The following is a 107,221-nucleotide window of genomic DNA, read 5'->3' as shown; positions in this document are numbered from 1 at the left end:
GAACTCCCAACTCTTGAGCCACGATCGCCCCCCAGAAAAAAAACCCAGTAAATCCTGTTAAGAACCCAGAATACCCTGGAGTTGTCCTGCTGTTTTCTGGCTGTCTGATGCCGCAGAAATGTTGCAGCTTTAATCACCCCAAACCAAAAGAATCTTAAAACGTGTGCGTGCGCTGCTCCTCCTCCTCATCTTCCTCGAGTTGCCCCAGAACAGAGACCACGAATGTGTCTTCAGTCCCCTCAGCTTTGTTTTCACTCAGTCTTGGCGTTTTGTATCAAGGCAACCAACTAAATGGCACTAACTCCAGGACTGTTGTAGTCCTGATGTGTGATGACGCACTCAAGGCTCATTGTCCTGCTGAATCACTGCCAGAGGCTCCTCCGTCTCACACGCTTTCTCTCAGTGTCGCCGGTAACCTCGGCCGGTGTGTTGGTTCTGATCCGCTGATTAACAAGGAGTGTGTGCGTGCGCTTTATTCATGTTAACTAGCCTTCTCAACAGGAACTTGCCTACTAAAAAAAACTGTCTTCATTGCTTTATTATTGTCTATGTAGATATTTTATTTATTGTGTTTTTAATATCCTCGGCATTCATTGTGTTACAATGTTTTCATGCCTAAGCCATTAAGATTTTTAATTAAACTGTATTTTCTTTAACATTTGATCTGTGTGGTTTGTCACTAAACATAAGCAAACAGATTCTCTATTAATGTGTTTGAGCATCAGGTTATTTGCATTTATCAAACTTTATGGGACACGCTAATGAAACGATCCTGCAATAACAATTTTAAGACTTGACACAGTACGCTGCAAGACTGTCATCTGCAGTGCATCACATTTGTAAACGTAGTGGGTCTCCAAACATTTACTGCTGCATTATTCTGCATTCATTAGCGGTTGTGTTTCTGGCTACATGCTGAAAGTAAAGCCAACGTTCTCCACAAACTCCAGGAGGAGCTGCTATTTCTCCTTTGTTTACTGCTAGAGAACTTGGTTTGTCTGCTTTTATCAGACTCAATTACTGAACAATTCTGCCTGAAGCGAGGTTAATGAGAGTGTACTCGACAAATTAAAAGATCAAAAAGGGTTCAGCAGAGTTGAAGGCGACTGTAGAGTCACTGCAGGCAACTTATTAATCTAAAGGTGAGCTGCGACCACTGTGCTATGAATTATGTTACAGTTATGGGACACTGGAGGTGAATACATGTTTTAAAAGTTAGGTTCTCACATGTTTAAACACAAGTTCCACTGTTTCTGCATGCAGACAGTTTTGGTTTTACTCGTCGAGGTTCTGAGATTTATCTTAAATGACATTTTTAAGTCTTTTTCCATGAGTAACACCTGCCTCCTGCTTATTATCTAGACAAAGTTATAATATGGCTTTGTCAGTTTTTTGCATTAGAAAACGTTCCTGTAACATTATACCCAGCAGCCTACATGTGTATAAAGGTATGCATGACAACGGCTGCACATTTCATTCATTCAGTTTCTTTTGTACTTCATGGGGTGGTTTAAATCCACCATCTGGCCAGGGCCATTCTGCATGGAGTTTGCAGGTTCTCCTCATGTCTCCAGGGGTTCTGAGTACTCTAGTTTCCTAAAGATATCCACTTAGTGGGTTATGTTAAGTAGTGATTCTACATTGCTCATGTGCAAATAGCTTTATCTCTGTTGTTGACCTGTCAACGTTGTACACTGCGGGGATAACTCTGGGATAAATGGGGGGAAAAAATTGCATGATAAATCTTCTGCCATCACGTAAGTATGGCTAAGATTGACAAAAGGTGTTTGTTTTAAATCTTCAACTGTATTTGAGAAACAGAGGAGCTGATGTGGGTTGCAAAGTAGCTTGCTTTGAGCAGGTTAAATACTGCAATCTGTGTGAGAGATGCCTATTGGATGTGTAAAAGGGTGTCTGCTGAGCCATCACAGCCTGAACTAACACTGTGCTTAAAATGTTCAGTGTGCATTTTTCCTGTGAGGCACCCAATCACACACAATTTATTTCTGATTTGGGTTCTGAATTTACACTCAGACATCAAACCTATTAAGAACCTCTGAAACAAACCAGCTCACTGGGTTCCTATGTGTTGTTCCCCCACTGTTAAATAAACACTAAATGCTTAAAGCACAAACTTTCAGTGTAGAAAATATGATGTACTTTTGCGCTTTTCCCTCAAAAAAACCCGTCACAGGCAGCAATCCATCCAAGCAGCAAAAATGCAAGACAAAGCCAAAGTACCGAGTCGTAGTCATGGTGGCAGCGCCTCCTTTGGAGGCTTTACACTAAATGAAGAGAGAATGGCTGATTTGATTCGCAGCTACATGAGCTAACGCTGCCTGAATTCATTGCAGATGTGAGCTTTGTTTTCTGACCTGCCTCCTTCCAGACTCCAGCTGGAAATCTGAGCTACTGTTGGAGTCACTTCCAGTTCGTGCTGACAGCGGTTTGGAGGCTGCACTCCTTCCTGTCTTCTCACTGTGGGACTGTGCAGAGCTAACACACTGAGCTCACATTTGCTGGGGTTCATATTTAGCCTCTGGGCTCTCACTTCAGAGCTCCCTTATACCTCTGCAAAAGTAATAACACTTTAAATGAAAACTTTAAATGAAACTTTATTTGGCTTTATTTTCTTGCGAAAAATATAAAAAAATGCAAGCTCAAAGAATCACATGTACAGTACTCAATTTACACACGTAGAGAAAAAGAAAGAACACAACATTTTTTTCCCCACCAGTGAAAAAAATCCAGAGCAATAAAACAGAATCAGAAATGTTTCACTGCACACAGGACACTGTCGGCGTTATGGCTTCGTGCAGCTTTTCTAAACCATAATGACAGTTATTGCCTGAGGACAACCTGTACCTGGATATTTCTTCCAACTTCAGCTCAGTGGTACAAAAAAAAGACACAAACCAAAAGCAGATAACAGAAAACACATCACTACTTTGTTAATGTTGCAAGTCATTGGGGCAATGTAGCGCTCTCAGCAACAAAGTGTATCTTTTTCACAATGATGTACACAGTGAGCAATATTCACAACACTGGGCCAAAAAAAGGAGCGCACCAATATTTTTGCCTCTTTTCCCTCATCAGGCAGCCGGACTGCATTTGTACAGAGTGTTTAAGGTTAGCCACAGTTTCTGCCTCATGTACTATAATTACATGGGAGTAACAGAGTTGAGCACTTACTGAAATATAAATCGTTGAAGGTGTTTCAAAAAGCTTTGAAGATATTTTTCAAGAAACAAATCAACGTGTTGCTGTGTACAGAAGAATGGAGGCATAAACTCTTGTTTACATTGTACAAATGAGTCGAGGAGAAGCAGCTCATCATTTCTGGATATTGTTTTTTAAACACTGTGAGAAGAGTCTTCCAAATATGTTCAGAAAATCAGTAATGTTTAGTTTTCAGACTTCTGGGTTTGCTGAAGATTGTTCAAGCCGTTCTCCTCCAAAATGACAAACTGTAGACTGATATTTCAAGGTTTGAAAAAAAAGCACTTGCTTTAGTTTGGCAGTCCATAACAGAAATCTTAATGTCTGCAATTTATTTTTGTTGAAGGTTTGTGATAGTTTAATGGTAATGCCAAGCCAAGATTATTTTAATCAGTCTGGCACAATGCTGACCAGAAAACTAAATGTTCAAATCTCAGGTCTTCGCATATAATTTCTCAAAGTCTACAAAAACAAAAAGTGTGGCTGCCTGAGGGGGGAAAAAAGCGCAGAGCCTGCAGCCAGACTGGAAAACAGTATCTGCAGCGTGTGTGTTGTCTGGACTCACACATGCAAAAACACTGGGACGCCTTTTCAGGCAACTAGCTCTCAGTGGAAACACAAAGCAAACAGCAAACAAACAAATTCAGTGTATGATGTATTCTCAAAAACATAGGCACAGCAGATCTCTAACCTTTGACCTTTTCACCTTCAGTAATAGTTCAAGGCCACCACTAGCAAGTCTGTACAAACATGTATTTACAAACAGTACACGAGCTTGACAGCAGTTTCCAAAGAAGCTGCCAGTGTGTTGTGTCGTTTTGACGCTCAAATTAGTGTTGGGATTAACCTGCTGATGATCATCGATTCGGGCTGAAATTACTCGTCCTTTTCTTAAAGTCAAACACACTGACACCCTCTCAGTATGACTGTATCATTTGGTCTCTGACAACACGTCCTGCCTTAAACATCACCTGGAACCATGAACACGGATCAACATGCACAAGACCCAGACGCTGCCATGAAATGAAAATCTGAGTGCCAAATTCCTTAAATAACAAAATATATATAATATATACACTTTGATAAAAACAAAAAATAAAATAACATGATGCACGTAAGATGCCATCATACACACTGAACAACAGCAAAGAGCTGAACACAGTTTCAGGAAGTAGTACAAGAACTAATGAATGGAAGAAAACATTCACTCAAAAGAAAATACAGATCTCTATGTACATACCTGTGTGTGTTAATGTGTGTGCGTGTGTGAGTGTAATGTGCATGTATGGTTGCAGTTCTGTGTCGATCATCTGAATACTGCTGTGAACAAAGCACGGTGGGTCGAACGTCCAGACTGTGAGGTGGTGTTACTCTGCAGGTATCAGGTCAGTGGGAGCGTCTCCTGCCTCTGCTGTTCCAACACACACCCACTGCCGGCTTCATTTATCCTGCTGTCTGCTGCACATCTTCACAGGGGCTTCACCGGAGACAAAGAGGAGAGCGTCAGCTTCTCAGATACTCCTCTCAGTCCAGTGATCACACTGAATAAATCCTGTTTCCAGCTGCATGCACTACATGACTGTTATTCTATATTTATCACACATTCAGTGCAGCCCTGAATGTTACCCAGAATGCGACGGCACAAATGTCTAACTTGGATCAAACATTTAAGTTTAACTGAACAGCTACCAAACATGTGAAACTAACCACAATATAGACAATTTTCAACTTCCACAGCCTTGGCAGTTATGTTAAATCTTCACAGAATAAAGGCATTTGATGGCAGTTTTAAAAATGCTGTCACTACAAAAATTGTTGTTGGTGTTTGATGAAATGAAAACTGCAGTCATGGTTCACACAAAATTACTGGCTATACATAGAAGTTGAGTGTAAATTGTGACTGTTCATCCACAACAATAGTTACCTGGTCATTAGGGCCCTTTTTGTCTCCGTTGACAGCCTTTAGGAGGACGGCTTCCTCATTCTTTGTGTTGGTCTTCATCTCCACAACAATCTCATCTTTGGTGGTCTTCTCTTTGGTGCTGACGACAGAAAGAGATGTTGGGACATGTATGTCATGGCTAAAGGCCCAGGCATCAGTGCTGGGCTTGATATGATGGCAAATTCCAATTTAGACAGTTTACCTCTGGTTTCATAGACTCAGTAATTCCATTTTTCCTTCTTTTATAGAACATACTAATCTTACACACGACTCAAATAGTCCTTTATTTTTTACACTTGAAGCACTTCACTTTACAGCCAATTCAGAATCACTGCTTAACCTAGCATGCATGTGTTTTAGAGAGCCAAAATCACAGAATTACTTAATCATTTGGAAGAAAAAATGGATGGATGGCTAGATAAATGGCGAGAGTGTAAACCCAAAAATATATAATAAAAAATATATAGTGTACACATTTACTAACACGTTGCAACAGTGCAAACTGGATGCAGGCGTAAAAAATATTGTTGGCAGCGTAGTGGCACGATTGCGTGACCGTGACCCTGTTGCAAATGTATCCCTGTCAGTTCCCTTTTCAAGATGCAAAATATAGGGAGAAAAATATTTAAATAAAGTGCACAAACTGATTTACAAACATCTACGATGTGCAATTTAATTGAGTTGATATTAAACACAGAAAAAGCATGTTTTGTGCTTTATATTGATAAAGAAACAACCTGGGTGTTAGAAAGCAGCACAACTTTTATAAATCACCCAGAAAACTAGCCACACCTGTCAATGCTCTTTAGGGCCTATTTAGTAAATCTGGCCCTCACAGAGTAGCTGGAGGCTTCAGACTGCTCTAGATAGCCTGTTTCAGCCTGTTTTTTCAACTCTTTTATCTCTATGATGCAGACGTTGCTAATATACTAATATCAGGGACATGTGATGCCCGTGAGCACAGAAGCTCCACCTTACATTTTGTTTGCCATGGGCAGCAAGTTATAAAGTTTAAGTGTAAGAATGAGCACAATCGGTCACCTTTAAGCAGAATGAGTAGAGACAATACTTACATCTCCTGCTTGCCAGAGCGTCCACAGGGGATTTTTCCCTTCTTGTGCAGGAAGTAGATTACACTGCCAAGGAAGGCCAGCAGCAGCAGACACACTATGATCACTACAATGATCACCCCACTGCCCTCTGCGTCACAAAAACACAGACAGAGGACACACTGATCATAGGTTCATCTAAAAGGTTAATCAAGTTAACCTAGTTAACTTTATCAATAACGTTTCTGTTTACTGGTTCAACCTGCACATAACAATCACACTACACTGAAGATACATGATTTACTTTAAATCACTCAGTGCTTTCGTGCCTGTTTCATAACATCACTGCAGTCGCCGGAGGAGCTTGTACAGCTTAGACTTTAACAACATGAATATGAAACAGAAAGACGGTGTCACATGTGTGGTGTTGTGAATTTTAAAGCTCTACCAGGGACTTAAAGTGTAAACATTATTGTAACGGCAGCGTTTTCTACTATTCTTCTCTTTAACTTATCTCTTGCAAAACCCTGTAACTATAAGGAAGTATAATGGGGTGTATTTACATACTGCATTACTTGCTGCTCTGCTACAAAGTAGTTTATTTAACAAAGTTCTTCTCTTTACGCGTAAGAAATAATTAACTGACTGTGAAATTATGTCTATTATATTGTCTCTATCATTTAACTGGCAGTGGACGCTGCAGTGCAGCAGGACTGTATGAAAAATCCTTTATTCATTCATTTATAATCATCATTTATTTTGCTCAGCATCTGTGACCCGTAGCCCTAATAATTGACTTCATTTGAATTGCATTATCCATCCAGAATGTAGGGGAGCTGTATTATCACGTCGAAGTCTACTGGAACAGCATTTGTAAGAAGTAATAGACTGGTGGGAAATAATACGAATATTTTAAAGGAAAAACAAATTCTTCCAGGGTAATATTGTATTTTGACTCAATGTGTCATTTCAAGTCCGAAATAGCATTCCTTGATGGCTTTTTCTCACCTCATAAGACTTGCCTGGTTGCATGCCATCATCAAAAAATGTCTTAGACACCTCATGTAGCGGTAACTATCACAAATGTTGTTTTAAGTACTTTGGGGGTGTTTATATGCTGGTCTGTCTGTGACCAATCCTGTCAATGGAATAGTGATGCAGTGATAAAACTTTACCGGTTTAGTAGCTGAAATAAAAGTGAAGGCAGGCATAGTCCAATCAGTGGGCACTGAAGGCATCAGAAACAGAGGCACCATGCCATCACTGGCATCCCACAGCCCTGTTACTCATTAATTTTAGTGTATTTGTAACTCACAATAGCAACAATCGTTATCTGATGCATAAATATGTAATACAAAAGCTTACATCCTTTCCTTTTAATCAAAAGTCTTTAAAAAAAACTTTTGCTACATATCATACAGCCACTGGTACATCTGTGTAGTCTCTCTGTGTCAGTTCATTGTATTGTCCGGGTCTTCTATGACTACAAAACTAGCAACAAGGCCAGGTGGTTATAAACTGATCTGCATTTTCTGTTCTTTTAATAAAATAAAAAACAATTAAACGCTTCCACAGTCATGTGTTCCCAAATCTAACTCCAAATTTCTCAGTTTAAATCTCAAATAAATTTTGTAGTTTGTATAAATTCCCTCGACTGCACTGCTCTAAGCCTTCTGAATATATACTCATTGCAATAAAGATGACAGCTCTTTGTGTCACGTTTATCTCCAAACAACAACGACAACAACAACGACAACAACAACATCTACGACAACGTAAAAACTACAAATTTAACCAAGTGGCTTAATAGCCTCTTTAATAGAATTCTTAACCTTTGCATAGGTGCGTGGGATGAGAGGCTATATAACCTTTGGAACTGAAACATAATTTTGCACAAACAATGTGAATGAGACACTCAGCGTGCAAAGACATGGACAGAGAGGTGACATGGGCAGAAGGATTAGAATAAAGTGATACTATTATCTTTCTATTCTGCTTTCCTAGAGAAAGATGCATCCAAAGCCATCCAATGTAAGGGAGAACTACTAAGAAGTTAGTTTTGAGGACTTCTTCAGGTGTTTTTATACCCGTGGACACACTTCACACTTCACAGTCAGAATTCAAAGGTCATGATATTTTTTTTGCATTTCATCCACTGAAATATCCACGAGTGTCCTGAATCCATATAAAAATTGAGAAGCACACCAAACACGGTGCATAGTGTTAATTCACTCTAAAAATACACATAACTGCAGTATTTTGAGTCCAGCCAATCTCCATGTGAGATAACTACAGCTCCCGATAACGCAGTAAATAAAAGTAAACAAGAATTTACTTCCTATGAGCACTCTACCCTAAATGGAGCACACACTGGGTTTTTTACTGTTGTTTTGGTTCCTTTGTATGGCCCATAGGGCCGATGAAGATTTAACAGTGACTGCTCAGATAACGTCAGAAAATTACTTTAATGCCCCTCGCCACAAATAAGTGCAAATTTTCCAGGTATGTAAAAATCTGCTGTAAAACAAGAGGGGTGTCTGGAAAAGTCAGTAAAAGTGAGACAGTGTCTGTTTTTAGTGTTTAATAAGTTATTTTATTTGTTTTAAAAATTCTGGTATAAATAAATAGTATTTGTACCAGGGCAGAGTGTTTGGTCTACGTACCATTCTAGCTTCTGCTGTGCTTGAATTTGCTGGTGTTACGATTTTTTAGTCTATATCAAACAGAATATTTAATGTGCCCACAGGCCATCCCAAAGATCTGCCAGCGAACCAAAGACAGGACTCGTATCGAGTCACTGAAAAGGATTGATAAATAATGTATGGACTCATCCAACCCTTCACTGTCACACACAAAACTTAAGTCAAAAGCGTGAAAACTGAGACACAAGTTGATAGAAAGTGAACGAAAGAAAAATAGGCGTCTTTAACAAGAAGAGACTGAAGGGCAATAATCTTACCAGGAGTGAAGGGAGCAGTTGTGGTGACCCTGGGAACTGTGAACAAGTAGAACAAAACTTAGAGCGGGTAGCTGTTCATGTCTACCAACATCCGCAGAGCACACACAGACACTCAGATTTAACTGGATTCTTTTCATTTATTATAAAAATCTACTTGGACTGTGTAACACAAGTTTCTGAAGCATGCAAAGCACTTTTCAAAGAATCAATAATGAGTCACTCAAAGATGTTCAAAAAGCTACTTTAACATGCGCCCTTATTCACAAGGGGTCGCCACAGCGGGTAGCTCCACATATTTGATTTAGCAGACTTTTACGCCAGATGCCCTTCTCGACACAAACCCCGAGGGATTTGTGTCTCCTCCTTGGACCGGAGCAGGGATTTTTCACTTGTTAGATATTTGATCATTTAAACAAAGATCAGTTTATTAGCTGGAACAAGGGAAAGTTTCAGATATTGTTTAAAACATAGCTACCAATTATTGAGTTCAGTTTGGTAGCTGCAGGCTTCTTTCGTTTTATTCAACTGAATGTGCTTTTTTTTTCTTTTACTTCGATCTAAATCTGAGGTTTAATGCAGCAGCCTTCAAGCAATCACAAGACTTAAAGAGATGTTAAAAAAAGAAAGAAAGAAATACTTTGGTTTTTCAAAGATATGTTTGAAAATATCCATGATATCCAAGAATCCATGAGAACCTTTTTATCAGTAATCATAGGGAGACGTGTAATTTTCTGAGAGGCCAAAATAGGTAAGAATCACTGCATTTATGTGATAAACTAAGGTGTGATGTATTTACTGTGGTCTAAACCTCTTAACAATCATTACCACTGACATTCATTCAAATTAAGTCTGATACGAGGTGTCATCATAAAGCCTTTGTGTGACATCCGTGTCACAAATGTCATGTAACATCCGCAAGTACCTTAAGAGGACACATTTTACTATCACAGAGACTGTCGAGGTGGACCGGACAATAAAACAAAAGAAAGCTTTATTCTGTCAAGGAATAGAGCTGCATCTATATTTCTTACAGAAGGAGACACAGACAGAGACTTTAGATGCTACTGTAAAATTTTAAACCCTTTTGCTATCTGTGACTAGAAGTCTGACTTTGTTTATCCCTAATCTAGAACTAACCTGCTCTGGAGCAGATTAGTACAAGCCTTCAGTCAGGAGCATGACCAGGAGCATGCTCAGCACATTCATTTGCAATATGAATTAATTGCTAAGGGTAAGATTATAAAAACCAAACTTCACGAGGAAACCACGTGAGCAAGTGGTGTGCACCACTCTAAGCCATTTTCAGTCATCACTCACCCTACTCGAGTCCCTGTAACTTTGTCCTTCAAACCTAACTTCCAGAGAGAGATTTTAAAGAGGGAGGAAAGGGATTTGGGAAGCTCTGCCCAAGGAATGACTTTAAAGGTGAGATTGGTCAAATTTAAAGCAGGTGTGTTTTTTTGATTTTTTATGGATGGGGGAGTTAATAGCTTCACCTCATGAATGCATTCTGGCCTAACGGGTCTTCTGAAAAAACAACAAAAAAAAAAAACAGAAGACATGTTAGGCCTGGGCTTCTTGGGCTGAGGAGGAGGGAAAGTTCACCAAACCTTGAATGATTTGGGGGCTACAATAAGTTCATCAAATAAGAAAGACCCACGCTGAGTTACAATTATAGTGCATGAGAAGTAGTGATGTTTGGTTAAAATGTGACAATCAATTTTTTAGTGTGTCCTCAAAGTGCCTGAAAAATGCATTTAATCTATTTAATACTAAAAAGTCATCTGCTTGTTTTATATCATCTCACGGTACCCTGAGACTCTTCTTTGCAGACATGTATGCACGCAAACATCACCACATATATTTGTACCACATTTTCTCTATATTGCTTATTTTATTGTTTTTTATTATAATATTCATGTTGAAAGTCCAGCGTGTTTTTGAAAGTCGTGTATTTTCAATGTGCAAATACGAAGGAAATCAGACACTAACGTTGTGCACTGGGACGTTACTAATGATTAAGAAAAAGTATGAAGAAGATGTTTGAGGGCTTTCTCCATATGTGAATTCACAAAGCATAATCAACACACCAGCAGTGCCTCTACAAAATGTTTCATTTCTCCAACTGCACGGATAAAAGGAATCAGCATTATGAATACTGAGCAAATGACTTCTGATTAGATTTAGGAAAATAAATGTTTTCTGGAAAAACCATGTTTCCAATCTTTCCTTTTGCACAGTTATTACAGAGCAGGCGGCTAGTAAGTAAATGGAAAATGTATTTGAAGATTTAATGTTAGAACCAGGGCGAGCTAATGATGTTCATTCATTTAGACTTGAAAAGCAAAATAAGTTTTAAGTTTCAGCACTGATGCTGCCTGGAAGAGGTCAGAAAATTCTGTCCTCTTCATAGCTGTACTTTTTAACTCCCTTAATTAGCCAGGAGCCAAATATTGTGCAAGAGTTGTGGCACTGTGTGTAACAGTCCTGTCAAATGGGAATGCAAGCTGGAATTAAACGAGCTAAAAGATGAAAGAAAACTTGTAAAGCTCTTTAGCACCGAGAGTTTCCAAACTAGCATGCTGGAGCAAAGGTTAGCATTGGGAAAACATATATGTAAATGAAGTCATAGTTATAGTGTTCTGGTGTAAGTGAGAGAGAGGCACTTACTGGCTTTGATTTTGAAAATCTTGACGCCAGAGCCCCTGTCACTGGAAACGTTGCACTCAGCGGTGATGTCCGAGGTGACTTTGACCGATACCACGCTGTGAGTCATGTGCTTATGTGTTTTTTTATCCACTTCATGCCAGCTCTGTGGAGACACACAAACACACTAACTAAAGCTGGACTAAAGCTGTTTGAGAATACTGTAATAAATGCTAGCATCATCGTGACATGTAAACAATCATAACAAATCAGGCTAGCTTCGACTGAACATGAACATTGTAGGACAAATGTCATCTCCCACTGTGAAGTAAGTTTGCACTGCGAGGCAGACTAAGTACCTGGCTGCCAGTGATGTTCCAGGAGATGCTTGGCAGTGGATTGCCCAGAGCCTCACAGCTCAGGTTCACCACCCTGCCTTCCACTTCATCTAGCTGGACCTCCTCCTCTGAACCCACCAGTTCAGGACCACCTAGAAGCACACATAAAGAAATGAAGATCATTACATGTCAGTGACAACACGGTCAAACTCTCACAGCCTTAATGAAGTCTTTCTAGTTTAAGTTCTAAGAATCACCACAAATCCCATCACTTGGCTGACATTTACTGTAATTAGTTTTCAGGGCAAATCAGAGGGATGTAAAAACAGAGGGAGCAAGTCATGACCAATAAAGAGAGTGCAACAAAAACATGTCCACATATCTAATGCTGTTTTCACAATTCATTTTTTCCCTCCAGGTCACATAGGTCCTCCTCTCAATAACTTCTCTCAGAGAAACTAAAGGGCTTTGCTGTTATTGCCCCCAGACTCTAGAGTAGTCTGCCAGCCCATGTAACAACCTGTGCAATCAATGACGCTTGTACGTCACCTCTAAAACCTCAAAACTGCCTATTTTAGTCAAACATTTGTCGCTCTTCAATTTCAACAGTTTTTCCACCACTATTAGAGTTTGTGGGTTTTTTTTAACCCTATGTCTAAATTTTATTTTGCCATGTTTATTATATTTTATTGCTGCTATTGTTCTTGTGTTATTGTAAGGAGACCTTGAGGGTCTTAAAGGCGCCCATAAATAAAATGTATTATTATTATTAATATTATTATTATTAGGTATATATTTATTTTTATTTTTGACTTATTCTGAAATTGTTCTTTTTTTTGGAGACCTAGAAAACACTTGGGGTCAACTAATAGTTATAAAATGCATTATATGAATAAAATTGACATGACTTGATATGTGAACTCTGAAGAATGCAAATCAAGTCTGAAGTTGCCCAAAGCGCTCTTTTCTCAAATCCAACAGATGCAGGACACAGAACACAGAAAGCTCGATGCATTCTGCACGCTGAAAATACTTTTCAGCGCGGGGTGGTGTCTGACTAGAGCATGCCAAAGGCAGAACACATGACTGCTGTGAATTCTCCACATAATTATCTGCTCTACCCAAACAAATGGGGAAAATTCTTTAATGTGTTGTCTGAGTGATTTGCACATTTGCAATCTAGAATAGAGCTCCTCGGGGTCATTTCTCGAGTATTTTACAAATGGTGTGTAAAAGCTCGATTCTCAGGCACAGAGATAACAGTCCTGTTTTAGAAACCAAAAACATCCACATTACGAGGTTGCAGGGATGGTAAAGTTGAAGTTGCACAATTGTCACCCAAGAGGTCACAGTTTGTAAAGTGAATAGTTTACTAAATTAAGTTGATTTTCACTCACTTTAGTTCTGCTTTCAACTACGGGCTGACTGACTAACAGTTACCAGTTACCAACATCCATTATTACTGCAATATATAACTGCACAAAATGCTAAGAAACAATTGCTAAATAGCTACAGTAGTAATTTGTACACTCTTTTCAAAAACCTTAAAACTGAACCTTTGAGTCAATTCATGCAGTTGCAGGATGGTGGAAATTATGAGTGTGACACAGTCAAGGCCCATGAATAGCAGCAAGTTGGTTAAATGGGGGGAAATTATGACTTTTTTTGAGTGGAGCAAACCACCATCTAAAGAAAAGAAGGAAAAAAGCACAGGAAGTCTTGCATAAGCTTGTCTTGTGACTTCAGTTGGATGTCAACAGCCCTCAGTACGAGCACTTCATCTGTCAGTAGACGTTCTCTAACACTAGCATGGTGCCAACCAAGTGTGAAAGACGCCCTCAACCAAACATGTCTTCTCAGAGAAACTAAGTTACTTTGATTTATCTTTATTACAATTTTCCAACCTCACCTAATTTTCACTCTAATATTGTTTATTTCCCATTGGTTTGTCGTTATTATTATTATTTTTTCTTTTTAGTCACGTTTCATCATTTTCTTGGCTCTCCACTGGGACCCAATCTGTGGATCGCACTAAACCATCCAACCAGTAGCATTACTGAGAGTTGAAAAACTGTCTAAAGTCTTTCATCTTTAATAAAATGATCAGCGTTCTGCTCTACCAGGTGTAACAATTGAGTTTAACATCCAGGCATCCATGAAAATGGAATTTATGACCTTTAACGGAGTTAGAAGTTAGCAGGAAGTTAGCTCGCTAGCTTCTATCTAAATACAATATAGCATGTCCTGACTGCGGGGTTTTAGAAACAAATTAAAACGTACAGCTCTGTTATCACTTCCAACATAACTGAAGACAGAAAACTAAACAGCAGTGACGTTTGTAGGGTTACTGAAGTTTGGCTAGCTGGTATATAATGATGTGCTACGTGACCGCTAGCGACACAGCTATGTTAGCATAATATAAACAAGCTAACTTTTTTTCCACTCGATAAAAGTTAACGTGAGTGTTCTCGGTGGTCAGGAACAAATGTAAACGCAGACTACTTTAGGCCTGGAAGTAGGATTCGTGATGACCGGATAGATAGTTAGTTAGCATATCGTTAAGGCTGGATCAGGTGAGACCGAACCCACCCTTGTTAAGCTGCAATAGCCTTAAGCTTCTGGGAATTTCCCATGATGGACAAATGTTTCTTCTTCACTCACCTCTTTTCATTCTGTGCCTTTATAAACTACTCTGTATTAGTTATTATTAATCTCTGGCCCTTTTCCACAGTCTGTCTTTTGTCTTGTCTCCCCCAACTCACCATCAATCAGGCAGAGGTTAGCCCCTCTGTGAGCCTGGTTATACCAAATATTAAAAAGGTTTCTCCTTTCCAATGTCATCAATGTCACTGCCAAGGTTGTGTGATTGTTGTTGTTTTCTCTGTATTATTGTAGGGTGTCTACATAACTCTCTCTCCCTCTATATACACATATACATTATATATATATATATATTAGGGGTGCAACAATACACAAAATTCACGGTTCGGTTTGATACTTTGGTGTCACAGTTCGATATTTTTTCGATACAAAAAAATGTTCATGCTTTTTTAATTTGTCATTTATTAAATTTATAAATATATATTTTAACTCAAAAGTACAGTTTTTAAATTTAATGTTGCTGAAACAACAAAGTAATAAAAAAATAAATCTATCTGATCGAGAAATCACTCATCTTTGGAAAAGAGAGTTTATTACAGAGAAATGGCTCTTTGCAAAATAAAAGCTATACTATACGCTTCTTCTGGGCTATACTCTCAGCAGCATATTAAACATATCAGGTCCCCATAAGGAGAATCATGTGCTAACGGCTGTCTAAATGACTCAGGTAAAGTTTGAAGCATGCGTGCTTGTTGTTTTTGTCTGCTTCCACTTGTCTTTGCACTAGGATGATGTCGGCGTAAATGTGCAGTCATATTCGTTGTATTCCCACTAGTGCTGTCAGCGTTAATCTCATTGAAATGATGTTAACGCCACAACACGGCAAATCTCCGTTAACGAGCTACCGCGGATCGCCCCGTGCGTGGGGCTGGACTGCGTCAACACGTTAACGTGCTAACGCAGTAGTTCCCAGTAGTTGAGCATTGTGTTGCACATCCGACATACAGTTTTACTTTTGTCCATGACGCGCTTACCTTCAGGGTCATACTTCACATGAAGACCAAAATAGTTCCAAAGTCCAGATCTGAATGAGGGTGGGGGAGGTTCAATTTGCCATGTTGCAACGAGCTTAGCTTCTGTCTTGCTAGCTTGTGCTGCGCTCAGTGGATCTGCGCTCGACAGTACAGCCTAGGCGGAGTAGTCGAACGCAGATCCACTGAGCTCTCAACACAGACAGCATCGTCAGAAGAAAAGTTGATAAAATAAATTTTAAAAAATTGTATTGTTCGATATAAATGCGTACCAAACCAAAAGAACTGTATCAAACGGTTCAATATCGATATGAGTATCGTTGCACCCCTAATACACATATACACACATATATATATATATATATATATACATATATATATATATATATATATATATATATATATATATATATATATATATATATATACATATATATATATATATACATATATATACATATATATATATATATACATATATATACATATATATATATATATACATATATATACATATATATATATATATATATATATATATATATATATATATATATATATATATATATATATATATATATACACACACACATATATATATATATATATATACATACACACACATTTACATTATATACATATAATACATCAAATTGGGGGGAAAAAAGAAAAACGATTTCCTTGCAAGTAAAAGTGATGGGAAGTTGTTCTAGCAGTGCAGGGGATTACTAACCTTGGACGATGATTTTAACAAAACCGTTGGTTTTCAGGTTAGGCAGGGAGGGGACCGTCACCTCACATTTATACACCCCACTTCTTTCATAGGTGGCATTCTGCAGGTGGAACGTGTTCCCTCGACCCACCACCATCCCATCCTATACATATCCACAGAAAAGATGCACAAACATAAAAAAAGGCTATGATAGCTGGTCAATCCACTGTGGCTACTACAGAAACATCATCTCATCTATTAAATAGACTGGAACAGTCGCAGAAATGTATCTTCCCTTCAAGGAGAACTAGAACAGCAGTGATGTTTACTTACTTCTGTTTCTTTCTTTTTTACTCTGATCAAAGGAAGCAGCTGTAAACTCAGTGTTGTGTTTTAAAGGTTCATACCTTGTACCAGACAGTAGATGTTGAGCGGGAGGACAGAGCATTGCAGGTTGCAGTCAGATCTTCTCCTTTGTGCATTAACTCTTCATCTTTTGGTACCACAACAGCTGTATCCAAATCTGGACACAAGAAAAAGAGACAAAACAAGATATGTGAAAACACAGTTTAAAACAGGCTGTAATTAACAGAGTAAAAGAATCTGTGAATTAAACTTGGTTTTGAACCAAAAAATATGCAAGCCAAGCTTGCCAATTAACAGAAATGCAAAACTCAAAAGTCTGCAAAGACAGGCAGGAATTACGTCCATTGAGCTGTTGGGCAGCTTTGAAGGTTTAATAAGTAACAGCAGCTTAACATCCCCCCAAAAAACCCAGAACAGCAATGAAGAAACCATGTACTGTAGAACAAAATACACAGAATTAAAATTAAAAGCCTTTTTTCTAGCAGAAGCAGAAAGATTTACTTTGTGGTAAATACAGGATATGTCGAGTTTAAATCAACATCAGAGCTTCTTACTATAATATAAGAAAAAAATATTTAAAATTAGAGAAAGAAAGTCTTCAGGTTTAGACGGAAACCTGAGAATTATTAGTAAACTTTCATTTGTACAAAACTGTTTCCTCCCATATGTAAGTATGTATGCCATTCATATCAAGTTGCTCCTTACAATGCACTTTGAGCTCCACTTCTCCTTTGACTTCCATGACGCCATCGCCTTTCAGAGGGTGACATTGGTAGGTGCCGCTATCTTTCCGTGACACTGATGACAGGATCAACACATCCCTACTGCTCTCGAAATTCACATCAGGCTCCTGCAACAAATACTTTCATTTTAATTTTCATCTAAATACATTTTACTTTGGTGTAAAAGCAATAACAGGTAATAATAGTTTGCCTTTGACTTCACTGTACCATATTTGGGCTTGATTAAAAAAAAAAAAAGATAAATGCCTAATTGAAAATATTATTGGCAGGAAGCAAAAAAGCAGTAATTGACTTTTATCTATCAAAAACAGAATCTGTGGTTGGCAAAGAGTTTCCTCAATCCTCTAGTGAATCAAGTAGTCTTTTGTGTCCTCTTAGAGAACGACCAAAGACAGACTCAAAATTAGTAACTTTAAACACAAATATTTGATGAATTAAAAGCAGATCCTTTCTTGTAACCTGCTATCTTAGACAGACAGTCACTTAGAAAAAGAGTTGATTTTTTTGTCCAACTTTACCAAAATCTTCTGAAGGGACAACAACAAAGTCACCCACTATTTATGGGGGAGACCATTAATAATAAGCACATATGGCCAGACAATTACCAAGTGTACATACGAGAAAGCAAAACTAAAAGGCACATAATGTCTGTTGCATTATTCATTACAGTGCAAAAACATTCTGTATACAGCTATGATACAACTGTTAATACATCATGAAAGGTCTTATGGACATTAAAAGTGATGGGGTGAGTTATTAAAACTTTTCAAGATCTGTTTATCTGAAATTCCAGAAATTGGCTAGAGTCAAGAACACAAATTTTTGTTTCACCTTCATAAATACTAGTATGATCAGGACAGTGCAGTAAGGATCTTGTAACAAAAGAGTTCATTTTACAGTTCTGTTTATCATTCAATGGATGTTCCACACTTCAAACGGCTTGACTGACATCATTTTTTTACCATCTTGTCTGAGTTTTTAGCTGTTACTGTGTGAATAAATCATGTAACCTCGATGATGGCTTAACAAAATGGAGAACTTTTCTTTATTTTCTCAGAAAAAAATCTTTTCCAATTACTCTTATGTGCCCAAGTCAACAACCGCGAATAAAAAACCCTGACAGCCAAGTTAAGAAAAGTTGACAAAAGTGGACAATACAAAAACTCAGCTCACTGCCACTTCAACTTTTCTTAATTCGGCTGAGCTGAGGTTTTTCATTGTCTATAAGTACAATGAGTGCGTGTCTGACATGGGAATGAGTCCTACCCATGAGCCCTGTCATTGTGGCCTCTGGTCTCAGACCCCAGCCTGGACCTGCAGGGTCAGAGCTGACAGAGTCTTCATAGACCTTGCACACTCATGTCTACATGGGTCCCTGTGAGCTATGCATATCAAAAACATTCCCTACATGTCTCTTGTGTGTCACCCATTCTCTCTCTGGGACTTGCAGGATGAGAAAAGGCCGTCCATTCTTACTTCTACTTTGTTGAAAATGAAGTGCGGTGGGGGGTTGCCATCACCCTGGCAACGCAGCTCCACAGTATCCCCCTCTTTGACCAAGCCCTGGGGCGACTCCTTCCAAAGCTCCACCATGGTGGTGGGGTCTGTACGCACACACAAAATCAAATTAAGCAGGCTTATTCAGCAAGCTGTTAAAGTCACTTTATAACGCCATTTCCATATTGCTGACAGCACAGACTGCATTTGGCTCTGCCTGCCAATGAAGGAAAGAGGAGATACTGAGGCTGTTAAAATTCTTATAGGTGACGGAAATTGAAATGAAGTTTGTTTTGATATTTATTTTTAGTGAAACAAGGTCATTTTATGAGTTGAGGACATTTTTAAAAAGTTGGGGCCCAAAGAAGAAACTACTGTACTACTACTGTAAACACCATCTTAGGATGAGTATGGACAGATGCTGTGAAAGACAAGAGACTTATTTTGGGATTTGTGTGATATTGTCTCTGTTTTGATGGCTTTTGTTTTTCATTCTTACAGAATAAACTAAACCAGCATGGTTAAAAATGGTGAGCAATAATAGCTGTAGCTTCAAAAACACCTTTTTGTACATTTCGATACAACAAGCATAAACGTTAACAAGTAATCACTGCAGCTCCTTTGATGTGTGTCTTATGAATATTCCACCGACTGTGAGCAAGTTCAAACAAATTAGCATCTATTACAGTAAAATGAAACACAAGCAGCTTCCTTTGAGGATGAAGCCAGTTACCCAAATACAAAACAAAGGAAAAGGATTTCATATATATCCAAGGTGTTAATATTTCTGTTACGTTATGCTCTGTTATGACACTACATATAAAAAAGTGATAATCAATTAACAACAAATGCTATAAAACAGACCAGAATGTTAGCTACAGTTCAGCTCATGATACATCACAACTCACAGGTTAATGTGATGTTTGAATACTAGAAATAAGGTTGTGAAATCTCTTTTAACAAATTATCCTGTACATAAACAAATTCCCACAAACCCAGTTAACCTGGATAAACTAAAAGTTTATAAATAAACTTGATGAAAGACTAATAAAGTCATAAAGAAATAATTGCTTGACGTTATTGCTTCTAAAGATGGTTCTATAAGCTACTGAATCTTGGGTTATATATTTACTTAGTACACTTATTTTCTTAAGTTTACATGACAATATAAAAACCCTGAGTGTTAACTCACAGTGGACAGTGATGTTGACGCTTGGGGACTCGATTGTCCTGATACCGTCCGGGACAAAGAAGCTGACTTCACAGGAGAAACGGGCATCCTTGTCCTCCTTTTCCACCTTGTATTCCAGAGTGCTCTGGACGCTGTAGAGGTCACTGGACATCCGAGAGCTCAGGATCACTATGTTTACACCTGGAAATTGGACAAGACTAAATGTGAACATGCATCGACCAACACCATTATGTAATTTAATTGCAATATGCACAATGCAGCATCATGCAATCAGCTAATCTGAACAAAGTGCACATATTTTGCTCCTGTTTGAGTCCTTGTTCATGGGAACAGTTACAGAGTTACACTAGGCTAATATTGTGTTCCCATACTAACATGATCACAAGGTAAAAACACAGACATTTAACATGTAGTGGTTAACATTGTTACAACTTCAATCCAGCTTTTAGTATAGCTTGCAGGCAGTTTTTCCTCTAGTGCTTGACATTGTCAAAGGCAGCCTACATAGAGAAATATTTACTGAAGGTGATGGATGTACTGATCCAGTATGACAGCATTCTTTTAGATAACTACACGTATGCATTTTATCATTTCCTAGCTGGTATGTGCAAAAAGGATTTTCTGTTATAGTCCTGTGGGGTGTGTTTGAGAAAACTATAATAAAACAGGAGAAAAGTGAATTTTAAACAAAGGGAGATTTATTTCTTATTTGATCCATCTGCAGTTTGTACTCACGTCCTGATTCGTTCATCAGTGGCTCGCCGTCCCTGTACCAGGTGATGTTAGGTTTAGGGAAGCCGTTTCGTGTCTCACATGATGCAACCTGGGTTAAAGGTCACATAGAGAAATCTTTGCTATCTTTAACTTGGTAATTTATTTGTTTTAGTGACTTTCAGATGCCTCCTTCACATTGCCATCTCAAAGAATATTTATTTGTCAGCATCTAAAATTGAATGGCTCACCTTAGATGGTGTGTCTTTAGTGACAGATATTCCAGTAGTGACACTCTCAATCTCTGGAACATCTGGAGGAGCTGAATAAGAAACAAAAAACAATTGTAGTGGTTTATAATAAATAAAGATAGAGCTCAGTGACATTCTAAATGTTCCTTTAGATCGATTAGCTTGTTTTCTGTGCTTTCTTACCAAATACTCTGAGGTGTGTCTTGCGCACCCCGCTCCCAGCAGCCAGCCCATTAACATGGCAGTAGAATTCCCTCTCGTCAGACAGTCTGACGTCCTGGATTGAGAGTCGAGTTCCTTTCTCGTCAGTAACCACGTTAATGCGGTCGGTGTAATCTGTGCCGCTATCAATCAGTTCTTGATTGGCATCAGCGTAATAGAGCCGTGACCGCGAGCCACCACGTTCAGCCTAGTAGAGAAGGACATACAGTAAGAACATGGCATATTTAAAGTTCAATCACTCTTTTTCAGTCAACTCAGTTTTTCCTACACAGAAAAACAGTTTGCCTAATGGGCAATTCCCTGGCTTTTATTTTGAAAGTTTAGCTGTTGCTAAACAGCTATTCCTACTGACTGGCTCATGTCCCTCTGAGCTAGAAAATCATAACAAGCACTGGCATCCGAAACAAAACGTCCAAAATGGCCAAGTTGGAGTTCATCCTCGCCCCCAACCAGCCGTGGCAGATGGTTGCAGCTCCCTGAACCTGGTTCTGCCTGTTTAAAAACAAGTTTTTCCTTCCCACTGTCACCAAGTTCTTGCTCATAAGGAGTCTGATCACTGGGTTTTCTTAATTTACCGTATTTTCACGACCATAAGGCGCACTTAAAAGTCTTAGATTTTCTTCAAAAAGTACGGCGCGCCCTATAGCGCAGTGCGCCCTGTGTGTTGTAAGGAGGACGTAGTAGAGAACACCATGAGAACGCTAAAGGGTGAAGTGTGGGCGCAACCCTGAAAATGGCAAAGAGACACGCTTATGAAGCACAGTTTAAACTGAAGGCCATCAGCTACGCGGAGGAACATGGAAATCGAGCAGCGGCGAGAGAATTTAAGATTAACGAATCGATGGTTCGCAAATGGAGGAAGCTAGAAAACAAGCTCCGGCAGGTCAAGAAAACGCAGCTGAGTTTCCGCGGACATAAGGCGAGGTGGCCCGAGTTGGAGGAAAGACTCGAGCGGTGGATCATCGAGCAAAGAACGAGCGGGAGAAGCGTTTCGACGGTCACCATTCGGCTAAAAGCAGTTTCACTTTCACTTTTTATGAAACTGTGCCATTTTTCCATCCAGGATTGTAGATGCTTGGGCTAACATGTCTGCTGGCACTGTTGTTCGAGCTTTCGCAAAAGCCGGCATCATTTCCGAGGAGCCGCACGGCACGGAAAGTGACTCTGACAGTGAAGAAAGTGAACCTGGCATGTTTGATGGAGATTTAGCGCAGCTGTTCAGTTCAGACACAGAGGATGAGGACTTCGATGGGTTTGATTGATGATAAAAATGTGAGTACCAAACTTCGTTTTGCTCCTGCTTTATTTTTAAATACGCACACTTGTATGCTTGTGTGTTGTTGATGATGACGATTACTGGTAATAAAAATGTGAGTAAGGTACCAAACTCAGGTTTGCTCCCGCTTTATTTTTAAATACGCATACGGTACTTGTATGCGCCCTATGATCCAGTGCGCCTTATGTGTGTGTTAAATACAGTAATGGCACACATAACTGAGACTGCGCCTTTTAGTACAGTGCGTCTTATGGTCGTGAAAATACGGTACCTTAATTTAACTTACCTCAAGTTCCTTGAGCCAACCTTTGCTGTGTTTTGGTGGTATAAATAAAACAGAATTGAATAGAACTCACTTAAGAAGCTTGGATTTTTTATTTTTAAACTGCACATTTGAACCCTATTTACATAAGAAACCCTGCTATGTGAACAGATCTGCATGAATCAAAATAAATCTAAAATGAATGAGAGCCTCAAAGACTTAGGATTGCATGTTACTTCACAAATAGAGCACTTTAAGAAATCTCTGGAAATTACACAAAAGTTTGATGTTGCAACAAAAAAATGGAGCTCAGGGCTCCCTAATGGTGAGGTAATTGCTTGACTTTAAGACTTCATATAACAGCAGTTGATAGTTTCAGATAGTCTGAGCATCAATTTTCACTCACCGCAAACCACTGGATCAAAAATCTGGGCTTGCTGTCACTGTTCGTGGAGGTGTACTGGCAAAGGATCTCAGCCATGTCACCGATGTACACATCCACAGTCTCATTCATAGACAGCTCTACCTTGGCCAACACTGAAAAAGACAGAAATACATGTGCATAAATCAACTTTATGCTTCCTGTAAGCACTACATGGTTATCAAACATTATTCAGGAATCGTGTAAATCCAGAGAGCATTGTCCAGTGAAATTGGATGTATTCATCCTTACCAAACTTTAATTCTTAAAATATGTTTTACTTCTTAAAGCATTGCTCCTGACAGATGATTGACTGTCTTCTCAAGCCAAACTGAAGCTAGGCTGCCCTGTTAGCACAACAAAGAAGAAAAGGCTTCCTGTCCACATGGCATAATTTTAATCTCCCTTCTGCCTGACTGACTGTAACAAAAAAACCCACAAAAACATCTTGGCCAGAAATGTAGTTCCCTAGGCGCCGTTGGGAGAATGCAGGCAAGAAAAAGACTAGCCAGTTTGACACTGTGCTGTTGATTCAGAGAGCCAAGAGCTTTTTCAGCCATGTTGGACTTGGCTGCTGTTCCAGAGGGGCCCACTCACACAGTGATGAAAAAACAGAAGGATGGCACAATAACGTGTATTTTCTCTGCTTAATCTTGTTTGGAGTTACTTTGCAAAATGGCACAAGATACCCCCACCTTCTTACACTGTCAGGCGTCACCATGCGATAACCATTACAGTAACTTGTATATTTTCATTCACAAGTCAAGCAATCACAGGATAGAACAGATAGAACTTGTATGAACAGTTGCACTTGTGTACCCAGACAGCAAATACCAACCTCTCTTTCACACTGATTTAGCTTAAGTCAACTTTTGTATTGAGCAGATAGCTGCAGAAATAGCCGAGCTGTTGGGTGTGCCATCATCCACCGCAATTTCTTTAGCCACAGCAACACAATCTTGATTCGTAATCTGCCCTACTTCCAGATACTCCTCTGACTTTGTGTACTTCCACAAAATGAATATCAAGTTAAAGATTTGCTGTTTTTACCCACTGAATGCGAGGTCAGCCAAATTTAAATCAAGTTAGTTTGTAGAGTTTTACGGGCCGATTCCCAGAGCAGTTTCAACACATCTTATAAGATTTATTTAGTCCAGGGAATTATTCATGGATATTCCTTTAAGTCTATTAATAATTACTACATACAGATGGGGGGAAACAAATTGCATCGCAATTTTTTTTTTACCAATGGCTTCTAAAACGAAAATAAAAATAATGAGTCAGAGCTACACCATGGTGCCCTCAAGTATGTTTTCAGCGTTGGTTGAAACCGATCAAGCATGAAAGGAGCATTAAGAGTCCAGTTGCCACCCTGCTGCCCCCATTCTGCCGGCTGCTCCCCATCACCATCTTGTCAAGCCCCCCTTCCTCGGCACCAATCATTTTCGCAACTCATTTTTTTCTTTCTGTCCCTCCCTCCTCTGCGTGGGGCTATGCTCAGCCAACCATTCCTTTAAGACAACGGGCGAACTATTGTTCCCCCACCTGGGTGGACCAAATCCCCCCCTTGCACACATAAATAAAAATCCCACACACCAGTCAGCCAAAAAGTGTTATTTTCATCCAAAGCAAAGGTTAGCAACAGTTCATCATGTACTGAATACATTGTTTACTGTGACAAAGATGACGTGAAACGGCTTTGAGACAAGAAACAGATTACGGGCACTGAAGAGCAAAATATGTCACAGAAGTCAGTGTAAAAAATGCTGCGTCTCTTTGGGACCATGCTGCTAACTTTTCAGCTAATCCGATTAGCAGTGGGGGGATTTAGCTTCGCAAGCCAACCTGGGACCAGTCTTATCTGTTCCTGTTGTGACTTTATACAGCATGGACTAAAGGACAAGCACACATGACCCATGATCTATGGAGCCTGACAACCGAAACTGCTGCCTGTGGGTGTGAATGCGCATACATTTGTGGCAGTCTGCTGTCTGTGTCTGGATGATATAGAGCTAATTAATTCAGGAAAAAAAAACCACTACTCCAGAATATTTGGATGTGTTGACAGCATGAGGGCTCTGAGTGGACCTTAACTGAGTGGCCTGTCAAGAGGACAATATAGGAGGACTGGAAGACAGACCAGTTACAATGCAAAATTATAAAATAAAACATTAAATATTAAATATAATCCATTATTCAGTCAATTTCCCATAATGACAGCAGTAAAGCAAATGAAACCACCATGCTAGAAACAAGGAACCAGGCGTGGTTGAAACATGAAGCCAAACAAACCAAGTGACTAAAACGGCACTTTCTCAAATGATCATAGTTCAGGCTTGAACTGAAAGAAGAGTTCATCTAAGGAAGCGCTGACTGAGACATTTTGGATTATTTCTGATACCAATGTTTAAAATAACAATTTAGTTTATTCAAATGAATTGAATTTTACTTATTTAGCAACAACAGTCACCTCAAGGTGCCTAAGGTAAAGAGCCTACAATAATACAGAGAAAATTCACATTTCTAATACTAATATTTATTTGTTTAGCAATAAGTTTTCAGTATAAAAACTTAGTTTTCCTCTTTTGTTTAAATATCACTAAGAATATTGTCTGAACATGTGGCTGTTTTAGTTTTCAAAACCTGTTCTCCAATGTTTTTGCATTCAAAGACCAAAAACAATCACAGTTGTTCTCTGCAGACATGTTGGTGTCCTCCATGAAAACTACCAGAGACTGTAGCAATCTGCGAGTAACACTAAGTTTTGGTGCCGCACCTTTTTGTGACCAATTACATCAACCACTCGCCAACCAGTCGGGGAATACACGTCACTGTTTCATCAGAATCAGAATCAGAAACTTTATTGTCATTGTCACGAGAACAACGAAATGAAGAATGGTCCCCGATCATTGCATCATGTAAATGCCTTCAATACAAGTGTCTATGTAGCGTGTAGATGAAGACAATTAAGATTCTTAATTAACATCTCAAATGATAAAGGCTGATGTGTGAAGTATGCACAAATTTATTAACTGCCTTGATACAATATTACTCAGACTAGGGATGTTTAGTCCGTTCTGTTGATCCAGTCTGGAATTGAATTTGTTAGAAAGTCTCAGTGGATTGCTCTCAATGTTCAGCTCAGTGATTCCTTCACATTCATTTAAGAAATTGCTTTACTTATTCTCTTATATATCTTGGCATCCAGAAGCTGAATTAGCATTGAACTGTATACAGATGTTTATGATTCCCACTAAACTGAGCACAGTGAGGTTCAAACTCTGATGTCCTCTTTGGGATAAATAGCAATTTTCATTTTGTGCTACAATGATCCCTGACAGTCCTAATGTATTTATACAGACTTGTGACTATTTTTAATAAGATATAGGAAAAGAAAGAGCACTGGAGAGAATGGGCTGAGGTGGCTGAGATGGTTTGGACATCTGCAGAGGAGGGATAATGGACACAGGACGTTGATTGTCAAGCTGCCAGGCAGGAGGAAAAGAGGAATAACATAGAAAAGATTCACAGATGCAGTGAAGTAGGACATTCAGAGGGCTGGTGTGACAAAGGAGGATGCTAGGGATAAGGTGACATGAGAGAAGTAGGGGAAGACTGGAAAAGTAAGAGAATCCACAGACGAAACCATTTTGTCTGATTTCTGGGTAAGACATGCTCTCACAATACTAATAAGACAATAATACACATTATAAGGGGATAGTTCCAGGATAGCATCTGTGTACAGTCACTCATTATGCACGTCGGACAATACTCAGACAGTATCCTCACATGCTAACTAAGTAAACTGCCATTACTGCAATCTCCATCCCATTAAGGCTGCAAGCTTAGGCCTTTAGCAGATCTGCAGCTCTGCTGCCGATAAGAGTCCAAATCAACTCTGACATCACAAATCTGTAATCCTGCACATGCCTGGTGACCCGTGAAATAGGACTGAGTGCCTATTAGAACAGGATTTTACTGAATGAAAATCAAATTGGTTAAGATATATTTTGGAATATTCAGATATAGTTAAATCAGCACATTTAATGTTATTTATTTAAGCTACTTTAGAGAAAATGTATGAGAAGATTAGCCTTTCAAAATTTCAGAGACCTGGAAACGCCCAGAATAAAAGCTGTACGCGGGCACTGAGTGTCCCCTCGGAGAGTGAAGGGTGTAAAAAGCTAGCATGTAAGTGTGGATGACAGGGTGGAGGATTTCTCAATATGCAACCCTGGTTTGGTGCTGAACACCTGAGGGACACTGTGTACCGCCTGACATCAAAGAGCACACACACACATAGTGAAAGCATACAGTGAAGAAGAGCGCTCCTTGTCCTCCCAATGTGGCTGTTCTTTCAGAAGCAGCATCTGGCACAAATCTCCCAGCAGCCCCTTTCCCGTTGGTGCAGCAACTGTCACCCATGCTCTATTCTTTCACACAGACAGATAAGGAAGTGCTGCAAATCTCCTCAAAGCCACCTCTTTATGCATGTGTGATCTCTCCTTTCATGCAGTAAAGCATATCGCAGCTTCAGGTCAAGACCTCAAACAGTCCTCCATGATCAATGCCGAGGTGAACTCTCTCAGATTCACGACAGTGCACCCTTTAAACTTGGTTGCAAAGCATTTTTAAACTATGTGACCAATTTGCATTGCACATCTTTTGCAGTTCTTTGACTGTGAAGAATTCTCAACTTCAAATGTTGCATATTAACTTTAATCTTATATGATAGCACTGCAAAAAAAACCAAAACATTTACAAGTCCAATGGGATCAGCCTTATCGAGGTTTCTGCACTAAATGAAGGTGACTGATTGTTTTCTGTCAGAAAAATACTTACCTATACCGCAAATTAGGGCTGAACGATTATGGAAAATAATCTAATTGCGATTTTTTGCCCCAATATTGCGATTGCGATGCGATATGCGATTATTTTTTAAGGTCTTTGTCTTCTGTATTATTAAACAAAGACAAGCAATACATCATATAGTATGGCCAATACTATATTACATTAATTTTAAACTGTTCTTTCCTGGAAGACAGACCTCTGTTATGATGACATGAGGTGATGCATGAATTGATGACTGACATTTTTATTTAACTTCTTCAATCACAACAGTATATTTGAACATACACAATAGTTTATTTTTAGCTTACAAACATCTGAGCATAAAGTGCTGACAAGGAACCCTGGTGTAAACATTAAAATGAAAGTCAGTACAATGTGCAGATTGCAGAAATATACATAAACAAAATCAGTGGCTTTACCACACTCAGTTTTTCGACATCTGTGAACTACTAGACAGTCATTCAATTAAAAAATAATATTAAATAAATAAAACTAATAAATAAAAAATACACACATCTTACTGATCTCTGCAGTCAGTAACATTACACATAAAGTGCAAACATAATAGCAATTGTATAAACACACACACAAACACGCCTTTAAAGTTTAAAGGCGTGAAATTGGACGGTCTAGTTCTGATTAGCGTCACCGCTGTCTCGGTGGAGTTTAATAAACTCGGCCGTCTGCTTCTTGCTATCTAAAATATAACCAGACACTGGCGTAAATTCTCGACTGTCTCATACTTCTGTTTAATAAGTTTTCTGTTTGACGTTTAGTCAGCTGTGTGAAAACCAAGGAGGAACCCACCCGGGGGATTAATAAAGTTTTATTTTATCTAATCTAATAACTTTAATCTCAGCCAAACCGATTTACTCACGAACAAACAAAACACTGAAAAAAGCCCAACAATAACATTTTTAGGTTGTCTAAGTGACTTATATATCACGTTTAACCCGAGCAGCGAAACTCCGCGGTGATCTGAAAATGATGTGCCGGGAGTTGTGCCGTTCTCGGCCGCATCAGTAACCCTCGAGCTCCCGGCTAGCTGTCGAGCTGGTGGGTAGCAGACGCCTCTGAAAACGTCGAAGCACTTTTGCAAATATGGGATATCTTGATAAACCGAGCAGATATTTGATGTTTACACAACTACTTTCTCGCCTGAAAATATTTTAAAAGTTTATTTTGTGACCCAGAAAGATTAGTATGAGTAATTTTAAAACTTAGTAGCGGCCGCCATTGTTGGAAACTGGAGTTTGGCTGGGCCGCGCTATGAATTCTGGGATATGGTAGTAATTTGGACAGCCTTCGGCGCGTCGCTGTGACGTAATCGGTCTACAAATGCGGCCTCAGGAGGATGCAGCCCATGAATTTGGACATGTCCAGAGTATAATCGCAGCCTTTGCGGTTAGAAAATTGCACTTGATCATGTCGCGATATTATCGCAAATGCGATATATCGTTCAGCCCTACCGCAAATTAGAAAAAAAAAAAACTGGTTAAAAGATACATTCTCACTAATGATGTGTCTGCATGTCATCAACGTGCCGAGTTATTGTTTTTGTCATTTGCTTACTAGACTTTTACATCTCCTGACCATGTTCCTTGGTCTATGAGTGAGTTGAAAGTGGCAGGCTGCCCACAGAAACATTACTTATTTGAGATTAAAACTATTTAAATGTCAGCTTTGCTGCACTGGTTTTGAATGTACTTTGGCAAAGCTTACTACACACCAGGTCTCTCTTTGTCTTTTATTATTTTCTTTATCACTACCTCAGCCAAAAAGGTTCAAGTATGTCTGACTGTCCATCTGTTTGGCTGGCAAATGGGGCTTAGCCCAACTAAACATTTTTCAGTTCATTTAAATCAACATTTGGATCCAGGAATTTTTCGGAAGGATTCTTTAACCCCGAGGTAAAGGGTAAAAACTGTACTTGTCACAATGTATTTTCACAAATATATATAAATTTTCAATAAGAACATCTGAGAGACATTGTTTTAATATTCTCATGATGGTCTTTGCAAACATCCAGATATCCTGCAGGATTTGGGGGCTTAGTTCATGCATGATTATGGGATAAAATTTCAGCCATGGTAGAGGTATGCATGACTGCTCTTGTTTAACTCTTATCCACCTTACCACTCAAACCTCTGCTCACATACCTGGAGATGGCTTACAGACACATACTGGGAATGTTTCTCATCTTTTCTCAACTGTTTCACCACATCTTCCAATCACCAACAAACACAGTGCCATTTTTGGCTTTTCAGGAATTACTAATCATTCCCGCTGGTTAGTAACTTCTTCAGCAGCTGCATACATTTTTAATCATCACACCCGGTGGGTGAAACTTCATTAAAGAAGCAACATGAATGTTTTATTTATGCTTGTATCTGATGTTCAGCACTGAGTGCCGCTTGTTCCTCGGTATCTACTATCCATCAATAGATCCCCTACAGAGCCGCTGGGCTCTGGCACGCAGGCTGCTCCACAGCCACAGGATGGATAATTAAAGGTCAATAGGCTAAACACTGTATCAACATTATGGGGGGGTTCCTTTTACTATAAGAGAGAACAAAAACATCTGGAAAATAAGCCTATGGTAAGTCGTTTTGCTAAAAACAAAAACAAAATTACACATATGTTGCGTAGGGGTGGAAACTACAAAGCCACCAGCTAAAAACCTGGAAATACAACCAATATATTACACAGTCATTCCTCTCACCAAACACTGGTTTAATCCAGTGTAACAACTGGATACATGATTTTATAGTTCCTAAATGTTAGTAACAGTAACTGAAGTCAGACTAGGAACAAGAGCAAATGCAGCTCAGCAATCCAGAAATACCCCTGACCACAATGTTGCTACTGCTATTTGGTTTTCTCTTTAAACATAAATATAAATTCAAGAATAAATGGCGTGGTTTCCCTCTACTAAATGGATAGGTTGGATAAAATATTAACCACAAGTTCAAAGAAGGTTCTGACCTATAACGACATGTTTAAAAATCCTTTCCATTAATTAATTTAGTTTTCAAAAGCAGGTCATGCGATCCTGCTCTGTGAAAGGTAGGCAAAAGTGATTTCTGAGGTAGACAGAATCTGGAAATGACAGCGATTCCTTCTTCATCTCATATTAACGTGTGTGAAAGACGAGACATTAAGGTAAAAGGGGCCAAATATGAGGCTTTGGCTGTTATCCTAACACTATAAATAGGAGACCTTCTTTCCAATCAAACCTCTGATGACAGCACACTGACTTGCTGCTCTACTCCAACAAAGGCCTTCTTATCCCAGCCCCTGTGGTCATCATCACAGTGCTGAATATCCTTGAAAGCTACAAACTAGGTGCCAACTAAATCAGCTTTCCCTCAACCGCACAGCAGAAAGGCCTGGGATGAATTAAAGTCCCCAGGAGCCAAGAGCTCTGCTAACTTTGAATTCAAAAAGTTATTATAGAACAAAAGCAGCAATATAATCTATATTTTTTGGCACTTTTGGCTTTACTTCATCGTTGACAGAGTATTTACAAACAGAAAACATGCAGATGTTGTATGTTATGACATGAAACAAGAGTAACTGGCTTGAATAAAACTCATTATATTTTACATTTCAATCAACAGGACATTAGCAGGATTTCTGCAGTCCTGTTTTCTTTGAGTGTGATGTGTTTTCATGAAGTTTATTGCTACAAGATTTACTTCCCTTCTTCGGGATCTTCCAAGCTGATTATATGTTATTCTTTCAATACCAATGCAATTATGTTATTCCTTCAGAAATCAAACTCACTAGTGTAAACCTACGTTATCCACCACAATCGTGGTTTTTTTGCACATTTTGCACACTCAACATGTAGCTGCTGGCTTTAATCTCTCTGAGGATACAGGTCCTATCTCTTATCGTCAAACAGACTAAGGCTTAAAGATGTTCAACATCAATGGATTCTAATCACTAAAGTCTCTCTTTTCTGCTAACCTCAAAATTGGCGACCTTTTTCTTTAAAAGTTAAGTAGATGGTATAAAACAAATCAAACCAACTAACATACACTCTCATTGGAGCACTGTAACCAAGAAAGCCCCCCCCCCCCCCCCCCCCCAAAAAAAAAAAAAAACACATAAAGAGGAATGATTAATTCCAACTACATAATCATGTATGCAAACAGGTCAAATCTATTTAGTGGGATGTTCTCTGATACAGCCACACACTGATTTGTCAGCCGAGTTTTCACAGAAAAAACAAAACGTACACATTTATCTTTAATGGTGATTACATGCGATGTGACACACCAAGTTGCTCACATAAACACATATTTCTGTGCTTATGAGCTTCCATGTGTTTGAACTTTTGTGGATTGTTTTGTGCATCTGTGTCTGTTTTTATGTGTGTATTAGTATTCAGGCAGGCCTGTGCTACAACAAAGGTCTAATTGTGCTTTCGCTCTCCTTTTATCCCATCACCCAAACATGAGGGGAGCTGTCGGGCAAGCGTGCCACACCCAATTCACCGGGATCAAAATGCTGAACCCCAGCCCCCCCAAATCCCACGCTGAGAACCCTAATGCTCTCAAAGAGAATATCATAGTGATCACAGGTGCACTGCTGTGTTAATGAGGAGAAAAGGCTACTCCCTGTGCCCAGGCCAGTCGTACCCTCCAACATTCACAAAAGCATAATCCAAAACCAATGCTGTTTTGGTATTATTAAAAAACAATCTTAATTCTCATAGCACACTCCCATCAAGAAAATATCTGTAGCCAGCAGTCCAACAACCACGCCCAATTTCACTGGCGACAGGGCAGTTTGAGAATTGGCCACAATCTCTTCAGAAAATCTGGTTTCAGTTTTCACAAATCATCATATTTGCCACTGAACTAACCATTAACGGGAAAACTGAGAGAACTGCTAATCAGATATAGATATAAGCCAAATAATTTGACATAAATAAATGGAAAAGGGAGACAACAAAGGAACATTTTGTGGAAGAATGGTGTTCAACACCAATTTAAAACACCAATTTTTTGCAAAAAGACTGAAATGAGTGGTCCAACACTTAATTTAACACAGGGTTGATTGTGGGGAGTTTAATACACGTTTTCATTTAAAGTTTTCAGTAAATACAGTTGTAGTCAGAAGCTTACATACACTCATCATGGGTAACTTTTTGACTGTACAGGATACATCTTTAATGCCTAAAAACAAAAATTGGATGCACACAGTTGAATCATTTTGGATTTTCTCTAACCCATATGGGGTCAAGTGTATAAATACTAGCTCGAATATATACATACACACTCACTAATACTTGGGTAAATGTTCCTTAGCAAGTTGCACCTTAATACATTTGGTAGCCATCAAGAGGTTCTAGCATAATTCCAGCTGAATATTTGACCAGTCTTGGCAAAGTCAAATTTAGGTTGATATAGGCTTGGGGTCAGGCTACGTTCACACTGCAGGCGAAAGCGCATCAAATCCGATTTTTTTGACCCTATGCGACCCATATCCGATCATGGTTGATCTGATATCCTCATGTTGGTGTTGTTCCCAGATCATCATACTAAATGTTGTTCCAGGATTAACATTGCAAGTGACCAATCAGAATGTTGTGACGTCATACTTTTGCGACTTTGGGAAAAACCGGCGTAAAACAAAAAACCGTACTAAAGCTGCGTGAAACCGCCTCTGTCTGCCGATCAACGGACCCTGACCCTAACCCTAACCCTTTAATAAACAGTAAGCAGAATTGATACTGTCCTTGCAACATTGGAATTTCATAAATGCACGAATGGCTTGGCGCGCAAAAGAATAACGTCACAACAATGTGATTGGTCACTTGCAATGTTGAACCTGGAACAACATTTTCATGATGGTCTGGGAACAACACCAACACGAGGATATCAGATCATCCATCCGATCATGGTCTGACAGTGTGAACAGCACAAATCGGATATTTCCAAATCCGATCTGGGTCACTTTCGTATGTGGTACTGAATCCTGTCACGGTTCTGGGTCATTTTGACCCAGCTTTTTCAGTTTTTTATATTTTGGTATATTTCTATAGTATTGATTATTATTCCAGATTAAGTTCAGTGTCTGTCTGCCTCCTTGTAAATTGTTTCTTGTTTCCTGTTTTACTTTGGAGGTTCGTGTCTGGTGTCAGTGTGTTCGGTTTACGTTTCCCGTCTCGTCAGCTGTGATTTCTCCCAAGTGTGTTCCCCTCCTGTCTCTCATCCCTTGATTACTGCCGTGTGTATATTAGCCCTGTGTTTCCTTTGTTCTCTGTCGCGTTGTTAATGTCTACTCACCCTCAGTCTATGCTCTGTGTTTCGGTCCTTGTTTATCTGCCTGTTAGTTTATGTTTTCCCAGTGTAGTTAGTCCGCTGTTCATCTGCAAATAAAGCTGTTTACTTTGAGTTCAACTTCGCCTCACTGAATCCTGCATTTTGGGTCCTTCCTCCTTGAGGATTTTGAGATTTTACTTATACTGCATAATCTGCAGATTCTGACAGAAATCTGCAACTATCCTTTGAAGCACCGCTCCTCTCTAAAACAGCGGTCCTCCAGGCTTCATGCCCTGGAGGATGGGGCTGTGGCCCCCCCACACCCTCTAGCAGATCATTACATGAAGGAACCTTTTAAAAAAACAAGCGCGTCCATGCTCACAGGTGTACACACGGGTGATCACACCCACAAACTACACCCTTTTTGGCTTCTACCTCAAAGCACACTGTGTTCTGTTGATCTTATGTGCTGCACAATAATGTTTAATATTTAGTATTTACTGTCATATTCCCATATATCATTGTGATGTTGTTTATTCTATTACTCTCGTTCTCTTCTGCTTGTTTTCTTTTTTCTTTCTCAGCAGGTGATCCAGGTGATTGATATATGCATTTTTTATTTCTTTTTTTTTTTCTCTGCTCATTCTGTTGGTTTTTGTTTTTTGCCCCTCTCCCCCGTCCCTCTTCTCAGCTGTTTCTCTTTCCCTCTTTCTTTCTCCCCTTCTTTCCCCCAGTCAAGTCTGTCCCGTATTCAGTAAATGAAAATAAAATAAACAATAAAAGGTGAATCAAATGGACCATTACGGCAAGGCTGGGATGGTCAATTTGGTAAAGTAAATCCGTTGGGCATCTTTCTTTGCCTTTAGACAACAATTCTGATGGTAAAAGAGCCAAACGGGACAGGCAAAAAAAAAAAAGAAAAAAAAAAAAAGAAAAAAAGAGAGAGTTGCACTTTAAAAGGGCTTTAATGGAACCAATTATTGGGAGTATCTTGCCATCTGATTGTTCTTGTTATAAATGTTCCTCCTTCCCTTGTCAGAGTTGGCCATCCCCATAGCCAACCCACCTCACATTTCATCTCTCCCCATTGTATAGTGATGAGAAGGTCGATAAAGTAGTCTTCACAGTCCTTAAACATTTTCCATATTTCCTAATTAGGCCAGGTTGCATGTAAAAATGAAGCCTATGGACAAGTACTTTCTCACACATGCACATACTGAACATATTCACACTTCATAGTGTGTTCACTAGCAAAGTCTGACTGGGAATCTGATGTTTCTCACAGGTAAAGGCAGACTGCACAATACATAGTTGATGTCTAGTGGTTCATTTCATATACTTTACACTTGACCAAAGCTGTCAGTTTGTGCTGTCTGCAGTTGGCATTCCACAAACTTAACATCTGACATACTAGAGAGGTGCTGGACAACCCATCCTTAACACTGGATAGAGGGGACTTACCATAATGTCAGTGGGAGGAAGGATGGAAAGAAGCAGGCAACAGTGGAGAACAGAGGAAAAGGGCCACTAAAGCCTTTGACATTTTGTTCATGCTTGAAATCCTCAAGTTGTTCTACTGAGAATCAGTCGATTCAAGTACTAATTAGCAATCAGAAGAATGTCATGGCTCCAACAGTAATTGTGCATGTGTGTGAAGTTACCCCACAGCTGTCCTAATGTGGCGACTGTTTCTCCCTTCCCTGCCTCTTCTCAGATTTAATGCAACCACTGCTGCACTAAAAACCTTACAAGCTGGAAACTCTTTGACAAAACAAAGTTTAAAAAAAAGAAAAAAAAACCAGCAATAAGAATAATTATTAGGTTATCTACATTATTATGTAAATTGTGGCGTTGCGTTGTGTGTGTGACGTCTTCTTTTGCACACTTGGGCCACTTTGAGGGTTCACACTAGAGCACGTTTGCTGTTGCATTTTATTTGTAGCGTGAACAAGCAGACAAAAAAATCGGAATTGAGCATTAACACCTGCAGTGTGAACGTAGCCTTAATGTCATCTCTGATGTGTATTTGGGATAATTATCCTCTTTCAAAACCCAACTATATCTAGTTTTCTTAAAGCTGTTGATTTGAATTTGGAGGTAGTCCTCATTCCATTCACGTTGCGCAATGTACCAGTACCACTGACAGTAAAACAATCCCACAGCATGATGCTACCACCACCATGGCTGAGCTGGTACAGCGTTCTTAGGTTTAAAACATCACCTTTATCGTATCGTAGTGAAATATCAATCTTATATATTTAATCTCTGTAATATTCAGGATATTTATAATTGAGCTATTTGTATATACATTAGAGCTATTTCTTTCTTATATTTTGTAACTTTGTAATATATTGTATTATTGAATTTAGTTCACATTGTTACTGCTCTTATTGTCTTCGAGCAACTGCGGCCATATAATTTCCTTAGGGATTAATAAAGTATTCTGAAGATCCTCAACACCACTGGTTGAAACGTAGCTCAAACCATGACAGAGCCTCTACTGTGTTTTACAGAAAGTTGCTTGCCCTCATGTTTACACCTCTCTCCTGTCCTCCTCCCTATATATTGAAGACGATTTCAACCAAAAACTTCAACTGAAATTCAATTTGTCATGAGCACGAGTAAACCTAAATGTTAAATGGACATACTTAACATTTCACTTTCATCAAACCTATTATCTGAATATACATATCACATGTTAAGTAAATACAAAAATCTAGCTGGTTCAAGTAGTTTCTTATCCGCATTTCTCTCTCTTTTTTTCTTTAAATTGTAACTAATAGACTTTTAAAATAATCAGATTTCTAACAGTAACTGCCATCTTGCTTTTACACCATGGCCAATAATACAAAGAACAAGAGATAGCTTGCAGAAGCATTGTTTTCTAACGTTATTTCAATCCTTACTCACTCAAGGACAGAGCTGAGGTTGTCTGATTGTCAGCGAGATTATGCAAAAACAACCAAACCTCATGGAACCAGCAAATTTTGGGGCCGATCTGGTTCTCTTGCTTTACAAATTTTCAAACAGGACATTAGCTGTGGCTCAGGACTCCCCAAGCACACATCTAGGCCAAATAGGTTTCACAGAGATCAGTCACGCCAGCTTTTCACATTTGAAGCAACATTTGAGCAAACATGCATTCAGTTCAGAAGAAGAGAAAAGAGGAAGATGAGAATACAATGATAAGAGGGTCTGAGTATATCTGTCTGGTTGTACCAGAATGTTATCAACCACATCTTCCAACTGCTCTTTGTGATCACACACTCACACAAAGTGAAGAACTGTGGCAGGGATCACACCGGATACGGAGGAAACCCAAAAAAGGGAAGAAAAAAAAAAGGGAAAAAAAACGTGGATGTCAATTTTTTTGTTATCCAGGTTTACTGACTGATCGATCTCTAGGCATGTGTGAGACCTTAAGCATAAAATGACATCTAAATCTTAAATCTGACTGACTTAAGAAATCCTTTTAATTGCACTTCACAACAAAATGAAACATGTCATCTGTTAATTAATCCAAGTAAATCCAAAAAGACTTTGGAACTGGTTGCCAAAACTTTTTCTTTTTTTTTTCTTTTTTTACAATGGAAACTGAAAATCTGTTAGCAGTAACAACCATTATGCTGTTATGCTATTATGTCACAGTCAATAATATAAAAGAATAAGAGATGACTTGCAGAAACAGTGCTTGCTCAAGTAAACCTGGTCATTACTCTTCCAATGAGAGAGCTGCGGTTGTCTGCTTGTCAGCAAGATTACACAAAACTCCCAAGATGAATTTCATGAAAATTTGTGGACAGAAAAGTGATAAAGAGAGAACATTTATACATTGGCTGTGGCTCAGCCAAGCACCCATTTAGGCCATCTATGTTTTGCTGAGATCAATCATGCCTGTTTTTTTATATCTGAAGCCAGGTTTGAACAAGCACGCATTCAGTTCTGCAGTGAGAAAAGATAAAGATGAGAAAGAAGTTATAAGAGGATCTGAAAACATGCATCTACACTCCTGCACTGGAATCTTATCAACCACATCAATCAGCTCCAACTCTTCAGCAGCTATACTGAAGTAGCGATCCCATCAGCTCCAAAAGAAGCCCAAAATAAATATAATTCGTTTATTTTTTGAATGTTAGTGTTTTGTCTAGTTAATCAGTAGATCATTTGTTTGTGGCGCTTTGCAGGTCTTCTGTGGCTGGGTGAACTTGCATTACTTGGTGGTTAGGGGGTGTGCAGCTGAGATATCGGTAAACACTCAGAGACGGGGGAGGGAAACTTGTGGTGGAGGGCAGAGCAAGAAGCAAACAAAGAACATGTAGGTTTTACTGCTACTAGATAACTGCAAGCGTTTAGAAATGCTGCACAAGCAATTACAATGCTTTTTCTATAGCTAAAAATATGTTTATGCTTCACAACTTCTAAGTAATTGCTGGCGATGAATCACAAATCCCAAGACAGCAACATCTCACATAAATTAACCGGTTTTAGAATGTCTTACAATCCCCAGGGTATCCTAAGACACTTTATTTCAGTGATTGAAAACATCTTCACCTTCCAGCAGCCTCATTGACAAATTTCCGAGACCTAAAAGTCGTCTATTTTCACAACAAACCTGCCTTGTATTTCACATCAAAACACAGACCTTGCCTCTGGGAAGTAATAAACACTTTCTCCTTTTTCTCTAACAGGAGTCAGATGCGTGCAGTCGGTCAGACACAATGTCAAACACAATGATATATCTGTGTTCAAAACTCATAACCAGCCGCATTGTTTGATATGAAAGTAGTGAGCAGCTCAGCGCCTACTTTATCTTGATCTCCAGACTGGGAGACTCCAGTTCTCAGAGCTCAGCAGACAATATCCACCACTTGTTTTATTCAGTGGGCCGCAGCATGCCAAAACCTTGAGCCAGGGCCATGGTTATGACTGGATTCCTAGTCGTCGGGTGGCAATGTGTCCTGCTGGGTTGGGGAGGATGAGGGCGGCGGGGTTCACGTTGACACAAGCAGCTGTGAATAATAGGAAAGTCGCCCACATTCCCATGCTGCAGGGAACGGGGCAGTTGGGGGGGGGCAGCAACACCTGTGGGCAGCCCATTTGTCAAGTGATTTGTGGGGCAGAGTGTAGAAGCAGTGAGAACAGAGGACCGAGGGCAAATAGGGGTGTGTGTGTGTGTGTGTGTGTGTGTGTGTGTGTGTGTGTGTGTGTGTGTGTGTGTGTGTGTGTGTGTGTGTGTGTGAATGGAGGATGGGGGGGTAACTTTGTAGAGTATTATTACAGGACCACACACAATGTCATGCCTGTTGATTTCCGCTCTTACACACACCTGTGCAACTTAAAAAAGGCTTCACTTCCTCAAACTACAATTGGAGTGGAAAACAGCAGAATCCAGCTGAACTGGCCTGAAAGCAATGAAACTGTATGCCTGCAAGCTTATCGATTTGTTTTATCAACTAGGGCATGTTTTTCTCACACCTGCAGCTACAAAACACTGATGTCATAGCACCAGAAATTTTCCACACCTGAGCCACATGCGTGTCTTCGTGCTCTGTTTCAATTCTGGGCTCAGACTAAAAAGATAATAAAATAGCTGCGCTGATCCTGAAGATCCTGAACCATGGCAGTGGCATCAATAAAATGCTGTGATCTTATTGCACTTTGTCCTACTCCTGTCCAATATCGACATTCTACATTTTTACTCAGGTACTACCTAAGCTTAAAAGTCCCCAAAGAAAGATGACTCTGGCTAGAGCTGGGCGATAGAACGATAACGATATGTATCGCGATATAACTTTTACTCGATAGAGAAATTAAGCTATCGCGATAGACCTCGCCGCTCTTGTCCTCTTAAAAAAAAAAAAAAAAAAAAAAAAAAAAAGGTCAGCCAATCCAAATTAAGTAGCGCAGAGCCGAACCAATCACAGCCGCAGCGTCACGTCGCGTGACTTGTTACGTACAGCACAAGTGCCAAGCCGCACGTGTGTTTGTTTGGGAAGCAGCCAGCGGGTAATGGGAGCCAGCGCGTAATGGAGGAAATGAGTGTGCCGACTAGAAAAATCAACCGAGCGTGACCGAAGAGAAAACAGATGATGGTTCCAATGCCGGAGAGATTGTCGAACGGAAGAGCCATAGAAGTTCCGTAGTGTGAAGGTATTTCGGCTATTTCAAGTCTGACAAAAAACAGAGTAGCGTGCACTGTAAATTGTGCCGAAAGCAAGTCTGGAAATACAATAAACTGGTGCATGCGTCACACTGTGCCACGTTATTTCTACAATACTGTTACTGTTAATTCTACTCTCTGCAGTGTTTAAATGCTTACATATACACACAGTTACTGTCCGTCCACACATACGACTCGGTTCTGCTTCTATGCCCCAGCTTTGTTTACTTTTTCCCACCGAGGCTTCTAGACTTCTGATTGGCCAACATTTCTGCACGGTTAGAAATCTAGCGTCACCTGCTGCTTTGGCATGTTCATAGCAGCGTTTTCCTTCATTTCTGCCTTTATGTGTGGACGGGATTATTTTTTAAAACGAAAACGGAAAATCTCCGTTTTCAAAAATACCCGTGTACGTGTGGACGTAGCCTCAGTCTCTAACTGGAAGCGCTAATTCGTCATTCGGCTTTTGTCAGACTAAAGTAACTGTTAAAACTGTTTGAAAAGCTAAGCTATACAACAAGGAGAGATTGAGAATTTCCTTTTAGTTCTCAGTTTATTTGATATTGACAAAAGTTAGTCAGTTTTGTCTGTTCTTCTGTAAAACAAACTAAGATTTATTTTTAGAATTAATATTTTGTTTCTAAGTGGAATCGACAATTTAGTCTGTTTCGTTTGTTCTATTTTGAAACTTAAACGCTTTAGCGGCTGCCTTTTGTGTAGTTTGCAATATTTGCCTTTATTTATCTGAAAAAGTCTCATGTTCCTTAAGTACATCTACCCTGTTGAACTTATTATGGGAAATAAATATTTAAATAAAAACAAGCTGCTGATTATTTCACATTTTACTTGTGAGCAACGGCACATTTAAATCTTACAAATATAGTTATTTGGCTTATATCGTGATAGATATCGTTATCGCCTGAAATGAAAAAAACATATCGTGATATGAAAAAATCTCATATCGCCCAGCTCTAACTCTGGCACAGTTTATCCATTCAGAGACAAACAGAAAGCTAGTCAGGGCACTATCTACCCTATTCTTACAGCTGGACTTAACACAGTGTAAATTTAATGTAAAGCATTCAGCCTGGCTCTAATGTTCCCAGAGATTTACTCTCAAACTAATTCCAACCATTTAGCGAACAGAAAGAAAATTATGACTATTACAAAGTCCAGCTCATCAATAGTAATAAAGTCAGTGTGTTGAATTTTATTATCAGTGCATTATTTCTTGTCTATGGTGTATATTTTGGTTTACTTTAACCGCTCTCATCATAAGTGCTTCCGAAAGCAGCAGCAGTTTGCAACTTTCAGTGGAAAAAGGATCTGATAAATGCGACCTAGCAGGTCAACACAGTGGAGAACTCAAAAATAACATGATGTGACCACCAGGGATTTATATGGTTTCATTGTTAGAGTGCTTTTAATTAATAAACTAAAAGACTGAACATCCATTATTTAATAAGTGTGGAAAGAACAGTAGCTCACAATAGCAGAAGAATCCACTCTCACAAGTGCCTGTAAGACAAAAGTTAGATAACCCAATTTTATGCTGAAACATGTATAAATTAAGTTCCACAGATGAGCACACTGGGAAAATCCTCTGCTCAGAACACTGCTCTTTGATTAGGCGGTTGATCTTTTAACAGCGTCCAATATCAGGGCTGAGGGCGTGGGGGAGGATTTGATATTTAAGCATCTCTTTATCCTCTTCCTTTTGAAATGTCAAGTTCAAAGATCCAGACCAGCAGCCTTGATCTGTGAGCTAAGACGACCCAGAGAACTACCCAGCAACTCCTAACCATCATCACACGACAGCTTCACGGCAAGTAGCAAAACAGTACACATGGAGTTTTATTAACTCTGATTACATTAAAACCAGTAAATAGGCTTTTGATGTTTGCGCCTCGTGCTCAGTCAGACCGTCTAAATCAAACCAAAGCTGTGTTTTCTTTGTAAGGAAATGCTCACTGGATGTCTGAGCCTACTCTAATCAAATAGAACTGATTCAATTAGGAAACTTTCCCAGGCAGACTCTCATAATCCCACAGTGTATCTTCAGTTAGTGGAATTTTTAAAGACAAACAAAAAGAAGATTTTGATGTCTGTAATGAAAAGAAGTGATACGCTGACCTTTAGTTTTAAGCAGGGTGCCAGTGCTAGTTAATGAGTTACTGCCAGTTCATCCAAAGCCAAACCAAGCATGATGCACTACTGAACCTGATTTCATGGCTCATGAGAGAAAAAACACAGAAAGGCAGCCCCCCTATGACTAGATAAAATCTAGACCTGCCTTGCATTTAATTTTTTTGCATCTTGCAACCGATGCCAAGCAGCTGCTGTTAACTTTTGAGCGACCACTTTTAATCGCAAGTCGACTGTCTCGTGAGGGCACCCTGCCTCCAAAACAATCACGTTCCGACTTGGGCTGACCGCAATCTCTCCCAGACAGACTGGCGAAGGTTTGCAAATAGCTGCTGTCCAATTTATAGACACAGACAGATTGTAAACATGTTGCAATCAATCTGAGTTAGTCTGCATCAATGAAAGGAACTCAAACATGACACATTTCTCAGATCAGCTGGATGCCAACTGGTTGAACCATGATTTCTGTCACATTGCTTTGTCATTCATTTCTGCAAGTTGTTGGCATGAACTTAAATCTGAACTCAAGAAGAAGCCGATGTTATTTGCACCAGTGTTCACAGTTAATCACTGCATTAAAACAAACTGTTTGTCATGGTTGGCTGTGTGGCAGGCAGGAATTGGACCCAAAATGCAGGACTCACGGAGGCAAAACGTGAACTTGAAAGCAGCTTTAATGCTGACCAAAGGAAAACCAAACAGAAAACCTAAACTGGAAAGCTAGAACTAAAATACACAAGAAAACATCAGGAGAGCCACAGCACGAGAGAGAACTGACGTTAACGACACAACACAGAACACTGGAGGACACACACTATAAATACCCGGACGGGAACATGAGGGAACGAGGAACAGGTGGGAACACAGCCGGGAGAAATTAGACTAAACGAGACAGAGGAAGCGAAACTAGAAACACTGACATAAGATATGAACCTTCAAAATAAAACAGAAAATCCACAGACTGAACACGGATAACTCTGACCAAGAACAGGAGGAACACAGTACAGGGGTCAGAGTGACATCAGGGGCAAAGGAATACACAAGCTAAGAAATATAGAACAGAAACCAAAACACCAAGAACCAAAAGGAAAACACGATTCAGTCACAAACTGACTCCATCTTATTGTTGTTTCATCGGTCTTGAGGCACCAAAGTTGCCTTTGTTTGTGCCAGTATAACATTTTTCACTTACATCACCCTCATAGTTCTTTCAAGTTTAGCATTGACATGTCTCTGAACATTTATAAGCAATGCAAGGTGCTTTAAAAATGTGCAAAAACTATAGAATTTGTCTTCCATTTCCAGAGTTTTTGCAGAGAGTTACTGAGTGCATACAAAACCTTTCTTGAACTTGACAGATCATATTTTATTTATCATACATTTCTATCAGTGTAATAGTGACTGCTTTGTTATCAAGACCTATCTTTGAAGCTCAGCTCTCACCATGTAAAGCATTTAAAAAATGATTCAGCTCAGTTAAGACACGTACAGGTGAGATCAGAAAGACAAGGTGATCAAACGATTAGAGCAAATGCTTCTGGCAGACTGAGTCCATAATTTGTTCATATATGAAAAAGATAAGGGGATTAGCATTAGAACACCAAGGTAATATAGCACTGAAAATGCTGAATCGGAGATGAATAAAGTTGCAAAATTAAAGATTCGGTTCATTCAGTGAAGTTTAAAAAGTTTGAAAGTAGGTTAAAGTCAATTCAGTTTCAAAGTATTCAACACCTCAGAGTTTTTTAAGGTTAAGGTACATCTATCGCTATGAACACGTCAGCACTGTGTAAAGCATGACTGCTTCTTATTAAAGGGGCGAACCACTGGTTTAACACAAGAGTATCTGTGCACTAGCCATGGAGAGAATTACCAAACCTGCAGAAATGGTTATACACCATCTCTGGCTCTGAAGTAGCTGAAAAGACCCAGATAATGTAATCTCAGCTTGGGCTTGGAGGACTCAGTTTTTTAAGAAACTACAATTTAAACTCGGGCTGAGGCACTGGAAGAACCAGTCAGAAAGAATTCATGGGAAGTGTGTTAAATATTTCCAGAGTTTGATCCATGCAAAGAAACTAATGCTCTCTGCTGCTTCAAAGTTAACATTCAAATTTTTGTTACCAGCCTATCACAAGTGCTCTAACTTTATAGCAGGATTGTCCTGAGTGCAAATTTCTAGGCATTTTCTGGTGCTAGTCAAACAGAAAATATTCAAAGTATAAATAGTGGCTTTAAAAATAACTCATTTCGCACAAAAAGACCTTTAAAAGCAACAGAATGTCTTGTATTTTTTTCGTGCACAGTGCACAGCCTCCCTGAGGGCCGAGAGTAATGCCTCACTCTACAAAACAAAATTCTTGTGGGAGATAAAGACTCTCCACCACTAAACAAAACTGTCAATACATTTCTCACTAGGTACTTTTTAAAAAAGAATCTCGAACAATTACAAAGACACACAATCTTGTGATAAATGTGTTAAATTGGTAAAAATTAACTAACTAATGAACACTACTGCTGTTATTAGAAAGGACTATTGTATTGTATTGGTCTACTATCCCGCATTAAAATAACCCCAACTCTGACACTGAAAACAAAATAAGGTCTAAACTGATCCTCATCACATGAATAATTGAATATATGGCTACAGCCTTATTTTTCATTAGTTAAAAAAATACTGATTTTTTTTTCTTATTGTCAGCAAAAGAAGTCAACAGATGAAACCGAACAATTTTACAGCTTCCAATCTTCCAAAGAGTTCAACTGCTGTCTAGAGCCATTAAAAGAAGTGCATCAGTAAAGCAAATGATTAAGATTCACTGCACTGAAGCAAAACACACATTAGATCACTAAACATTTATTAATCCTGAAGAAAGAAAATTCAGAAATTCTCAAAGCAAGAATTAGTGTTGGAAAACTGCTGACTATAGCCTCTGTGTCAAAATGACCTTACAACACACATCATGAGATCTTGCGCAGACTGCTAGCAGAAGGGGAAGTGGAGATGATGGATGATAATCAGATAACATCTTTGTCACTGGGTAATAGGCCCTGCATGGTCGTGACCAAGTTGTAAAGAACCACCAGTCTTGCAGATAATCTCAATAAGGGATGACACAATAAACTGGCTGTCTGATTTCTGGTTAAAATACCATTAAATCAAACATCATGAACATTTGTCTTGGAACTCTCTAAAGCATTGCTTACTCCTCCATAACAATTGGCTCTGTGTGCTGTACCCTTTAACAAGCAGCAGTGTTTTTTTCAGGCCTGTCGATATCAGTGTTCCTGGTCTCTGCTGGGCAGCAGATGCCAAGCTGGCTGGAGGTGGCGGAAGCCCATGGTGTTCTGACTCCTCCGGCCCTGCAGGGGGCTTTGCCTAGTCAGAGACTTCTTCAGCAGGTTTTCTGCTTGTTAACCATACTTGGATACTGTCTGGCATGGTTTCCAAAAATCTAGTCGCCATTACCAAGCTTTTTTTTTTCCTCCTTGTGTCTGTAACTATGCGACAGCGTATATGGAAAAGGAGCTTAAACTGAATCAAGCAGCTAATGACTCTGTAACACTTCAGGAGCCATAATTTATTAAATGCAAGCCTGCATGGGGTCTGTTATATCAATTTGACTGCATATTAGATTAGTATGACATGTTGCAACTTAAACACCTCCAACGAGGTCTTAAAGCTGGACATTTGTTGTGGGGTAATGTGGTGTATGTACTTCCAGGAAGACTGAGCAAAGGAGAAACAGGTGGGTCTGTTACTTTACCTTACCTATCTTTCATATAAATGCAACAAAATAAAATATAAGTGCACTGAATTAAACCTTAAAGTTAAGAGACTGCATGTTCACTAAGTATAACTGCATAAAAACCTGTCTATTGCATCCATTTTGAGTCACATATTAAGTTCACAGTCACTTTAACAACAGGTCAAGGACAGCAATGACTTGCAGGCTTGTCTGCCTCCATCAGGGCATCTCCACCAGATGCCCAAACTACCCTGAATGACTCCTCTCAAAATGGAGAAACTGTAGTTTGACACTAAATTCTGCTCCTGCCACCCACTAATGTTAGAGGAACTACAGGGAGACTTTGGCTAAGATGAGAGTCATGTTTTTGCTTTGCCTCGAGGGAAAATGGGCAGCTTTGCTGCTGCTCCATCTCCTCTCAAAGCTGAGAAGTGCATTTAGAGAGACAAAACCACTTACCACACACAAAGATTGTTACAGTTTTCTCTGAAGTTTACCGGTTTGTAAAAGCCTGAGAGCCAGAAGTCACCTCACTTTGTCCACTGCATCGTGTCACTGTTACCTATGTCATGGTTTTTCTGAGTTTTTCTGTTATCTGTGGTTTCTATTGTAATCATTAATCTATCTTGCAGTGTGTTTTCGAATGTTCGTTCCTTTTCTAAATGTGTTCTGCGTTCTCTGTGTCTTATTGTCTTGGCTTTATGAGTTTATTCTTTGTCCTGCTTCCAGTTGTCTCCCGTTTTATTTTGAAAGTTAGTTCCTCCTGTGACTTTGTGCTTTTACCTCCCTCCCTTGTTCCTTTTCTGACCTTGTTACTGTCATGATTGAATTCACTTGTGCCTTATTACCCATTTTTCTGGTTTGTGTATTTAATCTTTATTTTCTACCTATGTCAGATCACCATATGGTCTCCCCTTTGTTCCCGTATTGCTGTCTCCCCAGTGGGCTCTGGTGAATTTGCTCCATTCTTCATATTTTTGACCTTCTTAGTACTTCAGGGTTTCCTGCCATCACAGTACAGCATGTTTTCTTTTTTTCAGTATTAATTAAAGTACCTTTCTGCAATACCTGTCAGTCTGCCTTCATCTTTTACTTTTTCACTGCTTTATGAAACATCAAATATGGCATCTTTACATAATGTTAAATGAATGTATCTTAAAATGAAAACTGTTCTTTCAATATCAAGATAAAAATTGTTTTTCCTCCCCAAGACATTTTGCCAAAGGCCAAAGAAAAAAGGAATCTCTAAATCATTATCAGCCATTGCATAATTTACAGAAAACCCTCTGGGTGGTTACCATTTGTCTGTGACAAACATTCACTTTAAAATGTTTGGAGCAAATTAATGACTGCTATGAAGCAAGATAATCCAGTGCAGTAAGCATGATGTCTTCATTTGGTATTGATTCAAGTACTTCATTAAATTGAGTCCTTTCCAGGGACAAAATAAATCACTAACATGATTTTCATTTGTACGAAGAGAAAAGTCTGCTTGTCATAATACATTTTGGAAAACAAGTAAAACCTTTTAGAAAATAAATACACCACAAGAAATACTAGCAAAAACTGTGTCAAATCTGCATCTTTGCTTGAACAGGATAGTGCCTGCCAACAGCTAACCACAGGTTTTATCTTTATTGTCCTGAACTAAAGCTATTTCAGAGTCTTCAGTCCAGTTTTCACATTGCAAGGGACAGTGTACACCTGGAGTCTTGACATGCCTTTACACTTAAATTGCACTTGTAGAAGAAGACCCCCTGAAGGCAGATTCCAAACGCTGAACTTGAGCTGCAAAGGTAGATCACATTACAGCTCTCATCAGACACGTCTTTAAAATCCATTCCCTGTGTCTGGCAGCGACCAAATCGCCCCTAAAGTCAACTCTGCATCATGTCTCTTTAATAAATCCTGTCTGTGATTTAGTTATCACCCTTCAGCATCTGATTCTTATCTGTGAATACAGCCAGTTGTCACAGCCCACAGCAAGACCAGGAAGATGTTCCAACAAAAGCCTAAATACTCTTGTTATATCTACACATCTCATCCGAATAAACTCATATTAATCCATCTTCATACTGTGGGAAGGCATTCTGTTCAGTTCGAATACGTATTTTTAGATCCTTTACAAATCGAATTCAGCTCATCTCACTCACTGCAAGGCATCTGTCTACAAATCCTCCCACACATTTGCCCCATGACTTCTGGTGGCTGTACACATAGTGTGCACACACAGATTGTAAAAAGATACAAGAATCTCATTTCCAGTAATACAAATGAGTCATTTCAGGAAAATCATTAAAGGAAAGATAAAGAGTCTTTTGTTTAGCCAACATTTAACATTTGCAAGTCCGTTTTTTTTTTTTTTTTGCCATTTAAAATGCAAAAGTTTTTCATTCTTGAAAAAACAACCTCTTTAGTACCAAAATCAGATATATTTTCTCAAGGCTTAAGAAATACAAACTATTAGTTTGGTGAGGCAATCGACCTTTTAAAGAAAATTTTAAATGCAAAAATAAAAAAACACCAAGTATTAATCTGAAGAACTGGTAGTGAAAGCGAATAAATATTTTGGCCCTGATGTTAAAATGATGTAGAGAAACATTTTAGACAAATTCCTCTGTCCGATCAACAGTAGTTGTTGGTTTTCCTTAATTGCTTAATTTTCTGCCTCTCTTGCGCTTCCTGAGGGACACTTAAACAAAGAGATCAGCCCTCTGGGGAATCAATCACACAAATGCAACAAATGCCCCGCAACCACTTACTGAACAACCAAAAAAGACCAAAATAATTAGCCTGCACTACAAGTCAGCTAAAGGGGAGAAACCCACTCAAAGCATGAAATGTGAGTTAAATCAGACACTTTACCTCTGCAGTGATGGTTGAGCCTTAGGGGCCAGAATAACATTAAAAGACATGACTGACACAGGACTCTCTAATGTTGTTCATCCCCTATGCATAGAATCATGTGCAGACATGCCTCCACACCTTCAGACAAACTTTATTTTGCAAAGCATATAATGTTGGGGGTGTTTTATTATGTTAGCTTACACTAATGTGCAAATTTCACGCTAACAATTCAACAAGAAACCCTGAAATTTTGACAAGTTACAAAAGGCGGTCAAAACCAGCCCCTAAGAAACAGCAACACTGCCAGATGCATGCTATATCCATGGCATGGCACAGCCCATTAGATCGAAGCGAAAACCATGAAAGACTGTCTGGTTAGCCCTGGGGTCCTCATGAATATTCATCTGCACATGCACACACTGAACACAGAGATTTCTTTTCACCATCAAAGTCAGTCTGGATTCAGACTGGTTTCATTTTAATTTAGCAGATGTGAATGCAGGTTTATGTGGCAGGCAACTGACTGGCACAGTGCCAGACATAATGAGCCTCATCATTTTATCTGGAGGGAGATGAATAAGGAAAGACAGTACAGCTAATAATGTAATGGTAAATGCATTTGGCAGGTTATTTTTTTTCACCGTGTTTCCTTCCTGATGGTTATAAAACTGTCAAAATCTATGACAAGTCTTTGTTTCCTACAGGCAGAAATAATGATATCAGATATGATATTAGAGGAAAAAACAGCCAACAGGACAACCTGCCCCGACATGGCAAGATGTCCCGTTGGCTAAAAGTCATGACATACAAAAAAGCAAATACATAAAAAAACGAAAGCAGAGGACGGACAAGTAAAGTTAATCAAATTGAAGACAATTTGTTTCTTAGCCGTGAAGCAACAACGGAGAATGACTGTCTTATTGATTTGTTTCTGAAAAAAGAGGGAAGCAGGAAAACCCCCGTTGACCCCATGACCCGTCCCTACCCTTGCTTTACTAACCCATGAACACCCTGAAGCAGTCAAACTGTCACTTTATTTTTGGTATCTGACACAATAATCAGTAACCCATAAGCCTTTGTCCTCTTTGTGTCTTACAGCAGGTATTGTCAGTAACATGTATTTACTATTTTGTTACTTTCCTCATATATAGTGCCGATATCACTTTGCAACTTAATCCTGGTTATGGGCTAAATGGTACTCTAAATATATTTCCCCACAGACACATCGACTGCATTGACAGTTTGACATAAAGTCAAAGAACAAAAGAAATCAGAGGACATGGCATTCACTAGGACAATGGCATGGTCTGAGGGGAAGCCTTGAGCAAATACTTAAGAAGCTTAATGACATCTGCATTGTTCGAAGAAGAATCATATCTCATATCCATTACAAAAAAAACAGAAAAACCAATGACATAGTGCTGTGGTCACATTTCACAAACACCTGAACCCCGCAGGATGGCAAGGGGAATCTCTGCTTCCCACTTTCCAGGAGTAATAATTTATGGACCCTTTTGTAACAAATTGTAAGCAACAATGTTCGTAATTAATGGATAAATTCTGGCCCAGAGATGTGGCACTCGATCCTTTTTTTAGTGCCTGCTGCTTGAGGTACTATTATAAAATAATTTAGTACTAACCTAATGGTGCAAACAGTAGAAAAAAATTAATATATATAAATATTGCTTCAGTTTCTGCACAATCCAACTTCATTTGGACATGATGGTAAGCTTTAAAGTTGCTGGCTGCAGAAAGACAAAAATCTTAATATCAACGTCCAAAATTAAGCATCTTAATTTCTCAGCTTAACTCTAGGAAATATAAAATATACTAGCTTGCATCAGATTCTACTGCCAAGAATGAAAGAAGGTACAACTAAATCCCAAAACAATCTGGTGTGATTTCAAATCATGTTTCTGGTTAGGAAGTAATTATTCCTTCCACTTGGTTAGGCTTCCCACGTGGAAGGTTATGTTTCATATGCCAAAGTATAATTTCTTTAAAAATCCGACATAAGATTTTACTGATTAACTCAGATGAGAGTAAACTGAAAATTAAACTAAGCTCTATAACCAACGTATGCAGCACAGTATAGAATAAATTCCATCCCTTTGTGTGTGCTCGTGAGAGAACTGTTGATTTCAACAACAGCAAAGCAAATAATCCCAGGCTCTGGCAAATATTAAAAAAAACAAAGCAAAGAAGAGGGCATGAGAGAGGTGTGCAGAACACAGGGTGTGGGGGGGAGATGGCTCAGAAAAAGGCGGGAAGGAGGCAAAGACCATTGTGGTGTAAAATTTCTCTGTAACACGAGCCCCTGCTTGTTGCCCCACGGCAGATTGTGCCTTGTCCGATGTACTGGCGTCAGGTGTGTGCAGCTGCTCTTTAAGCTCTGTTTGTGGACTAAAAAGGGAGAGAAGAGGGAAAAGGAGAAATGAAAGACTTCTCAATGAAGGCAATACTGGAGGGTTTTTTCGTCTCTCGCCCTGGCACTCAAGGGACTGCTGCCAGGACTTGGACTGTGGCCCAAGACAGTGCCATGTGTCCCACAGATGGGCCTTCTAAATATGAAGGGACATAATGTACAGATGGCCAATTTTGCCTGGGCACAGCTCAAAGACAAATGGCCAAATCTGCTGAAGACTGAAATACTACAAATTTGTCTTATTTTAAGACAAAGAACCCAGTAGTTGTTATGGTACTCCCTGCAGTGTTTTTTCAATAATACTTAGATATTTTACTTATGAAAAAGATACATTTTAAACTTTTAATTGTTATTTTATAATTACAACTAATTCTACTAACAGTATGCAGTATCTATGATTATCAAATCCTGAGGATTCTACATAACATACATAATTATAGAAGACACGGGAGGAGAGTCACAAATAATCATACATTTCTTGGTGAATGGAAATTTTAAGCAAATATTTAGGCTACTGTCAACATTTCAAGCTGCATGTTGTTTCTTTATCATCATTTTCCACTGCAGAAATTCTCAGGCAGTTTAAGATTCCTTTGTGCTCATTCAAACCAAAGAAATTTTCCCCCTGTAGGATGCCTTTCAGCACCGTTTTCAAGGGATAAAAGAAGCAGCTTTTCAGGGCAAGGTGCTTCTGAATGTCTCTGAAAGACTTCTTGCTGGGACTTGACCCTGACTGATTAAACTTGTGACTAGTGTTGTTCTTAATACCATATTTGCAGGGCCCCAGAGAGCCACAAGCAGAAATGTGAACATGTCAAGGTATGGCAAGTTTGTTACTGTGATGTTGTCTCACATTGCCACAGTACACAAATGTTAAAGAAATGGTCTCTGCTATAATTTTTGCTACATTTACAAGTCAGATGCCTACTAAGAGACAAATTTACGAGCAGTAGAAAATGTCGGTATTCTTTTCAGTTCCCCACTGCTGAACAGAAAAGAAGAGAGAGGATGGTGCTTTAAAAAAAAGTCCCCAAAGAGCTATTAAAAATTGTTAAATTGGCAACAGTGAGGTGAAATGAACATGATAACCAATGCTGTGAGTGATAGGGATGTCACACACACAAGCTGAGATGGTAAATACTCCTGGATGAATATCCAAATATGCCGGCAGCATCCCACACGACGGAAGACTACTCCTCCCAAATATCACCAACAACAAAGCACAGTTTGCCAAAGTTAACAAAACAACTAGCAAAGTATAAACCACATCATTGCCCTGTGTTATTATTTTTACTCTTGCAATGCAGTCCAAGCCGCTGCAAAATTATAATGCTACTTTGTGAGTTCTGTGGGTGCTACGCTGCAGTGGACATGAAGGATATAAGGAAATGATTTACAGTGCAAGGACACTGTAACTCTTAAGGTGTAACTCTTATGCTCTAACTTTGCTGACATCATCCGCACAGCCAATCCAGCAGGGTAAAATATACCTCTACTTCACTTCACACTGCTCTTACAGTACTGGATAAAAATAATCAATCCTGTGCGAGCAATGCAGCCAAATCCAATATTTGTGAGTCAAAGAAGTGTGATGAAAAAAGCCCCTGAGCACTCTCCCAACAAGACGAGAAAAACCTGAACCTGCAAGATTCCTGAAAAAAACTGAATTCTGCAATGCCTTTTAAGGGAACAAGTATTAAAAAATGAACTTAATGTGTTTCTGGGGAGATTTTTCATGTTTCTGACACTGTGTGATAACAGTTTAACGCTCTGAAGCAACCGTATGACAAATTCTTTACCTCCTGAATGGACACATATCTTCTTAAGTCTCATGAGTAATTTCCTGCATCCTTCACCCTGACTGAGTCTGCTTAGACAACCGTCTCTAGCTCTTAAAAGAGGTCCTATCTTTTCTGAGGTGATTGTTCGCTTTATGGATTTCTCACTGTGGTGAATGATGTGCTTTGAATAACATACCAGGCGAGGATGTTTTGGGGCAGCTCTGAAGCACCAGAAAGGTAGTCGATACAGGAGAGTCCCTCCCAGAAGGACAGGGATCAAACTACAGAGGCAGCTGTTGGAAATAAAATCCCACTCAAACATCAACCATCCACTACACATGCAAGACAAGGCCCTTGAAAAACCTTTCAATTTAGGCTTAAGGGTGATGTCAGCTCTGCTCCTGCCAGCTAAACAGCTAGGGCTTTGATTTCCCAAAACATGTCTTGGATCTTCAGAGCATGCACTGGCTTCAAACCACAAACTGAAACAACAAACACCAATGAGCGCTCAAGCAAAATGCTTTTTTTTTTTTTTGTTCCAGTCGATTTGCAGCAGAGAAGCAGCCAGGTTGAGCACCTTTTAAAACAAAAGGTATCAAGCCTGCTGTCTTGGTGTTGGCACACATTCAAAATGAAAAAAAAAATAGTTATGTTCTCTGGGAAACTATGATACTTAGATCATCTTTGTTCTCCGACAACAAAGGAAAATGCTTGGTTTACTATCATATACAATATCCCCTCATAACTTCTAAAGCTATATCAAGTCAAATTAAACCACTCAGGTTTAAAGAAAGTGCCAGTCTTTCTGTCAAAAATGTCTTAAAAATCCTAACATTTACTAACATTTAAATAGTCTAAATCAAAACATGCAAACCCCATGTCTTAAAAGTCTGGAATAACACACAAGGTATCCTGCAATCTATTTAGAAGCTTTTAAGTTCGAATGATTAGCTAAAGTAATGAAAAAAAGTTAATGCAATTGCTTGTATTTATTTAATTGTCCACTGTGCTGACCTACATGTTAGCCGAATTAGCTTACATATGCCTAACGCTACAGCAAGTCACCATTATAATACTACAGGGATCAAACAGCACACTCTCTTTAATGAAAACAATGAGCCAATACATTAGATTATATGGCTGTCATGCCTAGCTATCACTCAGGCAAATGCACTAATCCCACATGGACAACTGCAGCCAACAGCTGCACACTTCCTGCCACATCCAGACAAGCCCAGCAGCAAAGTGTAGGCATTCCCAGGCATTCAGCCACGGAGACGGATGAAGAGGAGGTCAGGGAGACCAGCCATTATTTACTAGAGAAGACTGACTCACTGGGATACATTATGACTGCTTTTTTATTTTTCTACATGCTGCAAAAAATATTTTCTTAGAAGTCAAAAATAGACCTTCAGATTTACAGCAAATACATTTTTAATAGCATATTTATATCTCTATGAATTTATTTTCATTTTCAAGTATTTTTCAATATGACCTTGGAGTCAACATGAATTTGAATGTCTCAATTACAGGACTGGCTGTTTAATAATTCAACAGTCTGATATATTTAGAATATAAATAAATGTATATAAACCACAATGAATTATAAATAACATTGTAGAGGACTGCATGGTCATCACTTATTGTCTAAAAATGACATTATTATTTTCATAACTCAACAATTTGAGAAATATTTAAAGGCGACATCTTTAGAAAGCTTGATTGATTGGCTTACTGTCCACGGATATTAAAATATGATATATGATGACAACCAGGAAACACTTACATTTCAGGGTTTGAAACTAGAGCTGGTCCAGCAGTTGTGCTAGACAAATTGCCACTGCTATCTATTCATTATATTTCACATAAATAACAAATTACAAAGTCCTTCAGATGTGTATTAATTCTATCAAAAATGCTTAAAGCCAAAAGAATTTAAGAAAGGCTGAATGTGGGTAAGCATATGAAAGGGAAATAAAAGAAACCTTAATGTCATTTAACACTTCAACACACATAACACCAGCAACATGGTATTGTTTTTGATTAAGCATCATACTTGTAGTACTTCAACAGATTTTCTTCCCCAAGTGATGTTAAAACTGATCAAATGATGTCAATACAACCACTTTTTAAACATCAACCCACCCCTATAGTATGCGGCTATCCGATACACCCATACTATAGGGGTATTATCAGGAGTCACTCCCTAACAGGCAGCTGAATTGTTTGGATACTGAATTTTCTTTAGAGCTGGAATGAGCTGCTCTGTAGGAAAACTTTCAAGTTTACCTCCAAGTGAAAAGTGTGTCTAAGGCCAGTAAAACTGGGATTTGGGGCTAACTTTACAACTTTAGCATTTTCTAGAAGGTGCCCTTAATCGTTTTCAACAACAATGCGAGTTCACGGTACAGCTGGGCAGTATATCAATGTTTTTCTTTGCTTTCTTGTTATGTTTCCAAACAGGATATAAGTTGAGACATTACCAATTGTATTGATATAGCTTGCTTTTGACACTTGGTTCGACTTCTTTATGGTCCAACAATAAATAATATCTCCAAGGTTGAAGGCATATGTTTTAACTGCATGGGTGTCCACAGTAGGTGGTGATCTGTGGAAAAACTGTACTTAGAAAGAAATTGCTCTTCTTATTAGGGCTGCAAAAAACACTGATTCTCAGATACTGACCACTGGATTAGGTACTCATTTGCATCAGTATTAATAGCAGCAGTCCTGTTTTTATCTCCTCCAGTTGACACATAACTTCATACAGCCCCTCCCCTCACTAGCATCTGCAGTAGTTGACATTCACAACACTTAACAACACTTTAAGAGGAATTTCGAGAAGCCAATAAAGCTCCAGTTGCAACATTAATTGCTTAACAATGAGTCTTAATTACACTATCCGTGGGTCTGTTTGGATCCCAGTGAGGTAAATTTCAGCTTGCGATGGTCTGTGTGGACATCTGTGTACCTACCTGTTTTTTGTGACAGTATGGACTTGTAGAAAATTTGAATTACAATGCGATCCAAGTGACAGACTTCAAAGAAGCGTAACGGGAATGACTACTCATCTGTTGAGTCTCCAGCTGTCCCTGTCTGCAGCAGAGTATAATCAAGGCATTAGCAATTTACTCAATAGCTACAAACCCAGGGAGTCACAAGGTAGTGTACTCTTAGTGCCCATCCCAAGCCTGAAGGTGCATTTATGTAACAGCCACATTAGCTGACTGTTAATTATCATTAAGGTAACAGCCATGGCTAAACTTTGCAGGTGGGATGTGAACGTTATCAGCCCTGCACGTCTGTAACATTATAATAGACGATGTTAATTTACCAGGATAACAGAACTGTTTGGGTCTAAAAATCATTATGTTTCTCCCAACTGAAGCTAAGAAAAGTCTACCAGCAACCAAACAGAAATTGTGGCAGACTACCTTAACAACTGTGTTTCATCAGCAAACAAAGTATGGAGCCAATTCACCAGAAGCACAGCACTACCTCAGAAAACCTAAAAATACTGACTTTTTCGTTGTTAGCAGTCCCCAAGACAAGCTTAAAATATTTGTCATAAATACACTATGCAATTATGTTAAAACCTTTTTTGCATGTCATCGCTGTTCTCTCTTTTTTTTAACTGACTCTTCACTTATAACTGATTTTCTGTCATTTTTTACCTCTTGTAGTATCCAAAATAGTGAGGAGGATTGAGGAATTTCCCAGTATCTGTATTATTATGACAACGATACTCCTTAAACACAACAGACTTCTTTGACAAAAATCGCCATTTCACCCTGCAGATCATGAAAGTTGCTGGTCTACCACTGTGTGACCTTTTTTTAACAGGTTAATCCAGTTTTGAACTAACCCTTTCAAAGACCAAAGTCAAATAACAACACAAACAAACTAACCAGTTGATGCAACAGTAAACCAGCACCTCCTATCTTTTAGCAGGTACGCTGAATAACTGACTTTGTCAACAAAGCACACTGTCTTTGGGTGATGTCACAGTTAGCGGTACACTACGATACAGCTGCTCATTTTAACATCACAAAGAAATATTTATTCAGGTAAGTTGCAGCAGTTTCTTACTAAAGTCTGCGGTACTCACATGTTGTTACACTAACATATATTATATAAAAGCATCTGCCAGTTTTCTGAATGCAAGAGGCATTTTACACACAGAAACTCAGAGCGGATCCCTCCGAGCCTCCAAATGCACCGATGGATAAAACCTTGTTTGGTTAGAAATATTTCATAACAGCATTAACTAAAAAGGCCTGTCTGCTTTCCCTACTCTCTGTTCTGTAAATGTCATCGTAAAAGCTCAGCCACTGCTCAGATTTACTGCTCTACCGCCATTCCCGGACCACTTGCCCATTCTTTTAACAGAACGTGATGATCATATTGATGAACATTGGACTCTGAAATCAATAGTGGGTTGTATACAGTGCATCAACAAAGCTTCATGTTTGGGTTTCTTCTCATGCTCAGGATGGGTTCATTTCCATGCAGCAGAAATGCTTTTAGCCACAAATTGTATTCGAGTAAGTGCCCTTCAAGGTCCATTAGGGAGTACGTCAGTTTTGACAGGGGCTGGTTTAGAAGCTCTTTAGGGGTCCGGGGTCTCTACCAAAGGCTAATGACCTAATCCAAAAACAGACAGCTTTACTTGGTCTCCAGAGGAGGTAGAGGGGAGATGAGGATTAAATAGAGATAACCCAATTAAGACAAGGCTGATGGAGTAAAAAAAACGTGGATTTAAGGAAAAAAAGAGGGATAAGGTCAGGACAAAGTGAGTTGCGAGAGGGCGGATGGTTTGGGTGGGGAAACTGACTTAATGAGTTTTGATTAATGTGTTTTGCAAATATGATTCTAATAAAAATTTAAAGACACCCATATCAGGTCAATAATTTATCTTTCTTCATTTTTCATGTTCATTTAAAAGGATCAGCCACTGTAATGAAAGCAGTACAGCATTTAACAGTCCAATATAAAGTTGAAAGCACACAGCTGTATCGTCGATATACAACACACTCTAGTTGATCACGTCCTTCAAAATGAGAAGGTGCATGGTGCCATTACCCTACACTGGCTAGATAAACAGTAGAGTTGCAGTTAGCTATCCAAAAACTTCAAGTATTTCCCCAGTTAACCTACTACTTCTACAAAATTCCATAAAAAATTAATCATCATAATTTTCCACAGCTCAAGGGAAAAGCTTAAAATAGCTAAAATTGTCAAACAGTACAAAACCCAACAACCCAAAAAGGTTCAAATTGTTTTGAACCTTTAAAAAAAAAGTCAAAATATTGAAATTGAAATGTTTCAGTCCACCCACCTTGTTTTTTAATATGTCATGTAACTTAAAGGGGCACAAAAGGAAGAATTTGCAGTTATTACAAAAGCATTCAGTATTGTACTTCTTTGCAGATTGATTATTCAACAAGCCTCAAACCTTAAACTAATGTTTGCTTACCTGTGAATAGCTTTGATGAGCCCCAAGTCCTTAAGGCATACTGCTTTTCTCTGTCTTATTTTGTACTCAGACAGACCAGACAAACAATACACGAGAACCTTTCACTACCGGGAAACTATAGGTATTTTTCTCAATTTGAGCCAATCTGGTCAAGAGAATCAAAGAAAATTGTTCATAGAAGCCCCAACTAAAAAGATCTATAAACAGCTTCTAACCCTCCACAGCTCCCTGAGGCAATGAGTCACGCCTTTGCAAAAATATTCACAAAAGTTAAACTCAGACTGGCTCTTAAAATGACACAAGCTGAGGATATACAGACACTGAAGCAAACAAACAAACACATTGCACTGCTCTGTGCTTATCTATCCCATCCTTTAACTAAAGAAAAACAAAATTCCCCTGCCTTGAAAACCCAACCCTCTTCTAAATTTGGTGCTGTGGTCTACATAAAGTGTTGTGGTTCTTTAGATGTTCACAGCAGTCGCATTAAACCTTTACCAACTTTCTTCGCAGACCGAGAAGAGTTTTATAACACACGAGCTCCTCAGACGCTCGACGCATGCCCGCGTGCACGCGCTTAGCTCTACGGGCTACAGCTACGCATTTGGTGCTTAATTAGTATCAATTACGCAGTAATTAAACACACCTTTAAAGGCGACGTTTCACGAAGACGACAAGCAACTTAAAAAAAATAAAACATGTAAAACGTGTAGAAGTCAACACCAGGAGGTTCATATATTACTATATTAAAATGAGGATGAAAATTCAACACAGAAGCCAAAAGCTTGTTAACGGAATAAGATAATGAACTCCTCAGAAGCACGCGACATAAAAACACGTCAACGTCTCGAGCAAACGAAACAAACGCTCCGAAAATTGTCGCCGCATCCAAGAAGAGACACGCATCCAATTCTCATTCAAACTCTGCACTCCTCCACGAAACTTTATTCTTTGATAAAAACGCGCAAAAAAAGCAAAACCAAAAATAAACCGTGCTCTTTTACTTCTCGATTTTTTTTTTTAACTTACCGCTCACGTGCAACAGGCAGACCTGAAGAAACAGCAGCAGAAACGCTCTACGAAGGAAAGCCATGTCTTTTGCTGCTTGTCCGTATCCACTCCAAAACAAACTGAAGCCAAGTGGTGCGTCGACGAGAAGTTAGCTGCCCGCTGGAGACGGAGGAGAGAAGAAGAGAGAAGACGGGGGGAGGGTGGAGGAGAAGAGAGGGGAGGGGAGGGAGTTCAATTAAAGTCTCAGTGCGGCTGGGATCTCGTATTGTGGGGCCTTAACGTGTGTGGCAGAGGCACAGAGCTTATCGGTGTTTTCTTCTGCTGCAAATTCACGCTGCATAGATTCCTTCTTGGTGGAAAGTCCTCAAGGTCACTGTTTAATATGCCCACCTTATCACGCCTCCGCACCTTTGAGGCCAAATCGCATGGCCTGTTGGCTGTATTCAGTTTAACTTTGCGCTAATGCTAGATCAAGGTTAAAAGTTTATTTATACAGGAGTCTGAAATTTAATTTAGGAGCTACCGGGCTGTAGATTTTTGTAAAATATGCTAATAAGCTGTCCAGATGAGAGTGATGCCACATATCTAGAGCCAGCAGGCAGTTAGCCTCGTTTAGTATAAATTCTGAATGACAGCTTAACAAAAATATGCCTACCAGCATTTATGAAGCTTACCAATTAAGATTATATATCTTGTTTAATAGCCTACATACAGGAAATACGTGTAAAGGGGGAATAAAATGCTCTCATATGAACTAGATTACACTATATCTTAGCCTCTGACTTATCACATTATGTGCAGATTGTAAAATTAAAATAAGCTGACGTGTATTAATTAAAAAGCTTTATAGATGGAGGTTTGTTTGGTTTTTTCTGTTGTGTTTTCTGATGGTTAAGACTGCTGAGATGAGTGTGCCAAACTTAAGACTACTGAGAGGCCAGCGAAGCCTGTTTTTAAGCCGGACAGTGATTTTAAAAAATATTCAGGGTTAGAGGAAAACCTCAACCCTTGACTTGTGCATCTGAAGAACCAGATGGCTCTGTTAAGATGTGGAGGACATTTGGCTGGTATGGTTTGGCTCCCTTTGCCTTTTCAAGGAAGAAGTGCCACTCCAAATAAAAACAAAGCTGTTTTACTCTGCAAGGGGAAATCTTTTTATTGTAATTAGAGATACAGTGCCCACAGGAAGGATGAGGATTTTCACAGTCACCAGAGTTCAAATTATCAACACACTTATGGGAGATTACAGTTTAGACAGCACTATCCACCTACACGGTTGGCAGCAGACCTTATGAACTGGATGTGCAATCAACTTTGACAAGGACATTTGCCTCTAGTCACCTTGCTTTTCAAAATATAAACAACAACACAAAAAGTGCATATTTACAATAATATATGCATAGGACACTCACAGAGAAATGCCTTCACAGTTAAAAAAAATGTCAAAATATTTGTCTTAGATTGAAGATACAACACAGAATGCAAAGAAGACAAACAGGAGATAAAATTTCTTTAAGTGCAGAAGTTTTGTGTAATTATATTATGCCTTTCTTTAACTGAAATATTCAGAAGATTCATCAGAATATTGTTCTGTATTCCTCAACTATCTCATCTGAACATACTTCCCTTCTTTCAAGCTCCCCAACTCCTCAGATATTTCAGACCTGATTCGTAACTACAAGACATCTACTTGTAACCTGGACCCTCATCTAGTCCTCTTTAGAAGTTGCCTCCTCTCTCTGGTCCCTCTCATCTCTGTCAAAACTGCTGCAATAAACCGGATTCTGAAAAAAAAAAAAACTGGTGCTGATCCTACCAACTTCCTTTCTAATCAACTTTTCATTTCCAAAATTCTTTTTGCTATTCAACTTCATTCACTTTTATCTCATAACATGTTGTGTGAACAATTTCAGTCTGGTTTTTGCTTTGTTCATAATTCAGTGACTGCACTTACAAAAATTACCAATTACATGGCAGCAGATTTCAGTTTATTCAGTCTATTCTCATCCTTCTTGACTTCAGTGCGGCCTTTGACACTATCAGTCATATCACCCTTCTCAAAAGATTATCTTCCATTGGTATCACTCACACTCTACGTGACTGGTTTAAATCCTACCTATTTGGGTCATAAATATTGATTAACCACCACCTTTGGAAATTCAGGGCTTTGTCCTGGGCCCCTTCCTTTTTATCGTTTATCTTCTTCCCCTTGGCAATATCTTCCATAAATACAACATCAATTTCCGCTCCTGTGCAGATGACACCCAGCTCTACCTCAGTACCAGACTTACATCCACTTTGCCTCCACACTCTCTCATCAACAACATATCTGAAGTAAAATCTCAGTCATCTTCAAAAAAATTTCAAATTAAACACTGACAAAACTGAGGTTCTCCTCATTGGTTTCAGCAGTATCCAAAATTGACCGTTTTTCCTTAGTCATTAAGAATTCCTCTGTGTTCCTCTCCTCACAGGTTAAGAGTGTGAGTGCCATTGTTGACAGTAATTATATTACCTGGTCGGCATATTTGTATCTATGTAACATCAGCCACCTTCACCCCTCCCTCCCTCCCTCCCTCCCTCCCTCCCTCCCCATACTACTTCTATCATTGTTACTTTTCGCCTGGATTACTACAGTTCCCTCTTCTTTGGCCTTACTCACAAATCCCTTCATAAGATTCAGCTGGTCCAGAATTCAGCTGCCCGTATTATCACTAGAACCACTCTACACGCCACATCACTCCTGTTCCGGCTTCACTGGCTCCCACTGAAATTCCACATCAACTTCAAAATTCTCCTACTGGTATTCAAGGCCATCACCCCTCCATATCTGTCTGACCTTCTCCATGTTGTCACTTCCTCTTGTACTCTAAGATCTTCTTCCTTCCTACACCTGACTGTTCCCTCTGCTTGTCTCACAATCAAGGGGTTCAGAGCTTTTAGTTGCCCCGCTCCCCGGCTTATTTTCCAATATCAGATATATTGATTAACCGCCACCTTTGGAATTTCAACTTTAAAGCCCATCTGTTTAAAATGGCTTTTTACCTGTGATCACATTTCCACTTATAGTTTTTATTTGTTTTTCTGCACAAAGCCATCCATTTAGTGTCCTCTTTAGTCATGCTGCCCACCACAATTTTAGAAGAAGCACTGTAAACTACTAAACTGCAATAACTTAGCCCTTAAATTTCAAACTTAACACTCTGAGTGTTTAAGTTTTTCATTGCCGAACTGCATGAATTAGTGTAATTTATAGTCAAAGTGTATCAGAAGAATTCATCTGAGGATGACAGTGACCTCACTGGGCTGGCCTGGACTCCCGAGGCCCATCCATAACCCTGGCATTGTCCACTTCCATCATTAGAACATCCAATGGGGAAATGTATTCTGAAGGAACAATCTTCCAGATTGTTCCAGCACACCACTATTTGTTTTGGCAAATAGTAGCTCAGCACCTTGCAAAGACACTTTATTTTCTCTAACTTGTCATCACTATACACCATTTATAACACGGATGAAAGATACAAATTGTCACTCTTAGATACAGTAAAAAGGATATGGAGCAAACTATGTTTAGGAAGGTACGAAGCCAACATAGACATAAGCTCTTCTGGGCTCTCACATGTTTTGAATGGCCTCGGTTCATTAATGAACTATGTTACTTTTTCCTCTGTTTGAAATCTTTGACCTAAACTAAATTTGCCTACACTGGGAGGGACCTCTTCCACAGTACATGGAAACATCTGATTTACATTCTATCAGTAAAGCAAATTTGAAGGTTCAAACCACCTTGTGGTGCAGTTTGAATTCAATGATGTGTTGTTTTCACCTCAGATAGATAAAAGTGTTAACACTAGACTGTGATTTCAGAGACAGACACTTAGTGTTTGCTTGCTTGTTACTGATGTCCGAGGCAGCAGCTAGTTGAAAACCCCTATCTTCTTTAATCTCTGAGTTACTCATGCAGCAGCTGCTAATGTAAAACTGCAATTCTGGAACCAGCTTTTACGACTTTACTACTAAAAAACAGTCCCTTTAAATCAAAAGCTTTTCAAGGTTATTCCAGTTATCCACTGCTGAGTAGAATATATGCTCATAATTAGTCAAAGACACAGTGAATTTACTGATTATTGCATCTATGCATGGTTGTCAGACACCTGTCTAGGTATGTAGTCTTTTTCACCTGTTTGTCTTTTGTCTTCAGACGGAGGGACATGTGGGTCTACCTTACTCAAGTCTTAGAACTTTGGAGTTTTGTCCAAAAATCACATAACCCATAAAAGGGGGTTAATACTAAGACACCTGGTAAAAAAGACTTTTCTATCTTTATGTCAAACAGTTTTGCTCATATGTCTTCCTCACCTTGAATTATTGAATGAATCCTGTATTTAAATATTTTTTGCTTGATGGAGGTTAACAAATGTATCATCACTCTAAGTTTCATCAACATATATTTAGTTTTGCGAGTTTCAGTGTGCAAACTGAGCAAAGTTTAGACACACTGGACTGCTTCCAATACAGCAGCTCCCAGTGTTTTTAATCGCTGCATGTGGGGTCACCTTGGCTAACAGCTGCAGCAGAAAAGTTTCCTGGAGTTGGTCACCCAGTTGTTCGACCCCCATCATAAGTGAAATTACAGCTATGGGCACGATGCAGGCATTAGGCCTGGAAACAAAAGCCACTTTGCACAAAACACTTAAAAACCCTATAGGTAAAACAGAAAGAGCTTCCAAGCATGCCAGTGATCGGCGCACTCTTTCTACCTCAGTCTGACCTAATTAACTATGTTACTGATAAATACGACCTTCCTTTAAGGTATAAAACCTTGCAGCAGCATTGTAGCCGAAAACTTTGAATGAATTCTTTAATAATTTGCCATACTTACATACAAGATTCCTAACACTAAACAATGTTTTGCTTTATTTACATGGATTTGGCTGCTGTATGGAGTGCTGTGGGAAGGTGTTTGTCTCTTTAAAATCCCTTCAGGCTGTTTCTCTGCATGTTTAGTCAGCAAACTGACTCAACCTACACCTACTTTGCTCACATTTGAGACTTTTATCGTGAAACTGTTACACTATGACTTGTCTGTAGTGATGTTATAGCAATAATTACAAAAAAATGAATGTTTTGTTGCTTTATATTGATCAATCCAGTCATAAATCATCTGACCATTCAAAACAAATGCAAACAGATGTTCTGCTTCATTTAAGCATGAATTTTACATGTTACACACTTAATTGTATGACTGCATTTTTTAAAATAAACTGGATTAGCTAGACAAGACTGGGAAGGTTTGGACAGGTGCAGAGGAACGTTAACGCTCAGTTCATCACTCTAAGATTTCCTGTTGTAACCTTAGTTGCTGCTGGTTTTTGGTGCCATCCACTTTAATATTCTGAATCATGAATTTAACAGCTGTTTGAAAAAGTACATAGATTAAAAAAAAAAATTATTCAAAAATGTATTCACTAAAATGATTTTTTAGTAGATTTACACCAGTCAGTGCTCACAAACTATCCTATTTTTGGAAGCCACACAAAGGGCAGCCAATCAGAAGAAAGTATTTTGGATACTTTTGGATAGTGCAAGAACAGGGGGGCTGCATTAAAGGTCAGTATATTTGAACTCAAAGAATAAACAATCTAGTCTGACAAACACCTATTTCTTGATTTTGCACTGGGGTTACACTTATATGAGTCATTACTCAGTCAGCGTTGTCAACTCAAAATAAACCTAATGCTTCATGCTGAAAAGGGCATAGCAGCAGCTGCATGCAGTGTAAAAGTGTATATTGCGCCTCACATCAGAAAATATTTGGTTTGAATAGAAGCCAGCTTTTCTGTAGGAAATCTTTCTCACATGTACCTACCCCTTACTCCTGAAATGATTCTCACCAGGCTTCTCTAAAAAGGGAGTTTTTTTCCCCAACTCTCGGCCCACACATTTTCTCCTTTGTTAATACCAGAGGCTCGGTATCTCTCGTCTTCTTCCACCTCAGTCTGACCTAGTTACCCGCATTACTGATGAATATAAGCTTAGACCTCCCTTTGAGGTAGAAGCCTTGCAACAGTATTTCAGCTGAAAACTTTAAGAGAATTTATTTAATAATTTATCGTACTTTGAGATGCATGAGAGTTGCTTCAAAACACTGTATTCAGATAGAAAGTGAAATAAATGTTTTGCTTTATTTGCATGAATTTGACTGCAGATGGCTTCAAAACCAGCCAGTCACGCCATGTCTTTCCTTTATATCCCTGCAGGCTGTGTCTCTTTATGTTTAGTCAGCACTTACCCAACCTGCATGTGTTTTTCCATCAATTTTAGCTTTGTACCAAATTGTGCTCATATTCAACCGCTTCACATTTTGAGCTGTGATCCAAAATTATGCAAAAGTTTTTACATTTAAAATTTCTAGACTTTTAAATGCTTGTTAGTGCATAACAAAGTGAGATGTCTGAAACCATCAGTTTAACACTGCAGTGTTGGTAAGGAGTAAAACACCTTTACAAACATGGTGACACATACCTTCTCAGACACAATCTGGTGCTGTGTAGTGGTCATCTTAAAAGCCCTGTCTTTTATCACTTACTTTGAATACAGAAATAGCCACAATCAGCGACAGCTGTTGCCATTATCTGTGACATTTCTGGCATCTGATGACTCTATGCAGCACTAAATAGTGTTGTGATTATTGGGAGTCATTATTTTAAATTTTCGCATTGTCCAACAACAGAAAAAAATGTCTGGAGAACTAAATTGTGATGTTTACATAGTTTGTATTGCTATACTTGCAGCTTTTCTTTTGCAGAAATAAAGTGATTGGAAGGGGAACAGAGCAGAGGCTAAAGGGGTGCCTGCTCCACTTGGTACCAGATATAAACTATATATAAACTTTTTGCCAGCACATCTGTGTAAATCCAGTGGGAAGAAGGAGGATGTAATGGTTTTCCCCATGAATGTTTTGGAGACCTTCAGCTAGATGATCTGATAACTTTAGTGTAGACACAACAAGCATCATGTACCTGACTCATGCTTTAAAGCATGTGCATTTCCTCATCTTTGCTTTCAAGAAACTATTATTACTCTCTCTTGAAATTACAAATGCAATATTATTATAACTCCTGTTCTGTTAAATGTTAGCTCATTTATGACCATGACATGCATACAGAATGACATAGTTCCAAAGTTTGAACAGAGTCAGCTTTTTAAAATTAAAACTGTGTTTTGATGTGTTGGTGCTGTGGTTGACGGTTAGTTAAATGTAGCCTTTAAAAAAGAGATACTGTGGTTGCTGTGTGTAAATAGATCTACTTTGTTAAGATTGGGGAATCTTGTTTATGTGCTTAAAAAGAGAAACTATTTGTTTGAGGTCTAGGAATAATTTAACATGTTTAAAGGAACCAGTGTTGGCAGAAAACAGGAAGTAAATGGTGATTACCTGTATGTTAGTATATCAACATATATATCATCTTCCCTTTTCAGAGAATGTGGCTTTATATTAAAGCTTGCTATATCTTTCATTTATCAAAAACAGTGTTAAATCCAGTTGAGCCTCAGTTAAATATCTGCAATGTCCGTTCATGAACTTTCTTCTTCTTCTAATTTAGAGCCCAATTCCCTTTGCTCTGCAGTCATTTTACTATCACTTCTGTTGTCCGGGGAAGGGTGTGTACAGGCATGTGCTACATGTATGACAGATGGTATGGACAGCCCACTTCTTTTCACCTGCCACGAGAGGGGAGCTCCATCAGAAGAGCATAACATGCCTGAGGTTTTTGCTATCCCCTCTAGTTCACAGCCCCCCCTCTGTGCAGGCAGCCCAACAAAGCATGTGCTCTCATAACTCAACTTTGACTGGAGCTCGTGAACTTTTTGCCAGGAGGCAACAAGGAAAGTTAGGCATCTCTGTAAAAGCTTTTTGAAATAATCGAATGCATCTAACCTGCTTTTCAGTCTTCGTTTAATCATTTCTTTGCCTACTCGTGAGACACTTCACTAGTTTTTGAACATAGCTACAACTTAAATCACTGCGAGGAGTAGCAGTAGAAATAGTTTGCATTTTTTTATTAGTAGTATGAGGTGAGATGTGTAGAATCAATCAAAAATATACAGAAAACAGAGCCTCTGTCCAGCCAGACTCCAGCTTGGTGCAGAAAAGCCACACACGAAGGCTGCCACAGAGATTAAACATCCGTCTCCAGTATCAGATTTCTCAGTATCTCTGCCTGAGTTATCAACCAAACCAGGACTGGAGAGCCATGAGGAAAACACCAGCCAGAAAGAAAGAGAGAGATTAAACTGAGAAGTAATTCTGACAAGCTTGAGGCAGTCTAAGGCATCTTAAAAATCAATAAACAACCATGAAATGTATGATTGATCAGTTAACAGTAAGGTAGTGGTGTCATTAATGGTTTATACTTGTATTACTATACTTATAGTGAAGAATAGCCAGAGAAACTATTGATGATTACATGCCTAATAAAGTGCTGATGTTATAAGTGTCTTCTTGTAAAATCAGAAAGTGAAAGGATTTTGAAAAACAACCAGAGAGGGTCAGTGTCTGCTGGTGACTGGGAAAAAAAGAATGTATACAAAGGTTTTAGTGAAATTAAACATGGTAACTAATTTGATTATTTACCCATAATGTGTGTCATCACACCATCTATTACCCCACTTGACCTGATAGGTAACTGGGGTAAGCTTATGCAGGATGTTCAGCTACGACTGGCAAAAATGGTTTAGAAACATTCGGACTTTATAAAGTTTACTGCTGCCTTGGGCTTCTGCATCACTTTAAATCAGGATTCTGAATCTATGCAGAGCTCTCAGCCGTGTTACACGGTCAACAATGACTGAGTTTCAACTGATTTTGGATTTAGTCTTCAGCTTTCAGAGAATAGTAGCCTGAGTGGGCTGCTAATGCTACCAATTACTGCATGCATTAAGTAAAGTAAAATTACATTAAAGGTTTTAGTAGCATTATTGTATTTGAGTTAAAGGCGTCTTTATGGTACCCGTATTCTCTCTTCACTGACGTAAAGGTGTGTGCCTAAATCAAGCCCATTAGATGAAAGCTGTTGTTGCTTTGTCTAGACTCTGAAAGTAACAATCCCTCACCAGTAAAAGTTCATTTACAGCATAAAACTATCCATCAATTAAGAACTATTTCAATTTTTGCCATTAGGCAAAGAGATTTCATAGTTTTCTTGGGGTTGGCCGGTATGGGTGTTGTTGAAAAACTAGCAGTGAATGGTTTGGGAAGTAAGACCACAGCTAGACATATCACCTTGACCTCAGGCTTTTAGTAAAAATAATTAGAGTCTTGCTGTGGACAGATCATTAGCCAGGCTAACATATCAGTTTACTGCGATGACTGAACTAGGCTCCTGAGTGGAGTTGCCAAAGTATCAGCGTTGCCAGATTGTAGTCAGTAACTAAAGTGCACATTCCTGAGACAGGATTTTGATTCAACACGCGCGGCACTAAAGTGAGAGAAAAGGACTGGAGTCAGAGAGACCGGGGTGGGTTGATAATACACTAAAAAATCTATATTCATCTCTTTAGTTCTTGGTTCACAGACATAAGTGGAGGGCCACACAAACATCCCTCACCCATAGAAATGAAGTCTGTTTTATATAACAATGAAAAGAGAGCGAGAGACTTGTGAGAAAAGGTCTTTGAAGTGGGCAGAAATCCCAACCCTGATCGAAAATCCTTCATTTCCCTCCAATAATGGAGCTGGGGGGAGTCAGAAAGAAAGATGATTCCCCTCTGCCAAATCTTTCCTCTGCTGTATTTTAAATCAACTCTTCCTCTCTGTCATATTCCTGCCTCTCACCTTTTTCCATACTTATCTTTATTGCAGTCATCCGTGGCGCCGAGGAGTGGCTGGAAAGCAAGACGGGAGAGGGCGGAGGGAGAAGCCATGTGTCAGCTGTCACCCGTTAGTGTGTGGAACTGAAGATTTAATGTTTGTGTACACATAACCTGCCATGAGACATAAAACTGATATCCCTGTTAATTCGGTAAGGTGAGCTTTTAAATGACAACAAACAAAAAACTGTAAATGTCAAGTTAAATGTTTCATTGTGTTTTTTTTACCGAGCCAACAGAAATCTTTGGCTGTTGGAACCCCAAATATTGTTGCTAAAACAAACACATTTTTATCTTGATAGGACTGTCTGACTCAAGGCTCAGGTGAGAACTTATAGACCTCTAACCGTAAAAGTGTAAACAAGAATCCTAATTTAACCATTTTGTTTTCTAGCCAAACATGTGCCACATATTGAATTCAACATGTTGAAAAAATCTCTGATGTCTTCCAATAACTAAAGAAATGTCAACACAGGCCCTGGTTTCTCATTACTATTAAAGCCAGTTATACTCAGATTGCACATCACTGTGCCATTCTTTGTTTTGAGCTTGTATACAGCAGATAAGGGATGCGGTGGAAGATAAATTATAAGATGGTTTAAAGACTAATGTGCCATGGCTTTTAAGCGCTCCGAGATTTGAATGTACTTTAAAAATTATTGGGTTTAATTTTGAGTATATAAGGTTTAAAATATTTGAAATCCTAAAGATATACTTAGTCAATGGATTAAGATGCGGGGTTGTACTTTGAAAAGAGCATTTTGGTTGTAATGCAAAAGATAATGGTGACATCCATCCATCCTCCTAGCTGCTTATCCATGGGTCATGTGGGGTTTCAGAGCCAACTGTCATAGGGCAAAAGGTGAGATAGCCCTTGGAAATGACTGCAAGTCTAAACAGGGTGATAACAGCTTTGTATTTTCTGTTATTTGGTACTTATATTGATTTAGTTTAATCGATGGTGCAGATTTTTCTGGTTGAACACTGTGTGATACAGCAGGGGATGCTGATAAACATCATCAATTAAGATTGCATGAATTTCTCATTTCAGTCTAATCATTAAATAACTGCCTCCCGAACTTACACGATTAAAACTAGTAAACTAACATAGTAGATTTACAAAATTAAAATTAAAATCATTAACTACGGAAGGACAACACACCCACATGAGACTGGTGAGTTTCTTTATTTAGAGGTTTTGCTACAGCTGAACTGGTTTTCTGCAGATGCAGGGGTCAAACAGGAAGCTGTAAGAGCAGGTAGAGGAAGTACGGTGGATTATTCTGGGTGGGGTTTAAATGCAAGTTTGTTTGGCTGCACTGTAACAGGAGTTATGAGCTCTTCTGCTGCAGTGTTTTGGATTAATAAAAAAAAACAAAAAAAAAAAAAACAGCTTCTCCAGCTGTGCTTCACTTGTATGAAGAGTCAATGTGGATTTTACTATAATACTAGAAAAGCACTACATAAATGTCAGACCATTTACCAAAACTAACCAACTACCAAAAATAACCAAGCATTCAAAACAGAATAACTAAGCAATTCACTATATATATATCTATATCTATATATCCATATAGATATAGATATATATCTATATCTCTCTATATATGTATATATATGGTAAATATTAAACAGCTCCAATCTCTCGAGCTGTTCCCACGAGATGATAACTGTACACTTTCGTGCACCAACATAAAAACGTAATCACCTAATGGCTTAAAAACTCTTTACAGTAAGAAAGGACATGGTACTTAATCATCATCATCATCATCATCATCATCATCATCTTGATGTCCGGAGCCTGGAGTGAGCCTGCACACTGGCTGCTCCGCTCACACAGATTGGGAGCAGAGTGTTTCACCACAGGAGTGCCAGACAAAGTCAAGGGCCGATGGTTTGAGCAGGCAGACACTTACAGAGGAAGGGGTGGGAAAGAAAGGACACCATTCACTAAAAAAAAAAAAAAAAAATGCCAGGGGGCTTTAAGGGCACGCTTCCCTGTTCAAGCAATGGATTGCAAAACCTTGCCTGTGTTGACCAGGGGAAAAAGATTTATGTCTGTGATGTCTGTCTTAAAGAAAATTGCAGCAATCAAACTAACAATCTTCCAAATGGGAACAGGAGGACCGCTGGGCCAGAAACGACATAATTAGACAGAAGATTCTTGTGTGTATTGACTTAACTGCTTAGTATTCAGACTGGAAATCTTGCACTGCACATTGCAGTTTGAGTTTCAAAGCAAAGCTCATCCTGCAGCATCACCCAGGAAGACAGAACGAAAACATTAGGCTGGAGGAGGCAGAAGAAAAGAGTGATGGAAACTGCCAGGCTGGGCATTAAATTATATAACAGATTGTTTATATTTATTGCTATAATGGTCTTTTTGTTCCAGTGTTTCTTCCTTAAGTCGTGTTTGGTTTAGGGTTAAGCTTCTCTGGTTACCAGGTTATCTGTTTATATAATACGTATTGGTAAGCATGCTAAACAAACTAAATACACAGCACATTTCTTGGTAATAGAGGAAAACACAATATTGCACAAAAAGGTTGATCCGAGACTGACTTCTTAACTTGAATTCTTGGTATGTAATGTTCATAATACAAATCAAATAAATGAATAACCCATTGTTTACATTTCTTTCTTTCTTTCTTAAAAAAACAAACATTATTTAACATATCTTGTACGGCACTAGTGCACTGGAAACGCTGAATAAATTGAGCTTACAGTCAGAGCAGATTCTGGATAACACACACACACAAAAGAAAAAAAGAGATCCATGTGCTTTCACCTCCATTAGCTGCGGTGAATTTTGCCCGACCAGAGGCACACTGGAACTATACAGAGACACTACCCAGAATTTCTTATTAGATCATAGCTGGAGCATTGTGTGTTGAGGCGATCTGCGTGAGTGTGTATACGTAGTTGTTTTTTGTTTTTTTTTCTAAAGCTGAGGGCATAAATGGGTTAGGGGACCTCATGATGTTTTGGGGGTGGGGCAACTGATTGTACCTCCTGCCATTGCTCAGATCGTGTGACAGGGTTCGCCCTGAAGGAGACTGTCATGTTACCGGTGACCCCGTTAGAAAGATTGTTGCCATGGCCACAAGACGCCTTAATGAACTAATGAATCACTCTGGCACACCTCAGCTCAGACGCATCAGTGTCTCGTTGAGGGCACGGTGGGAGGGAGCGGAGGGGTGCGGTCAGGCCTCAATAAGAGGGTTTGCTTGAAGCAGACTTGGGGACCCAGGTGGCCAATTGTTCGTAAATGTACTGAATCAGAATTTGGTCAGGGGGAGCTCTTAATCATCTGGAGAAAGCACACTTCTCATTCATTCTTCTCTGATTACATTAACAAGGTGTCTAGGAGCATGCCATCTATTTTTTCCTTCACATAATGGAGAGACTGAAACCTCTTTTGTTTGCAGTGAATTACATTATGTAAAAAAACAAGACCGTTTAGTTGTTATATCCCATGATGTCAATCCAGTATTAAGGAAGAGTTTAGCATTTTGGGAAGTAATTGTATGTTTTTTACTTACTAAGTACGAGATGACATTGCTGTGGTATGAGGAGATAATCAGTCAAGTTCAGGATAACGACTTGAATCTGAGGCAGGAAAATCTACCTCACCTTACACCTGGTCTCTATGAATAAAGGGGCAACATCAGGCAGGTGCAGTCACTGTGTATCCTTAAGTTCCGTTATGGCAGTCAGGTTGCCAGGTTTGGCACCAATGGCAACTTTAAACGCTACAACGAATTACTTGGTGGGTGGATAAACTGTTTGTCGGGACACAATTAAATCACACATATCCCTCCCCAAACCACAGATTGCCGTAGAAGTAAACAGAGCTCATACAGCCACATCAAAAGCAGCGGATTAAGGACACATGCCGAGCGCTCGAGTTGGGAAGCCTCTCCTCTGGCTCTGATTACCTTCTTAAAGTATAAGTAATGTTATCCGTCTTAGCAAGACTTCAGAAAAGTTGCCTACAGATGCCGTCGTCATTTGGGTTTTAAATCATGGGGTTTGATGGGAGCTTAGATTGTATATAAACAGTAGATGCAGACACTATGATGTCACTGACTGGCATATGAACTCCAGTCTTGAAGATTCAGCATTTTGGTTGTCGCCATGCTTTTTTTCTTAACCCGACATAATGAGTGAGGGGATGGTCTGACTGAGAAACAGAAGATACTCACACAGTAGCTACTTTCCAGTAAAAAATAGCAACACAGTAAAGTATTTCCTGCTAAATATAAAATAAATATGACCATAATTTACTAAATTTGCTTCATGCCATCTTGAAAAAGACCTGAAACTAGTGACTGAGACCAGAAAATCATTTTTAAAGTCTTTACTGAAGTCGAAAATTAGGGGAGAAGTAAAGTGATTATCTCATAGATTTCAATATAAATGGACTTATTTCTGCAGCCAGTGGTGTCGCCACCTGCTGGCTAACAGAAAGACTGCAATTTTAAGATGCTTCTGCATTGGCTCTTTCATGGCAGCACTTTGAGACAGTTATCCACGCCTTTGTTACCCATATGGAAATGAAATAGTAAAAACTTGCATAAAAAGACTTGCATAAGATGTGGTCAACTTCATATAGTGAATCATGTAAGGCTTATATGATTTACTCATGAAAGTGGCCACTTTCTCATTACTTTCATATAATTAGTAAGTATCCAAAACATACAAGTTTCATTTATATAATTTTTTTAAGGGATCTTATATCTGTTTTCACTCTTGTATGCTTTTCATACAAGTTTCACACAAGCCGCAGCTTGTCTTTTAACCGGCACTCAAAAGTTTGGGCACATTTCCCCTATTTTAGCTTCACTTCACTGGCTGCCCGTTCATTTTAGGATTCATTTTAAAATTCTTTTATTTGCTTTTAAAGCCCATGGCCTAGCCCCATCTTATCTCTCTGAGCTGCTACAGCCTTATACACCCACCCACTCTCTCAGGTCAGCTGATCAGCTGCTCCTGAATGTACCCAGGACTGAGCGTAAACTTAGAGGAGATCGTGCTTTTGCTGTAGCAGCTCCAAAACTGTGGAACGATATTCCTTTAGAGATTAGACAGGCTTCTTCTCTACCTATTTTTCAATCACTCCTGAAAACCCACATCTTTACCCTGACCTTTGACACCACGTGAGATGTTGGCTTTTATTTTTAGTTTTATTTTAATTGTTTTTAGTTGACTCTGTGCTGTTTTATCTTGTTTTTCTTAATATAAGGCTGTTTTAATTTTTATGTATTATGTGTTTTATTTAGTTATTTTTGCTGTTTTCTGCTATTCTACTGTTTTTAACTTATTTTCTGTACAGCACTTTGGTCCTGTGCTGGGTATTTTAAAATGCTTTATAAATAAAACTGGATTGGATTGGTGTCACCTTACAGATCCAGAAGAGATGTCCATCTTTTACTAGAAATACAGTTTACATTGAGTTTTTGCAGTGGAGGAATTGAAAAACAGAGCGGCAACAGAGCTGTCTTCTTCAGCGGGTTTAGTGCTGCAGTTCATGTAAACCTAAAGGATTTCTCCCAGATTTATAAATATGTAGTGACTCACACTCACAACAAACTCCTCATCCTGAACACAATAGTTCAAATCCTTCTTAGCATTTCTCCCCCCCAACATTACACGGAGCAGCTCAAATTATATTTGCTCCTGTTGAGTAATCCTGCTGAATTTAATTTACTAAAAAACAAAACAACAACTAAGAAAACAGGGTTTAAATTGATGAATTTGAGCCTTCGGGCAGCTCTGATAACAAGCTTTAACCCCTCCTTGCTCTGCCCTTTTAGCTGTTTACAGCTTTACACAGAAAAAATGGGAGCTTTAATGCACTTTTCTCGGGTATCTCACTGACTGACGCATGCACTTCTAAACCGAAATGAGAAAATGTAAGCAAAGTCTTGAGGAGACCTGGCGACAGACCTCTTAACACTTCACAGGACTAATGGGAGCTTCTATTCCTTGTTTATGTATTGAAGGGCATGTAGAGGGCCAAGACGGGCCCCTTGAAACTGGCCTCCGGTTACTTGAATGACAACCCCAAGTGTGTTTGCTAACACCATTAACCTTAAAACATTAAATTATCCAATCACATAAAAAGTCAAGTGTTTAGTATTCCCAGTGGTGTTATTCCCAGTGCTCAGAAGGGCAGCAGGTCTGTTTTCGGTGCAAAGGGTTAGCAGGTTTTATTCTCATCATCTTTTTAGTAGGCTTGTTTTCTTAGCAGTACTTACATGTAGTTATTTTATGTTCTTTTGATTTGGGTTCCTGTTGCATTTAGATTCTCCTTTTGACCTTTTAATACTGGGTTAGCTGAAAGAGGTCTCCCTGTTATTTTGACTGGTGTCTTAGTTGCGATCCCATTGTTTTTTGCTGGTTTATTGCAGTGTTGTTAAGTGATGTGGCACTGTTTTCTTGCCCCTCCTGTGCACCACAGGCAGCTGTGACACAGCATTCAACTCTATTGTCCGGGGTGGCTTTTTATAGTGTGACGTGTCTTGCAGCTGCCAGCCATTTAGTGTTTGCTTGATGTTTCATTTGTGGAAAGTGAGTAATGCCTGAATTGCAATGTGTAATTTAACATCATTAAATTTGCTTGTGTTCTTTAGATTTACTCAATTTTGCATTCCAAGCATTGGATTTTAAAGACAGTGCCAGACAGTATCGGTGGGTATTGCATGTCTATCAAACAGTTGTCTCACAACATTCAACACCAGCGCAGGGACTGTTGTACAGTTTATATTGCAAAGTGGAAAGTAATGGGCTGGAGGTTGTCTAATTGGTATAGCAGACTCACAGGCTTGCAATTAAAAAGAAAATGCAATTACTGACCTACGTCGTCCTTCCGTAACTATGACTAAATGTTTTTCTTGCTTAAACTTAACCACAGTTTATTTACTGCCTCCACAATCTTCCTGTTAACTCAGCAACAGTGTATACAATAAGACAGAGACAATGTAGAAAGCAGTGCTGACAATGGAAACTCTGAATGTAGCATGTTGCAGAATGATCTAATACTGGTGTTCTTGACTGGTTGTTCTCTCTGTCCAGTACTTAAATCTTATCCAGAACAAGATAAGTCAGCACATTTGCAGCACAAATTTGCTACAGTAATTACATTTTGCCAGAGATTACATTTTCCCTGACCTGTACTCAGGACAAGAAAAACACTTTTGTGAGAAAGTTCAAGTCTTAACAGGCAGATAGACATGAAACTTATGAATGACATTTGCATTCTTAAGTCCTGAACTCTTTCCATTTTGGGCACCGCCATCCGTGAATGTGAGATGTTGTTACTTTCCACTTCAAATACTCATTATCATTAAATGCAATGGCAGCTACTCAGTGTATTTAAGCATGAAGACATTGTCAAGATTACTCACTGAAGTCAAACCTGAGCATCACAATGAGGAAGAATGGTGATTTAACTGACTTTGAACATTGCATGGTTGTTGGTACCAGACGAGCTGGTGATCTCCTGGGATTATCCCACATAAGCATCTCTAGGGTTAAAAAAAATGGTCCAAAAAGGGAAAATATCCTTGGTTGAAAATGCCTTATTGATTTTAAAGGTTAAAGGTGACTTGGCAAACTGCTTAAAGCAGAAAGAAAGCCGACAGTAATTTATGTAACAACTCGTTACAACCAAAGTATGCAGAAGAGAATTGCTGAACATGTTGAACCTTGACGTGGGCTACAGCGGCAAAGATCAGACCAGGTGCCACTCCTGTCAACTAAGAACAGAAAACTGAAGCTACAATTCACACATACTCGCCAAAACATTGCCTGTTCTCATGAGCCTGGATAATTGCTGTGACATTCGGATGGTATGGTCAGATCCATGCTTTCATTCAGACTGATGATGGTGTAAGGATGTGGGGGATATTTTCTTGGCACACTTCACCAGCTGAGTATCGTTTAAATATCTTAGCCTACCTGAGTATTTTTGTTGACCATATCCATCCCTGTATCACAGTGGACCCATCTTCTGATGGTTGCTTCTAGTAGGTTACTGTGCCATGTTTCTGGAATATGACATTTAGTTCTCTGTACTCAAATGATCTCCACAGTCACCAGATCTCAATTGAATAGAGCGCCTCTGGTATGTAGTGGAACAAGAGCCTCAGATCATGGATGTGCAGCTGACAAATTGCAGCAACTGAGTGATGTCATCATGTCAATAACAACTAAAACCTGCGGAATATATCCATTCCTCTCCGGTTCTCATATAACGCTGTTCTTCTCTAACTGAGCACTTAAAGTGCTTTCTACTACAAGAATATCACTTTATTCTGTGCCTTTAAGTGCTTTCTAACTATCACATACATGCATTAGGGGAAATTAGTGGTTTAGTATCTTGCAAAAGGACACAATCACTCCTGGTTATATCTGCACAGTGAGTGCAGGTATAAGAAAATAAGTGAAGCATCATTTATATTTATTTAGACCTAATATGTGTATTGTCAGGTTTGTTTTATTTGCTTGTTTACACCTCACTTCAGTTTGGGGAGGGTGCTATTGGTTTAAAATGGAAATGGTAACCAGGGGAAACTGAAAATAGCAGTAACAGCACTCACTGACAATGGCCGCACTGAGCATAACAATGACAGCGGAGGGAAATAAGGGCTTTAGGTGGCTTTTTACTGAAAATAGATTGAAGTAAAGGGAATAAACTAGAGGCTGTGAAGAAAGCCCTTTCAACAAGCAGTGATGTGATATTCTAAAGCTGTCAGGCTGAGATTTGTGTGTAAGTAATGGGAGCATTTCAGCCTCTTGGTTCCTTAATACCTGCTCTAAGTTATTTCTGTGTACAAGCAGCTTCTCGGGTTCAGTGTATTGCAAAGCAACAAATCAATCAACATCCCACATTTTTTGGAAGTGACAGCAAGGTTACGTCCTTTGTTATAGTCCTTTATTTTCTCTGGGAATATGAGGGCTTTAATGACCTCAGGACAGTATTACATTACACAAAAAAAGAATGTGCTGACAGCAATTTTTCTTTCAGACTTGTTATCTTCAAATTTCACAGTCTTTAGGCAAAGACTATTAAATTTAATTAAAATTTAATAAAGTCTGAAACACAATTATATTCCTGGCAGTGAGGAGATGATGATGACTTTAGACCATCACAGGAGAAATGAACTTTAAGAAAACATAATTAACCAATTCAGTGAATAAATATAAAGGAGAACATTTCGCAGAAACACTGCAGCACACCTATGGGAGACATCATCAAAATGCCAAATGTGGAAACTGTTTTGATGTTCCAAGGAGCTCCAAAGTCATTATGGGGCCACAATCATATGCCAACATCTTACAAACCAAACACTTTATGGTTTGTCAGACATTAGTAGGCTGCATGGAAATTGTTTTAATTCGCCGATGTTTGTTTATATTAGAACAACTGGATTTCTTTTCTATTTTATAGTGAATTTGTTAGAAAAAGTGTCAGGACCAAAACACAATAACATTAGCTGCAATAATGACCAGAATCAGCCTCGGGTGAAACCTTAATCGCAACATCAAGTTTCAGCAAAAGCCGTTTTTGTAAATAACTGGCTCGTGTAAAGCTTTGTGGGCCATGTTTAGGCAAATAGTACACAAAAACACTAGAACACCAAATTACAAACTAACGAGCGCCACTGATAATACAATATATGATGAACCACGGGTGGAGTCCCCTCCACCCGTGGTTTACCATAGACTGCTGTGTATGTAATTGTACAGTGAGTATGTGGCACTCGACTGCTGCGTGCACCGCGGGAGGCTGCAGGGTCTTTATTCTGCAGGGTGTGTGCTGATTGAATTCAATCAGATGGTGGACAAAATGTGTTATGATTAATCTTCTCATGGCTCCAACCAAATTGGCCATCTGGCTTGCAAGAACACACAGAGTGTGTAGGAGTGGACCTATTGACCCACTTCACTGCTTATTCTTTTGACCCTCAGGGCCAATTGTTTTCAATATGTGGGTCAAGGACTCTGTGGATGCGGTTATGATGGTGTATGTAAACACTCCCATCTTTATGTTGCTGTGTAAAGAACTGCAGATAGCTTTGAATTGTTTCTGTTTAGTTTGAAATATAGATTTGTCTTTGTTCTGTGACTTAAAGGAATTTGTTAGCTGTTATATTTTGAAGAAATGTCACATGATTAGGTTGGAGGAAGTAAAAAAATCCACAATGTTTTCCCTTTCTCACAATAAGGTGTAACAAGGGTAATCAAGAACTAGGACTTATTTGGAACGGTACCTTGAGATTTCTATTCTACTCTGCAGAGACTACTTTAGAAAGCCTGGGCCCGATTCTCTGATATAAAAAATGGTTTGATCAGAAACTTAATGTTGTAGTATCCCTAATCCAGTATGACACCATAGAAATAGTGTCTGAAATTCTGTGAAAAAGAAAACATAATTTTAAGGAACACCTTAGGCTAAAGTCAAAGGGGAAAACAGTGGCTGGTTGGTTGCAATCAACTTGCATGTTCTTGCCTTTGAAATGGCCGCTTCAAAAAGGGGACCTGGTCTAAGACCAGCTGCAGTCAGTTGCTATCAATCTGACATTGGTGTGTCAAGACGGCAACAAAATGGGATAAAACAGCAGCAAGAGGGAGTGATTCGGTTTTCAGTTTAATGGGGTCAAGTTGGCACTTACATGCAATCTCTTTGCAATAACACTGACATTCACTGTGATAAACTGTCTACATCAGACCTGTAGTGCTGTACTTCAGCCAGGAGTGGACTCATCATACACATATGGGGTGCAAAATCAGACCTGTTTTTGTTGTTTAAATGTGCAATTTACAGCAAAGTGTAAACCGCCAACTCTATATGGATATGGTGAAACGGGAGATTTCCATCAAGGACCTGTAGCAGACAATCTACAGCAACCACGTGATGCTATCATGTCAATATGGACCAAAATCTCTGGGGATTGTTTCCAGCTCCTTGTTGAATTAAATAAAAAATAATTAAAGCAGAACTGATAGTGGATCCAACTTGCTAATGCAAGCTGTACCTAATAAAGTTTTACAGTGATGGTATATTGTAATCCTGCAGGTAGGAGGCAGAGGGAATACCCAAACACTGGACAGAAAAACAGGCAAAAATAAATAAAAAGTAGGGCTGCAGGGAACCCACATAGAGGTGTATGAAGCCTGAGAAGAAGACTCATGCGTGCAAATAGATGAACTCACAAAAAGAAATATTACATTATACCCTATATACAAAGAGGACTGATTGTAGGGCACTGGTGAAAACAATTAAAGGAAGACACAGGTGGAAACAATCAGTAACCAAAACTCAGCAAACACTAAACGGAACAGAGACAAATTTAATACAATTTCCTGAGATTACTGGGTACTCCTGGATGCTGAAAAGGATTTTATTTATGCAGAATAAAATAATTTACTGTTACACACTCATCAAAACAGGCCCACATCTTGACTCTGTACTAAATATATCATACTTTGAATAAGATATTCTTTTTATCAGCGATGCATTGGCTGGATTTTAAGGTCTGACTTGAGCAGAAGTAGACACTTGGCAGCGCAGAGCCTGTTCCAAAATGCTGTTTGAAGGTTCAAGAGGTAGTAAAGGCGCATGGCAAGGCAGTCTCCTCCTCACTGTCTGCTTTTTGCGGTTGCTATGGAAACATGCAGTCCAAACCCCCAGAAAGGCAGAATGTATGTAATCAGCGCTACAGAGAGGAGGCAGGGGGAGTCCTGCTAGGGTTGCTCCCAAAGAGCCATGCTGAAATAAAGATGAATTCTCTTTTTTCTTTCCAAACTCTGCAGGCCATAAAACTCAGCCTCTTTCTCTCAGTCAGATTTCCTCAGTGCTCATACTCTCATTTAACAAGTGAATGCAATCCTGTTCCCCTCCTATTAAATATGCATGTTTAATTTGTCTCTCAGTTCATATTTCAAGAGGTGAAGGAGTTGCTGTCATGGGACTTAATTTACTAATGAAGAGGGGAAAGAGCTGAATCTCATAAGTGTAAGAACATAAGGCTGGAGTTTCTATAAAAGCCTTATTTTGCTGATTTATTTGTTGATCCACTTAAAAGATCTACATGTCTTTCACCTTCTCCTCTGATTGGCTATATAATGCCATCCATATGCAGGTATAATGAAAATCTTTGACAGACTGCTGGCTGTTCTTAGTCTTGATGGTGATTCCCATAGATGTGGAATTAACTAGGGAAAACAATATAAACACCCCTTAAACCTCTAAAAATGTAAATGAACTGAAATTGGTGAGATACCTGTCTTTGTTAACCTGTTATGAATTTGATGGACTTGTTATTTTGGAGTGATAATTAGTGGCCATTATTTAGAAGAGAGGTTGTAGTTTTATTATCAGCTAACGCTAGCACGCTTGGTTACCAAGCTCCATCCATAGGATGTAGGGGTGCAGGGTGAAGACACAGATAACTGGCAATTAGTACTAACAGACTAATAAATGTTTTTGGTCTTCAGCGGTGTGCAGTTACAGAAAGCCAAGCAGACACCAAACCTCTACCAGTGCTTTGCTTGCTTTTATTAATGCTGTACTCGGCGTGGCTGAAGAATTGTTAAATGTTATTAGTTCTATATTTATCATTAGAATATTCACTGATAGCTGTACTACTAGCTAAGTACTAGTAAAGTACTTAAAAATGTTACCCATTTTCAGAGTTATATGGATCAATATTTCTGGTGCAGATGTTTAAAAAGGAACAAATTTTAAATACTTTACATTCTATTTAATCTCCAGTAATGCATCATATTCTACAAAATCATATGTTTGTGGTGGCTGACATGAGCTATATAGGCTATAACAGGATTAAGTTATGACTAACAAAATTATATTGAAATAAAATAACTGTTGAATAAACAATCTTGAGCAGTGTATGATGTTAACTGATAAAAATCTACAAGGGGATTAAAAACAATAAAAAAAATTGAACTATTCAGTCAACCAAGTGATTTCTCACAGATGTTCATTTAAAAGTGCTGGCTGAGCCTGCACCAGTTCAACTTGCATGTATTTTTCTGTCTATTTATTTAACTGGTAAAAGCAGGAGCCTTGTGTTTCCTTCCTATCATCAAAGCTTTCCTTCCTAACATGCTAAAGAAATTATTAAAGTTTCTTACATTACACATGTTGGTCAAACTGATTAGTAACAGAAAATTTATATTTTGTGATGTTAAACCAGGGGGCATTTTATTTGTTAATTCTAGCTCAGTTTCTGCAAAATGTGTAGATTGTAACTGTTCTCAGAGCAGTAAAAGCAGAGCTGTAACACACTAGTCTTCAAGATCAGACGCTTGTCTATACTGTGCATGCGCAAATAACCAGAACAAACTGTCGACCGTTTAGCTTGTCCAGCGCAAGCCTTTGGTAGGACTTGGACATGCACATGAATTCCAGCGACTACAGATTTCAGTGGAATCATAGACAAGCAGAGTTAAGTTCTCTTCCAGCTACAATAACTGCTAACTGCTGCCACAAAATGATTGAATGTAATGAGAGAATCTTTTGGAATGGAACAGTGTTTGAAACGTAAAGAGAGAGAGAGATCACTTTCACTTTGACTTTTATTTCACTTTCAGATTTAACTGGACAAGCACTGCTTGCCTTGCTTGCCCTGACAGAACACTTCTGTTTTATCGATAGTTTCCCCATTCATAGTATCTGTAGAGTATTATTTGTATGTGTCAGAACACCTATTTACCGCATTGGCCTTAACAATTTCCAAATGGATAAGGTATAAAATCCACCTCTGTAAAGTATACAGGGGGAAAATAGACAAGTCCATGAACGCTTCTTGATCCAGGATATAAAAATATATTGCATGGCTAAAGTTGGGCATTTTACCATGAAAGTGAGTAAGTGGGGGCTGGCTCATTTTCACTAGCCTCCAGTGGCCTTTGCAGGAATGTGGTTTTAGCCACTTCCATTTTTCAAAACCAGACTTTCTGCTTGGCTGGAAGTGATTATTCTCTAAAGTCTTGGTGATGGTGGCCTGTTGCTAGCTAAACTTAAACTACTTTCTTGGCAGCATCAAACATCTGCAACTATAAATTCTATACAGCTAAACTAAACTATAAATGGCCTGCATTTGTATAGCACTTTACTCAGTCCCTAAGGACCCCAAAGAACTTTACACTACATTCAGTCATTCACACACATTCACACACTGGCAATGGCAAGCTACGTTGTAGCCACAGCTGCCCTGGGGCGCACTGACAGAGGCGAGGCTGCCAGACACTGGCGCCACCGGGCCCTCTGACCACCACCAGTAGGCAAACATGGGGTTAGTATCTTGCCCAAGGATATTTGGCATGCAGCCAGGAGGCAGCCTGGGATCGAACCACCGACCTTCTGATTAGTGGCTGACCTACTCTGCCACTTGAGCTACAGCCACCCATAACCTGAAATAAACTTTGTGGGAGAAAATACAACAACAAAAAAACAGGCTTTAAACACCATGAACCTAAACATGGGAGTATCACTGGAAACGCTCCAGTTAAAGACCCCATGTGGATCAGCCTTTTTCTTCAGAATCAACCCTTCTGTCATGAACTACTTCCTCTCCTCGCCTCTCTTTTAATCAGTCTTTCCCAGATGGAGGCTCATCAGGGCTGCCCTCCTCTTTCATATACAGTCCCTGAGAGAAAGCTTGTGCATTTCGGACCTACTCAACCAGAGACGCCCCCTCGGCCTCTCTGCAGCTGTTAGCCATTCCCAGGCTGGGAGAGAAGGTGAGCACAGATAAGAGGTCTTTATCTGGGCCCCAAAGGAAGGCAGGTTAAGTTTAAGGTGAAGGTTTGACATGGCCGCCGTCTGCTTGCGCTGGCTGTTTCCTCCCACCTCCTCCACCTCCTGATGTGAGGCTCAGGCTCAGTCCCCAATCCCCATGTCCCTGGGCTCATTCTTGATGGCCCCTACTGCTTCAGCTTTAATGAGAAAGATGAAAGAAATGCAGGCTGGGAGAATACCCAACCCTCCTCCCCTCATCTCCTTCTACCACCCCATTCACTTTGCTCCTCGTCCCATTTGTTCAGTACAACCTCGCTCTCACTGGCCCTCCAGCATTAACTCATCTAAGACTTTTTACTGGGGTGGGGGAGTTTTACTGTGATAAATCAGTAACAAGGGTAGTTTCTTTTAAAATTTCAGGTATTATTCCCTCTGATCTTACGTGCAAATTTCTTTCTAGCCTTTATTTCTCGTGCCCTGGCTCTTTGGTTCTGCTGTGGACATGTTTTAATCATAAAGCAATGGAAAAGTGGCTCTACTACTTTTTAATTTTTTTTTATTTTTGGTTACAAGATCGTTTTTTGGGATTTCAGGGTTTTCTAAATGTCCCTACATTAAAAATAATCAGTATACTCTGGAATGAATATATATATATATATATATATATATATATATATATATATATATATATATATATATATATATATATATATTTATTAATGACAGAACATGTTTTTTTATTAAACCACTCCATTTTTCCATTTTCAAAATCAAAGATAAGATCCAAATCTAGATCAAATCATCAGAGTTCACCACAGGTGAACTCACAGCATGACCTTTACCTGAAAAGGAGCATTATCAGTGATGATCTTCATGTGACTAACATTAAAGAAGCCAGACTAATGATGAAAAGAGTCCTCAGTCTACTGTCGACATTACTCTTTATCTCTGAGTCCAGTGTTGCACCTAAAGCACTGATTCTGAACAATGTGGCTGTGTTGACAGCACCTAAACAACAGTTCAGCCCCAGAAGGCACAGAAAGATCACACTTCAAAAGATGGGTGTGTTGTCCAAAATTTAAAAAAAAAAAAAAAAAAGATAAAAATAAAATAATGTATACAGTCTTTTTGCAGCTGGGTCCAGTGTGTTCACCATCAGTTAGTGTAATTCAGTGCTTCCATCTTGTGGTCAGTTTAGGTATTGCAGTACCAAACAAAACTTCTCAAACAACAGCTGTACACTTTAACATTACCATTGCTGTCACCATATTAAAATGTGCAATCAGTTTCAATTTTCAGGTAAGAGAGCTTCCTTTTGCTTTATAGCATACAGAAATTTGCAACAGTCTTGAACCATCCTTCGTTTTTTGCTTCCAGGAGCCAGACGGTTTTATTCTTTAAGTGTTTGTGAGCAATAGCTCTCCAAGCTTTCTGAAAATTTATTTGTACCTTGCACTTGATCACTTTCATTCTTTGTTTGTTAAGTGACTTAACACTGTCATATAAATCATTCAAGGAAAAAAATGCACCTAACTTAAGAGATAAAACCTTTAAACTTGTTACAATTAAAATGTTAAATTAAAAACATTAAAATGTTTAAAAGTACATGTCAGAAACAGAACTACAGGATGAAATTGTACCTAAGACACGTTAGAGGCACGTATGTACACAGAGACAATAGTGCAGCATAATAAAGAGTTAATATTTCACTGTGTGTTATGAGCCCTGCATAGTACTAAAACCCAAAACACGTGGAGGATGGCGGAGTGTTTTTTATTCAGCAATGCACTTTCTCCAAGGCTAAGATACAAAGCAGCTCAGGATTGAGAAACTTTAGAGCTTCCTAAATAAATACAATGTAAATAACAAGCTGTTTAACCAAGAGAGACAGATAATTCTGCCCCAGCGATCTCACAGTGTAACTTATTAAGACCAACAAAGTATCTGATTACTTCTTTTTAAGTAAGTCATTGTGACAATACTTTAACATGGTGGTCTGACCAACATTTGGAGAAATATGAAATGAAAGGGACTTCAAAGATGCAAATTAATAGAAGAAGCTGTATATGTAAACACATGGACAATAATAGAGACCACGTGCTCCTCCTAAGAAAACATTAAAGTGATTGTAATTATATGAATTTACCGTTCCATATATAGGACGGAGTTTTGGAGAATTGGAGAAGCCGTCTCATTAAGGATTACTGTCTTACACGTTTTTAGACTTGTCCTGGTTGTTCATGTATTTCTGGTAAACCACTGCCAGCGTGGTGAAGACGTTTCCCATGAAGAGGACCAAGTAAGAGCAGCCGCACATGAAAACCTAGACCACAGCAAAATAAACAAAAAATAATACACACAAATAATTCTAAATACAGAAAATGTATACCTTTTATGAGGATGTGTTCACTAAAATATCTGTTTTCATGTAATTTTTGCTTAATGACCTCATTTATAAAATAAATAAATTTAAAAAAACAAACTTGTGAAAGCTCTGGTGTACAAACCTGCCACTCTTTACATTCTGGGAGCTGAAACATCCTGAAGAGTGTTATGCTGTTGTAAAGCTGCCAAAACTGTAACAGAACAAATAGTTAACAGTCAAAAATGTCCTAAAACACGTTCCTGCAAGAATTTTCTAATTTAGTATCTAGTAAAGAGTTCACAGTATTACAGAAAAGAGAAAAGAGCCACTTACATGATAAAAGAACAAAAAGGGCAGGAGGAAGGTCAAGCCTCTCCACATCCAGGACTGGAACCCTTCTGAACACAAAGAGGGGAGAGAAGAGAGGCACTCGTATAAGAGAGACACTGAGACGATGCATGTGTGTAGGAGGACTATAGACATAGTACACAGCTGACATAAAATAAGATGTTAATATGTAAATGAGACACTGGGATTTAAAAATACTTATCATGTACAAACATGGTAGTACAGGGATCATAATATTGTTTGTGCCAAGTTAAACATTTTACATTTGAACAAGTCTAACTATAAACCAGCTGCCAACATGCCAATCAAATCACCCCTTGGTTTCTGGACTCTACACTGTGTTGGGAGTTCGCCTTGTAATCGGAAGGTTGCCGGTTCGAGCCCCGGCTCGAGCCCCAGCTCGGACAGTCTCGGTCGTTGCGTCCTTGGGCAAGACACTTCACCTACCGCCTACTAGTGTTGGCCAGAAGGGCTGATGGCGCGATATGGAAGCCTCGCTTCTGTCAGTCTGCCCCAGGGCAGCTGTGGCTACAACTGTAGCTTGCCTCCACCAGTGTGTGAATGGGTGGATGACTGGGTGTGTAAAGCGCTTTGGGGGGACTAGTAAAAGCGCTATACAAATACAGGCCATTTAGCGTTTTTAGGATCCAGAGATGACTGTCTTTTTATGTGAGGGTACCCTGATAAGTTATCTGTTAAAGCAAGTAAACTGCATTTAGGGCTGGGCGATATATCGAGTTTTTTAAAAATATCGATATATTTTCATACGAGATATAAGATGTGACAATATCGTTTATATCGATATAGTCTATGTTACGTTATAATTATACTTGTGGAGCCGCAGGTTTGCCTCTCTTTCGTCCACTTTTGTCTCTACGCAACGTTACTCGGCCTCGCCTCTCCTTCACTGAACACAACTCCGCCTCCCCCATAGCTTCACCTGCAGGCAATGACAAGATGAAAGCGGAAAATCTCCATTAGCGAGTTACCGTGCGTGGGGCTGGACGGCGTCAACGTGTTAGCGAGCTAACCGCGCTAACGAGCTAACCGCGCTAACGACATGCAGCCCGGAGGAGCTGCACGGCCTAAAATCCTTTCATTTTCTCAAAAATCGACAGTGCGCCTTATGTATGAATTCTGGTTGTGCTTACTGACCGCGAACCGATTTTATGTGGTACACAGCGCTCAGCAATCTGTCAAAAAAATGTTTTAATATGACTTTGCTAAACTACGGAGCTGCACCGCTTGATGGATTGTCGGAGGATTACGGCTACCAAGGAGGAGCCTCGCGGAGTGATACGTACTGTGTGTGTATAAGGACCACAAACGGCACCTGTTCAGAGATGTGGTGCAGCTGTGAAATCTGTCTCTTTGTTATTATGCTCAGCGTCTATTAGTTTACATTTTGACTGCACAATTGTGAGCTTTTTGTTATGCACAAAAACAACATTGTTTTCTTTTATTTATGGACCATGATTATTTAATAAATGCTGATAATTTATTTTTGAGTAATTTCTTCATGTACATCTACGCTGTATGTAAATAAAAGTGCCCGTGTGACATCTGGGACACAGTGTGACTAAGAACTCTCTTTTTGTTCTTAACTTATAGCTTTAAAAAAAAAATATCGAGATATATATCTTATATCGCCATCCAGCTAAAAAATATCGAGATATGAATTTTGGGTCATATCGCCCAGCCCTAACTGCATTGATAAAAAGTTAAACACTACAATGCAAAAATAAATGTAAACATAGAGAATTTCACTCGCCTAAACTGAAGCAAAACTCCTTATTTGTCAGATAAAAGGCACTAATCCATAAAGAACAAATGTTTTTTTTTTGTGAAAACTTGCTTTTGAAGCCTGCCTCAAGTGGCCAGTCTGGGAACTTCAGTTTCTGGCTTAAACTTTTTAGTCAGGCAGCATAACCAACCTGGTGGTGATGCTAAAATGTAATCTCAACTGTTTTCATTGCCTCAGACATACCTTTATCATTCAGTAAATTTATTAGTAAATTACCAAATGTACCACCTGTAACACCCTGAAGTCAGATGCCAAGATCAGCCAGATAAATATATCATGCTTTATCTTGTTCTGTACCACCTTCCTCTTCGGCTTGCGTTATTTCAAAGTCATTTATGAATATAAATAACAAGCTGGTGTACTCACCCACTGTAAGGTCCATATTATGTCTCTCTCCCAGTGCTCTGAGTCTGTACAAACAGCCACTTTGGTAGTAGTACTGGAGGAACTGAATGAAACCTAAAAGAAAGAGAAGTGCATGTATGACTTCATTGTTGGGCATCTTGCCCAACAATGAAGTCATACATGCACTTCTCTTTCTTGTGACACAAGTGAGACGAGGACCAACCACAAACAGACTTGCTTACTTTGAATATTATCAACAGTTTACACATTTTAACCGTGTAAGAATGACATGCATGCAGGAAACGCATCAGAATGAGTACATTCATGTAGCTTTCCTGATTGAGGCTTGTGCATATAGAACCCTAACTGTACAAAATTCTTTATTAAAGTGCATTCATTTCCACATTCCAGGTGCCTGATCTAATGTTTCGGTCTCTATACTAAGAGACAGATACAGCTTTTATGCACTTTTATGATGCTTCCCATGATGAGAATCGAGTCCCCACAAGATATTTAAATGACTATGGGAAAAATATGCTTTCTATGCTTTTCTTTTTTTTCAGTTTTTGTTTGCATTTGTTGTAAATTATTGGATAATTTAGGCCTGAATGAATCCTTAAATTGAAATATGCAGTTCTGCTAGGTAGGCTCAGCTTCATTTTAAGAGTTTGCAAGCCAAAATCATCACCTGACAACTCATACTGCAAGCATGTCAATGAAACAGGGGCAGTCTCTTACTTTGGTATAAGCAGTAACTTAGAAACTGGTTCCTAAACATCTGGTAGAGTGCACCTTCAGGCCTGTCAACAAGGACATAAAAACAAAGCACACCCACATAATATGTATGTCATTTAAAACGGAAAGGATTTCGATAGCAGGGATGCAAACAGTTATTGTATTATTGAATAATTTTAAAACTGTGATAAAAGTGCAAAAACATCACTCACCAAGTGAGCATGACTCCAGACAAGAAGGTTGACACATAGTGATGGAAAACCCACCAGCCTTTGATCCTGAAACAATTTGGAAGATTGAAGGATTACAGACGGGATACCAACAAGAAAATAACATCTCATAAATAAGATAAACCAAACAAAATATATAATAGTCATTATAACTGGTCACATACAGTAGTTACAGAAAGGCTTAAGAATAAGGCTTTCTGTAGTTGACAATGCCCTGCTTTATTACAAAGCCTTTGCATATAATCTCCTATTATCATTAAAAGAAAAACAGTGGAGACAGAGGAAATAAAATGGTCACAGACCTAGAGCCGTTGCTGATGAGGATACTCTCCCGGATGGTGAGAGTGCAGTAGTACCACACCAACAGGAAGTTGAACAGGGCGTCTAGGACTCTAAAAACAACAAACATGATGATGATTATCTTCCTTTATACATTAACATGGGACCTGTAGTGGATTTGCAGATAATTCAACATTTACTACTTGCTGCTACAAACATTTGCCAATAATGAGCGAGCTGACAACATCATCCACAAGTTTCATGAAAACCAACTCAAAACAAAACAGTAATGAGGTGTGGGGAATCATACCTGTAGCTTAACAAAAAGCGACACGTAAAAGAGAATACAAAGAGGATGACAGTGAGGACCAGTTTGAACTTCTCATATTCGTCTTTGTAGGCAAATCTGTTTCATGAAAGAATAGAAATGATTATTATTGTGGTGCTCATGTGGCCGCACTTTAAGAGGCATTTTTAGGTTTGAAAGAAGAAGAAAATTACCCTTACACTGGACTTACTTTGACTGTTTGTTGAGGAGTGTTATATTGACATTTCCTAAAACAAGATTGAGATATAACCTAAACAGGAAGAGGCATTAGTTATCCAAAATGTCCTCAAATCTTATATAAATATGTTTTATTTTTAAAACGCAAAACTCATCCACTTTAAACTAGAGATGGACCGATCCGATACTGACGTAAATTACTGGATCGGATATCGGAGAGAAATAAAAAATGTAATCCAATCCATTAAATATGAAAAAAGCACCTCACAAAACTCGCGACATGGCGTAACTCGGCCCATAACCGTAGCACGTTGGAGCAGCGTGCGTCACCTGATAGAGCGGCTGTGTGTATTTGTAGCCTCGCTACCAAACCGGCATTTCATCTCCGAGGAAGTTATCCCAGAGAGAAGTAAAGCAAGTGTGCAAGTTCATCTCTGAATGTTTGTAAAACATTCCCACGTTAAGCTTAACAACTGATATATGGAGTGACTGGCTCTTCTCTCTCTCTCTCTCCCTCTCCTGCTGCTACTTCAATCATGAAACTGCTTAATGATCAGCTGATCGGCTTTTCTGTCGCGAGTCCGTCTCTCTTCTTTGTTTTTGGCCCACTTTGCACCAGAAAGAGGAAACCAGCGCTGAACAACAGCAGCACGTTTAAGCTTGATAAGCTGTTGTTAGAATTTATTTAATATTACTTTCTACACCAGGATCGTTTTCTACGCAGCTGACGGCTGGTAACTGTGCAGGGGCGGATCTAGCAAAGTTTAGCCAGGGGGGCCGATAGGGCATGAACAGGGAAAAGGGGATCACAAAGACATGCTTTTCTTTCTTATTCTCATTCAAAATGTCTAGCTTTAAATAAATAATTATCTGAATCTTACACCCAAAGTTTTAATCTGATGTAAAATGTATAGAAGTCCATTACTGTATGTAGTAACCGTTAAGTCTAATATACCCTAGTAAGCTATAGTACTTTTTCCTTTGGGAAGATACCATCTGTGCAGTCTGCAATTCTGTTGAAGAAAGATGTTGAATCTATTTAATTATTCTTGAAAAATAATTTATTTCTGTGCATTTTTTTTTTCTTCACACTGCATCAAATTAAAGTTGATTACGTCGATTAAGCATCATAAGGTGGAGGGTGGGGGGTGATTCTCTATTTTTTTTTGCTGGGAGTTTGCAACCCTATTGGTTAGGTTGCTTAATATTTCTGCTAAGTACTCTTTAAAATACCAGAATAGGGAGGATGGTGTAGGTTTAAGTTTATTAGATTGATCAGTATTGCTGAACTATGAAATATTTTGGGTGCAGTGTATTTTTTGCATACAGGTATAACAGAATGGCTTTAGTGTTGTTTTAAACTTGAGTATGAACTTATACAAAATGCAGCAAGATATTTAAAAAAACTGTTTTATTGATTAAAAAACACACTATATCGGATTCATATCGGTATCGGCAGATATCCAAATTTATGATATCGGCATTGGACATAAAAAAGTGGTATCGTGCCATCTCTACTTTAAACATTTTCCTTGTTTACTTCCATTTGGACAAAGAAAATTGTAGCTATTTATCATTCTCATTTAGAATCATACCCATTCCTCTTGGGGAGAAATGCTTCCATCTCAAAGAAAGTATGTGCTCTGTCTTTGATGGAGTCCTCGATTTCTGCGATGGCATCCTCTTCCTCTGGACTTAATTTGGCTGTTGAAGAATTTGATTTGCATCTAATGGAAAAAAAAGATTTGTTAGGACAATTGTTAGGTTTCATGCATGTAGGAAGATGTTCACAGAGTCACTTTTGATTTTAGATCCAGTTTGTGGACGAGGTAGGTTGTGATTCTGTTGTGGCAGTTATAATCCATAATAATGCCCTCCTTCGGAAAATGCCTGCAATTGGTCAGATCCTCCTATTGCAGGCTAGATTTTGAGAACTCAGTGGAGGTGCAGGAGTTTAATATCCTCCTTAGCACACATGATTATAACATGCTGAAAGATTATCAATTTTTTGCTCAGTGATGCCAAAAATGACTACCTATCCCAGCTTTAATAGTAACACTCTCCATGTTATGAGAGTGTCAAATCAAACAATGATATATCCATGAACTTAAAAAGTCTGAATTATGAACCCTTAGTATCTGAAGAAAGTATTACGTGAAGTACATTCAAATATAACTCTTACTTGACTTTTAAAGTCCTCACATTTTTTTGCATTTATACTCCCACTGACCATATCTGTCATACTAAGTTCATGTTTTTTTGTAGAGCACAAAGTCTTCCAACACCCAGCTGAAGTTTTTTAAAAAGAAACAAAGCTTCTTTAAATGCCAATTAATACTGAACTGCAAAACTAAACATAAAAAGCTGCAGTTACTCTTTAAAAAGCATGTCTGGTAATATTGGAGAAAGTGGAAAAAAGTCCCTGAAAACAACCAGCTACTAAAAAGCCAGAATAAATTCCTACCCAATTCATTTTTTGGGCTTCTGTATCCTGAATGAGCTGATGACACAAATGCTTTTACAAAAACATTACATACACATATTTCAAGTTATCTTGTCTCATTTCTGATCAATACTTACTCTTCTAGGGACACAGTAAGCTCTTTCAGTTTCTTCCTCTGACGTGCGATAGCGTTTGAGCAGCTGTCTTGCAGTTTGGTCACGTCCTCAAGTTTCTGTTTATATAGACGATGGGTGTCCTGGGGTTAAAAAGAAAAAAAAATCCAGAGGATAATATAAATATGTATGGTGTAATGCAAAAGTTTTAATTATGATGAAATCTGCAAGGTAGGATGGGCACAAAAAGATAAAAACCAACCAAAGCTTTAACCAATCAGAATCAGAATCAGAAAGACTTTATTTATCCCCAAGGGGCAATTAAAATTAACCAAAGAATCTGATGCTGTTGCATGTTTTTCTTTAATGGTTGCAATACAGGCTGCTAAATGGGTTATCATGTAATAATCATGGATTTATTGTTAATGGATTCTTGGATTCTAACCCTAACCCATAGATATTTTAAATGATTACATGAGAAAATCTGTCTAGCTTCCAAAGCATTTAAATAAGTTATTGTACCTTAATTATTTAACTATATATTTGAGGTAGGTATAATCAGACGTAAGTATGTTGCTTTCCAGAAAACATGTGACTGGTTATCACAGTTGGTTTGTACAAGTTTAAGACACTTTTAACTGCCAAATTTTTCTGTAAACTGATTCTGTAAAAGTTGGGCACAGGAATAATTTTTTACCCCCTTGGCTTCATATTGTGGCAAATTCCCAGAACTGAGCAATCAGAATTGCACAAGAGACAGAGAAATGGTTGTGCCCTCTTTTATATGACGGAAAGTGATGCAATTTTACGCAGAATTTACAACTGCAGACAGCAGTTACTACTTTGCATTTTACTATTCACACACACATATTGATAAAGGGCAATCTGGTATTCAGTATCCCACTCAAGGATACTTTGAAAGGAATTGATCCAACAACCTTCCAGTTAGTAGACAACCCACTGTACCACCCAAACCACAGCTGCTCTAATATGATGTGTAAATTGACATGGTAAGACAAGTTACCTAGAAAAATATTTGTGTATTGTGCTACATTTACTAGCATAAACAGACCTACTCAAAAAACTCTGTCTCAATGTATTAATCTTAGCAAAGACACACTGAATATATAAAATCTATTTTATGTGTTTGCATCATTGTCTTGCAGTTAAAATGCTCGCCTTTTTAAAATGTAAAATTTCCAGTTACACCAAAATTCACATTCAGTATATTGCTCCAACAATTGTGTTTTTAAATTTAGTTTTTCTTACCTTGATGCTGGTTTAGGACCTGAACACTTCCTTTGACAAGTGACATACGCATTTCAGTGCCTGCCATTTAGTTATATATTAACACCACACCTATAAACGACAACTAACCAGGCCTATATCAATATATGTGCACTGTAACGGATCTAAGCTCTCAACGATAACAACAAACCAACACCCATAGCCCCGAGGTTCTTCCTTTAACAGTGTGACAGCTGTCACGGTGGAGGAAAAAAAAGAGGCTGTTGTCCTCGCAGGAATTAAGCTTACGTTTCAATTACATTTTCTGCATCTCTTGGCTGTCACAAGACAGTTATCTTGAGCTGCTGAAGGCAAGCCCCTCATTCTGTAGCCTGTGCGTTTCCCCCACCTACCCCCGACTGTTAGCTTACCCGGGCAGGGGTAACCAGGGATGGACACACCATTTAGTTAAAATACCTGAATCTGTTGGTAGTCCTTCTCTAAATCCTCCCATTCGCGTAAGCACTCAGATAAACCACCTGGACTGAACAACATTTTTCCCTCTGGCATCAGGAAACCTCGCGGAGTTGGTCAATAATCACACTCGAGTGAGCAACAGTTGTACCACCCAACAGAATTAAAGCTTAACAGATAAACTGGCGCTACTTCCTGCAAGCACCTTCATAATAAAGGTGTTGAGGTATTTTAACGTTCCCAGTTCAAAACGGATGGATAATAAAATACGTAAATTGGCATTAGTTAAACATAATTACAAATGTGTTGTAACTAATTGCGGTTTAATATTTTATTAATTTATGTTTTAGTTTCCAATGAATAAGTGGTTTATGGGGTACTTTCAATGAGTTTTTGTTACTGACACCGATGGTCCAAAAAAACCAAAAACACCCCCCCCAATAAAAAATAAATAAATAAATAAATAAATAAATAAATAAATAAAAACAGAAGGTAGAAGGACACACATTATGTAAACACAGTAATTATAGTGTGTGTGTGTCTGTGTGTTTGTCTGATTTTGGCTTAAACCACCATTATTTGTAAGTCTATTATTTTAACATGAATTTGTTTTAATTTAATTTAACTTCATTTGTAATTTCATTTACTTATTTCATTGCTGCTCTGTTACGAACATAATGTATTCGAATGGTGGCTTACAGAATAATTTCATATATATCTTTTTTTCAAATAGTATAGATAGCAGTAATCCTATAAAGTCCAAATATATTACTTTGTTCACTCCAAAACCACTTTACACTAACAACAGTACTATTTAATTTCAAGGATTAAAAATGTATGCTTTTATTTTTTTTTTTTAAATGTCCCATCCGGTTAATCATAGGCTTATAACTAGTTACCCCAATCAGATGTCAGGCTGGCATTTCGGTTTCCCCTATCAGCCAATCAGCTCTAGCATCTTTAGAGCCGCTTTGTCACATCAGGAAAGAGTGCCCTGAGTTATATCTTTCAGGCAATACAACAGCTTTTTATCCATCCAAACTAACAAGCCGGGTTTGCCACATTACCCTAAACTGTCATCTAATCCTAGCCATGCTAGAAACTACAGAAACACAGATAATTAGGATATATGTTACTACTCAGTTGGGATTTTACAGAGAAGGCATTCTCTCACCAGAAAGGTAAAATCTAGGGTTATAAATTGCCCACCACTTGGCCTGTGGCCTGTATTTTTAGAGGTGACGTTGTGCAACTGCAAATAGGGGAAAGTGTTAACGTCAATAATGTAAGCGCCTCTGGCAGGGCCATTTAAGAACCTAAATCAACAAAACCTTTGTCAATACAAACCAGGTCCTTTAAATTCTGCAAAATACAAAAAAAAAAAGCAAAAAATAAAAAAGGAAGATGTTACCTTCATTTTTTTTTAAATCCTTGTGTATTGTAAAACTATATCAACACCTGAAATTGAAATCCTTGCTTTTTTAACCTTAAAAATCCATAAAAATGGTGAAAAGGTTATTTGTTTGCATTTAAAGCAGTAATGAATAATGAAAGGAGAAATTCATTATTTAGAAAAGTTTATTTAAATACAGTTTTATTAACCATTTTTACTTGAAATTGATCCTTTAAATTACACCCAAAATTTTGTGATGAAAGGGAATGTTTGGAGATTTCATTGCTTTGGATCAAATTTCCACTTAAAGTCACTGGACATTTCAATACTTTCAACGTTTCCAATCTCAGTGTATTTATTTAAACAGTTCAATCCAATATTAAATGAACTAATACTGAATGAACCTAATCTGTATCTTAATTAAAATACAATTCCCCTGTCCCCTCCGTGAATTGCTGCCTTATTTTGGTAGAGGGGTTTTTGTGTCCAAGGGATCCTGGGGGCTATGTTGTCAGGGGGCTTTTGCCCCCCTGGTAGGGTTTACCATGGCAAATTGGTCCTAGGTGAGTGACCAGACAAAGAGCGATTGAAAAACCCCTGTGAGTGTGAAATCTAGGGAACAGTTCACCCTGCCCAGGATAGAGTTACAGGGTTACTGGGGCCCTGCCCTGGAGCCAGCCCCGGTGGTAATGGTAGTGGTGGTAGTGGTACAGCCCAAAGAGGGGACACCACCCACAGGAGGCGCTATGGGGTAGGGTGCAGTGTGTGCAGGGGCGGAGACCCTGACAGAACAATCACCGGGCTACCGAGCAATTGGGATATGGAACGTCACCTCTCTGGTGGTGAAGGAGGCTGAGCTAGTGCGTGAAGTTGAGAGGTACTGGTTAGATATAGTCAGGCTGACCTCAACGCACAGCTTGGGCTCTGGAACCAGTCTCCTGGAGAGGGTCTTGACTCTGTTCCAGTCTGGAGTTTGCTTTGATGAGAGGTGGTGGACTGGGATAGGTATCTTAGTATCCCCCTCCGCTTGCTGCCTGTGCATTGCAGTTGAGGTGGTTTGGGCATCTGACAAGGATTCCTTCTGAGCGCCTCCTGGGTGAGGTGTTCTGGGCATGTCCCACCAGGAGGAGGCCCTGGGGCAGACCCATGACATGCGGGAGAAATTATACCTCTTGGTTGCCCTAGGAACGCTTTTGTGTTCCCCTAGACAAGCTGGCCAAGGAGAGGGAGGTCTGGGCCTGCCTCTCTGCTTAGTCTGCTGCACCCATGACCTCCCCGCAGATAAGCGGAAAAGAATGGATGGATTAAAAACCAAGGTTCTGTGAAGTTACAGACTTGCATGCAGTCAATGTAGGTATATCAGATATTTTAAATGTTGCATGGGCCACATATACAGAATCCAGAGTTCAGATGACTAAAAAAAATTCTTCTTTTGTTAAAAATGTGAGACAAAATCAGTCGTTGTTGTTCCCAAAGTGTGAAGCTCCCAGTTGGACAACTGCTGCAGAAAACCTGTGTTTGGCCTCATGATGGGTTTACATTTGAACATATGCGTCCAGGCCTCCTGAAAAAGTTAAACCAACATCATTATGCACTGTATTTACTGTACTTTCTATAACTAGGATCAGTTCTTTCTTGGTGCCATTTTGGAAAATATATTGTTTTTTTTGCCATTTGAGGACACAAGAGCCACACTTTGTGCACATACTGCCACTAAACTGAACGAAACAAACTTGCCTTTAGTGTGTATTTGAGGTAATGGATGAGAAATGCAATGGCCACTGCGCTGGCGCGGCTTCTGCCTTGCTTGGAAACTATCAGGACACGAGAGCCCATGTTGATGTGGGAACCTGAAAGCAGGAGATAACAAGAAAGCCCTCTGCAACACCTGTTCTGTGCAACACTTACTACATTTATAGCAACAAAAAACAGAAATTAGAAAAATCTGAAATCACTCATTACAATTTGTGGTGGATGGATTGCATTGCATAATACACATTGCCTCAAATAATAATTTTCTTTTTAAAATACATTCAGTAAGTTAACGTTACACTCTGTGATTTTAAGTTAACGCTATGACTCTGATTCATGATACATGATGCATTTCTTTCAGATGGACAGTCTTGAAGCTGTTGTATTTTTACATATTAATAACAAAATAATCAGAAAACAAAATAATTCAGAATTTGAGTAATATGCAATCAGTTTTTTTTAGTTTGAGATCTTGAAATTTTTACCTGAACTAAGACAGCCAACTGCATTTATATAATTATTTCTGTTCTCCTTCTAGAGTTTGCCCAACTGAAGAAATTCAGACACCTATAATTCACTAGTTTCTGACTTCTATGAATTAAATTATAAAATTCAGATTTTTAAACGTCTTGTTAATGAAAGCAAAGGAACAACTTACTAACAAAATTGCAGATCCTTTCAAAGCTTGAATATAAATCAGACCGCACTGAGTCAGCCACAGGGGTGATAAGCAAGGTATGGATCTCCTTCATGAACCTTGATTTGAAGGAATTTAAAAGAGTAAAAAAACAACAACTAATAAGATCTATAAAGCAATATGTTAATTATTCTCTCTAATACTCAATATCCAGCCCAGCCTTACTCGAGAGTGTCACTCTCTGAGATGCTGACGATAGCACCAATTTTCAGGTCTTTGATAAGAGTGAAGTCCATGGATTGCTTCTCATCACCCATGTACAGCAGTCCTGCTAAGATCTCCACTGGGTAAATCTTAAGGCTTTCCAGCTCCTGAGGTAGCCCACAGATATATACAATCAATTACAACAATTCTCCAAACTGCTTAGACTGGAGCCTATCTCAGCTGTTATGGGGCTAACAGAGTGACAGAAATACTCAATGGTGCCATCCACACTGAAGGCCAATTTATAATCACCGGTTAACATAACATGCATGTCTTTGGACCATGACAGGAAACTGGAGTACTTTGGGAAAAGGGTAAACATCCAGGTTAACCAGTAGGTGGCAAACAGGAAACTTATTGCATGCAAGGTGGCAGTGCAATAATTACCTGACACATTTTATATTTATTAGGCAGAAACTGGAATCAGTTCACTTTAGCTGGATATGTGGGAACACATGAGTAAGAAACTGCCCTGTAGCCGCTAAACACTGGCCTTATGTTACCTTATATTGCAACATATGTAATTTGGCAATTAATTGAATGCTGATGGAAGATTTGTATACCTGGCTCCAGATAAGACAGCCCCCCCATAATCTTAAATTGATGAAAAAAAATGATGGCAGGAATGTTTGTGTTTTAGGAGAGTTCTACCATGATGGTGTTCAGGATTTTCTCAGTCCTCAAAAAAGGGTATTGAGCTGAGAATCTCTGAAAGCCTCCTCTCAATATCTTGACTGGATTGAGGCTAGCCTTAGCGAACACTTGGGCACACGAAGTTGCTCTGCCTGTAATCACAGGGAGAGAGCCACAATAAGCATTGCTTTTAAGGCTGAAATACAGATTTTATTTATTTATTTTTGTTTGTTTGCAGGAAACCAGTTGTTTTCTTTTGGCACAACAATGCAAATAAAATGCATAAAAGTGGACTTGCTCTGAAGAAATCTCTCATTTACCACTCTAACCTTGCTCCTGTAAAGAGCTTGTGTTGTTGTCGTAGACCACCACATGCTCCATACTTTCAACCTCCACAAACTCTGGAAGAAGGAATGTCCCCTCTGAGTCCTGGAAAAAGTCAATTTGAAAGTTTTGGTACAGTCGTGTGCAAAAAGTTTAGAGGAAAGGTTAAAGCCTGACTAAATGTACAGGAGAAATTTGTAGTTTGAGCCCTGGGTTTTTGCACACACACACAGACACATGTCAACTGTGGGCCCAATGATAGCCATACCATTTTAGCATTTTTAGCAGTTATGATGTGACTCCTGTAGTAATCTTTGACTTCATTAGCATCTGGAACAGAGACATACAACACTGAACAAAGTTACAACTAACGGAATCAAGTTTATCTATCAATCAATCAATCAATCAATCAATCAATCAATTAAAACAGATTATTATCAATCTCACAATCTTATTTGGTTTTCATATTTTTAGTGATATCAACTTTTGTATTTGTCAATTATTATCAATTCTTTTCTTTCTCTCTCTCTTTTTTTTAGATATATGTAATTTTGCCTATATTTGACAACAGCATAATAAAACTGGAAATTCAGTTTTTTAATGTGCCACCCCAATATTTTTGTTGGCCCCCATATAGCCACCACTATAAAAAAGACTGGAGGCGCCCCTGCTAAAGGGAGCAGGTGAAATAAGAAAATAAATTATATTGCAAAATATAATATTGCATAAAGTTACAAGTAAATCCATTAAGTGTCATGTTTGTGTTTGAACACTTTTTACGTTTTACTCTAAATCAAGCCTGCGGGTTTGTTTTGTTTTTTGCGCTAATGGGCAAGGTTTTGATAAAAGTATAAAATCATCCAGCACAAAATTGGGTATATTTTTTGCAAAGGTGAGACTTTATGCACAAAAAGTTGTGAGAATGAGTCTCCTAAAGAAACAAAAAGCATGTGCTATAGCACTCATACCCATAGACAACACATAGAGTAATTAAGCATAGGACTTATCTAACCAGACAAATGTTGGTACTGGCCGATTTTCTCTTACCAATCAAACACAGGTAGTTGATCTCTGCGAGTCTGGGCACACGTCGGCACTGATTGAGGATATTGTAGAGCTCAAGCGTCTCACACATCACGATTTTAGCCATCACACGGACAGCTGTAACAAGAAAACACTGAACTGGAAAACTACTGTCAGCAAGCGATCCGAAAAGCTTGACTTGCCAGGTAAACGCAGATACAAGTAGCACGTCCGCTTCCGCTTTTTTTGTATGGGTTCTGTTGCTAAGCAACTCAGCGTTATCGCTCATTGGGCGTTGGCGATGATGTAGATTCTGCATTGTAGAACGGTAAGTGACTGCACCTGTGGGAGGGAGAGCCTGAAAGTATTTAAAGGAGCTCAGTGAACAGGCATGTATTGTTCTGGAGTGAGGAAGCTGGTGAGTGTAGCGTGTGCCTCAGCCAAGCAAGCTGCAGCCTATTTTACTTTTAATTTTGGGAGAAGTGTTCTAGTTGCATCCTAATTCCACTGTTTTGGGAGTCCATTGAAGCTCTAACCCTTGGGGAAATACTGAACCCAGGAAGAGTTAAGTGGTTTTAATGACTTAGTTATCCGTCTCTGTGTATGTTATTTCTAGAAAAAATTGAGGACTTAAACATCTATTGTAATAGTAGCTTAACAGTATCTTAGCTTCACCAACTAGCTTTTTTTAATGATTTCCCAAAGTACAAATGCAAACAGAGTCCATACAAAGGCATTTAGAAAGAGTTTCTCCCTTTAATTTGAAGTTAAGTGTTAGCTAATCTGTTAGCTAATCTTAATGTCTATTTCTTGCTTTCACTTAACATCAGTGTGTTGAGAAGTCTTACGAATCCTTCTGCAATATATTTGTTTGGAGTGACGTTTGGAAATCTTTCTAAAACATTTCTGGACTATTAAAATTGAGGGTAAACGTTCATTTACCCTCTGAGCTTGCTAAGTGGCAAATATTGGTGCTGTTTCAACTAACACTGCTGTTAAAATTATAAGGGGCAATTAATAAGAAATTGAGAGGGATTTTTATTCTTTGAGATGTTAACGTGATTCAAAGCAACTTCTATATTTCCTAAAAACAATGCTGATCTTAGAAGGCAAAAAAAGCAACCCTACCTAATCTCTGCCTCTTCCCTTAATTTAAGACTTGGTGATTTTAATACCACAATGATGGCATTGATTGTCTGGTGTGCACAGGCAGGAATTGGAGCTTTCCCTGGTAGGATGAAGGAATGTTTCTCCTTTGGGATTCATTCATAAACTCTTGGTAGTGTTGCAGTGAAAGTGGTCAGAGCAGTTGTCTCGGGGGCACATCCCTAGACTCGAGGGGGTTGCTGTTTATACAGTTGCCTTTCTCACTCTTGTGGTTTTCAGTGCATAAATACCCACTGCAAGTAACTGCATGAAGACTAGGGTTGAGATTAGTAAGTTTCTTGGTAAGCAGTCAGTGGGAGAGCTCTAATTAAATTGCACATCATGGATCACTGCTGTTCTCTAAGGCTAGCTTTGTTTAACCTGCATTTGAACAGAATACTTTATTAATCATGTGGTGATAGTTACAATAAGAAGAGTGAAAGAAATCTCCATCCCGGGTCATCCGTGGATCTGGTTTTCCTCCGAGGCGTGGGCACCTATAAGCAGAGTTGTCTTTACCCTATAAGATTCAAAATGATTCAAAGTAACACTCAGGTATGCCGTTCAGCAGGTTAGTTACGACGTCGGGAGTAGCTTGGGAGAACAAGGAAACACAGACTGCTTCAGGTTGCCTTCCCAAACCAACTCAAAGGTTTATTCATCATACAACAGTTTATATAGGGGAAAAAGGTTCGTGTGTCAGCAGATTCTCAGTTCAAACTGGTACAAACCAAATAAGGAAGAGTCTTCCTGCCCTCTGAGCAAAGAAGTATCCTTTGTATAGTTTATCAGTTCAGCTACAATTTATGATTATCCCAGCGAAATACACTCCTAGACATAGAATACAGAGTTCTTTCATTAGTGAATTCTGAAACAAACCACCTGGCCTTTAACAAACCCTTTTCTAAGAGATATTAAAGCCATGAGCTCTGCTTTTTGTGCTGAGTGAAATGGTAATGAGTGAGCCTCTAGTGTAGCTCTCTCTCTCTCTCTCTGAATTAAACATGGAGATACTGCTTATTTTAGAATATTTTAATAATCCCTACAAAACACTGATCCAAAGACTTGCCCACTAAGGTGATATTAGTATTTATTTTTAAGTTTGAAAATGTGTGAAACCTATGGAAGTCAAACAACAGCCTCTAGCTCAGCTGGCAGGGATAGGTGAAGGGAAAGGCTTACATTCAATACAAGTCCACTTGTTCACTTATGACTCTCAAAAGGTTGATTCTGTTCATCTGGACGGGTGTTCTCAGTGAGAGAAATGTTTCTTCACTCATATAAGTGACTCCTTTAGTCTAAGCTGACTGAAGGCTTCCCCAACCTTTATAAACAGTACATTTGCACAACTAGCCCACTAAATGAACAATGGGCTGAGAGGTCAACTCCTTGATCATTAACATGCAAACTGTCATGACATTGATCAAATACCATTGATCAGTGGCCATGAGTAGCATGAGAGTTAAAATGGCTGCAACCACAGCATTGTAAGATGTTGACAGATGTACCCTTAGGCACCCTCCTCGATTCAAAGATGGTCTTTCCCTTTTCACATAAGTGACCCAGGGTGATATATAAAACTGTTTTGGGGGGTTTTGTTTTTGCAATTTTATTTTATTTTTTTCTGATAGTTTCCAACATAATGGCCACCTCCACTGAAAGACACTTTCCATCCTCAGCCTGTATCACCACCAAATCAAGACAGGATGAGCTTTACTCAAACTCATAAACTTCAGTGATGAATCAGAGTAGTAGTAACTGGTGTTGCTGACTTGCCTTGTTTTCCCAGGAAAATCTTGTTTTTTGGAATGTGTTTTATGGCCACCTACAAGAAACAAACAGGATTTTGGTTAGCGCTTCAGGATGATATAGTTTGCATTCTGTTCATGAAAAACATGTAACGATCCTTACCGGTAAATTGTCTGCTTTATGATAGCCAGCAAACACTGATCCAAACCCTCCTTCACCAAGTTGATGCTCCTGGATGTATCTGGCTTCAAATTCAGCTGAACGGACACAATCAAGAACCAATTTGGTTTCATAACGTGTGAGAAAGGACTATGGTAATATGGTACCAGTGTTACCTGAACTCTAACACAAGGGAATATCTAAGATTAAGTATTTAATGAGTGTTAAATTAAGCACACAATGTGGTTTGAGGGATTCAGAATTTCAAGCATACCTCTGCCAGTGTTCACCGAGGATGAAGTTGGATCATTCTCCTTGTAGTCCAAAGGCCCCTCGCCAACTCCCCTGCTTGTCACAGACTCTGACAGCCTTGTCCTTTTGCTGAAGGCCTGTTCAGAACTGGCCTTCCTTTTGGTTGCCTTGCAGAGCCTGCAGTGCCATTTTGTTTGTTGAAATAAAGGCAGACTACAGATGGCCCTGAATTTATAGTGACCTGTAGCCATTGTCTGCATTGCAGACACTGCATATAGCAGCAGTAATGACACCTGGTTATGTCATTTGGAGTTCATCAAATTTAATATTGAATCTAAGTGTGACATTGCCAAACGATGTTGGACTCTAGTGGTGTGGGGTTTTTTTTTTTTTTTTTTTTTTTGGGGGGGGGGGGTCCCCTCCCAAATTAGACCAGGAGTGACATGTTTAGTTGAATGTTCTCATATTGCAGTCTGAGTGGTGTCTAAAAAGACATGGCCTTCATAGATTGGGGAACCTAGTCTTATTAGGAGAGATGGCATCCTACTTTGGATGGAGCAGCTCTCATTTCTAGAAATCTGGACAGTTTATTCATGCTGAAATGGTGGTGCAAGAGAGGCATGCTGGGCTGTTTCGAAGGTTGTCAACTCTTCGGTTTTAGCAGGACATCCTGTATAATGAGCAAAATTGGTTTGTCCCTTTTACTTTACCTTAAATGTCCCATACTGACAGTTACCTGCAATGTCACTTTCTGACAAAGATGGCACTCTGATAAATTCTAAATCTGATTTGACCACAGTTGTATCAGGAGTGCTTGTGTCCAGTCATAGCCGTAAGTGATGGTGGTGTGTCAAAGTTGAGACTTTAAACTGTTACAAATGACTTGACCTAAAATCTGACAAATTGGTCAATCGTATCTCTCCAAGAATATCAAGTAATTTGGAACTAGAATCTCTTCTATCAAAGTACCTGCTGCACTCAGTTCCACAATGGCTCTACCCATAAGGGCAACAGAGAGGGAAATTGGTAAAATACCAGTTAATGCATCATGCTATGGAAGCTGCACAAAACTGCTCAGACAATGTCAATCAGCAAGACATGTGGAACATAGGTGTAAAAAGCACAGATATGGGTTGTTGTTGGTTTTTTATTTTTGTTGTTTTTCCTTCAGTAGTTTCTCCTTACACAAGCAATGAAGACAAATAGGCCAGTATGAAACCTGTGCAAGGCAAACAGAAAGCAGAGTCTAATTGGGGTGGAGGTATCAATAGAAATCTACTGAAGTTTACACGACTAAGTCGGATGATTTCTTATTTTTGTGTCTTTAGGTTAGGCTATGATTGACACTGGAGCTGCTCCATCAGGAGACCGTCAAATATCAAGAAGTCCTGCTGCTCCTGAAAGGGAAGAAAGGCAGTTTGTACAGATGTCTTTAATCACTACAGCCTTATCAGTTGTATTCAATTCATGCAGTACCTCTTCAGATTGAGATGAGTGATTGTGTCAAACCATCAATTTTGTAGAGATTTTCAAACAGTGCCACCTTCATTTAGAATAAACCTTTATTATCCCATGAATGTTACATAGCTCTTATAGCAAGAGGAATATAGACCTAAGCAACTGAAAGTCATATGCATAAATAAGTGTTCAGATATGTACACACGGGGGGGGGGGGGGTGTAGGAATACTAGTGAAATATACAGTGTACAAACAAGATGCAATGAGTAGCAGCAATTAAACCGATGATGAGTAACCATGTTAAACTGTTATAGAGTCTAACAGCTGCTGGCAAGAATGACCTGCGGTAGTGCTCCTTCCTTCACTGTGGGTTCACTGCTGAACGAGCTGCTCAGTGCTCATGCAGGGGATGGGAGGTGTTGTCCATGATGGATATTAGCTTAGTTTCCCCAGTCCCCCTCTGCCATTCCAACGACCACAGCATTTAATAATACAAAAAAGGCAGATGCCACGACAGTGTCATAAAACGTCCCTAGAAGTCCTGTTCACCTCAAAGGATGTCAGCCGCCGTAGCAGGTGAAGACTACTTAAACCCTTTTTGTAAAGAGCATTTGTATTCATGGAGCAATCTAGTTTGTTATTGAGGTGAGCACCCAGGTATTTGTACTCCCCCACAGTTTCAATGTCCAAACCCCAGATGTTCACTGGTGTAATAGGGGGTGACTTCTTGCTGGAGTCAATCACCAGCTCTTTTGTCTT

The 107,221-nt window shown here is 39.0% G+C and overlaps 3 protein-coding genes across 7 annotated transcripts; all 3 read right to left on the bottom strand.

Moving 5' to 3' along the window:
- Positions 1 to 2,595: 2,595 nt before the first annotated feature.
- Positions 2,596 to 60,334, bottom strand: mcama (melanoma cell adhesion molecule a). Of its 2 annotated transcripts, XM_085421199.1 has the most exons (16): positions 60,177 to 60,334; positions 23,424 to 23,554; positions 21,441 to 21,666; positions 21,258 to 21,328; positions 21,031 to 21,118; positions 20,296 to 20,475; positions 19,083 to 19,210; positions 17,569 to 17,713; positions 16,905 to 17,020; positions 16,519 to 16,660; positions 12,175 to 12,305; positions 11,840 to 11,981; positions 9,170 to 9,205; positions 6,235 to 6,361; positions 5,144 to 5,261; positions 2,596 to 4,696 (listed from the first exon to the last, which is right to left on the bottom strand). In XM_085421199.1, exons 1-16 carry the CDS (start codon positions 60,238 to 60,240, stop codon positions 4,688 to 4,690), a joined length of 1,854 nt encoding a protein of 617 aa, XP_085277325.1. In that variant the 5' UTR covers positions 60,241 to 60,334; the 3' UTR covers positions 2,596 to 4,687. The 2 variants fall into 2 exon arrangements, with proteins under 2 accessions (XP_085277325.1, XP_085277326.1); XM_085421200.1 differs by lacking the exon at positions 9,170 to 9,205.
- Positions 60,335 to 85,524: 25,190 nt separating this feature from the next.
- On the bottom strand, positions 85,525 to 95,841 carry tmem120aa (transmembrane protein 120Aa). 3 transcript variants are annotated; one of them, XM_085421196.1, is made up of 12 exons: positions 95,676 to 95,841; positions 93,996 to 94,114; positions 93,011 to 93,142; positions 91,429 to 91,488; positions 91,221 to 91,316; positions 90,934 to 91,023; positions 90,614 to 90,679; positions 90,405 to 90,466; positions 89,688 to 89,780; positions 87,503 to 87,567; positions 87,312 to 87,380; positions 85,527 to 87,127 (listed from the first exon to the last, which is right to left on the bottom strand). In XM_085421196.1, exons 1-12 carry the CDS (start codon positions 95,766 to 95,768, stop codon positions 87,014 to 87,016), a joined length of 1,059 nt encoding a protein of 352 aa, XP_085277322.1. In that variant the 5' UTR covers positions 95,769 to 95,841; the 3' UTR covers positions 85,527 to 87,013. The 3 variants fall into 3 exon arrangements, with proteins under 3 accessions (XP_085277323.1, XP_085277324.1, XP_085277322.1); XM_085421197.1 differs by lacking the exon at positions 91,429 to 91,488 and having other exon boundaries at positions 85,525 to 87,127; XM_085421198.1 differs by lacking the exons at positions 91,221 to 91,316; positions 91,429 to 91,488 and having other exon boundaries at positions 85,525 to 87,127.
- A 1,391-nt stretch (positions 95,842 to 97,232) lies between these two features.
- styxl1 (serine/threonine/tyrosine interacting-like 1) lies at positions 97,233 to 103,715 on the bottom strand. 2 transcript variants are annotated; one of them, XM_085421194.1, is made up of 8 exons: positions 101,723 to 103,715; positions 100,944 to 101,026; positions 100,681 to 100,780; positions 100,370 to 100,503; positions 99,680 to 99,825; positions 99,476 to 99,573; positions 98,803 to 98,915; positions 97,233 to 98,629 (listed from the first exon to the last, which is right to left on the bottom strand). In XM_085421194.1, exons 1-8 carry the CDS (start codon positions 102,015 to 102,017, stop codon positions 98,501 to 98,503), a joined length of 1,098 nt encoding a protein of 365 aa, XP_085277320.1. In that variant the 5' UTR covers positions 102,018 to 103,715; the 3' UTR covers positions 97,233 to 98,500. The 2 variants fall into 2 exon arrangements, with proteins under 2 accessions (XP_085277320.1, XP_085277321.1); XM_085421195.1 differs by having other exon boundaries at positions 100,944 to 101,005; positions 101,723 to 103,710.
- Positions 103,716 to 107,221: the final 3,506 nt, after the last annotated feature.

The sequence above is a fragment of the Rhamphochromis longiceps genome, linkage group LG10 (genome assembly GCF_057381845.1).
Source record: "Rhamphochromis longiceps isolate RC_006_pf linkage group LG10, R_longiceps_female_GT1.1, whole genome shotgun sequence".
Lineage (NCBI taxonomy): Eukaryota > Metazoa > Chordata > Actinopteri > Cichliformes > Cichlidae > Rhamphochromis > Rhamphochromis longiceps.
The sequence above is the reverse complement of the archived record's forward strand: the minus strand, read 5'-3'. Positions and strand labels throughout refer to the sequence as shown.

Bases quoted from the DNA above. Each gene is read 5' to 3' on its own strand.
- mcama (XM_085421199.1), bottom strand. From the start codon at position 60,240: ATGGCTTTCCTTCGTAGAGCGTTTCTGCTGCTGTTTCTTCAGGTCTGC. The intron at 23,555-60,176 runs GTAAGTTAAAAA...TGTCTTTTTCAG, and splicing joins CTGCCTGTTGCACGTGAGCG to TGTTGGCCAAGGTAGAGCTG. The intron at 6,362-9,169 runs GTAAGATTATTG...TTTGTGACGCAG, and splicing joins AACTGCTCCCTTCACTCCTG to AGGGCAGTGGGGTGATCATT.
- tmem120aa (XM_085421196.1), bottom strand. From the start codon at position 95,768: ATGCCAGAGGGAAAAATGTTGTTCAGTCCAGGTGGTTTATCTGAGTGC. The intron at 90,680-90,933 runs GTCTGTGACCAT...AAATTGTTTCAG, and splicing joins CTCATCAGCAACGGCTCTAG to GATCAAAGGCTGGTGGGTTT. The intron at 90,467-90,613 runs GTGAGTGATGTT...CCTTGTTGACAG, and splicing joins TCTGGAGTCATGCTCACTTG to GCCTGAAGGTGCACTCTACC.
- styxl1 (XM_085421194.1), bottom strand. From the start codon at position 102,017: ATGCAGAATCTACATCATCGCCAACGCCCAATGAGCGATAACGCTGAG. The intron at 99,826-100,369 runs GTAGAACTCTCC...GGGCTACCTCAG, and splicing joins AAATCCTGAACACCATCATG to GAGCTGGAAAGCCTTAAGAT. The intron at 99,574-99,679 runs GTAAGGCTGGGC...CTTCAAATCAAG, and splicing joins TCAGAGAGTGACACTCTCGA to GTTCATGAAGGAGATCCATA.